A 144,179-nucleotide genomic window follows, 5' to 3' on the forward strand; every position below is an offset into this window, starting at 1 on the left:
AATCCCACGGGTTGATCGATTGATGGAAACCTCTCAGCTATTAGTGAAGGTTAATGGTGGAAGAAGGTCATGACTAATTCCATTGTCGTTGAACACAAAGAAGGAGGACGAAACATTGAACACAAAGAAGAAGGACGAAACATTGAACACGCGCCAGAAAACTGTGACTATAAAAACTTTTGAGTTTTGCCAAGTTCTCAAAATCAAACTACCAAATGCATTTGGTGGCGAATGTCCGTCCGACAGCACGAATCAACAATTCTCTTCCCAAATCCATCAATCATATTCGTGATATCACGACATGTCCACAATCCAATTTCTTAACCACTGTGTTTGGCTGCGATGATGGGATAGCTTAGAGTGTGGACTACAGGTAAGTGCGCTCACCTTTGAGCGAAGCCTCGAGAGTGTAGACTACAGGTGTGTGAGCTCACCTTTGAGCGAAGCCTCGAGAGTGTAGACTACAGGTGTGTGAGCTCACCTTTGATCGAAGCCTCGAGTATAGACTACAGGTGTGTGCGCTCACCTTTGAGCGAAGCCTCGAGTATAGACTACAGGTAAGTGCGCTCACCTTTGAGCGAAGCCTCGAGAGTGTAGACTACAGGTGTGTGAGCTCACCTTTGAGCGATTCCTCGAGTATAGACTACAGGTGTGTGCGCTCACCTTTGAGCGAAGCCTCGAGTATAGACTACAGGTAAGTGCGCTCACCTTTGAGCGAAGCCTCGAGAGTGTAGACTACAGGTGTGTGAGCTCACCTTTGAGCGATTCCTCGAGTATAGACTACAGGTGTGTGAGCTCACCTTTGAGCGAAGCCTCGAGAGTGTAGACTACAGGTGTGTGCGCTCACCTTTGATCGAAGCCTCGAGAGTGTAGACTACAGGTGTGTGAGCTCACCTTTGAGCGAAGCCTCGAGAGTGTAGATTACAGGTGTGTGCGCTCACCTTTGAGCGTAGCCTCGAGAGTGTAGACTACAGGTGTGTGAGCTCACCTTTGAGCGTAGCCTCGAGTATAGACTACAGGTATGTGCACTCACCTTTGAGCGTAGCCTCGAGTATAGACTACAGGTGTGTGAGCTCACCTTTGAGCGTAGCCTCGAGTATAGACTACAGGTATGTGCGCTCACCTTTGAGCGTAGCCTCGAGAGTGTAGACTACAGGTGTGTGAGCTCACCTTTGAGCGTAGCCTCGAGTATAGACTACAGGTGTGTGAGCTCACCTTTGAGCGTAGCCTCGAGTATAGACTACAGGTGTGTGAGCTCACCTTTGAGCGTAGCCTCGAGAGTGTAGACTACAGGTGTGTGAGCTCACCTTTGAGCGTAGCCTCGAGTATAGACTACAGGTGTGTGAGCTCACCTTTGAGCGTAGCCTCGAGTATAGACTACAGGTGTGTGAGCTCACCTTTGAGCGTAGCCTCGAGTATAGACTACAGGTATGTGCGCTCACCTTTGAGCGTAGCCTCGAGAGTGTAGACTACAGGTGTGTGAGCTCACCTTTGAGCGTAGCCTCGAGTATAGACTACAGGTGTGTGAGCTCACCTTTGAGCGTAGCCTCGAGTATAGACTACAGGTGTGTGAGCTCACCTTTGAGCGTAGCCTCGAGAGTGTAGACTACAGGTGTGTGAGCTCACCTTTGAGCGTAGCCTCGAGAGTGTAGACTACAGGTATGTGCGCTCACCTTTGATCGATTCCTCGAGAGTGTAGACTACAGGTGTGTGAGCTCACCTTTGATCGATTCCTCGATAGTGTAGACTACAGGTAAGTGCACTCACCTTTGATCGATTCCTCGAGAGTGTAGACTACAGGTAAGTGCGCTCACCTTTGATCGATTCCTCGAGAGTGTAGACTACAGGTATGTGCGCTCACCTTTGATCGATTCCTCGAGAGTGTAGACTACAGGTGTGTGAGCTCACCTTTGAGCGAAGCCTCGAGAGTGTAGACTACAGGTGTGTGCGCTCACCTTTGAGCGAAGCCTCGAGAGTGTAGACTACAGGTAAGTGCGCTCACCTTTGAAGCTATCTAGCCTTGGTTCGATGTAAACTACCATTGTGGTGTTTCACGGGCAGGACGATCAGGCATCGATACGTGTACCGTCCCTCGGATGGACGTTAAATCGGGTGTCCTATCTGCTGGCACTGTCGATGGACGTCGATTCTCCCATGTACGGTGATCTTTCACAAAGAGGAGAAATTAAGCAATCGCAGTCCCCTGAATAAATGACAAAATTCCTGCTCTGACATGACTGGTGGGAAGGCAACGGCAAACCACCTCCTCTTCGCAAACGACACCGTGAGAACTTTAACGTCCACCAACGAATCCCGGCGGACGGGTCGCGCCCCGCTTGACGTCCATCCGAACATTGGCGGACACATTGATGAAACACCCTGCCTGTGAAGCACCAGGACGGCAGTTTATAGCCGGGTCGAGATTCAAACCCAGACTCGACAGCTTAGAGGCGAGTGTGCCGACGTGTCGGCCATCCTGCCTGCACTCAAGAAAGCGCTTCAACTATTTTTCTGAACAACAAAAAAAGTTCTAACTTGACAGTAAAATAAGAGTCTTAAACAATGGTCGCTGTTATTAATTAAACAATGCTCTGTTCCCGAAGAACGACGATCAGCATCGTGCCCCAAAACGTCGATTGTCCATTTGTAAATGCTCCGACTGTGTTGTCCGGAATGCTCCCTTTGACCTTTCCCCAAGTTTTGTCATAAATATTCAGTGGATGTCGGTGGGTCGACGTGGGAAAAGATGAGCATTCAAATATCCCAATGTCGTCCGTGCTCTTGACAAAGGGGCACTTTATGGGGGCTTGCGGAGGAGCTTATCCGTGACGTGGCAGGGTCGTTCTGCTGGTTTCATGTTGTGGATATCACGATGGAAGGGAGAACTGTGAAAGCCACTTAATTTGGACATGATTGCATTGGACAACCACTTAATTGGTATGACGATAAATGGATTTTCAAAATAATGACGTCAGTTTACAATAATATATATATATATATTTATATATTTAACGTTTTTGTTTTGAAGTATGATTTTAGCATTTAAATTTGGTTTTTGTCTCGTTTCTTTGCAAACTTCCCTCTCTTTTCGGCACACTTAAATATACACAACGTGAAATTAATTCAATAAATACAGCGCAAAAATATACCAATCTAATTTTAATTAAATAATTAAAGTCCCACATATGAGTTTCCAAAGGAAATGATAACAAAAGCGCAAGAGGCATGGAGGAAGAAAGCGCCGAGTGTTAATGGTATGCAGGATCGCTCGAGTGCGCTCCAAAAGAGACGTCGTGAAAGGGTCTTTCCCCGCCAAGAAGGCATCACAATGCACACACAGTGCGGTGTTCAACGCCGCTGTGAGCTGTCAATCTGTGATGCCACTCAAGGAGAATATCCGTTTGATCAGAGCCCTTTGGATGATATTTGCACTGTACGTGCCAAAGAGGTAAAAACACAAGAGGCCGCCAGCCAACAAGGGGATTGGGGTCGGAGATCTTTTGACCCCCCTGGCCCCCACGTTGTGGGAAAGTGGCTTCATTACCTTTCTAACGGCTATCCTGCTCTATAGCCACCTCCTAATCATTTCCTACCCCTCAAACCGCCTCTTTCCTCTCCTCCCCTTCCCTATTGATGGGGAGAAAGAGTAGTTTGTACATTTGTGGTGCAAATTGGTTGTTTTATGTACAAAAGCCGCAACTTCTTAAGCTGCGGCGACCGTTTCACTCAGATCTCTGTTGTGGGTGTTGCCAATTCGCAAAACAAAAAATGATTCCAAAGTACAGATTGAAAGACGTGAATAATAATAATAACTATTCCTTTCACATGGTATGCCTGGTGTTGTCTTAATGGTAAGGGTGGTGGGCTTTGGATCTTAGGATCCTGAGTTAAAATCCTGTTCAGCTGTTGAATTAATACCAGGTGGGGTTAACTCGGCCTGTCATGATAGTCAACATCCTGTGTTGAAGTGGCAACCCGTCCATAATTGTGCCCAATAGCCAAGGAGACTACTTAGGCAACACCAACGCTCTACACAGAGTATGGTCTCAATCTCCTCTCCTCCTCACGCGGTGAGGTGCGTCGCGCTGCCGAGGCAGTTTCTTTGGCAAAGGAGTGGAATCCTAGAAGGGTCGCCACTGACGCAGGATGCTCGAATGGCTTATCACCCCAGCAAGCTGGTACTACTCATTATGACGATTTCAGAAGGAGGACAGGCTGTCAACCCACCTGGAGTAATTTCAACGGCATGACAAGAGCTTAAACTCAAGACCCAAAGATGTTAAGCCAGCCACCTAAACCATGAAGCCAAGACAATTAAGGCTTGATCGAAAGAAGATGTGGATCTCAATCTCTCTCTCTCTCTCTGATTGGATGACCTTTGTGGACACAACCAATGTTGTGGACCTGTTCCCGTTCAGAGATGTTCTGGGATTGAAGGGTCGAAGCCTCAATTTGATGAGCAGTTCCCAGCTGATGATTCAGATGGCCATTGAATCAGGCAGTCGTGAAGTTGGAGGAATTCTTCAGATCTCTCCAGAATTTATGGTTTATTTTGATGATGTATCTCCAAGTAAACTCTGTTCCATTCGTGGTAAATCCACCATAGTCTGTCCCTCAATCTCTCTGTCTGACGATCTGTTCGCACGAAATGATGAACATTAATGGTGATTACAAAGAGATACACCCGAAGAAAATGTGTGCGTGCTCACCTTTGAGCTATCGAGGATTAGTTCGATTGTCTAGCCTTAGAAATTAAACTCCAGAAAGAGGGTACAAGTGGTCAAATTGTATTCATTTTGGACCTCTAAATCCTCATACATAATGGTAAGTTCAGAATGAAGTGAGATGATAAAGATGAAGCAAGATTTCATTTTGCAATCGACAATGGTCTATGAAATCTTAGCAATGGTTGAACAGTTTGTAATTCAGTTGTACTACCCATTATCAAAGCTAAGCTCTGTGGATGAACAATTTGTGCCTGTTTGTTCAGATCAAAACATCCAGAGCCTCCACCTCCAATTCATGATGCCTTGGGACAACATGCATATCGTGCCCACCATTAAAACGACGATTTGGCACAAGGCGAGGGACTCAAAGCCAGAGCTCCCATATGCATTAGACAATGCATGTAAGTTGATTGAAACGGGATGCTGGAGCCAAAATTCATGTGGCAACCATCCATCTCATAAACATGCACTGGACTAGGAAGAGTAAGTGTACAACACAGTGTAGATGCACCACTTGCACCTGCTCAAATAATATACCCATTTCCAACCATGCATGCAGTTGCTGTGGAGGGGTTTGCTATGATCCCTTCACTACCCCAGATTGGGAGGAATCAGACTAATAGGCCATGGGTGTATTGAAATACTTGTCGAGAGCAATGAAACATTCCTATAGTATTGAAACAAAACATTGAATGGTAAACAACTGCCCATAGTAATTACAAGAACAGTTTTATTTGGACGATCTCATGACATAATCTTTACTTTTCAAGCATTTGTTTTTTGTATCCAGCCGAGTGTCATGGAAGAGCGACAACACAGAACTGAACAGGATGCAACATCATGGAGTACGGCCGTACTCCATATAGAGGGATATTACGGGGAAAAAATGGCTGCCCATTCAAATGTCAGGTCAGGTATGGGAGCATGCGCCAGAGCAGCACGTCACTGCGTCCACTTTCCGCCGGTACTCCAGGGGCCTCCGTCTGGCCACCCCCCCAGGCAGATGCCTGGCCCATCCCCATCTCTTTGAGATGTCGATCAACCTGTTGCAACCACGAGACACGTGGTCGGCCCATTTGGCCTCCTCCACTCATGAGACTCCCTGCTGAGAGAATCTGGTGAGTAGGATCAGCATCAGGAAAATGAGCCACATGTCCATACAGCCGCAGCTGACGCTCACGGACCATGCAGGTAACAAATCTCATTTGAGTCTCTCTCAGCAACCGCTCATTGGACACAAAGTCGGACCAGCGATTGCCAAGGATTCTCCGAAGAGACCTGGTACCAAAGGAATTAAGTCTCGTCCCAGATCCTTGGTCAGAATCCAAGTCTCGCATCCATAGAGCAAGACTGGAAGCACCAAGGACCTGAAGACTCGGACTTTCGTCCTTTCGCACAGGTATCAGCAGCGCCACACCCCATTATCCAGTGAATCCATGACTCCGCAGGCCCGACCCAGACATCTATTGACCTCTGACTCACATCCGGCAGAGACATGAATATCACTGCCAAGGTAAGTGAATCTCTCCACTCTCATTCAAATGTGTACACAATGATATGCTCATAAACTACTGTAGAGTGAAGTCATATGCATTTAAAAACCATAACTTTTATTGTCGAGCGTTTTCTGAACTACCAAGACTTAAAAAGATATCAGAATACATCGCTGAAGTACTGCATCATGAGATCACTAAAACGCCAATTTGTACTTCTTTTTCTTCTTCCCCTCTATAAACAATGGAAAACTGTAGCCCAAACTCCCTCAATAACTGTTGAAGCCATGATGGTTATTCCAAGGCGAGGAAGTTACTTTGTCTCTGGGCTAGTGCACGCAACCCAAAATTTAAAAACTATTAAAAAAAATCACTCATTTTATTCCGAAAATAAATCAAATGTAAATGTGGACTCAACCAAACCCGGCCAGGATCGTGAGAAGGGGAGAAATGGACAACACCATTCCAAAAGTGATACTTATCCAAACCATCACCCAAATCAACTGAAACAAGTGTTTAAACAATTTAATAACATAGATGATTTAATCCACACCAAAATAACAAAATATATAAAACACTATCAGAGCCTACCAGTCATTTTGCTGATGGACCAATTCGTCATCCTGTTTGCCAAAATTTTGGGTGAGAAGCAGAAGGAAATGAAGACAAATTTATCGGTGCATATAGTGCTTTAACCCTGACTCCCCACCTCCCGTCCCCGTCCTCATGTCCCACTAAACACCTCCTTGCCCCCATTCGTCCTGATGTTCCTTTGCGCTAGAAATGTCTCACAAATGAATGATGACAGGCTTTGATAGGCCCCTCCGATTTTTTTTCTTTTTTTTTGGGGGGGGGGGAGGGGAAGGGGATGGAGAAGGGAAGGAAAACTAATTTACCCGTACAAAGAGTGCTTTCATCTCAGCGTTGCCCCAGTAAAAAAGAAAATTGTAATACCCTCTGCCACGACCACCATGTGGCGCTACACAGTACAAATTTACATCAATAATTTATCCCCACCCCCCCCCCAATCACACCCCCACGTGAGGCTGTGGCCACATATCCAATGCTAACCCACACACAAAGTTGTATTTTACTATGAGTTTTGAGTTTGTAAGTAACTTAAAAAGATGTGGCAGAGATAGAGATAGAGATAGAGACAGAGAGACAGACAGAGATAGAGAGATAATAAAAAGGTGTAAGGGGTCTAAACCTCTAAATGGTCAAGGGTCTAATCTGTCTGAAGGGTGCAAGTGGTCTGTGTGAATGGTGTTAAGGTCTGAGAGGTCTAAAGGCCAAAAGGGTATAAAAAAAAAAAGTCAAAATAGTGAAGGGATCTAAAGGCATGTAAAAGGGTTAAAAGGGTCTTAAAGGTAAAAGACATCTTCAGGGTCGTCAAGGTAAAAGGGGGTATTAAAGGGTCTGAGGGACCTTGTGGGTCTTTTGAGTTCTTGGAGTATTATGCTTCATGGACTGACTGACCGTGTTTTTCGTTTTTATATTTATTTGGAATTGTGCTGGAAGAGAAACATGAATAAGTAACATTTTGTAGCCAAAGGAAATTTGGAAATTGTAATACCCTCTGCCACCACGACGTGGTGCTACACAGTACTCATTTACACAGATAATTTATTCCCCACCCCATACTCCCCACAACCCCATGTGAAGCCACAGCCACATTGCCGATGTTACCCCCGACACAAAGTTGTATTTGTACTCCCGAGTTTGGAGTTTGTAACTTAAAAGATATGGCTGTGCGAGAGAGAGTGAGATATGTTTCGATAGATTAAACATTTTATTATTTCTTAAAATGATAATCACATTGCTTTGTATATGAGGTAATCCACAAAGTGAACCAAAAGCCAGGAATGAGGAAGGGGGGGGGGTAGAATGTACCATAAGCCGAATTTAATAACAGATGGATTTAGTCCATACAAAAAAACAAAATATACAAAACATTAAGCATTTTATTACTTTAAAAAAAATTGCAGAAACAGGAAAAATAAAAACAATGTCACCCGCAGGGTTACCCGTATCTTGCCAAAAGGTGACCACGTGTGACTTCTTTAAGGTCACACTGAGGTGAACAGAGCTGCTATCCACCAGGAGCGACTCCTTGAGGAATATTTGCCTATGAGAGATTCCGATGAGAATCGTTCTACAGAGTAACCATGAAAAATATGCGTTTGCCTCATAACTTCACCAAATGACGTCATAATGTCTCAAGCTTGACATATCTAGAAAGCACTCATCGAGGTGTTCAATTTGAGGTACTACACGATATGGTTCCTAAAACTTGAAAATTTGACCTTGGGGTCAAATATGTTTGACCTGAGGCGCTAACCATGAAGGTCAAGGCCAATCGCCACCAAAACTTAATCAGCTGAGCGCCAGACCATGCACTATATTCCCATGAAGTTTGAAGACGATCCGATCAAAATTACTCAAAAAATAAGGGTTTCGTCGACTCCCCTGATTTGCGCCAAAGTGACCTTGACCTTTGACCTTCAAAATTTTGTGCACTGAAAGGGACCTCTATAGGCCTCTGATATGCGAAGTTACAAAAATTTCCGATGATAACTGTGCTCTGCAGAATTTTTTATACGTGATTACAGACAAACAAACAAACAAACAAACAAAAAAACATACAAGCTGACTAACATATCTTGCCAAAACGAAGTTTTGGCAAGATAATAAACATAAAAAACAAACAAAAACCAAACAAGGTAGGAATCACAGCACATTACGATGACACAATACGACACCACAATACGACACCACAATACGACACCACAATCCTCTTATGGATTACCATCAGGATATAATTTGACATTTTACTTTTGTTGTGCAATTGTGATGGATGAAGAAGAATGAAGAATAATAACAATGAAGAAGAATGCCACATTATGATGTCACAATACAACACACAGTAATCCTCTTCTGGTTTCGTATCATGATATCTTATAACGTTGTTCCATCACAATTGCACAACCAAAGTAAAATGTCAAAAGATGTCTTGATGGTAATCCATAAGAGGATTGTGGTGTCGTAATGTGGTGTCATTCCCACCTCGTTTGGTTGTTTTTTTGAGATTTCTTCCCTCTGTTTTTACATTAAAAAAAAAAGATTTTTTTAGCTCGCCTGTTTGAAGAACAGAGAGCTATATAGCGATACCCTCGGCGTGAGCGTCAGCGTGAGCACGAAAATGTTAAAGTTTTTGGTGCAAGTTATTTCCTTTCTAATGTTTTTATCTCCCACACTATTTTTTACTGATTACAAAATACAAAAATACATATTGGTTCACGAGCGCCAGCCAGAGTGACCACTATATTCGTTGTGTGTGTGTGTGTGTGTGTGTGTGTGTGTGTGTGTGTGTGTGTGTGTGTGTGTGTGTGTGTGTGTGTGTGTGTGTGTGTGTGTGTGTCTGTCTGTCTGTCCCGAGCATAGCTCCGTGGGTTTTGATCCAATCCTGATAAAATTTAGGTGGGAGGTTTATATCATGATCTCGTTGTGTTTTCCTGAGAATGGGCGTGGAGTGCCCATTATGGGCGGAGCCACGCCCAAAAAACATGTGTTTTTAGGGGGTAGCCGATTTCAATTTGCATCTTCTCCTGGGGGTTTGTCGAATCTGGCAGGGATTTTGGTTTTTGGTTCGCCAAATGGCACCTGCATAGCCCCATGGAGCTCGATTTTTCATTTTCGTCCCAAGGTCAAGGTCACAAGGTCATGAACTTAGAAAATTGCAATTTTGACATAAAAATCATACGACCGCCCAAACTTTTAGAGCTTGGATGACAATATTTTTTGTGCATAATCTTGAGGTCATTCCCCACCGAAAATCTTGAAACCATTTTGCTCTATCTCGAACACCTTGCCCGTGGCGCCCCTTTCAAGCTTGTTTTTACGCTGATTTCATCAAAGTATGGATAATCCGAGAAGTGCAAAATGCCATATAGCTGATATGACGTCATATTGTTCCTGGAATGTTCCAGAGGAAGTTTTGCACCAAAGGTCATAATCCTTGACCTTTGACCGTTAAAGTTCACAAAGGTCAAATTTTCAAAGTTGTGGGAATCGAACCGGGTTTTCGACCTTCTTTGACGAACTAACTCCAATAAGGCCTTAGTTATTTTATAACTTGGTTTACGCAGTTCTTCAGCTAAAATGTAGGGTCGGTAGGGCGAAATATAAATGTTGTTGTTGTTCGTCTTTCAGCTGCTCCCATTAGGGGTCGCCACAGCGGATCATCCGTTATGATCCGCATACTGATTTGGCACAGGCTTTACGCCGGATGCCCTTCCTGACGCAACCCTGGTTGCCTCTTAAAACACGGATATGTAGGTCGAAATATAAATTTAAATATAATTTCAATTTTTACAAATTATATATTTTAATGATTTTTTTTCGGATGTTCCATGGAAAAGACAAGGGTAGGTGGGGGGAAATAAATATAAATCCCAGACCAGGAGGATCTAAGAAAACATTGAAGATGGAAGACCATTCAAATGCAGGATGCCCATGTTCACTGTATCATGTTTTTTTTTTGTATACCTTGTCGAGGCTCGTATGAGAGCTAACCCACAACGCACATCAAGGGGGGCATGAGACAAGAGGGGAGGGAGTGGGAAGGACAAAACAGTGGGGAACAGAGACATTAGGAGATCTGTGGAAGGGAGAGGGATGGGACGGGGAACATTGGGAAGAGAAGATGGACATTACAGGGACTTTCAGGAAGGAAAGCAGAGAATTTGAAGGAGGTGGGCTTGGGTGGATTATCGGGGGTAGAAAAGATCGAGGATTTGGATGGGGGATGATAAGAGGTGGTGGTGAACAGCTGTTTTGAAGGCCTGGAGGGAAGAATGGGAATGAATAGAGTGAGGGAGTTTATTCCAAAGGTGGGGAAAAAAGAGGAATGAAAGAGTGAAGGTGAGCAGTGATTCGTGATTTTGGTAGTTTTACAAGAAGGGGGTTGTTGGCGGACCTTGAGCGCCCTGTGGAAATGTGGTGGGGACAAATCGCAGAGAGAGAGAGAGAGAGAGAGAGAGCAGGGAGGGGGGGCGAGGCTGGAGAGGAGACAGTATAAGACAGAAAGACCACCGACCAACCTGCGTGATTGAGTGAGAGGCCCAAAGACTCATGTGAAATCTGATGTGAAAAACAATAAAGAATGATTAAAACTTGTCTTTACAATATAGTATGGCATGTTTTTCTTATAGAAACCTGTTTGATCATCAAACAAATGGAAACAATGCTGAGAAAATTACTGTCCAAGTCGTAGATGTGTGCGTGCACACCAGTGCATAGTGCTGGATATAATTTAAAAGAGGTGTCTACTCGGAGTCAACACGCTCAAAAGAGTCAATCAGAGCCATAACCAGCTCTTACTTTTCAGTGGGCATCTGATCGTACCATCTCCCCATCCCCATGAGCACATCAAAGGCTGATTTCTGGTCCGGTGAAGGCGGAATATCAGCATCTCGCAGGGAAACTTTGACGTACTTGGCACCGAAATCTTTCAACAATTACAGCAGTGTACAACTTTCAATGGAAACAAAATCAGCACGATCGAGAGTCGCCTGCGAATCATTGCTGCTGCTGCACTGAATTGATGCAATCGTTCGGCCAGAATATTAGTCGTCAAGATGTTGTGTGATTAAATCACCAATAGAGTCACTCGAATTTATACTGCTGACATACTTCTTAACAATCACTTTCGCCCCAAAAACCACAGTCAATCTGAACCAGGCTGGCCACTGCTCAGATGCCATGACCGAAGACGACTGCTGAGTAGAACTGCGCAGTCGGGCTCGACTGCGCAGTTTGGTTTAATTTTGGCGCGCACGCACGAAATTATATTTTGAAAATAGATGCCGACGTTTGCATTTCGGGTTTTGAAACTTTTGCACCTTCGGCGGAAAATGTAGAAATATAAAAGGCTAAAAATGTGTTTTAAATATATATTTCATTTCGGCAAATATACCGTTGGCGGATCCATAAACCAAATTATAAAATAACTGAAGCCTAAGCTATAGCATGTATCCTGTTTCCTTATTTTAATGTCCACAACATTGTTTTGTGACCTTTAAAGGTTATGCGAAGGTGAAATTTTGAAAGTTGTTGAACGAAACAGAGTTTCGACATTTTGCAGCTAATAACCTGTCACTCGTACCACATCATGTTGATCATTTTTATAACTTGGTCAAAAATTATCACATTGTCTCATGCTTGACTTCTGAAACAATCTACATCGTCAAATACCGCTCGTGAACCATCGCCTTCTCCAGACTTGTATTGCTTTAAAAATATTTGGATCAGACTTCACTGCAATGCTTTATAAAAAATATTATTAGACTCGTCTTTCAAAAACGATAAATGTATAAACAGGCGAGCATTGGGTGGCTTTGACACCAACTCTCTGGTTTTCCTTCTTGTAACATAAACAATAACAGAAGGAGAAATGGGAAATGCCAACAGCAGGGCCGAGGGAGAAAATAGACGGAGACGGAAAAACAAAGATGCAGGTAACGATGAGAGGAAGGTGAGAGAATGTATGGGGTGGACAAGATGGACACAGAAGTAAACTTAAGAGAGGGGTAACAGGGGTAGAAAAGATCACGGTTTTGGATGGGGATGATCTGAGATGGTGTTGAGCAGTTGTTTTGAAGACCTGGAGGGAATAATGTGATTAAAGAGAATGTGGAAGTTGGTTCCACAGGTGGGGAAAAAAAGAGGAACGAATAAGTGGAGGTGAGCAGTGATCCTGCATTTTGGGAGTTTCACAAGGAGTAGGAGGGAGCTGCTGGTGGAGTGTGTACCCTGCAGATACCTGGGGGGGAGGGGGGCAAAGCATGGAGAGGCAAAGGATGCAAGCCGAGAGAGGAGGCTGAAGAAGACAGAGAGACCACCGACCTGTTGACAATGGCAAAGTAATAGGCCCATCAACTCTGCTTCAGCGCGGGAGATTCCAATAATATTGAAGAGAATTTCAAATGCAAGTTAACTGTTATCTATTACTTTTGAAATTATGAATAACTTGTCTGCTGTTGTCTATATTTGATTTCTATTTATTGAAAATGTGATTTTTAAAACCAGTGTGGTCATTTGGGTTGGAGCGGTAGCACTGCAGTGTGAGTAGTGGTCGAGAGCATGGGAAATGTGTGAGTCACTTTAGCAAGGGGGATAACACTTAGTATGATGAAACATCATACTTTAGCATACGGGTAGCATGAGTGAAGGTTTGAGCAAAAGTATCACTAAGTTTCAGGTTCATTGGTCAAATAATGAGGCCGAAGCAGCCACTAATGTCTGTGAGATCCCATTTATTACAACGATGCCATTTTTGGGTAGTGTTTGCACTTAATGACCCCTGGAAGACAAACGCAGGTGTTCTCAGGCTGACCACCACCCTAGAATTGATGAAGGGGGTACAAAGAATGATTTTAGGAAGGTGACAACTTTTACTCTCTCAGGTTGAACAAATTCAAAATATAGGGCCCTTATCCTGTTTTAGATACCCCACTATCGTATTTACCAATTTCCCCGTGCGGACGTTTCAGCACGTGAGGTTGGCTTAACGGGGAAAATTTACTTACGCTGGAGTACGGAACAATGGCTGAAGATAAACAGCAAGCGGTTTAAAAGCAAACAGGTTAAATAAATAAATATTAGAATGGGGACACGAGAAGTAAAATGCAAATCATTCTGTGTTGCTGTCCGGGCGTCCCGGCTGAACGTCCTGCCGGGTGTCCCGGCTGAACGTCTTGCCGGGTGTCCCGGCTGAACGTCTTGCCGGGTGTCCCGGCTGAACGTCTTGCCGGGTGTCCCGGCTGAACGTCTTGCCGGGTGTCCCGGCTGAACGTCTTGCCGGGTGTCCCGGCTGAACCTCCTGGGTGTCCCGGCTGCACCTCCTGGGTGTCCCGGCTGAACCTCCTTTGATATCTGACTTGTGCCAGGCTCTATCATGGCCTTATACAACAGCGTTCCCACCACCCTGCTGTGCGGTTTTGCACATGCACTGTCGACGTCCCAGCTATGCAAGGTAGCACAGCAATGGTTGTAAAACTCATGTTCGAGGCTCCTCAGTAGCATATGTGGAACAGCCATTGCAGAGTGCGATTAATGTTGTAAAATGGTTGTACAGTGTGATTAAAAAAACAAAAAAGCACAGGAATGGTAGTGAAACTCATGTTCAGTGGCATAATGGTGAGATAATCCACTCTGAGTCTGGGATGTTTGCAGTTCGAATGGCAGCAGTCAACGACTTTAAAAATGGAAGGCCTATGTGCTGCTTCCTTGCTTGGTGCTAAACATTTAAAATAATAGAGCATGGGCAAACAACGCTGGGAAAGCAATATCAAACATTCCAGTTTAACCCTGACCAAGAAACTACTTTGGCAGCACCAATGCTCTTCAAAGAGTGTGGTCCATCAAACATCAAATCAATCTCTTTTTACTCATATTACCTACTCTTTGGGTAGCCTGGTGTTGGCTTCGTGGTTAGGGTGGTGACTTGGGATCCTTTAGTCCTGAGTTCGAGCTCCGTTTTCCACTGAATTAACATCAGGGGGTTGACCCAGCCTGTAATCTTTCCGAGGTCGGTGAAATGAGCACCAGTGTCTTGGTAATAGGGGCACTGCATCAGCAGCATAGCCGTGTCCCGAACCAATGATGCAACCAGCAGCCAAAAAGGCAGCATGTGATGAGAACTTACTTATTGATGTGGACATAACGATTTAGTGATACGTCATAGGAAAAATAACTTGGAATGACTATAACTCTCATGCCACTCGTCAACATTTAAACAATGAGAAAGTTCAATCGTTTTGTGTCCCCCACTTATGTTTAGCATATGTCGGTGCCACAGACTCAAGGTTAAAGAGCGATGGGAACAAAACATTTGGCATCTTTTGTCTGGGTCATTGTGCCTTGCAATGGTATTTTGAATAAGGAGGAGGTTCACACGATGATGATACTTGTGTTTGTCAAAGCAATGGAAAATTCGGTTTCCATTTAAAGAAGAGACCTTCAACCTAATTTGTAGAATGTTTGACATGGAAGTGACCCAAAGAGGAAGCAGAAACAGAATATTCCCAATTCTTCGCAGAATACCTTGGTGACATTACCACCAATAATGCACATACAGAATAACAATAAAGCTTACAGAACTTACATTTCTGACCAATAATAATCTACTCCATTTATATCTATCTATAATGGAGCACGTGTGTGTGTGTGTGTGTGTGTGTGTGTGTGTGTGTGTGTGTGTGTGTGTGTGTGTGTGTGTGTGTGTGTGTGTGTGTGTGTGTGTGTGTGTGTAATACATATATATATATATATATATATATATATATATATATATATATATATATATATTCATATATATATATATGGTTACGGTTGTGGAAATTCGCAAACCACCATTCAGGTCCCATAGGTGAGATATCTCTGTAAGTACATGTGTAGTTAGCCCAAACCCGTTGTATGGAGGGAATTTATGTGATCCATCCGGGCTACGATGTTTTGAGATAGCCGTTTTTCTGTTCTATCTTTATTTTGAACCAACCACGTCTCAACCGCCATCACACAACAACCACCAACCACAACGCCGCTTCATAACAACAACAACGCCAACAGCCACGATCTTTACCTTCACAACTCGCTCCCGCAAACATCGCATCACCGCCATTCCAAACGGCACCATGGCCATAAACCACCACCATAAACCCTCCAACACCTTCACCTCTCTCCTTCTGCGGCCATTCCCGCACCACCTGTGAGAACCGAGCGTCGGGCTGTCCTGGGCTCGTACAAGATGCGCGCCGAGCCGCGAGTGCAAAATGCGGCCTTTCCGAGGAGAATTCGGATCAGGAATGCTACACGCCCACTTCTGATCCATCCAATCAGCAAGCGCGGGGTGGTTTGGCCCCCGCCTCCAGGCGCATCTGTGTGGAATCGAGATATGCAAATTCTAGGATCAGGGGAGATTCACGCCCCTTTTTCTCCATCCAATGGGCGAGCGTGGCTCCGCCCCCGAGCTCGTTCTGATCCGGAAATTTGCATATGGGTTCTCCTGCCGGCATATAAAGCGCCGAGCACAAGGCGAATCTGGGCAGAGTCGGTTTTGGAAGAGCGGAGAGTGGCAGAAAAGCGAAGAGAGTTTTGGGGCAGAGAGAAGGAAGAGTTGTTGCGCAGGAGTTGTTGTTGCGAGGCAGTTGGAGCGCGGAGTGGAGTCGGGAGGCGAGAGCGTCCAGGTGGTTTGCTGCAGTCGGCTGAGGAGAATTTGGGGAAGAGTCCGAGGAGTTCGGGTCCGAGGGAAGGAAGACGGCGGTCGGCGACGACGTCGCGGTGGAAATCGCTCGTCACTGGACCCAAGCAAGCCAGCTATACTCTTTCCCCAGAGCATCAACAATTCCCCCCCCCGTTTTTCCCCCGCGCTGAGATAGTGCGAAAAGGGGGCCCCGTTCCCACCCCACTCCAAGCGGTGCCAACGAAACCCGTGAAGGAGCACGAAGTCGGGGCACCAGCCCCCTGCCACATTTGCGGCTCATCACAAAGACGCGGGTATGACCCACCCGGTCTCGAGGACCTGACCGCTCCTTCAGGTCCCGCGCAAATATTGGCCCACAGGCCCCGTCTGCCCCCTTGTCTTTGAGGGTGGCCTTTTCTTTTGCTTTTGAGTAAATGTGTGTCAGCGCCGTCTCTGAAGTAAAACTGTTTAAGTGTTGCCGTGTGCTCGCGTAGTCGGTAGTATCTCTGCGTTATTGTTTCTTTTGTCGCATTTGATATATGTGCATTCTGTTTGGCTGTATATGTGTGCTCTCCGTGTGCCGCGGAATAAATGTACATCATGTTGAACTGTTTTCTCGTTTCGCTTCGTCTTTTCTTTAATTGAATCTCCATCTTGCTTCACGTAAAGGGTTGGTAGTGGGCTCAATACGCCCGATAATTAATCGGAACCGTCGAGACCGACGATAACACCGCTCGGTTATCCCGATAGTACGGAACGGATCGCTTAAGCGGCCCGTGTCCGGAGTCGACCTGCGGCGAGGTGCGATCCCCTGGTCTACCCTCCGCGTGGGTACTTAGGTAGGTCGAGTTTGGCGAACAACCCTATCCCACGCGGGTGGCCGATTGGCACGATCGTGGTGAGGCCGAAAGGCCCACCCGTGACAAGCTCCCGGCGTTAGTCCGAGACGGTCACGACAGAATTGTCCGTCCGGTGGGCGACGTGCCGCGATTCGAGTCACGTGGCCGTTCGCACGCCGGCGGGCGCGAATTCGCAACAATATGTATGTATGTATATATATATATATATATATATATATATATATATATATATATATATATATATATATATATATATATTGTTGTGGTTACCAAATTCGCAAACCACCATTCAGGTCCCTTAGGTGAGATATCTCGGTAAGTATATGTGTAGTTAGGCCCAAACCCGTTGTCTAGTGGGAATACATGTCATTTATGCGTGCTGCGACTCTTCAGGATAGCCGTTTTTCTTTTACTATCTTTATTTTGGACCAACCGCCATTGTTACCACCACCAGTCACAACATCAACCACCAACCACAACGCCGCTTCACCACAACCGCCACGACCTTCACGTCACACCTCGCAACCGTCGCATCGCCACCGTTCTTGCGCCGCTTGTGGGTACCGGTGTTGGACTCGTGCAGGGCGCGCGCCGAACAGCGTGTACAAAACCACGGATTTTCCACTTCAAAAACGGATCAAAAACGACACACGCCCACTTTTGTTCCGTCCAATCGGTGAGCAAGGGGCGATTTGGCCCCGCCCCCAGGGCGTTGGAGGGCGATCGATATATGCAAATTTATGGATCAAAAAGCATTCACGCCCACTTTTTCTCGGGCCAATGGGGAGCGAGGTGAAAGGTCGAAGGGAGGGGGTCAAAGATGAGAGAGCGAAGCCACGGGGTTGATATAAGCGACCGCGTTCGTCAGTCAAGGGGAAAAGAGTTAAGACTTCGCGGGCGGTGGAGTTGGGAAGAAGAAGCAAGAAGGAGTTGGTCGTCGTCGTGTGCGTTGGAGTCGGAGCAAAAGGGGATGGAGCTGTGGAGAGGCGGCGAGGGCAGACGAGGGGGTGCTCGCGTCGTGCAGGGAGCTGCACACCAGGGAGGCCGACGGCGCGACCTGGCCGAGGTGGAGACGCTCGTCGCGGGACTCGAGGCAGAGTGGAAATCCTCTATACCCCGAGCATCAGCAACCCCCTCCTGTTTCCCCCCGCGCTGAGATAGTGCGACCAAGGGGGCCCCTTTCCCACCCCCTACCAGACACTGCCCGCGAGGCCCGCGGAGTTGAGGCACCATCGCCGCTCCGCGTCTCATCACCAGACGGGTAGGCCCGACCCGGTCTCGGCCTCAGGCCCGCCTCATCTTTGAGGGTTCTCTGTTCTCTTTTCCTTGGTTTTGGGTATGTGTTGTCGGCGCCGTCTGTGAAGTAAAATTGTATAAGTGTTGCCGTGTGCTCGCGTAATCGGTATTAGATCTGCATTGTCGCATTTGCTTTTTGTGTAAAATTGCATTGTGTTTCTTTCCTTTTCTATGTGCTTTTGGTGGAATTGAATATGTGTGCTTTCCGTTCATCGCGAATAAATGTGCTTTGTGTTGAACTGTTTCCTGCTTCGCTTCGTCATTTCTTTCATTGAATCCTCATCTTGCTTCACGTAAAGGGTTGGTAGTGGGCTGAATACGCCCGATAATTAATCGAACCGTCGAGGTCGACGAATAACACCGCTCGGTTATCCCGATAGTACGGAACGGGTCGCTTAAGTGGCCCGTGTCCGAAGTCGACCTGCGGCGAGGTGCGATCGCCCGGTCTACCCTCCGATCGCCCGGTCTACCCTCCGTGTGGGTACTGAGGTAGGTCGAATTTGGCGAGTAACCCTATCCCACGCGGGGGCTGATTGGCTCGATCGCGGTGAGACCGAAAGGTCCACCCGTGACTGGTTCCCGGCGTTAGTCCGAGAGGGTCACGACTGGATTGTCCGTCCGGTGGGCGACGTGCCGCGATTCGAGTTACGTGGCCGTCAGCACGCCGGCGGGCGCGAATCTGTAACACTGGTGTCAGGTCGTGCGATACAAATCCATCGCCCTCCTCGCGGCACGAGTATCGGAGAACAGGAAAACGGGCTCTCCTGTCTCCAGCTAAATTCACGGGAATCGGTCCAGGGGTGAGAGAAGCGACCCCCGATTCCCTCCAAATTACGAGCGAGCTAAATTAACCCTTTAAGAGAAGCAAGATGGCGTCTCAAGGCGAGCGGGAGCCGGGGGTATTAGAAATGGATGTAGAATGCGTAGGATCCATGGCCCAGGATGGAATGCCCGTGCAGGAACATGAACTCGTCCAACTGAACCCAGAGCCCGAAATAGGTGCGGCAGCGGCCGCGGTGTATGACACCTCCCCTCCCCCTCTCCACCAAAACCCCCCGACCCTTGCCGAAACGGTCACCCAAGCGCACCCGACATGGCCCAGCTATGCGCCATGCTGGCGGCAATGACAGCGAGGATGGATGCGAATACACAACAAATGATCGAAAAGATGGATGCGAATACACAACAAATAAACGGAATGGAAGCAAACATGAAGGAGGAAATGAAAGAGCTACGGGGTGAGACGCAGAACATGGGCCGATGCCTGCAGGCGGGCATGAAGGCCGTGACCAGGGAGCTGGGAATGGCGACTCCACGTGTGGGAGCAAACGAGCTGGAAGGGGGTGCAACGGCTGACAGGCCCGCGGTGGAGGCGGGTAAAAAAATAATTCAGGGGGCGTGTTGGGCGATGGTCGTGACAGAGGAATCGACGGTGACCAGAAGGGAAAAATTAAATGGGGAGACCAAAACGTGTGAGACGAGACACGAGGTGACGACGACAGAAACTTATAAATGTACAGAGACACGGGAGACAGAAAAAATAGAGGAGAGACAACACGATGAAGACGGGGTAAGTGACGCACACACACACACGGAGGTAGTGGAGGATAGTGAGGTTGAGCTCGCGGAGCGTGTAGGGACCCAGTGCGAGCACCTGGATGGCCTCCTCCAGGAACGAAGGGAGGGAGTATGCCCCCTTGAGGCAAGTCACGACCAGGTGAGTTCGGTCGTGCTTTGCGAGGTTGAGGGGACGAGTGCTGCGAACGGGTGCACGGAGAGCTTGGGGGGTATAGAGGCCCCGGAGACCCTTGTGGGGACACGAATCCCCAGTGTGGTTGTCCCTGTGTGTGTGGTGCAAGGCGTGAGTGCGTCCCCGTGTGTGGAAGCAACCCCGTGTGTGAGTGGTGTGGTGGCGATGGTGCCGGAGTACGTGCTTCCCAGCACGCCGTGTGTGGATGAGGCACCGTGTGTGGAAGAGGCCGTGTGTGTGGATGAAACGGCCAGTGTGAGTGAGGCACCGCGGGTGAGTGCCCCCGCGTGTGTAAGTAGTATGGTTTGTGTGAGTAGTGAGGCACGCGTGAGTGAACGGCCGTATGCAAGGGAGACCGTGTGTGTGAGAGAGCGGTATGTGAGGGAGATGTCGGCGGGCATGCGGGAGCACGCAGCCGCGTCTCCCGGGGTGAATGTGATGGAATGGAGTGTGTGCGTCGTAACACGCAGGTATGCGTGGGTCGAATGGAGACGGAGACGGCGACATGGGAGAAACGAAAGCCGAGTGGCGGCTGTAGCTATTTCTGGGACCGTGCCGGGTTCACCCAGCAGTGAGCACGAGGTTCGTGCTGTGCAACGCACGAGACCACCACGTGCTCGCTTGCGAGAGTGAAGTCCCGGTCCGGAAACGCCAGCGGTGGATTTGCCGATCCCGCGGACGGACAAAGTTTAGGCAGGATTTCGGATTTGGACCGGACGGGTTCTCCACGCGATCGTGTGTGTTAAGCTCCAACGGGCAAAGCACATGTGTTCGCGTGGGGAACCCCTCGAGACGTGGGGCTTGTGTTTTTTTTTATGCGCACGGTGACGTCATGGCTGCACGTGTGGTTGGAATCCGGCAGGAGGGGTATCCCGGCCGGATGGTACCGTCCAAGGAGGGACGAGGTACACGTCCAGCTGCATGACGTCACGGGCAGGTGTAAAGTGCGCGAGCTCTGAGTTGTCGCGCAGGTGCTGCGCATGCAAAAAAAAAAGAAAAAAAAAAGCAAGCCTCACTTTCGGGTGCACAGGATTCCTGGGCAAGGGGTGGAAGACCCCTTGACCCTGGGCACAGGATGGAAACTAGTTAGGGGGAAGGGTTAGCTTAGCTCGACCGACTCCATGGGGCAGGGGTAAGTCCTCATGGAGTCCGTGGAATGGATTAGTTAGAGGGATTGTAGCCAGATTTAGGTTGGGAAATAAAATGATTATTTGGAGACAGTGACAGACTTGTGAATGTGTAGAGGGGACGTAGCTTAGCTACGTAGTGTTAAATGGAACGTGCTATAGTTTAAGGGACGACGTGGGAGCACGAGTTAGTTAGGGGATGTAGTTAGGAGGATGGCAGAGTTCAGCGGTGAGTGTGTTGAAGAGTTGGTGAGTTGTGAGGCATGTGCTTGTTGAGTGAGTGAGGCCAGCGGGTCTGTGTGTATGGAGTGAATGGGGAATGCATGGTGCGATGAGTGATTGGGGGGAGGAGTGACTCCCGCCCAAGGGACCCCGGGGTCAGAGTAAAGTGAGTTCGCTGGGTTAGTCAAATTGAAAAATGGAGGTCGTTTTGCTGTTGGTGGGAATGTAGGCTCGAAACCCATTTGGAGGGGTGCAGGAGCCCTGTTGACGGGCTTGGGAGCGTGGCTGCGAAAGGTGAGTATCGCTGAGTGGGTACCCCAGGCACCAGGCTAGTCGGCCGTGATAGGCCAAGGGCCCATGGGGGGCCGGGATAGCGTAGTGGGCACGGGTGCGCCTGCTTGGTGCGGGGGCCCGGAGCGCCATTGGCCGCGTGGGCAGTGTTGTGGGCACGGGTGACCCTCGGAAAGGGGCCCGGGAGGCCAGCCTGCCACGTGTGCGTTTCAGGGCAGGTGCCATGGGGGGCACTCCCCGGTGTTAGGGAGCTGGTAGGCTCGGAGGCAGTGTAGTGCCCGGGGGTGCCATAGCGGGAGATTCGGCAGAGGGTCGTGCCTGCCAAAAGTAGCCACGTGTCCCAGCCAGGAGACCGTGTGAGGGCACGGAGAGAAAATTGGGGGGCGAGGCCCGAAATTGTGAGGACACCAACACAGGCAACGGGAATCTGGGTTTATAGAACCAATAGTTTAAGCGAGAGGCGCTTGTTGAAAGCCCCGGGGTAGTTTAACAGTTAAATTGTTAGGGTAGATTAGGAGATGTACCCCTCCGCACCATCCATCCCCTCGCTGTCGTTGTGGGCCGCTGGACCCACTTGGTGTTAAGATCGCCGAACTCTGGGGAGGCCATTCTGAGGCTTCGTTGGGCCTCGACACAGGACGTTAGCTCTCCCTTATTCCTCTCCGGGAAGGGAACGTAGGGGTTGGGAGTAGGCTAGGTGACAGAATAGGTTAGCCAAACAAGGACGATAAAGGGGGTTAGGGGACGATTTATAGTGGGGAAGTAAAAATAAAAACAACAAAAAAATAAGTTGGGGTTAAATTGGGGTTTGACAAATTAAGGGAGTGGGTATGTACAGTGACAGGCAAAGGCGATAGGTTGGGAGGGAGACAGGTAGGTAGGTCCGAGCCCGCCTTCCAAGTGGCCAGCACCACCGCACTCCCTCCACCAACCTCCACGGAACGGCAAAGGCTGGCCAACTTCATCTGCAGCTGCTGTGCTGCAAGGCCTGTGCCGGCCACTTCATCTGCTGGCTGTTTTTCTTCAAGGCCTGTGCCGGCCAGTTCATCTGCCGGCTGTGTTTGCCTGCAGCGGCCTTCTTCTGCGGGCTGTGTTTGCCTGCTGCCTTTGCCATGCCATGCCCACTGCCCATGTTCACCAGTCCCGTTCAATTTTTGCTTTGCCCCCCCCCCCCCTGTTCATTTCCATGTGCGCCAGGATCTGCAAGGCAACAGTTTGCAAGCTGCGAGAACTGCCCTGTTGGCAGCTACAACACGGGCCTGCAGTGGCGGCCCGTGCACCGTGTTTGTGTCCATGCATCCATTCGTTGTGTTCATTGCGTGTGCCACTTGAGCTGGCACGGAGACTGCATTTGTGCAGCCCATGCACCGTTGTGGTTCACTGCGTTCAGTTCAAAAGGGAAGGCTTTGGACTGCGTGTGAGCAGCCAGCCACGTTCCCTGTCACCTGCATTGTTTTGAGCCAGAGACTGCATGCGAGCAGCCTGGCTCCCTGCTAACTGCTTTTCTTTTGCAGAGTTCAATGATCCTGGGCCATGGTTTAGTGTAAAATTTGTAAGTTAAGGTAAGATGTACTGTAAATATGAGTGCGCCCCCGGCATGTTTGTCTTAGCGCCGGCAATTTTATTTAAGTCGTCCGTGTGAGTGAGTTTGTTTGGATAGTTACGCAGCCCTCAGGTTATTTATTTTGGGGACACGAATACCATGAATGTCGCACTCAGGGATCCGTAGGTAAAATGTACTAGGGGAAAACTACACATGATGGCACACGAAAATTTGACGACTCGGGACGAGTCTGTAAAAAGGGGAGGGGGTAGTGTTGTGGTTACCAATTTCGCAAACCACCATTCAGGTCCCTTAGGTGAGATATCTCGGTAAGTATATGTGTAGTTAGGCCCAAACCCGTTGTCTAGTGGGAATACATGTCATTTATGCGTGCTGCGACTCTTCAGGATAGCCGTTTTTCTTTTACTATCTTTATTTTGGACCAACCGCCATTGTTACCACCACCAGTCACAACATCAACCACCAACCACAACGCCGCTTCACCACAACCGCCACGACCTTCACGTCACACCTCGCAACCGTCGCATCGCCACCGTTCTTGCGCCGCTTGTGGGTACCGGTGTTGGACTCGTGCAGGGCGCGCGCCGAACAGCGTGTACAAAACCACGGATTTTCCACTTCAAAAACGGATCAAAAACGACACACGCCCACTTTTGTTCCGTCCAATCGGTGAGCAAGGGGCGATTTGGCCCCGCCCCCAGGGCGTTGGAGGGCGATTGATATATGCAAATTTATGGATCAAAAAGCATTCACGCCCACTTTTTCTCGGGCCAATGGGGAGCGAGGTGAAAGGTCGAAGGGAGGGGGTCAAAGATGAGAGAGCGAAGCCACGGGGCTGATATAAGCGACCGCGTTCGTCAGTCAAGGGGAAAAGAGTTAAGACTTCGCGGGCGGTGGAGTTGGGAAGAAGAAGCAAGAAGGAGTTGGTCGTCGTCGTGTGCGTTGGAGTCGGAGCAAAAGGGGACGGAGCTGTGGAGAGGCGGCGAGGGCAGACGAGGGGGTGCTCGCGTCGTGCAGGGAGCTGCACACCAGGGAGGCCGACGGCGCGACCTGGCCGAGGTGGAGACGCTCGTCGCGGGACTCGAGGCAGAGTGGAAATCCTCTATACCCCGAGCATCAGCAACCCCCTCCTGTTTCCCCCCGCGCTGAGATAGTGCGACCAAGGGGCCCCTTTCCCACCCCCTACCAGACACTGCCCGCGAGGCCCGCGGAGTTGAGGCACCATCGCCGCTCCGCGTCTCATCACCAGACGGGTAGGCCCGACCCGGTCTCGGCCTCAGGCCCGCCTCATCTTTGAGGGTTCTCTGTTCTCTTTTCCTTGGTTTTGGGTATGTGTTGTCGGCGCCGTCTGTGAAGTAAAATTGTATAAGTGTTGCCGTGTGCTCGCGTAATCGGTATTAGATCTGCATTGTCGCATTTGCTTTTTGTGTAAAATTGCATTGTGTTTCTTTCCTTTTCTATGTGCTTTTGGTGGAATTGAATATGTGTGCTTTCCGTTCATCGCGAATAAATGTGCTTTGTGTTGAACTGTTTCCCGCTTCGCTTCGTCATTTCTTTCATTGAATCCTCATCTTGCTTCACGTAAAGGGTTGGTAGTGGGCTGAATACGCCCGATAATTAATCGAACCGTCGAGGTCGACGAATAACACCGCTCGGTTATCCCGATAGTACGGAACGGGTCGCTTAAGTGGCCCGTGTCCGAAGTCGACCTGCGGCGAGGTGCGATCGCCCGGTCTACCCTCCGTGTGGGTACTTAGGTAGGTCGAATTTGGCGAGCAACCCTATCCCACGCGGGGGCTGATTGGCTCGATCGCGGTGAGACCGAAAGGTCCACCCGTGACTGGTTCCCCACGTTAGTCCGAGAGGGTCACGACTGGATTGTCCGTCCGGTGGGCGACGTGCCGCAATTCGAGTTACGTGGCCGTCAGCACGCCGGCGGGCGCGAATCTGTAACAATATATATATATATATATATATATATATATATATAGACATATACATATATATATATATATATATATATATATATATATATATATATATATATATTGTTGTGGGGCTGGGACGTCGGTCGTGAGCACGACCACCAGATGGAGCAGTGGAGTCGGCTTTACCGATCGCCCGGATATCTGATCGTACTTCTCCGGAAAACTCCGGAGAAGACGGGTCCCTTCTTTTGGACCGAACTCGCCAATAGACAGGCCACGTGGGGTCGGGTTGATTGCCAAATTCAATTTACCTAAATACCCACGTGGTCCAAACTACCGGGGAAGTTCATCTTCAACGGCACTAGTACGAAACAAGCTGCTTCGCGTGCTTGTTTCATGTGCGATCCCGAGCGGTTTAATCATCGAGTTCCATCGGTCCCGATTACCCTGTTACTCCGGCAATGGCTGCTAACTTCCCAACACGCGACATGCTCAGTCCATGCAAGAATGGACACGACGAGCTGAGAACATTTAACAAATGGGGGTATTTATTAACAAGAGGGAAAGGGGAAACACAGAGCAGAACTAAACCGAATATCAATAAGCAAGGCAAATAATGTGCAGCGAAAAGCACTTAACCACTACTTGTCAGACCGGGGCCACAAACACTCATACGCACACACCCAGACAGAAGTGGATCCCAGTGGTCTTTATTAAGGCCTCCAGCTCGGATGGAGAGGCGAACTGAAGACCAGGACCTGCCTCGGACCTGTCCACCTCGTGTAGTTTTCGAGCTGACGAGCGACCCAGACCAGCGTCGCGAAGCGGTCCACAGAACCAGGCGCCAGCGAGATGCCTCCGATCTGTGCGATGCAGTCAGCACCGAACCCGGCCAGAGATGTGCACTCGACAGACTGGACGTGCACTCAACAGACTGGACGCAAGCGTGTGATGCAGTCAGCGCTAAGAAACCAGATTGTACGCACTTCGAGCCCACTGACGCAAGCATTCGTTGCTCCTTTTTCGTTGCCCCCGAGATGTGATGTACCTCCTGAGCGCCCGCGTACTTATTCACCCTGTTTCGGAGGGGGGGAAACGTCTCCGCCCTCTCCATCTGAGGTGGTGAAGTCCTTGATTAGCCGAGGAGCCCACCCCTCTTATTCTGGGCGGACTCCCGATCTGAGGCGGTGAAGTCCTTGATTGGCCAAGGAGGCCCACCCCTCTTTATTCTGGGTGGAGTCCCGAGCGAATTCCCGCCCACGCTCGTGGTCGGTGGTGTGGGGATAATGGCGTCGGGCAGAGCGAGGTGAAGGTGAAATGTGCTTTTGACACAGTCTGGCACCCTGCACTACTCACCAAACTCTCTTCCCATGGTATTCAAGGCCATCTCCACTCATGGCTCGCAGACTTCCTCTCCTGTCGCAGTCAACGTGTGGCCCTAAATGGAGTTCTTTCATCCCCTCTTCCTGTGCAGACTGGAGTTCCTCAAGGTAGCGTTCTGGGCCCTGTTCTTTTTTCTGGTTTTCATCAATGATCTCTCCGACTCTCTGGAAAATCCTCTATTTCTCTTTGCCGACGACTCCACCCTCTGCCGTACCATCTGTCATCCCTCAGAGCGGCAAGCAGCAGCTTCTTCGCTCACTGCAGATCTGGATAAAATCACAAACTGGTCCAACACGTGGATCATGTCTTTCAATCCAGACAAATCTCACACTCTCACTATGTCTCTTCGAAAGGACCGTTTAGAAACCCCCCCCCCATCCACTTTCTCAACAATCCTCTGGAAGAAGTCTTTTCTTTTAAGCTTCTGGGTCTCACTATCTGCCATGACCTTTCCTGGGAAAGTCACATTTCCAAACTCCCCTCAAAAGCCATTTGCCGACTAGGAATCCTCCGTCGTGCAAAGTCCTTCCTCGGACCTCTTGAGCTCCTGACCACTTACAAAGCTTTTGTCCATAGCCTGATGGAGTACTGCTCTCCTCTCTGGGCTGGTGCTCCTGCCTCCCACCTTTCTCGGCTTCACGCTGTCGAAACCAGGGCATTTAAGATCATCGGCATCTCCCGCAATGAAGCTGAGTCTTTGGGCCTCTCACTCAATCACCGCAGGTTGGTCGGTGGTCTTTCTGTCTTCTACCGACTCCTCTCCAGCCTTGCCCCCCCTGCTCTCTCTGCGATTTGTCCCCACCACATTTCCACAGGGCGCTCAAGGTCCGCCAACAACCCCCTTCTGGTAAAACTACCAAAATCACGAATCACTGCTCATCTTCACTCTTTCATTACTCTTTTTTTCCCACCTTTGGAATAAACTTCCTCACTCTATTCTTTCCCATTCTTCCCTCCAGGCTTTCAAAACAGCTGTTCACCACCACCTCTTATCTTCCCCCATCCAAATCCTCGATCTTTTCTACCCCCGATAATCCACCCAAGCCCACTTCCTTCAATTTCCCTGCTTTCCTTCCTGAAAGTCCCTGTAATGTCCATCTTCTCTTCGTCATGTTCCCCGTCCCATCCCCATCCCTCTCCCTTCCACAGTTCACCTAATGTGTCTGTTTCCCACTGTTTTCTCCCTTCCACTCCCGCCCCTCTTGTCTCATGCCCCCTTGCTGTGAGTTGTGTGTTCGCTCTCATACGAGCCTCGACAAGGTATACAAAAAAAAAAAAAAAAATGATGCTGGCGTTGTTGTAGTTGTTGTTGGTGGTGTGAATAAAAGAAAAGAAAACCTTACTGTTAAAAAAAATAACTTCACAGCGCATTTACATTTATTCACCCATTAGACAAGGGGAAGGGAAGCTATCTATAAAACACATACTTACCGATATAACTGAGCTCAAGGACCTGAATGTTGTGTGCTCATGGTTTCCAGATTCGCAACAATATATAGTTGCGGTTCTGCAAAACCGCATGACTCTAAGGCATGTCCATGCCATCCACAATGATCCCCAGGCAGTTATTTCGTTTGTCTTAGTGCAGTCAGACCTTCCCCTCATGTCTGGTGGGTGAACGGGATGAAGTGCGTTGCGTGGGTCTCATAGCTAGGTATAATAATTATATCTCTATCTCCTATTCTGATGTTCAATCCAACCCTTTCCTTTTCGCCATGGTGCAAATCAAGAGAGCAAGCACACACGCCATGCAAAATACAAATGAATAGCAAAACACCACGATGCCTCCTGTGGCTTGAAACCACCACCACCACCAAACTCCCTCCAACAAGCACACCACACACTATACAGCAAGCGCATGGCGCGCCATTATTTCATTCAAATGTGCGCACCAATTTCTAACGGCATCTCACCTTGCTTCACCCCTTGCTCACCAAACTTCACCGCTTCGACCACAAACGCTTCCCGCACATGGGAAAAATATTCCTGCAACCCCTCGTACCTCTGCATCACTACAATTTGACACTATACAAAGGAGTACTGCACAATTTGGGCTGTCCTTGGACCGTGTGAAACAGGGCTCAACCGCATCTCATCGGGGATGTACCGGGTGAACACGCAGAATTGATACGACCCTCGTCCAGTTGCCAGAACATGGCAAGACAGGGGCAGCGAGGAGGGGTCGCAGGAAGGGCGATACAGGTCTTTGGTATGGGGCCCGGTGTGAATTTTGGCTCATGAGAGGGGGCCCATGGGTGGCGGCTGTGCATTGCTATTCGGCATTCAGACTGCACTCGGAGCATGTCCACGGTCGGGATGTTGGCTCATACCATATGTTGAGTCAGGAGCTCCCAGCTGTGGCGAGCCGGATGGGCAAATGAGACCGTTTCCGGCCACAAAAGCCTGGCGGGGCGTGGCTCGTGCTGCTGTGGCCCAATAGAGGAGTGGGATTCAGGTCACAGCGGATCGTCACTCCACCCTTTGCCCGGAGCTTATAAAAGCAGGAGCGCAGAGACGCTCGCTCTCTGCTTCACCCTCTTCTTCTATGCTCCTCTCAGCTCTGAATTGGCTGCTCCTCGTTGCCTCTGCCCTTTGTTAGCTTTTCACTCGTGGTTGGTGTGCGACTGAGACGTGCTTATTCATGAGGACCAGTGTGGAGCACACGTTGTCCCGAGCCCTGACAAAGTGACGAAGCCGGAGATAACGCGCCAATTCTCGAGGTGGGAACGCTCAAGCGGAGCGTCCCACAGAAGTACACGCTACTCAGAGACCTATGCATGACTTGGTTTGGGATCTTTCACCTCGCGCATCTTCTCTCCTCTTTCTCTCTCTCAACCCTTCTATCTCATCCCCTTTGGATGCACAAAAGAGCACCATTACAGATTTGCAATCACAGTTTCCTCTGGCATGACACCACACCCCCCATATTGCACCAAACCACACCTCCCACTCCCACACCTTAGACACCAGTATTTCTCCCTCCTACCTCTCCCTTAGCGGACTGGGTTGCGTTGGTCACCGACCATGCCAGGTATTGCAAGGCCGTTAGTCCTCATCTGCTCTCTTTCATTCTGGCTATCTAATCTTCCTCAGGTTTGTGTGTGTGTGTGTGTGTGTGTGTGTGTGTGTGTGTGTGTGTGTGTGTGTATGTGATGGCACCTGTTGTAGAAAAGTTAAGATAATAAAAGTTCTGATGGGATAAGTCTGCTCTGTATCTGCTTTTGTAAATTGCTTGCCTGCTTGCCTGTAAAAATTTTTTTTGTAAATTGCTTACCCCACAACTTCCTTGCCATCCCTGCTATACATACGAATAAACCCCATTCACTGTGCCACATACCTTTCCTTGCTTGAGTGTAAATAAATGCTTGTGTAAAAATGTTCCCAGCTCGTTTTCATCTTTTTCTTCATTGGTCCAGCATGGTTCGTATCCTAGCTTAGCCAGGACGTTATCCCCCAATGATCTATGTTCTTGGCAGTTACGCTTGGCTGCAGCTGATCTGGTAAGGTGATCCGGTTTGAACAAGGCGTACCGAGGGCGTGTCCCCCGGTCATCAAACCACATGACTTTTAGGTAAACGGTATCAGACGGAGGACCCCAGGTCACGTGGTCGAGTTATTGGCGTTCACGGTGGATTAGTGACCCGCCGTGTCACAGAGTTATCCGTGTGCGACAGCCTGCAATTCCGGAGTCTGGTGGGAACCCGAGGTAGCTTCCACCCTCATGGTCTTCTCGCCCCCGACCCTGGGTATATATATATATATATATATATATATATATATATATATATATATATATATATATATATATATATATATATATATATATATATATATATATATAATTTCCAAAGGCCATGGCACACATTTTTTAATCAAGAAAATTGCCTGTCATACGTCTGGTTTGTGAAACCATAAATAGAGTCAGAGACAGTAGAAAACACAGAGCACTTTCATTACTCATTTCAGAACATCATATATCCTAGAGAAAGGAGTTAGAGTTCAAATACGGAATTAAATTAAGACGTCAGAGAGTGGACACTGGACACCTTCCAACAGCATGATTTCAAGAGTCCTATACATACCCAAATCAACCATGGACAAATGTCATGATGAAATGGAAGACTGTGACACAACCACAACTCTGACCATCACATACCTGCTCTTTTTGAAAGCCTTCATATTGTAAGTTATACCAGTATTTCTGGAAGTAATCCCAGAAACCAGCACATAAAATATTTTCGACCGGCATTGCCATTGCTGTGCAATACATCCGAGTTCATTCTCAAGAGTGAATCTCAGCCCAGGGGTCCTTCCTCAGATGAAGCCTTCTAAATATGGAGATCAATATTGAAATTACAGAGGCTAGAGGTACACACACTCGAATTTAAGCTATCCAGCCACTGTTCGAATACCGATCCAGCTACATACTGTCTGCCTGTGAAACTCGATGTTCCTGTCTGATAGCATTAGTTGGTAGACGTTAAAGATTGCATGGTGTCTTTTGTGAAGAGGACGCGAGCTATTGCCGGCACCATAAACAAATTCCAAATTCCTGCCATAACCGGCAGAGGAAATTGCATCAACGGCGTATGCCACATCTTCAGCCAATGATGCGACCCCGCAGCCTTGTGCTGCATACGAATGAAGTAGACGACAAATTGAGATTAATTAACTTCTCCATTGCAGTGTGTTGGAACTCTCACAAATGTCTGTGATATCTATAGACCACGTGTCTTCAACCTTCTTTTCAATGCGATCTACTTTTGATTGATTAAATATTTTAAGAGCTACAAAAACATAAACTGAAAATATATGAATTGCGAAAAGGTACAAATTTAGTTATTACAGTGTAATTACAAAAATACATATACCGGGCGTAGTGGCGTGCGCCTGTAATCCGGCTACTCGGAGGCTTGGGTTGGAGGATCGCTTGAGGATGGGAGCTCTGCGCTGGGCCGTGCTATGAGAGGGTGTAGGGCAGCCCAGAATCATGGCGAAACCCAATCCTTATCCCTGTGTCGTAAGAAGCGACCAGGGTTGCGTCAGGAAGGGCATCCGGCGTAAAACGTGCCAAATCACTATGCAGATCATACAGATGATCCGCTGTGGCGACCCCTAACGGGAGCAGCCGAAAGAAGAAGAAGAATTACAAAAATACATATTTAAATATTTGAAGGAAAATTGATCTGAACCTTGACTTCAGTGTGAAATGTGACACTGCATGATGTCCACCAGTACTGGGTAATCTGGTGTGTACCCTGAGAGGGCAACTGTGATGGAGTCGTTCAGAGGGTCATGAATTTAGATTTCATTCACCTCATGTTAGAAAGAGGCAGATTCGCAAGAACAGGTGGAGATAGGTCGAGACAAGTAGGGAAGCCACTTTCATCGTTGCTTTGTGGATGTTCCTGGACTTTTTAGTATCCATGAGACTCCAGGAATTTGTGGCAGATTTGTCTTGATTTCAACTGAATGTTATTTTGAATGTCTGACAATCTCCATTTCTAAAGGGACACAATTAAGGACAAACAGCACAGAAATGTCACGAACATCAACTTCCATGAAGGGGTTTGAAGTGAACATCACCCATTACATCACCTCAAACAGTGTATTTTAACTAACCCATATTTTACCTCAACTCGCAATGCACTGTTGTTTATGTCCTAACAGGGCAGACTGTAGTTATATTTAAATCCAGCTACGAAATGACCAAAGAATGACAATAATTCGTACACCACTTGCTGAAGTTGTTGCAGTAGCTGTAGGTTAGTCGCTGCATCCACTTTCCACCGGTACTCCAGGGGCCTCCGTCTGGCCATCCCCCAGGCAGATGCCTGGCCCACCCCATCTCCTTGAGATGCCGATCAACCTGCTGCAACCACAAGGCACGTGGTTGGCCCATTGGCTTCCTCCACTCACAAGGCTCACTCGCTGAGGGAATCTGGTGAGCAGGATCAGCGTCAGGAAAACGAGCCACATATCCATACAGCCGCAGCCGACGCTCACGGAGTATGAAGGTAACAAATCTCATTTGAGTCTCTCTCAGCAACCACTCGTTGGACACAAAGTCTGACCAGCGATCGCCAAGGATTCTCCGAAGAGACCTGGTACCAAAGGAATTAAGTTTCCATCTCAGATTCCTGGTCAGAATCCAAGTCTCACATCCATCGAGCAAGACTGAAGCACCAAGGACCTGAAGACTCGGACTTTTGTCCTCCCGCACAGGTACCGGCAGCGCCACATCCCATTATCCAGTGAATCCATGACTCCCCAGGCCCGACCCAGACGTTTATTGACCTCTGACTCACAGTCAGCAGAGACATGAATATCACTGCCAAGGTAAGTAAATCTTTCCGTGACCTCAACATCCTCACCACAAACAGGTACAGACAGGATTTTGATTGGGTGCTAATATTAGGTGTGGAAAGATGGAGAACCCCACCATAAACCCATCAAAGTCTTGAAGCAGATTCTAGAGTGAGGGTGCAGACAGAAATTAGCATAAGGGAAGGTCCTACAAGATATACACATCGTCAACAAAATGATGTGCCCGAAGATTTTTGATCAGCTACTTTTCAAAGCTTTATACCGTTTGAGTATTTGTTGATTGGCAAATTTCGATCTTGATTCCTGTTTTCTGGAATTGTTCCGCAAGCTCCGACAGCTTGTCCCTCTCCATGGGTATGGCCGTGCATATATATTCTCCATCTTTTGTCATTCAACTCTTCCATGAACCTTGACCGTAAGCATTGTAAATGTATGTGTTGCGAGATCTAAAAACAAACAAAAAAAACATTATTTTAACACGTGTCGGGCATTATATGCATTCCAGTTGTGATCAATGTTGGATTATATTGTCATTAAAAAAAAAACTGTCAATGATATATAAATCCAAATAATCAATCATTGGATGGCAATTACAATGTCTTTTGTCCTTTTCATTAATACGCTGAAAGAAGCCATTTTCACAGCTCAGAGCATCCATTCATCAGTTTGATGGCAAGGAAAGTTGTGCACAAAAAAGTTATTCAAACAATCGCTGTACACTTCCTATTGGGAACCCCTGGCTATGTGAAGGCCTTGAGAAACAGAACAGCAGAAGGTGAATGAGCACCATTCGTTTGGTAGTTTGTCTGCTACGCTCACGTCGGGCACAGCACCAAAGCCATACCACAAACAAAAGCTAGATCCAGGCCAAAGCCTTTCTCCTCAATTCCACGGTCCACAAACATAATGGGCCCATGAAAAGCCCTGCGTGCATTTTGCCTGATTCTTAACAAAAGGTTGGCTTTATCATCATTAGCAGCAGTCCTGCCGTTGGTACACCAGAAAGCTAATTTGGAGAGATTAATTCGGAATTTCAAAATGTTACAACAAAACAAGCTGGTGATTGATCGTCTGCTCGATGCTTTTCCAGTTACACCAGCAGTGACCAATTTGGGAGGACATTCTGGTGTTGACACAGATTTGTTAGTGATCAAACTGCCAGCCTGTGACACTTATTTTCAGACCTCAAGTGCTGAAAAAAAAAATTTAAACTCGATGCTGCAGAAAAGACAATTTCATGCAAAAATCTTGAGGTTCGAGACCTAGAGAGTGAACTCTTCACAAAATGCCTTGTTGGATGTTAAACTGAGCACCCCACCAGCCTGCATTAGTTGGTGGACGTTAAAGATCCCACGGTGTCCTTCGTGAAGAGCAAGCGAGCTATTGCCGGCATTCTGAACAAATTACAAATTCCTGTTTTAACATACAGGGGGCACTGCATCTGTGCCCCCAGAAAAGAAAATGATGCCATCCGCAGCCATGTGCTGCATCGGAAAAAAAGAAGAAGAAAATAAAAATATGAAGACGAGGAAGCGCTTACAGGATATAAAGTGGAAAGTTCATAGTACACAATACTCTGCGCAGTGTTCAAGTATAGATTTAAATTTTAATAAAATAATGATATTAAATATCGTTTTTTTTTAAATCCAGACATTTAGTGCTGTTGAAAGTGTTAACACGTTATACACCACCCGATAGAACATGTCCAAGTACTGCAAAACTGGAAGTTTTGGGAAGTATTTCGAATTGGATTTTTGTTCTGCAGTGTTCAAGTATATAATTCAATTTAAATAAAAGAAAGATTGTAAGAGTCATATAAATCAATTAATTAATTCCGAGTTTTACCACCGTTTTATCCAGTGTCCATCACACCACCCTAACATGTTACACCAAGGAGGTGGATGGAAGTAAATTCCGGCACTTCCAGTTATTCGTGCATGTTGTTTGTGTCCTTTATAACGTCCTCAAAAACAGTAAGTTTCCTGTTTGGAATGGTTTTTAATTTTGTTTGACTACCAAACAGGCAGAGTAAAAATACTATCTCACTCAATGCGCATGTGCGGTTTGGACGAATTTAGAGCACAAGTATGATTAATCGGCAAACTTGTCTCCCGATTGGTGTTCAAAATATAACATTTGATTTAAATAAGTTGTTTCTCGATCACAACCAACCGACCATAAACTGATAAGACAGACAGATGGACGGACATTAACAAATTGATTAACCGCATTTTTCACTTCGTGGATGCGGGGTAACAATGCTTAAAAGCCACTTTCTATGAGTGATAAAAGGCTCCTCAAATCAGAGGAGACAATAGGCAGGGAGAAACACTCAGGAATTGGGGACATCATGGGGGAGGAAAGATTCTGCTCAACAAATGATGTCCGGTTTATCGGCAGTGGCCTGGATTGAGAGATCTGTCAGGTTGGAGCAGAGACCTCGGATGTTTGAGTTTTACTGAGTCAGGGACAGAGGAGCTGGCGTTGGGAGGGTGCAGGATGGGGGTGAGGGAGTCTTTGTGGGGACAGGATGAGGGGGAGGCTTTGGGTAGGGAGAGCAGGAAGCATTGAGAGGGTGCGGTGAGGAAGTATGCAGAAAGGGGGGGGGGCATAGAGGTTTGAGGGGAGAAGTGGAAAGAAGGGGCATGAAGTGGAGGGATGCTGATTCCAAAATCCCAAATTGGCCAAACAGAGATAAAGATCATGGGATGGGAGGGATAAATTTTTGTTGAAAACACAGAGAAATATGGTGCTCTAGGTGTGGGAACAGGGTTTGTGGACCAAGCGCTTCGCTGACAGTTTTGGAAAATTATCTTTGAAACCTTTAGACCTTTCAGACCTCTCATTTGTAATCAATGACCTTTCACTTGGTCAATTATGCACAAACTTCACCCAGCAGGAGGGTGGGTAAATTGTTAGTAATCATATAAATCCAATAAATATCACACGAGTGATGACCTGCACAGAGCGCAGGAGCTTTCTCCTATCCATAAAGCTTTCACGAACGCAAGCACGAACGTACACAGCCATGCAGTTTGTCGGTGACTTGTCATCATCGAAGTTTGAAAGACGTTAAATAAAGTTGGTGAGTAAAAATGCAGATACATTTTTTAAGTCCAAAAACAAGTAATAAAAACATTTTGAAATTGTAGAAAAGAAAGTCGGGATGGTCTGCCAAAAAGTAACAAGGTAGGGATGATCACAAGAGATTATTCTCCGTTTAAAGTCCATCCGAGGGATGGCACACACATTGATGAATCACCGTACCAGTGAAACGCCAGGATGACAGTTTATACCTGGGTCAGAATTCAAATCCAGGCTAGATGACGTAGAGGTGAGTGTGTGTTCCTCTTGGTCTAGCTGGCCGTCCTGCCAGCCCTTATAGTAGTTTATTCAGCCGATATCTATTCATACATTGTCCTATTATTTACTGATTTTAATTACTTAAACACCATTACGAGATTTAAATGAAGACCCGAAATATGTGGGCATAAAAGATGACGTTTTGTTTCAATCAAACGTACAAATGGCTGTGCAATCAGATATACCATGGCCCATGCTGCTGCTTGCGATGGAGGTGCGCACAGAAAAGCAAGTCTGGCTACTTAGCGCAATACTCAAAAGGACGGCACCGCAACATGTAGACAACGTATTCGTGCCTCACCCAATATGTCATGAGAGGATTCAGAGACAACCATGTGTGTACTGGCATGACATCGAGACAAGGCCAGGTGGGGCAGGCAGATTAGCCCCTTCCTCCTGGTCCTTAATAAGCAAGTTTGGTTTTTGTTGATAATATGATTTGCTTGTGTCTCAGAAGTACTCTGGTACCATAAAGTGACAACCCAAATCCTCAATAATGCTGCCCACAGGATATAAGTGAGAAACTATCATTTTTGGCCAACTCGTCCAATGTCATCAGCACTCGGTCACCACCATACCCCTTTATCGTCCTGCCCAAGTAAAGCATCTATTGATGGAGAACTTTTGACTCTCTTCCACCACTCCCTTTTATACATTTTACCTTCCACCCACCCCCTTTACTCATATCTCCTCTCAACAACTGTTCCCTTCTCACTCCACTCTTACAATCCACCCTTCCCTTTTCTCTCTCCTATCACATCCTCCTCCCTTCATGTTTTCTCAATTCCAATTTTCCCATTACAGTCCCAATGTGTTCTGTAATATATAGATGGCACCAAACTTTGCAGAACGAGCAGGTTTCACATCATTTCAGAGGCGCTGTCTGCAGAGGATTAGCACGAGATGTAGTTTTTATTGATTTTGATTATTATCAGCAGTCGGTACAGCCTACTTGTCATTGAAAACCAAGGCTGACAAAGCATACTCCGACACCCGTGAACATTTGTAAGAGGAAAAGGGGAGAGGGTGAGTGTCCGTTGTCTCCCAGCCACACCTCCCCTTTTTCCCACGCTATTTCCATGCTTGCCGAATTCTCAGTGTGTAGCTTTTCCCCATACCAAGCTTGCTAAAAAAAATAGCAGTTGTAGTTGGGAAAGTCTCATTGTTTTAGTGAGGGCCATATCCACTGACGAGTCAAAACATTATGACCACCTGCCTGATATGCTGTTGGTCCTCCGTGTGCCACCAAACCAGCGCCGACCCGCCGAGGCATGGACTCTACAAGATCCCTGAAGGTGCCCTGTGGTATCTGGCACCAAAACATTAGCAGCAGATCCTTCGAGTCCTGTAAGTTGCGAGGTAGAGCCGCCGTGGATCGGACTTGTCGGTCCAGCACATCCCGCAGATGCTCAATCAGATTGAGATCTGGAGAATTTGGAGGCCAGGGCAACACAGTGAACACTTAATCATGTTCCTCAAACCATTCCCGAACAATGTGTGCAGTGTGGCAGGGCGCATTACCCTGCTGAAAGAGGCCACTGCCATCAGGGAATACCATTGCCATGAAGGGGTGTACCTGGTCTGCAACGATGTTTAGGTAGGTGACACGTGTCAAATTGACGTCCACATGAATGGCTGGACCCAGGGTTTCCCAGCAGAACATTGCCCAGAACATCACACTCCCTCCACCGGCTTGTCGTCTTCCCACAGTGCATCCTGGTGCCATCACTTCATACAGGTAAATGACGCACACGTACACGGCCATCCACGTGATCTAAAAGAAATCGGGACTCATCGGATCAGGCGACCTGCTTCCACTGCTCCAAAGTCCAGTTCTGACGCTCACGTGCCCATTGTAGGCGCTTTCGATGGTGGACAGGGATCATCATGGGCACTCTGACCGGTCTGCAGCTACGCAGCCCCATATGCAGCAGGGTGCGATGAACTGTGGATTGTGACACATTCCTCCCATGACCACCATCAAAATTTTCAGTGACTTGTGCCACAGTAGACTTTCTGTTGGTTCGGACCAGATGGGATAGCAGTGGGGCGAGAACGAACTAGTGGACATCGGACAAAATTGGATTAAAGAACCTACTGAAACAAGTTAGAAAATCAGTGCCGAACAAAACTATTCCCCATCCATTAATAGGTTCGAGACAGACTTTGCTGAAAAGGTAAAATATATTAAGTTACTAGCAAATACAACCCGTCACTTTGCTAACGGGAATATGAAGGGAGGGGGATGAGAAAGAGGGGGAGGAGGGAGAGAGGAGGGAGGGGAGGAGGAGAGAGAGGAGGGGGGGGAGAGGGGACAGAGGAGGAGGGAGTTAGGAAGGGGGGAAGAGTAAGGAAGGGGGAGGTGGTTGGGAGAGCGACAGCTCACCAAATGTCACTATACAATCTGGGAGGGGTGGTGGGAGCAAGGAGGATGGGGGAGAGAGGGGGGAGTGGGTAGGGGAGGGGATTTGGGAGGACATATGCATGATGGGGAGAGGTTCTCGACTTACGTTTGGTCGTGGGACTTGTGGAGAAGGGGGGGGGGTAGGTGGTACAGGATTGAAAAAAAATGGGGTACGTTAAGGCAGAACACTAATACAGCACACGGAGCCCACCAGGAGATGTCCATTGGTGGTGGAGAAGGGAGGGGTAAGCGTGAGGTGAGGTGGCGGGAAGACAGCATCAGTCATTCCGTTGAATTTTCAATTGGTGCCTGAGATGGTTTACTTGTGGAAATAAAAAAGAAAATATAACTGCACTGACCCCACATTATCCCTTTGGATGTGTGTTCCTCTCCACAACTATCTAACGCTTGTCTGCATGACATATTGTAAAGGATTCAACGGTGGCGGGATTCGCACCCTACTCTTGACAGCCAAACGTTGAAGATTCGGCGTCACTTAACAGCACCGCCGTCTCCGGGGTTATAACGCCGCCAGTTCGGCACAGGCCTCTGGTCACGTGCCTCGGATCACGATACCAACGTACACCTGGGCCGTACCAGTTGGGGAAATAGACCCCGACTTCAGACTGGGTTTGTCAGAGACCGAGCGAAGTCTGCCAGTCCGCAGCCCGTTTGGATTTAAATACAAATCGAACAATTGTTCCTCAGCACGGCACGAATAGATTCAAGGCGGCAACTTTCGTATAACTCAGCCAGATTTATTGGGGACACATCGGGGAACACGACACAAGCAAAGCATTCACAAACGTTATAATTAATCTATAACCCGCTCTTAACTAGGGAGCAACGGATATGGGTTTCGAAGGGAACCCGAGTGAGATAAACCTGAGACAACATGCAGAGTACTTGGTGATGCCTCATGGATGAGAGGAAAGTGTCAAAGGCACGAATGCGGCTCATGAGAAGCTGATGTCAACGGATTTGAGTGCCCAAGCTCGAGCACGCCGCGTGGCAAGATGGCGCTCGTACTCCTCCCGGCACCGCTCGCGCATGCAGCCTCGGCACGTCCAGCACCCGTAAGGTCGACGGCACGAGATAGCAAGATCTATGGTGTGTTCCAGCTGGTTTCTCACAAGGTCCAGTATACAAATCCAGGCCTGGCCTGTTCACCAGACTAGGCCAAATCGGGGTCTTGGGCTCAGGTTGGGTCCATGGCCGAGGAGGAACAGCCGGCCAAAACCACTCTCCACAAAGCCGATCGCCGACTCACACAAGCCGTTCCCCTTGCCTTTCGGGGCGGGCCTTTTCCACGAAGCAGATCGCAGACTCACACAGCTGTCCCTCTCGAAGCAGATCGCCGACCGACACCAGCAGCCTCTCATCCAGCAGAAGGCAGACCTCATGCAGTTCCTCCCTTGCCTTTATTGGGGCTCGCTATTTTCACGAAAGCAGATCCCAGACTCACAAAGCAGCCAGTTCCTTTTGCCTTTTGGGGCGGGCCTTACGGACCGCCTCCGGGGACCCGTGATTGGTCTATCGCTCGAGATTGCAGCATTCCTTCGCCAATAGGTCGCCGGCACGACTTGAATGACTGTCAGAGCGCCTGGTTGGGGCTAGCTCAGAGGGGGGCAGGAAGTAGAAGAAGCCGCCTCTCGGTACACCAACACCGTATGAACACTGGACAGCCTGCTACACCTCCCGACACACATGTAACGTACAATTACCGGACAACTTGGCTAAACATGCATTTAAGGGGGGATCTGGGATAATCCTATATTTAATAACACACTATGGGCCATTTCCGCAACAGTATCACCCACCTAACAATGATGACTCCACATACACCTTTGTCTGAATATGGACCAATGAATAGCTGCACATCCAACCTCTCTTCCTCATCTGTGGCAATTCAATCACCACCATGCCAGATGTTTGGGAATTTAAACTACAGCAACCACCCATAGTACTGCAACTATGGACACCTGCATTTCTGTGGGTCTGACCAACTTGTAACCTTTCCCACCTGGATCTCAGATAATGTCCTCCTTACTCAAGCTAGGAACAAGAGTTCATAGAACACCTTACTTAGGCCGAAGTCACATTTGCCACGGCGGCCGTGGGGTCTCCAAAATGTACGGCCACTAGCAATTATACGGTGGCCGCAGTATTTCCACGGTCACACAATGTAGCAGTCACATACGTTTTGTTTTTTTCGGGGAGCTGCACGGCATATTTAGAAATTGTGGAGACCGAAAACGTGGGGTTGCCGTACGGTCATTGATTTGATGTCGCACGGTGACCTTAAGGGGGCACTGCGGCGGCCATATAATTTTCAAGGCAGACGCAAGGTAGCCTTAAGGTGCCTGCAAGGCGACCACAGGGGGGCCCTAAGGCGAACGTGCGGCAAGACGGACGGTAACGAATGGGTTAATTTTTTTTTTAATGTTTTTTTTTTCGGCTTGTCGAATTGCTACGGCGAACGTAGAAATGAAAAAAGTTATAACTCCGCGTTATAATTCCACGGTGACCCCTACGGCCTGTAAAATATAGCCAAACAGTGTAGGGCCACCCTGAGGCCACAGCAGAAACTCTGCGGCCGCCGCACGTTTCTGTCAATTCAGAGGGCATACGGCCATCGTATCCTCGCCGTCGAGCAAATGTGACTTAGGCCTGAGAACCGTCTTGAGAAAAAAAAGGATATGGTGGGGTCTGTGGGCATCAAATTGGATTAGATGAGATGATGTAAAATGCTGTAATATTTTGTCCAAGTAATGCTAAATGAAAGGTTTTTGAAAGTGCTAAAAGTCTGTTTGTTTGTTTATTTATTTATTCTTTTCAATGTCGAGGCTCAGATAAGAGCTGACACACAGAATATATAACAAAATGAGCAGGAGACAAGAGGAGCGGGAGAGGGAAGCACAAAACAGTGTGGAACAGAGACATTAGGAGATCTGTGGAAGGGAGAGGGATGGGGTGGGGTACACGGGGCAAACAAGATGGACATTACAGGGACTTTCAAGAAGGAAAGCAGGGAATATGAAGGACGTCGGTTTGGGGTGGATTAACGGGGGTAGAAAAGATCGTGGTTTTGGATAGGGGAAGATAAGAGATGGTGGTGAACAGCTGTTTTGAAGACCTGGAGGGAAGAGTAGGATTGAAGAAAGTGTAGGAGTTTGTTCTATAGGTGGGAAAAAAAAGAGGAATGAAAGAGTGAAGGTGAGCAGTGATTCTTGATTTTGGTAGTTTCACCAGAAGGGGATTGCTGGTGGACCTTGAGCACGCTGCGGAAACATGGGGAGGGCAGATCACAGACAGAGCGGGGGGGGGGGGGGGCGGAGAGGAGACGGTCGAAGACAGAAAGACCACCTGCCTGCAGTGAGAGAGTGAAACCCAAAGACTCAGCTTTATCGCAGGAGATACCAGTGATCCTAAATGCCTTTGTTTCCACAACGTGAAGCCAAGAAAGATGGGAGGCGGGAGCACCAGTCCAGAGGGGAGAATAGTACTCCATCAGACTGCAGATGAATGCTTTGTATGTGGTCAGGAGCTCAGGTGTGCAATGGAAGGACTTTGCATGAGGGAGAATGCCCAGTTGGCGACTGGCTTTGGAAGCCAGCTTGAAAATGTGGCTTTCCCACGAAAGATCATGGCAGATAGTGAGACCCAGATGCTTGAATGAAAGGACTTCTTCAAGAGGATTGTTGAGAAAGTAGATGGGGGGTTTCCAGATGGTCCTTTTGGAGAGACATAGTGAGAGTGTGAGATTTGTCAGGATTGAAAGACATGTTCCACGTGTTCGACCAGTTTGTGATTCTATCCAGATCTGCAGAGAGCGAAGAAGCTGCTGCTTGCTGAGCTGAGGGATGACAGATGGTACGGTAGAGGGTGGAGTCATCAGCAAAGAGCTAAAGAGGATTTTCCAGGGTCGGAGAGATCATTGATGAAAACCAGAAAAAGAACAGGGCCCAGAACGCTGCCTTGAGGAACTCCAGCCTGGACAGGAAGAGAGGGTGAGAGAACTCCATTAAGGGGCACATGTTGACTGCGACAGGAGAGGAAGTCTGTGAGCTATGAGTGGAGATGGCCTTGGACACCATCGGAAGAGAGTTTGGTGAGCAGGGTGGGGTGCCAGACCGTATCGAAAGCACACAATATGTCTATGGATATGGCTCTGATCTCATATCTGGCATTGAAGACCTCAAACAGTGTTCAAGTATATAATCCAATTGAAATAAAATAAAGATTTGGAGGTTGTAGAAAAAAAAATTGGAAATTTATCTCCATTGATGCAGCGTCTTTTGCAGCACCTTATTTAGCACGTAACATTAGTTATTCGTGCCTATTGTTTGTGTCCTTTATGACATCCTTAAAAACAGTTAGTTTTCTGTTTAGAATTACTTTCAATTTTATTTCACTGCCAGGCAGAGTAAAAATATTATCTCACGTCTCTCTGCACATGCACGATGGGGACAAATTCAGATAAACTACAGGTGTTCCGAATGGTATTCAAAATACAACAATCAATTGAAATCAAGTTGTTCCTCGATCATAAACTGACGTTTGTAAACAGATAGGCAGACAGACAAAGTGAACCAGTTACTTCGCCCCATGAATTTTCCACACTACAAAATATTCCTTCTTTGCCAATGTAATGGTGAAAGTACACATTAATCTGGCTGTTAGCGGAGAGCTACCACAGCAGCACAGACTCTGGTTATTTCCTCAAGCCATCTGCCAAAGACTGCCATTGAACGTCTCGCAAAAGGATTTGGCTTCTGTCTGTTCTGCACCTGATAGCAATTCCACCTGGAAAAGCCATCACATAAGTACTCTGGCTCTCACTACATAGCTCTCTCTAACAGATTTATCACATCTCATCTGCAGATATGATGACCATCCTCTTTGGCTCTGATACACTGAATCCTTTGGCAAAGCAGCGGCAACCAAGGAGCTTGCGTTCTCATCAGGGAGCCTTAACCCGAAAGAGCAACCTGAGGTCATTTAAAAAGAAATAAACCACAAGTTACAGAGGAAGGATGGACGGACACGGACACACAGAGTCATTCAATTCAGGATGACATTCTCCAACAAAAGGAACTGAAGGAAAAGGAATTTGAAAGCTAGATCAGGTTGAGCTTATCGATCCACGTCTTGAACTACTGAAGGTTGTAGATAGTTGGGAAAGCATAAAGTTGAAGTTGATTCCAGAGTTTTGTAGTGTGAGGAGGGAAAGAGAAAAAAGTGTGTGTCCACCCTCAAAGGCTCATTGCTCCACTCTACTTCTATGTGCTTCTCTTCTCCCGCTTGTGGAATCTCTTTTCATCGTCTTTCATACTTTCTCATTCGTCATCCTGTTCTTTCATCCCCTTGTGGCATCCACGAGTTGTCCCCACTGCCCGTCAGAGTGTTATCTTCTCCCCTCTATCACCGCGTTCTTCCATGAGGTGAGATTTTCGACACAAAAAGCAAAATCCTGTCTCAGCCATTACTTTTACAACCACATGAAGACAAGTATTGTGAAATCTTGAATATTTAATTTAATGTATGACATTGAACACATACATTTATAAGTGTTGGGTATTACTTGTGCAACACACATCAAAGCTAATAAATCAAGTTTAGCAATCACTATTTCACCATTTGCATTCAAGGCCTTTGGTTGGGAACAAAATAGTCGACAGTCAATCCAACCCAAATGTTTGGTACTTTACAGAAATTCAGTGCTTCACACCAAAGATACCAAATATCCGAATCTGAGAATACACGTTCAATGTCATTCGCTTCAGTTTATGCTATGTTGAGCCACATACGTCTTTTTGCACAAAACTGAAGCCTTCTCCAAACCCGGGTGTCTCCACCAACTCCGGTTTGGAAGCACACATGGGGCAGCAGAGATTCCGGATGCATGAAGCTCGTAACCAAACAATGAGATTCCAACGCTCACCAGCAGAGAGTGGAAGGGCACCATGCCGGTGCTGCCCACAATGGAGGATTCCAAATGTGAGATGGTGAGCAACCGCCTGAAATTCTGTTTCATTGTCCATCTCCTGCGAGGGAAATAAACACTGCAATTAAATTTAGAATTTATTTGCAAAGGGAGGTGCAGAAGCGAAGTTGATGGCATTCGGTTAGAGACGTTTAAAGTGTTCGTTTCAAAAACACACACACACACACACACACACACACACACACACACACACACACACACACACACACACACACACACACACACACACACACACCTGTGGGGGATGTGCTATCACTTCCCAGGCCATTTGGGGTGCCCAAGGCACCACAATATTGGCGCAACTTTTCTCATCGCACTCAGCGGGGCATTTCCTTCCAAAGGAGGAATTTCTTCCTCCCCAAGGATGCCAACCTATGGGGATTGCCCATGCTCCATCCGTATTAAATGCTGAACGTCAAGCAAGGAAGCAGCATGTACCATGTTGAAGTCTTTTGGTATGACTTGGCTGGGGTTTCAACCACTGACCTCCCAGACTCAGAGTGGATGCTCTCACCATTACATCCTTGTCATGAAATGATTGTATTGAGCAATGTATCAATATTGTTGTGCCATGTTTTCTTTGTTACCATATTTCTGGTTATTGAATGCTTTGTAACTGTTAAAGTGAAGACGTCTCCTCTTCCTGCCAACGGGCCAATTCGAACATTGAGCAGCCGTTAGAAAAGTGTGCGTTTCCATTTCCCTCACACAGCTTGGATTTTGGCCGTGCAATCACTGCTCAGTTATTCTGCGACTCGTAGGCAGGTGTTCACACACTTCGTGCAAGAAACAACATGTATGATAACATTCGTGCTTGTGGTCTTCTTCCCCATTGTATAGGTACAATTTTTGATAAACCACTTGAGCTAATAACCGGAAAAAGAGAGAGAAGAGAGGAGACAAAAAAAAAGAAAGAGAGGGAGAACAAAAGGGCTACACCTTCCTCCCACATCCACAGTTACCTGTACACGATATGGTCGTTAATTTCGCCAAGAGCCACATTCCAAAGTGACGTGGTCACCACCTGGCTCAATGGGTGGGAAATAAATTACTACCCTCATAAACGCAGGCTTACAGGACAATCTGCGTCTCTAATTGGCAGATGCCCTCATGCGCATACCCACAAAGCCCCATCCCGCTATGGTAGAGGCGACGGTACCAAACCTAACAGTGCCTATGTCTATTACACGGATACAACATAGGGCCCCCCCCCCCCCGCAACGTTTCTCATGCACATAATATACTTCTTAAACAAAGCGAGCAAACAACGAAAGGAAATTTAATCGAATTTCCATTTTTGTAACGATAGCAATTAGTTTGCAATTGTTTTTTTTTTTTTTTTAAATCAATGGTCTTGACAAAATGGAAAGAAAGATCAACAAGGTATCTTGAACATGGTGCTGCGAAATTAAGCTTTTTTCTCGCTATGATGGTTTCTGGCAGAAGCTGCTTAGCTTAGAATAGTTTGTCCATGTTGCGCAGTATTTTCATCAAGATGCTTCATAGAACACACACACACACACACACACACACACACACACACACACACACACACACACACACACACACACACACACACACACACACACACACACACACACACACACACACACACACACACACACACACACACACACACACACACACACACACGTTTAACTTTGTGATACTTCATGAAGATCATGAATTTTGAGATTATTAGCAATTCACGCTCTTTAACCTTTGGACACCAGTTGAGACAAAAAGTAGTGAGCGATTAACGTCGTTTGAAGTATACCTGTACCCCATTGCTCGTCTAAAAGTTTTAAAGAATTTGTTTAAATGTTTCATGTCCTCAATATAGTTAAAGTTTTAAAGGCTAAACTTGCTGGCTCTTAATCAATGGAACCTCTCTAAATGATAGGTTTCATTAACTTAATTTGACAAAGGAGTGCCAACTGCCATAGGAAGTAACTTTTGGGTGTTAGACCTTTGTCAAAGCAAGAGGTCTACAACAGGTCTCTTGCTCTGAAGAAGGGCGAATGCAAATTAACGTCAACTTTAGTTTGCTTCCCATGGTGGTTATCAAACCTTTGTCAATCTCCAGTTTGTAAAACTTGTCGTTTGAATTGTCTGCCGATGCAGACAGACACTGGCCTTGACAAAGTCGAGTGTTCCCCACTTGAAACGCTGCTTTGGTGAATCTGTAAAGGCCACATTTCATGACAATCGTGTCACTTTGACCTCGTGATGAAATAATCGACCTTGTGAGGAGGTCAGTGCTCATCAGAATGAAACGTTACTTGTGATAGTGCTCCATGATTTGGCAACATTGTCTCACTGGTCTTCAGCTCAGTGTCGTTCCGGTATCACACCCTATGCAATCAGGCTGGCAGGATGGCTGGAGGTATGCACCCTCGTCTTTGAGATGTCTCGCTTGGATTTGAATCTTGACTCAGTTATAAACTGTCATACCGGTGTTTCACAAGCAGGGAGAGGCATCAACGTGTTGGCCTTTCCTCGGATGGACGTTAAACTGTATGTCCAGTCTGATAGCATTACGGACTTTTAAAATTTTACGGTGCTCTTCGTGAAGGGTATGTGAGCAATAACGGCACCACAAACAAATTAGAAATTCCTGCTCCAACCTACAATAGGCACTGCATCAGTGGCACAGCTGCCACCCTCCTCATCCCACCGGCAATGTCACAAACGGCAGACACAACAATATAAATGTGCTCATTCTGTTTGGTCCTGGGCTGTAGAGTTGTATTAGTCCATTCAATTGCTGGACATTTCAACTCAATAGTACATGGGGTTTTGCAATTGTGTTTGTGTGTGTGTGTGTGTGTGTGTGTGTGTGTGTGTGTGTGTGTGTGTGTGTGTGTGTGTGTGTGTGTTTGTGTGTGTGTGTGTGTGTGTGTGTGTGTGTGTGTGTGTGTGTGTGTGTGTGTGTGTGTGTGTTGGTTGTTATCTCCATATGCGGGCTAGGTGGAACGGAGCCATCGCAGGTCTCAAAGTAGCCGTGTGTGTGTGTGTGTGTGTGTGTGTGTGTGTGTGTGTGTGTGTGTGTGTGTGTGTGTGTGTGTGTGTGTGTGTGTGTGTGTGTACAGTATGTGTGGATGTAAGTCGTTGTTGTTGGCTGCTATCTCCACATGTGGGTAGGTTTGAAGAAGTGGAATGGAGATCATCAAGTCTCAAAATATTCACCTCCTTGTGTGTATGTGTGTGTGCGTCCGTGCCATATCTTTTTTTAACCATTTGAGATTTTATCAACAAGCCTTTTTTAATATGAGAATATCGAGAACACAAATAAATAAACTTTACTTTTTTTCTTAGCTCTTGTTGTCGTCAAGTTTAGTTTGAGTCCAAAGAGAGTGCAGACCTGGCTTTGCATTTTGAGATGCTTTGCTTTCTCGTTGCCTCCACCACCGCTTGTGGATGGAGGTGATGTTTTCACCTATGTTTGCTTGTGAGCAGGATATCTCAAAAAGTTACAGATGGATTCGGATTAAACTTGGTGGATGAGTTGAGTAAGTGACATTAACAAGCCGATTCGATTTTGGTTAAGATCCTGATCAGTAGGATACAAAACGTAATCTGTTCAGCCTGGTGGAGCTATACGCTCTGACGAGTGCCATTCTAGTTTTCTTGTGATGCTTTGTTTAAAGGCAAAATGGTTTGCAGCTAACTTAATTTACCTAGCAAAGAACCTGTCCTTGCAACAATGAGCATCAATCAGTATATTGTTACGAATATGGAAGCCATTGCACACAAATAGACAGCAGTCCCCAAGTTTAGTTATCTCGATAAGTATGCGTTTATAGTTAGGGTCCCCTACCTGTGTCTAATGGGAATTACATGTGTGCGCTGCGAGTTACTTTTTTAGTCAGGGTTTTTCCAATACAAATCAAGCCTCCAGCCAACCGAAACCATCACTCCTTCACTTCGCACATCGTGCAATTTCACACGAGTGTCCAGCCACGTACGTGGGCGGAGATTTCCATCGCCTCTGATTGAGACTCCTCCCAGGAAGGCAGGGGCGTGCCCCTTGTCCAATCACGCACAGAGGGCGACTTTCCCACGACACCCCGGCCAATGAAGGTTGAGATTCCCACAGAGGGCGACTTTCCCACGACACCCCGGCCAATGAGGGTTGAGATTCCCACAGAGGGCGACTTTCCCACGACACCCCGGCCAATGAGGGTTGAGATTCCCACAGAGGGCGACTTTCCCACGACACCCCGGCCAATGAAGGTTGAGATTCCCACAGAGGGCGACTTTCCCACGACACCCCGGCCAATGAGGGTTGAGATTCCCACAGAGGGCGACTTTCCCACGACACCCCGGCCAATGAGGGTTGAGATTCCCACAGAGGGCGACTTTCCCACGACACCCCGGCCAATGAAGGTTGAGATTCCCACAGAGGGCGACTTTCCCACGACACCCCGGCCAATGAGGGTTGAGATTCCCACAGAGGGCGACTTTCCCACGACACCCCGGCCAATGAGGGTTGAGATTCCCACAGAGGGCGACTTTCCCACGACACCCCGGCCAATGAAGGTTGAGATTCCCACAGAGGGCGACTTTCCCACGACACCCCGGCCAATGAAGGTTGAGATTCCCACAGAGGGCGACTTTCCCACGACACCCCGGCCAATGAGGGTTGAGATTCCCACAGAGGGCGACTTTCCCACGACACCCCGGCCAATGAAGGTTGAGATTCCCACAGAGGGCGACTTTCCCACGACACCCCGGCCAATGAGGGTTGAGATTCCCACAGAGGGCGACTTTCCCACGACACCCCGGCCAATGAAGGTTGAGATTCCCACAGAGGGCGACTTTCCCACGACACCCCGGCCAATGAGGGTTGAGATTCCCACAGAGGGTGACTCTCCCACGACACCCCAGCCAATGAAGGTTGAGATTGCCACAGAGGGCGACTTTCCGACGACACCCCGGCCTATGAGGGTGGAGATCGCCATAGAGGGCGACTTTCCCACGATATCCCAGCCAATGAGGGTTGAGATTGCCACAGAGGGCGACTTTCCCATGACACCCCGGCCAATGAGGGTGGAGATTGCCATAGAGAGCGACTTTCCCACGACACCCCGGCCTATGAGGGTGGAGATCGCCTCAGATGGCGATTTTCTCACCCCGGACAAGAAAGGAATAAAGGAATGCCAGGCTGGGGAGCGTTGGTCGTCTTGGGGATCGCGGGTCTTGGTGCTGGCTGGTTCGTCTGGTCCTGGGTCATCGTCGTCTCTGTTCTTCTCCTTGGTCTTGGTTCGTTGGTGCGTGGTTGGTTGGAGAGCGCGGTCCCTGGTGCTTGGTGCGGCGACGAAGGTGTGGGTTCGAGTCCCCCTCGAACCAGCTAGTCTCGACCAGACCGCACGAGGTGGAAAGGTGCCCGACCAAATTCTTACCCTCGGCTCGCCTTCCCTCCCGAGCTGAAGGGTCAAATAAAGGCCGCGGCCACCATTTCTTTTGGGTGTGTGCATGCGTGTCTGTGGGCTCAGTCTATAAGTAGCAATTGTTTAAGTGCCTTGTACATTGTAAATTGCATTTCTGATAGTCGGTTTAACTCTGCTCTTTTTGTGCTCCCCTGCCACATTATAAATAACCCCCCAATTGTTAAATGTTCCAGTTCGTTGTTCGTGTTTTGTTCCATTGGCCTAGCAAGGTGTGTATTGAGAAATAGTAAGGCCGTTCGGGCTGGTAAGTTGTCATTTGGACCGACGGATCTTGGTAATCCCCGCTCGCTCGGTTTACGGTTTACGTAAATGGTACGTTCCACCCGAGGTCCGTCGAGGGTGTGGTTTTCCCCGGTAGTTGGACGACGTGGGTATTTATGTATAGTGAAATTAGGCAATTAACCCTACCCCACGCCATCGAAATATTGGCGACCACAGTCCGCTAAGACCCCGTGAACTCTCGGACTTATCCGAGAGTCACGACCTAAATTCCAGGTGTTCGGTGGGAGACGACTCCACTGCTCCACCTAGTGATCATTTATCGCCACCGACCCCCGGCCCACAACAATATCATGCCACCAAGTAATCAAAAGCTGACACCAACTCATGGCATCACCCACACTGACACTGTGCCAAATGCGATAATTGCAATCAAATCTTATGATCGCCTTGAAGAGGCAGCATAAACCCTCCGAAAATGCTTCAGTGTCAATCAATAGGTGAAGTGACGTTGCACAAGCCAAATGTAACAACAATACCATATACAAAGGGCAGATTGTGATTTGCATCCTCTTATCAGTCGTTTATGTTAATTTCTGAAATTACTCGAACATTAATACAAGATGGATACCTGTAGGAACGGGATCTGTGAATTGGAAATCTTCAAAGGAGCTTTTCCTAACAACCCAGGTACACACTCGCCACAGGATAATTTGAAAGTGTGACAGTTTATAAAGATGCAATTTTAATGTGAAATACATTGTATCTCAGTGCCCCCATTATAAAAGTGATGACCTACCTGCTGCATACCACCAAAGTAGAGCTCTCCCCCTTCAAATTCTTCACCAAGGCAGACGTTCAGTGTAATCTCAGCATTATCAAAATGATACGCAAGATCCTGGTCAGCTGCTGGGCCATAGTGGACTACAAATGCCTTGTGTGAGTCCAAAGCATCTCCACCGAGGTCTGGGTAAAGCAGACGTGTTATCGGTCGAAGGAAAGTGTCGCGCAAGGGTGAAATTAGTGAAGCATCGCAGCCCAGTTCAGCAATGCTGATCTGTAGTGGGTCAGGGAAAGGGATGCATTTGCATGTCGATCAAATACCAAGCACACTACATGTTATTCAAATACTTGCTGTATATATTTCCTGGGTTGTTCCATTCCCTCGTCGCTCTTTGCCAAGTTAATGTGGGCTTTAGATCCTCCAGGATTTTTCTCCTCCATGATTTCTGATGTCCAGATGGAATTGTTTCCAGACGATTCAATCCCCACTCTTTACTGTTGTTACTGAGAAGCTAGATGGGAATGGGGATTCAAGCTCAGTCGCTCCACTTGTTGGCACTCTGACATTGATCTGAACTTTATACTTAATTTGGGGCAGCTTGCTGTACAATGCATCGATTTGTACATCTCCTGACTCGGCAAGGCTCAAATTGCATCGCGTTAACTTCTGAGTTGGAGAAGAGCCACAGTTTGTTTGAAGGTTTGTATAGGATTGTACATCAGAAATATGGACTGAGGATATATAATAATCATGAGTCACATTGAAGCCTTCAGAAAGACTATTTTACTGGCAGATGGACTTGAAAGTCCAAGTTTAGATTGCAATTGCAATTTTTTTGCAGGATAGGCTCATAGTGGAGCTCACACTGACACACACACACACACACACACACACACACACACACACACACACACACACACACACACACACACACACACACACACACACACACACACCTGTCAGATGAGACAGCCAATTAGCTTGAGGGAAGTGTCGTCACTTCCTGGGGTACTCTTGGTACAAACGACGTCACAACAATGGCCCCTCCTCTCTCACTGCACTCAGCAGGCATTTCCTAAGGAGGAATTTCCTCCTCCCCATGGATGCCAACCGATGGCAGTTGCTGTTTCAATATATGTCATTGTTTGTGGAGTCTTATTGTTATTTTCTGGGGAGTAAACCAGTGCCCAAAATTATCCTAAACTACTACTCCAGGTGGAGATACCACACCACCTCTGTTATTTATCCTTGTTGTGCTGCAACAAAATAATCTGTCACTTCCCTGGCAGCGAAAGGAGAAGTGGATTCTGAGGGTTCTGTGCACCATTTAATGCAGCAACAAAAACAACATTGGGGTGTAAGAGTTGAGGAAGGAGGAGGAGAATGAGGAGGAGAAGGAGAATGAGTTTATTTAAAACTAACAGGGTTACCCGGCGTTGCCTGGTTTGGAGGGGGTATCTGCGAGTATCAGGATAGGGTTTGGAACTGTGGGTATTAGGATAGCCAGAACACCAGTGGGTAAAGGGGTCTTAAGGCCTTAAAGTTTTACAGGTCATTGGGGTATTAAGGGTCTTTGAGGTCTTCTTCAAGGGACGGGCATGGTGTGGTGATTGCGGATAGGAACGTACTGAACACCACTTACTGTAGCAAAGAGCTTTGGCTTACTACAGCATGAAAACAGTGAACGTATTATTTATTTAGTTAGCTTCCAATTGTGCGTGGAGTCAGGCCAGCTGTGTAGTGAGCCAATGGGTGGAAGATACAGCTTGACTAATTCCGTGTGCTGGCTTTTGGCAGTGTTATATATATATATATATATATATATATATATATATATATATATATATATATATATATATATATATATATATATATATATATATATATATATATATATATATATATATATATATATCATGTGATATCTGTTATCAAACGAGATTGAATATAAATGAAAAAGCAAGAAAAGTGATCTTTATTCAGGTGGTGGATGAAAATACCCTGAGGACAATCACCAGATCGGACTTGGGCTTTGTGCCAAATTTGGTGGTTGTCGGTCCAGCGGTCCTTGCAAAAAAACGCGAACAAACAGACAGACAGACAGAAATCCGATGAATCTTACTTATTAGATGACAGACATCCTATGAATCTTATTTATTAGATGACAGACATAACTTGACATTGCCACGTGGATGGATATGCCTCCGCGCACATCATTACATCATTATGCATACTTGTATCAAGTTTGATTATAATCTCTTCAGCTGTTCTCAAGTATCACATTTTTACCTGACATGACTTCCAACCTTTGACATCTTGACCCCATAATCTAATCAGTTTATCTTTAAATCATAAGACGTATTTGTACCAAGTTTGATTTGGACCCCTTCAGCCATTCACCTGACATGACGTTTGACCTTTGACCTCTTCATGCCAAAATCGAATCGGTTCATCTTTGCATCATAATATATACATATAGCCTAGCAAGTTTGGTCGAAATCCCATCACTGGTTCACAAGTTAGCACGGCAACAGAATTTTTACCTAACGGGACCTCTGACCTTGGACCTCTTAACCCCATAATCTAAACAGTTTATCTTTACATCATTATGCATACTTGTACCACGTTTGACTCAGATCCCTTCAGTTGTTCTTTAGTTATTGCGGAAATGAAAACCTATCACAGACGGATGGACAACCCAAAAACGTAATGCCTCCGGTGACTGTCAGCGGAAGCATAAAAACAAGAACCCACAAACAAAATGTAATTTACTTAATAATTATATGTCACTCGATGACTTTCAAACTTCTCTCACCAATTATCAGCTCTGTACCATCATGGTGTCGTAGCACCTTCGTTTATTACTTTACAAATCCACTACATCACTCTAACCATGATGCCTGATAAATCCAGTTAGCGATTTCCATGTAGCACTGTCAAGTGGTGTGATATCTTGTCTTAAAATAAAAAAAGACATCAAATCTGAAAAAGAGCTACAAAAATTCACTGAGAGTAGCGAAGGAATGAAAAAAAAAAGAATGTTGCCGCCATGCATAGCACCATACTTACAAAATCCAAATAAACAATATGCTTCTCGGTTTTGATTGGTGAACCAATTCAGCGACTCAATATACAAATTCTGTTCAAACTAGCAGAGTACGCAGCCTCTGGGTAGGTGGAGATTGCGCATTACTTACTGAAAAAGTATATAATCTGTATCTTGCAAGAAGATTATAGATGTTTATGCAGTGTGCATATAAAGGGGCCAAATGAGTCTTAGGTTACACGAAGGGGTGGAAAGGACTAATGGGTGTAAAGGTCGAAAGGCTCTGAGTGTTTCAAATGGTCTATAGGGCTCAATGAGGGTTTTAAGGGGTCTAAAGATCTAAGAGGACCAACGATATAAAGGGACCAAGCAGTCTGAAGGGTTCTAAAGGGTCTTAAAAGTCCAAAGGGTCTAAAATGTCTAAAAAAGTCTAAAACACTAAAGGGGTATAAAGCAGAGCTCCACAAATATTTCTGATCATGGGCCGGGACCAAAATTCCTTAGCACCTCGTGGGGCACACAACCAAAGACATTTTAAGCAAGTAAAAGCTACATTGTGTGGACAACACCACTTTAAAATGTTTTTGTATAAAAGTTTCTTTATTTGCTTCCCATCTCCTGCTATAAACATTCTTATCTCAGGCAATTAGGATCGTTAAGCATCAGTATTTACTGAAACATCTGAATAAAAGTGAAAAGACAACAGTATCCGACAGACACCATGTCACCTCACCATCTGGCCTACATGTGGAGATATAGAGATGCAGACACACAATTCTCCTCTTTCGTGACTAGATGAGCACTGAGGAACATGGCCGTTGGTGGTGGAGATGGGGAGGAGATAGGCGGAGTAAGTGCGTGCCAAAATTATTTGAAATAATAGGCACGCAATACCATGGAACAACTTGGTGCCAAGAGTAGTTTACCAAGGTCACGGAGAGCTTAGGGGCTCTCTTCTCTCCACAATAGAACTGAGGCTACCGTCCATCATGATAAGATGAGTACTAACCAAGACAAGCGTGGGTGGTGATGGAGGGAGGATGGTAGCGGCGTATTTGCACGGTTAAAATATTTGGAATTTAGGTGCGCAATACAATGACATCAAATGATGCCTATGTCAGTTTGCAATGCCGGGCATCATATGAAGCCAAAAGCTGCGAAAGGGTTAGAACACAAAAATGTTCAAAATTTTGATAAATGTAGCTTCACAGGGCGGCATGTCGAGGAAACACAGTCGGTGCAAATGGCCTATCTCACTAAATGTGGGTACAGCACCTTGATGTGGGTTTACAGCAACAGCCTGGGTACCTTGATAAAGAGGTGAATGTGCTTACTCATATAAACTTGATCAATGAAATCGATAATCTGGACTAATAAATGTCAGTGTGTGTCAGTAAGTCAGTTAGTCAGCTTGTGTGTGTGTCTCCTCCATAACGACAAAATCATGGAACATAGTAGCCTGAAAATTTGCACGTATACAAAGAAAACTCCAAGGAAGTGCATGAGTGAAAATTGGGTGTTTGGGTTAATTAAAACACCCCTTTTGAAGATAATTAATGGCCTTATTTAATTATATCCTTTATCATGCGCATCCTTGGACACCTCGCTCAATATGGGGTCTTAAGGCGCATCCTCAGTTACCTCACTGGGGTAATTCGCCATTTTATTCGGTCTGCTCAACAATCCCTAGAGTTGGAACAGGCCGCAACAGTGCATTAACAAGAAAGTGCTCAAAATCTTTTTCTTTTTTTACTTTCCTCACTCATATCATCGAATGCTTCATCTACATACCTATGAATCGCTGTGTACATCGCATTTGTAAGTGCTATAGTTTTCAAATTAGGAACTTGGAATGATTTCATGCATCACATGATGCAATGTTCCACGACTCTCATGGACCTACTCTCATGACCTACCTAACTACACAATCTACTCTCATGGACAAATTTGAGCATGTAATCAACATATAATTTGAGTTTGGAGGATTGGATCACGTGGACTACATAACTCAATAATTGGAGTGAAATCTGAAAATGTTAAGAAATCGGCGATGTTTAGTTTTTTGCAGGTATGTGCCATTAACAATCAGCTTGCTGTCACTTGCCAAGCCAGCCGTTCCTAATCAACCATTCCATTGAAGTGCTTGCTTGAGTGGATAAGCCACTTGCCAAGCGCACTACAGTTGATAGCGGTACAGTTCGTGTCCTGAGCGGGATGTACAGTCGGCAGTTGCCACAAGGTAAAGGAACATATGGATAGATTTGGATCTGCAAATGGACTCTGCCACCACAGTTCCCGTAACTAAGCATGCAGGCATACACGCACATCTGGGGAAAGTTTAATCCCTCATCTTATGATGATGGGTCGTGAAGGTTTTAACTTTTAACCTCAGCAGTGAACAAGCGATCATGTTTTCCTTTGTCCTCGTGACTGCTTCTAAAGCAATTTGTTATTTTATATAAACTGGGTGTGCTCCATAAAGTTTATATGTTTCTCTTTGTAAGTTTCACAGCAAAATACGTTTGAGAACAACCGGTTTTCGAGCTGTTCGCTGTACTAACGTGCTTTCTAAATTACTGAGCCTAATTATTTTCCACCGTCACATGACGATGGGCAGCTGTTTACAAAAATTAATGTTTATGCACATCTGCCTGAAACGTCGACAATGCAGCGTCGTTTTTATAATTTGTTTATTTAAATTCCCCCAAAACAAGGGTGAAAGCGACTCATGGATTTTGGGTTGTACACAGTACGTACTGCAGTCAGTAATCAAACTGATTCCAATCTGCTGATTCCCGAAAAATTGGCGATATCGGCCAAGCACTAATAGTGTGTGTGTTGTTCATAAAGCATAACATTTTTTCTCCGCCAACTCCCTTCCATCCCCCTCTCCCTCTCCCTCTCTCTCTTGTTTATGCCCAAACGGGAGTTTGCCTCCAGACATGTCCGGGCAGTGTTTGTCTGTGGGCAGTATTTATAGTATGACTGGTAAAAAATGGATTTCAGCCATTATTTTGTTTCCATCTTTACTGTTATTCCATGCAGAATCATTTGTATGAGCCAGAATGAATCGTAATTAATGCTCCATCACACATCTGCCTTCCATTCCTCTCACCTCATGCTGCCTTCCCTTCCCCACCCCTCCTCACTCTCCCTCTTCCTCTCCCCCCCCCCCACCCCTTTCTCTTCGCTCCCCTCCCCCCCGCCCCCCAGTATTCCCATCAGAGAAGCGACGAGTGGTATTCTCTAGGATAAAATATAAATGAAATTAGTTCAATCTAGAAACCAAAAAAAGCCTAAAAATCAAGAAGCAATGTCACTATCAAATAGCAATGATAATAAAATAAAACCAATGTCACCCGCAGGGTGACCCGTATCTTGCCAAAAGGTGACCACGTGTGACCTCTTTAAGGTCACACTGAGGTGAACAGAGCTGCTATCCACCAGGAACGACTCCTTGAGGAATATCTGCCTACGAGAGATTCCGATGAGAATCGTTCTACAGAGTAACCATGAAAAATATGTGTTTGCCTCATAACGTCACCAAATGACGTCATAATGTCTCAAGCTTGACATATCTAGAAAGCACTCATCGAGGTGTTCAATTTGAGCTACTACACAATATGGTTCCTAAAACTTGAAAATTTGACCTTGGGGTCAAATATGTTTGACCTCAGGCGCTAACCATGAAGGTCAAGGCCAATCGCCACCAAAAACTAATCAGCTGAGCGCCAGACGATATACTACATTCCCATAAAGTTTGGAGACGATTCGATTAAAATTACTCAAAAAATAAGGGTTTCGTCGACTCCCCTGATTTGCGACAAAGTGACCTTGACCTTTGACCTTGACCTTCAAAATTTTATGCGCTGAAAGGGACCTCTATAGGCTTCTGATATGCGAAGTTACAAAAATTTCCAATGATAACTGTGCTCTGCAGAGTGATTTATACGTGATTACAGACAAAAATAAAAAAATAAAAAATATATATGAAGGTCAAGGCCAATCGCCACCAAAAATTAATCAGCTGAGCGCCAGACCATGAACTATATTCCCATGAAGTTTGAAGACGATCCGATCAAAATTACTAAAAAAAATAAGGGTTTCGTCGACTCCCCTGATTTGCGACAAGGTGACCTTGACCTTTGACCTTGACCTTCAAAATTTTGTGCGTTGAAAGGGACCTCTATAGGCCTCTGATATGCGAAGTTACAAAAATTTCCAATGATAACTGTGCTCTGCAGAATTTTTTATACGTGATTACAGACAAACAAACAAACAAACAAAAAAAACATACAAGCTGAATAACATATCTTGCAAAAACTTCGTTTTAGCAAGATAATGAAATCCATCCAGCAAAGTTTCTGTTCACAATTAAATGGAAACAAGATATGACCGGAGAAAACACTTTCCTATACTGCAGATACCATCAAGCCAGCCACTGATTAATCCCACCTTAATCACCTCCTGCATTAATATCTTCTGGTGCTATGCTGCTTTTTTGTTTATAATTCATCAAGATGGTCTGAATGGAAAAATGCCCAGGCCATTAACACTATTCTATCTGCCCTAATTAAGGACAGATAGAATAGAAGACCATGAAAGGGGATTAACTCAGGAATAATTTAGCAGCTAAATCAGCACCATGCTGACCAATCCATTGAGGAGATTTAGAATGAGCTCCATAGGTCCGGACTGATGATGCCTGCAGTCCGAATGTGGACCGCAGTCCGCCTTTTGGGAACCCTTGGTCAAGAGGTGTAAAAGGGTATGTTCCAGCAGTCGTTCCAGGTCTAATACGTTTAAGGGGTCAAAAGGCTTAAGGAGTTCAAAGGGGTCTAAAGGTCAAGGGGTATAAGCAGTCTAAAGTGTGTAAAGGTCTTCAGGAGTCTTGGGGGTCTAAAGGATCTTAAAGGGTAAAAGCGGTCGAAAGGGACAAAGAGGTCTAAAGGGACAAAGAGGTCTAAAGGGACAAAGAGGTCTAAAGGGACAAAGAGGTCTAAAGGGACAAAGAGGTCTAAAGGGACAAAGAGGTCTAAAGGGACAAAGAGGTCTAAAGGGACAAAGAGGTCTAAAGGGACAAAGAGGTATAAAGGGTCAAAGAGGTATAAAGGGTCAAAGAGGTCTAAAGGGTCAAAGAGGTCTAAAGGGTCAAAGAGGTCAAAAGGGTCAAAGAGGTCTAAAAGGTCAAAGAGGTCTAAAGGGTCAAAGCGGTCTAAAGGGTCAAAGCGGTCTAAACGCTCAAAGCTTGCTGATCCGTTCAGTGTACTAGTAAGAGCTCTTCCACGAGCCTTGACTATGTATACAAAAGAGGTGTAAAGGTCTAAAGGGTGAGAAGTTCAAAAAAAGTGCCGTATAAAGGGTTGTAAAAAGTTCAAATGGTCTAAAAGGTCTAAGGGGTGTGGAAGTAGTTTTCAAATCAAAAGCATTAAAAATTGCAAATCCAAATGCAGTATATTAATTTGACTAAGCCTGTTGAAAGTTTATCTAGTAACAAACTGTGAAGCCTGGGTGCTCTTGCAAAATGCATGTCAGGTCAGGTATGGGAGCATATGCCAGAACAGCGCGTCGCTGCGTCCACTTTCCGCCGGTACTCCAGGGGCCTCCGTCTGGCCATCCCCCAGGCAGATGCCAGGCCCATCCCCATCTCCTTGAGATGATGGTCAACCTGCTGCAACCATGAGGAACGAGGTCGGCCCACTGGCCTCCTCCACTCATGAGACTCCCTCGCTGAGAGAATCTGGTGAGCAGGATCAGCGTCAGGAAAACGAGCCACATGTCCATACAGCCGCAACTGACGCGCACGGACTGTGCAGATAACAAATCTCATCCGAGTCTCTTTCAGCAACCGCTCGTTGGACACAAAATCCGACCAGCGATAGCCAAGGATTCACCGAAGAGACCTGGTACCAAAGGAATTAAGTCTCCATCTCAGATCCTTGGTCAGAGTCCAAGTCTCGCACCCATAGAGCAAGACTGGAAGTACCAAGGACCTGAAGACTCGGACTTTCGTCCTCCCGCACAGGTACCGGCAGCGCCACACCCCATGATCCAGTGAATCCATGACTCCCCAGGCCCGACCCAGACGTCTATTGACCTCTGACTCGCAGCCAGCAGAGACATGAATATCACTGCCAAGGTAAGTGAATCTCTCCACGACCTCAACATCCTCACCACAAACAGACACAGACAGGACAGCAGCATCCAAGATGTCACCGAAAGCCTGGATCTTAGTTTTGACCCAAGAAACCCGTAATCCCAACGGCTCCGACTCCTCATTCAGCACCTCGAGGGCCCCCAAGAGGATGTCTAAAGTCTCCGCAAAGATGACTGCATCATCTGCAAAATCAAGGTCCGAGATCTTGACATTGCCAAACGATGCACCACAACTTGATCTCTCCGACATCCTCCCTAAAATCCAGTCCATACAAGTGCTGAAAAGTGTGGGGGCAAGTACACATCCCTGACGAACTCCAGTAACAACTGGAAATAAGTCAGAGATGGTACCACCACACTTCACAGCACTCTCAGTACCAGAGTAGAGTTCAGACATCAGATCGATCAGTTTTGGTGGCACCCCACGAAGACCAAGAATCCTCCAGAGGACATCCCGATTCACTGAATCGAACGCTTTACAGAGATCAACATAGGCTGCAAGCAGCCCCTGCCGAAACTCTCGTCTGCGTTCGGTGAGGACACGAAGTGCAAGGATATGGTCAATCGTTGACCTCTTTGGTGTAAAGCCTGACTGCTCTGGACGCTGGTGCTCAAGCAGATGGTGGCGAACCCTATCAAGAATTATCCGAGCAAAGACCTTGCCCGGCACTGAGAGCAGCGTCACCCTTCGGTAGTTGTTGCAGTCTTGGCGATCACCCTTTCCTTTCCAGAGAGGGACAACAAGGCCCCTCTTCCAGTCAGTTGGGATGATGCCTGTGTTCCAGGCAGAGCACAAAACTGCATGCAACGACACGAGTGCAGCATTTCCACCAGCCTTGAGAAGTTCAGCATGGATGCCACAGATCCCGGGAGCTTTGCCCCGTTTCAACCGGTTCACCGCAGCCCGTGTTTCCACAAGCGAAGGTGGACCACAGTTGATTCGAGGGTCAGCAACAGGGATTGTAACACCCTTGACGTCCAACTCGACAGCTGGGGGATCAGCCCGGTACAACCGCTCAAAGTAACCGGCCCAGCGGGCCTTCACTTCAGACTCCTCTGTCAAGAGCCGACCATTCTCTGCTCGAACTGCAGTGCTCCGAGGGATGGGCTTGGATGAACGTAATGCGCGAATTCCCCTGTAAGCGGGACGAGAATCACCTGTCCACATGTGATGCTCTACCCCCTCACAGATTCCTCGCACATAGGCCTCCTTGTCCACCCTCAGTGCACGTACAGTTTTACGCCTCAGCTCCCTGAACAGCTCAGCTCTGCCATTCAGCCTGGCCCTGCGACTCTGGTCAATGGTATCCAGTGTCCCTTGAGAGACAAAATTCTTCTTTGCCCTGTGGTGAGCTCCAAGGCATCCACCGGCAACATCAAGGACGGTGGTCTTGAAGGCGCTCCACAACTCTTCAGGACCCCCCAAAGCACCCAGACCCCCCAAGTGTCCACTCAGCCTGTTCACAAACTCATCAGCTACTCTCTCATCCCTGAGCTTGGCAACATCCAGCCGAGGCTGGGATGGTAACATTCTCCAGGATTTAAGGTGCAGCTTTAGAGTTGCTACACCAAGCCTGTGGTCAGTATTGAGGAACTGAGCACTCCGGTAGACCCTGCAGTTCTGGATCATCCTCCAATGACCGTCAATGAGGACATGATCAATCTCCTTTGCCACACCGCCAGCGTTGGAATACCAAGTCCAGCGATGAGCTTGTGGGCGCTGAAACCATGAACCAGCCACCCTAATTGCAATTGACTGAGCCATGACAAGTCCATGACTTCTTGCAAAGTCAAGGAACTTAGTGCTATTCTGGTTCATAGTTCCTGACCCATGGGGACCAACACACACCTCATAACCATCCCTATCAGTTCCAGTCGATGCATTGAAATCCCCCAAGACTAGAAGCGTATCTCGTCTGGGGCACTGATCAACCACAGACTCGAGTGTGGCGTAGAATGCATCCTTCACGGTGAGATCACTCGCCTCAGTCGGAGCATAAACAGAGACCAGGGAAATGACACCTAAGGAGTGACGAATCCTTAATCTCATAATACGCTCGTTGACCGGTGTTACCTCAATTATCATTGGGGTCAGCTTATTGGACACAGCTACAGCAACTCCTTGGGTATGGTAACCATCAGAGCGACCAGACCAATAGTAGGTGTAACCACCCACCATTATCTCGCCGCAATCCGGTCTCCGAACCTCAGAGAGAGCTGCAATCCCGATGTCCAAACGCTTGAGCTCAGATGATAACAGAGACAGGTGATCATCCTCTCTTAGGGATAGGACATTCCAGGCACCCACCCGAAGGGACCGCCTCAGGTTAACCCAAGGAGACCGCCGTCTGGTGGACGACACCTCAGCACCACTCCGACACACTCTCCCGCAATCTGACCCAGGGATGTTACCCCGTGGTTTCCCTCCTCTCATTAAAGATTGGGGGTCCCGAAGGCTTTGCCCCAATCCCATCATCCGGTGAGCTGCCCTGCGAAGGGAAGCTGCGCAGGAGGTATTCCCACGGAGTGGGTTTTCAGATTTTTTTGCGTTTTGCGGAATGAAGGGTTTTACGGTGGCCGGAGTGCAAATCCTGCCACCAACCTCCTAATAAGAAGTAACCCAACTGCAGGAGGACGTCCGCAGACACAGTTGGGCACTAGATATGGATGGCCGTTGGCTCACAAGGAGCTCCTCCGCCCTTTGACAGGTTTTGTTTTTAATCCTGCTGGGTGTCCATATCCAAACACCCCCCTCACCAGAAAACCTGGTGGGGGAGACGGTTTAGTCGCCGACAACCCGACCATGGAACAGGTTAGTACAGGTTTACATGGTACCTGTAGCAGGTCACAGATCGAACCTGACCTGACAAAATGCATGGTTTTGTAGGATAAAGATTTTATCTTGGTGGGGCTTTGCTTTTCGCAATGCAAAAGCAGAACTTGTTTAATGAACAACAAACAATTCATATTTCCAAGGTTTTTTCTTGCATTCCGTTTTGAATTAAACTTAAATCAGTATAAATGTTTATTGAAGAAGATGGGTTTTATTAGAAGCGACATGGAATGTAAAATCATGTCAGGGAATTAGTCACAACCTTTTTTGTACTCAAAGCATTTTTTGGACCTCTCGGTGAAACATTTTAAGTTGTAACCAGTTTGACAAAACGAAAACATTCTTTCCATATCACAATATTGATAAAAACCCATGTGACATGCCACAATTGAGAAGACCCTGTTGGGAATATTCATTTTATTTGTGTTCGATAAATTAACGATCATTTGTGTTTTCATCGAATTGACAAGAACTATTTAGGCGTAAGTCACATTTGCTCTACGGCGAGGATACGGCGGCCGTACGCCCTCTGAATTGACAGAAACGTGCGGCGGCCGCAGAGTTTCTGCAGTGGCCTCAGGGTGGCCCTACGCCGTTTGGCTATATTTTACAGGCCGTAGGGGTCGCCGTGGAATTATAACGCGGAGTTATAACTTTTTTCATTTCTATGTTCGCCGTAGCAATTCGACAAGCCGACACAAAAGAACTGGGAAAAAAAAAAGAACCCACTCGTTACCGTCCGTCTGGCCGCACGTTCGCCTTCGGGCCCCCCTGCGGTCCCTTCTTATCTTTGTTTGTTTGTTTGTTTGTTCTACCCTTCTTATCACTTTTTCCGTCGATGTGTTTGTCTGTTGGGTAGTCGATCTCGTCGAAAAAAAAAATTCCAAAAATATGTTTTTTGAGATTTGTTCTACCCTTATTATCAGTATTTAAAATGGCTCGTTGACCGGTGTTACCTCAATGACCTTTCCTTTCCTGGGATGACCTTTCCTGGGAAAGGCCTTTCCTGGAAAGTTTTCCTATCTGCCATGACCTTTCCTGGGAAAGTCACATTTCCAACCTCGCCTCAAAAGCCAGTCGCCGACTGGGAATCCTCCGTCGTGCTAAGTCCTTCCTCGGCCCTCTTGAGCTCCTGACCACTTACAAAGCTTTTGTCCGTAGCCTGATGGAGTACTGCTCTCCCCTCTGGGCTGGTGCTCCTGCCTCCCACCTTTCTCGGCTTCACGCTGTCGAAACCAGGGCATTTAAGATCATCGGCATCTCCCGCAATGAAGCTGAGTCTTTGGGCCTCTCACTCAATCACCGCAGGTTGGTCGGTGGTCTTTCTGTCTTCTACCGACTCCTCTCCAGCCTTGCCCCCCCTGCTCTCTCTGCGATTTGTCCCCACCACATTTCCACAGGGCGCTCAAGGTCCGCCAACAACCCCCTTCTGGTAAAACTACCAAAATCACGAATCACTGCTCATCTTCACTCTTTCATTCCTCTTTTTTCCCGCCTTTGGAATAAACTTCCTCACTCTATTCTTTCCCATTCTTCCCTCCAGGCTTTCAAAACAGCTGTTCACCACCACCTCTTATAGATCGATCTTCCCCCATCCAAATCCTCGATCTTTTCTACCCCCGATAATCCACCCAAGCCCACTTCCTTCATTTCTCCTGCTTTCCTTCTGAAAGTCCCTGAAATGTCCATCTTCTCTTCGCCATGTTCCCCGTCCCATCCCCATCCCTCTCCCTTCCACAGTTCACCTAATGTGTCTGTTCCCCACTGTTTTGTCCCTTCCACTCCCGCCCCTCTTGTCTCATGCCTCCTTGCTGTGAGTTGTGTGTTAGCTCTCATACGAGCCTCGACCAAGGTATACAAAAAAAAATAAAAATAAAAAAATGGCGATTTCAGTTAAGACAATGGCGATTTCGATGAAACTTGGTTGGTAGGTTCATACCATGACCAAGTTATGTGCAAATAAGAACCGTTGCTATGGACACCACCGTTGCCTAGCAACGAGACTGAAATATTTTTAAAATCCTAAAAAAATTATTTTTCCGAAAATCAAAAATCGGGCCACGAGCGACTGTGGGCAGTACATTCAGCCATATTGTCAAAAATTTCCAGCCGGATCCTATGAAAACTGTCGGAGAAGATAGACTTTGAATGAACCCTGGTCGAAAACAATTAAAAAAAACGAAGTTCGTAATATCAAAGAGACTCCTTCTTCTTTCGGCTGCTCCCGTTCGGGGTCGCCACAGCGGACCATCCGTATGATCCGCATAGTGATTTGGCACATGTTTTACGCCAGATGCCCTTCCTGACGCAACCCTGGTCGCCTCTTACGACACAGGGATATGGTACACCTATTTTAACCGGGGTATACACCGGCCCAGTGCACTAGTACTCATTTCGCCGACCTCGGAAGGATGACAGGCTGAGTCAACCCCCATGGTGTATTAATTCAGTGGCCCAATGGGGCTTGAACTCAGGACCTTTTGGATCCCAAGCCGCTGCCCTAACCACTGCGCCAACACCAGGCTCCGTTATATCAAAGAGACTATGAGTCAGATATACATGAAACTGGTATGGCAGGTTCATGGTATGTCCGAGTTATGTGTGAGAAAGAACCGTTGCTATGGACCCCTCCGTTGCCTGGCAACAGCCGAAAAACCTCTCAATGTGGGGGTATTTTAACGAAAAAACAATCTGCAGCATTAACCCTTGAAGCGAGAATCATGAATTTTCTTGTGCTTTATCCTCAGGTCATTCCCCATCGAACGGGCCCATCGCGTCAGGTTCCATTGGGTAGTCGACTACCCATGTCCGCCTACCGGCTTGTCTGTCTGTCTGTTCGGTCCAGTGCTCCGTTAATACAATGGCAATTTCGATGAAACTTGGTTGGTAGGTTCATACCATGACCAAATTGTGTGCAAATGAGAACCGTTGCTACGGACACCACCATTGCCCAGCAATGGGACTTTGAAATTTTTGAAAAATCATAAAAAAAGTATTTTTTCGAAAATCAAAAATCGGGCCATGAGCGACTGTGGGCAGTACATTCAGCCATATTGTCAAAAATTTCCAGCTGGATCCCATGAAAACTGTCGGAGAAGATAGACTGAATGAACCCTGGTCGAAAACAATAAAAAAACGAAGTTCGTTATATCTCAGAGACTATGAGTCAGATATACATGAAACTGGTATGGTAGGTTCATGGTATGTCATAGTTATGTGTGAGAAAGAACCGTTGCTATGGACCCATCCGTTGCCTAGCAACGGCCAAAAAAACCTCTAATTGTGGGGGTATTTTGACGAAAACACAATCTGCAGCATTAACCCTTGAAGCTAGAATCATGAATTTTTTGTGCTTAATCCTCAGGTCATTCCCAATCGAACGGGCCCATTGTGTCAGGTTCTATTGGGTAGTTGACTTCCCATGTCCACCTACCGGCTTGTCTGTATGTATGTCTGTTCGGTACAGTGCTCCCTTAAAACAATGGCGATTTCGATGAAACTTGGTGGGTGGGTTCATACCATGACCTAGTTGTGTGCAAGAGAACGGTTGCTATGGACACAACCGTTGCCTAGCAACGTGACTTTGAAATTTTTGAAAAATCAGAAAAAAAATATTTTTTCGAAAATCAAAAATCGGGCCACGAGCAACTGTGGGCAATACATTCAGCCATATTGTCAAAAATTTCCAGCCAGATCCTATAAAAACTGTCGGAGAAGATAGACTTTGAATGAGCCCTGGTCGAAAACAATAAAAAAACGAAGTTTGTTATATCTCAGAGACTATGAGTCAGATATACATGAAACTGGTATGGTAGGTTCATGGTATGTCCTAGTTATGTGTGAGAAAGAACCGCTGCTATGGACCCCTCCGTTGCCGAGCAACGGCCGAAAAACCTCTAAATGTGGGGGTATTTTAACGAAAAAACAATCTGCAGCATTAACCCTTGAAGCTGGAATCATGAATTTTCTTGTGCTTAATCCTCAGGTCATTCCCCATCGAACGGGCCCATCACATCAGGTTCTATTGGGTAGTCGACTACCCATGTCCGCCTACTGGCTTGTCTGTTGGGTAGTCGATCGAGTCGAAAAAAAAAAATGTAAATTTGTTCTATCCTTCTTATCACTTTTTCTGTCGATATGTTTGTCTGTTGGGTTGTCGATCAAGTCGAAAAAAAAAAATTCCAACAATGTTTTTTTTGAGATTTGTTCTACCCTTATTATCGGTATTTAAAATGGCGATTTCAGTTAATACAATGGAGATTTCGATGAAACTTGGTTGGTAGGTTCATACCATGACCAAGTTATGTGCAAATAAGAACCGTTGCTATGGAGACCACTGTTGCCAAGCAACAGGACTGAAATCTTTTTAAAATCATAACAAAATTTATTTTTCCGAAAATCAAAAATCGGGCCACGAGCGACTGTGGGCAGTACATTCAGCCATATTGTCAAAAATTTCCAGCCGGATCCTATGAAAACTGTCGGAGAAGATAGACTTTGAATGAACCCTGGTCGTAAACAAGAAAAAAACGAAGTTCGTTATATCTCAGAGACTATGAGTCAGATATACATGAAACTGGTATGGTAGGTTCATGGTATGTCCTAGTTATGTGTGAGAAAGAACCGTTGCAATCGACCCCTCCGTTGCCTCGCAACGGCCGAAAACCTCTAAATGTGGGGGTATTTTAACGAAAAAACAATCTGCAGCATTAACCATTGAAGCGAGAATCATGAATTTTCTTGTGCTTAATCCTCAGGTCATTCCCCATCGAATCAGATTCTATTGGGTAGTCGACTACCCATGTCCGCCTCCTGGCTTGTCTGTTGGGTAGTCGATCAAGTCGAAAAAAAAAATTTTCAAAAAAAAAAATAATGTGAAATTTGTTCTACTCTTCTTATCACTTTTTCCGTCGATATGTTTGTCTGTTGGGTGGTCGATCTGGTCGAAAAAAAAGTAAATTCCAAAAAATTTTTTTTGAGATTTGTTTTACCCTTTACTTATTACACTGAACAACAAAAATTTTTTACTGGGGATGTGTAAAGTGATTTAGACTAATTTGGGTACGCTGATTTCAAAAATCATAACCGTTTTGCTGTATCACGTCAGGATTTTCAGTAACAGAAAAATTCCCATTGCCTAGAAGTCAGGATTTCAATGAAATTTACAAAAATTCATTTATTCATTTATTTCATCATGAATGCTTCAAAATTATAGAAATTACAGAAAAACTCCACTAGAGTGTAATTAAAAATGCTTTAGGCATTTGGCTTTGCGTTTGTGCTGCTCTGTGTCAGTTTCACGATGCAGGAACCAGCAGAAATCGCCCATCATGTTCAGGTTGTGCCGCCCTTGGTAACACGTCTCCATGAGTGAAATCTCTTGGTGGAATCGCTCGCCGTGCTTGTCCGAGACTGCTCCCAAGTTGTCAGGGAAGAAGTTCAGGTGCTGGTGTAGGAAATGGATTTTCAGGGACATCCTGGAGCCAAGTTTCCTGAAGGACTCCAGCAGCTGCTGCACTATTTCTTCATAGTTGTCCGCGCGGTCGTTCCCCAAGAAGTTGTCCGTCACAGCTTTGAAGCTCCTCCACGCTGCCAGCTCTTTGGGGTTTAGAGTTGTCGGAAAAGTTTCGTCCTTCATAATCTGTCGGATTTGCGGTCCAACAAAGACACCAGCCTTGATCTTGGCCTCCGACAAGGTGTTGCCAAACTTTTCCTTGAGGTATAAAAACCCATGCCCATTCAGATCCATTGCCCGTACAAAACTTTTCATCAAGCCGAGCTTTATGTGGAGTGGTGGAAGGAAAACCTTGGCTGGGTCGACAAGGGCGACATGCTTCACGTTGTGTCGACCAGGTACATGCTCTTTTCGCTCTTCCCAATCTTTCTTCGTCCAGTGATTCTTGTCGTCTCTGCTATCCCAGAGACAAAGGAAGCACATGTATTTCGTGTAGCCTGACTGCAGCCCTAACAACAGCGCCACCACTTTCAAGTCTCCGCAGATGTGCCAGTTGATGTCATTGTACTTGATGGAATCAAGCAGCTGCCGCATAGTCTCATAGGTCTCTGTCATGCCGAACGCGTGAGCCAGTGGGACTGATGGTTTCTCGTTGCCATTGTGGAGCAAAACAGCCTTCAAGCTGTTCTTCCCCGAGTCGATGAAGAGGCGCCAGTCTGCAGGATCGTGATCACACCCAAGTTCTTTCAACAGACCGTTGATGTCACTGCAGAATGTCATCGTGTCTTCCATCTCAAAGAACTCAGCCATGTCTCTGTGACGTGCTCTGAACAAGGATATCTTGGTGTTAGGTTCAAGTAGATTCCACTGCTGCAGCCTTGATCCAAGCAGCTCTGCCTTCGCCTTTGACAGCGAGAGATCTCTTACAAGATCATTTAAGTCTCCTGGTTCAGAAGGTGTGATTTTTGAGTGTCGGGTTCAAAAGGTTCATCATCACCATCCTCTTCACCACTGCTTACAGCTATGTTCTGATCAGCTGGAGGTGTTGGAACGGGGTTCTCGTCATCATGAGGCACAGGTTTACGAGCAGAGACGCATGATCAGCGTACTTGATGTGACCTTTATTCTTCTTGTTGAAGCCGGCCCGATGCTTGTGCAGCAGAAATAACAATCATCATGATGATTCTGCGGCTCACGCCATATCATGGGCACCGCAAATGGCATGCTCGCGCGCTTGCCCACCAACCACTGAGTCAAGGTTGTGTGACAGCTTGTGCAGCAGATGTGTGGTGCCCAGCTCTGTTCTTGGTCCCCCACCTTACACCCGAAGTAGTGAAAGTAGGCGGCCTTCATTTTCACTGCTGTAGATATACTTCGCTGTTGATCTTTTTTGGTATACCGACCACAGACATAACAGAAGTTGTCAGGATGATTGGTACAGGAACGCCTACTCATCTTTATCTGAAAGAAAGAAATATAACACAAGTTAACAACAATTGTACGAAATAGACATGTTAAAGACATATGTAAATTTCATTGAAATCCTGACTTCTAGGCAATGGGAATATTTCTGTTCCTGAAAATCCTGACGTGATGCAGCAAAACGGTTATGATTTTTGAAATCAGCGTACCCAAATTAGTCTTAATCACTTTACACATCTCCAGTAAAAAAAATTTTTTGAAATTTGTTGTTCAGTGTTATCAGTGTTTAAAATGGCGATTTCAGTTAATACAATGGCTATTTTGATGAAACTTGGTTGGTAGGTTCATACCATGACCAAGTTATGTGCAAATAAGAACCGTTGCTCTGGACACCACCGTTGCCAAGCAACAGGACTTTGAAATTTTTGAAAAATCATAAAAAAAGTATTTTTTCGAAAATCAAAAATCGGGCCATGAGCGACTGTGGGCAGTACATTCAGCCATATTGTCAAAAATTTCCAGCTGGATCCCATGAAAACTGTCGGAGAAGATAGACTGAATGAACCCTGGTCGAAAACAATAAAAAAACGAAGTTCGTTATATCTCAGAGACTATGAGTCAGATATACATGAAACTGGTATGGTAGGTTCATGGTATGTCATAGTTATGTGTGAGAAAGAACCGTTGCTATGGACCCATCCGTTGCCTAGCAACGGCCAAAAAAACCTCTAATTGTGGGGGTATTTTGACGAAAACACAATCTGCAGCATTAACCCTTGAAGCTAGAATCATGAATTTTTTGTGCTTAATCCTCAGGTCATTCCCAATCGAACGGGCCCATTGTGTCAGGTTCTATTGGGTAGTTGACTTCCCATGTCCACCTACCGGCTTGTCTGTATGTATGTCTGTTCGGTACAGTGCTCCCTTAAAACAATGGCGATTTCGATGAAACTTGGTGGGTGGGTTCATACCATGACCTAGTTGTGTGCAAGAGAACGGTTGCTATGGACACAACCGTTGCCTAGCAACGTGACTTTGAAATTTTTGAAAAATCAGAAAAAAATTATTTTTTCGAAAATCAAAAATCGGGCCACGAGCAACTGTGGGCAATACATTCAGCCATATTGTCAAAAATTTCCAGCCAGATCCTATAAAAACTGTCGGAGAAGATAGACTTTGAATGAACCCTGGTCGAAAACAATAAAAAAACGAAGTTTGTTATATCTCAGAGACTATGAGTCAGATATACATGAAACTGGTATGGTAGGTTCATGGTATGTCCTAGTTATGTGTGAGAAAGAACCGTTGCTATGGACCCCTCCGTTGCCGAGCAACGGCCGAAAAACCTCTAAATGTGGGGGTATTTTAACGAAAAAACAATCTGCAGCATTAACCCTTGAAGCTGGAATCATGAATTTTCTTGTGCTTAATCCTCAGGTCATTCCCCATCGAACGGGCCCATCACATCAGGTTCTATTGGGTAGTCGACTACCCATGTCCGCCTACTGGCTTGTCTGTTGGGTAGTCGATCGAGTCGAAAAAAAAAATGTAAATTTGTTCTACCCTTCTTATCACTTTTTCTGTCGATATGTTTGTCTGTTGGGTTGTCGATCAAGTCGAAAAAAAAAAATTCCAACAATGTTTTTTTTGAGATTTGTTCTACCCTTATTATCGGTATTTAAAATGGCGATTTCAGTTAATACAATGGAGATTTCGATGAAACTTGGTTGGTAGGTTCATACCATGACCAAGTTATGTGCAAATAAGAACCGTTGCTATGGAGACCACTGTTGCCAAGCAACAGGACTGAAATCTTTTTAAAATCATAACAAAATTTATTTTTCCGAAAATCAAAAATCGGGCCACGAGCGACTGTGGGCAGTACATTCAGCCATATTGTCAAAAATTTCCAGCCGGATCCTATGAAAACTGTCGGAGAAGATAGACTGAATGAACCCTGGTCGAAAACAAGAAAAAAACGAAGTTCGTTATATCTCAGAGACTATGAGTCAGATATACATGAAACTGGTATGGTAGGTTCATGGTATGTCCTAGTTATGTGTGAGAAAGAACCGTTGCAATGGACCCCTCCGTTGCCTCGCAATGGCCGAAAACCTCTAAATGTGGGGGTATTTTAACGAAAAAACAATCTGCAGCATTAACCATTGAAGCGAGAATCATGAATTTTCTTGTGCTTAATCCTCAGGTCATTCCCCATCGAATCAGATTATATTGGGTAGTCGACTACCCATGTCCGCCTCCTGGCTTGTCTGTTGGGTAGTCGATCAAGTCGAAAAAAAAAATTTTCAAAAAAAAAAATAATGTGAAATTTGTTCTACTCTTCTTATCACTTTTTCCGTCGATATGTTTGTCTGTTGGGTGGTCGATCTGGTCGAAAAAAAAGTAAATTCCCAAAAATTTTTTTTGAGATTTGTTTTACCCTTTATTTATTATCAGTGTTTAAAATGGCGATTTCAGTTAATACAATGGCTATTTTGATGAAACTTGGTTGGTAGGTTCATACCATGACCAAGTTACGTGCAAATAAGAACCGTTGCTCTGGACACCACCGTTGCCAAGCAACAGGACTTTGAAATTTTTGAAAAATCATAAAAAAATAATTTTTTCGAAAATCAAAAATTGGGCCACGAGCGACAGTGGGCAGTACATTCAGCCATATTGTCAAAAATTTCCAGCCGGATCCTATGAAAACTGTCGGAGAAGATAGACTGAATGAACCCTGGTCGAAAACAATAAAAAAAACGAAGTTCGTTATATCTCAGAGACTATGAGTCAGATTTACATGAAACTGGTATGGTCGGTTCATGGTATGTCCTAGTTAGGTGTGAGAAAGAACCGTTGCTATGAACTCCTCCGTTGCTGAGCAACGGCCGACTACCCATATCCGCCTACTGGCTTGTCTGTCTGTCCCGAGCATAGCTCCGTGGGTTTTGATCCGATCCTGATAAAATTTGGGTGGGAGGTTTATATCATGATCGAGTTGTGTCTTTCTGAGAATTGGCGTGTTGTGCCCATTTTGGGCGAAGCCACGCCCAAATAACATGTGTTTTTAGGGGGTAGCCGATTTCAAGTTACATCTTCTCCGAGGAGGTTTGTCGAATCTGGCAGGGATTTCAGTATTTATTTAGCCCAATGGCACCTGCATAGCCCCACGGAGCTCGATTTTTCATTTTCGTCCCAAGGTCAAGGTCACAAGGTCACAAACTTAGAAAATGTCAAAAAAAATCAATAAATTGGGCATCGAGCTCCTATGGTTTTCAACTCTTTCGAATGAAAGTTGGTATGCAAGTAGTGCTCTTCGAGTATGACAACTTTCATCATTTACGTTTTTCCCGATTCCCGCCAGTTTTCCCGTGGCGTTCCCTTCAAGTTTGTTTTTACGCTGATTTCATTCAAGTATGGATAATCCGAGGAATGCGAAATGCCATATAGCCTATATGATGTTATGTTGTTCCTGGAATGTTCCAGAGGAAGTTTTGCACCAAAGGTCATAATCCTTGACCTTTGACCTTTAAAGGCCACAACGCTCAAATTTTCAAAGTTGTGGGAATCAAACCGGGTTTTCGACCTTCTTCGACGAACTAACTCCAATAAGCGATAGCCCATCTCCTGTTTCCTTATTTTAATGTCCACAGCAATGTTTTGTGACCTTTAAAGGTTGTGCAAAGGTCAAATTTTGAAAGTTGCTGAACGGAACCGGGTTTTCGACATTTTGTAGCTGATAACCTGTCACCCGTACCACATCATGTTGATCATTTTTATAACTTGGTCAAAAATTATCACATTGTCTCATCTTTGACTTCTGGAACAATCTACATCGTCAAATACCGCTCGTGAACCATTGTCGTCTTTAGACTTGTATATACAGTACAGTATATACATATACATCAGGTGAATTGGATGAACATTGACGATTTATGTAACCTTGACCTTTGACCTCAAAAATAATAAGCTTCTGGATTGTGACTACCTCTATCAGGTGGTTAAATTTCGTGAAGATGAGTAAAAATGTGATCTGTAGGCGAATGACATACAAACAGACAGAATAACAGACCCGGCCAACCAATATACTGTACATGCGAATCTTCAATTTTGCAAGTAATAATGGCAGTGTGATTTCTTGGAATTTATATAATATTATGTTTTTCAAATAATTTCTTGGAATTATATAATGTTTATCAAATGTACTCTTCAGAATACCACAATAAAAATGATCACGGGATCACAGTGCAATTCAGAAATCCAACCAAAAATGTTACAATGTGCAGGTTTCCCACCTTACCCCATGCTGATTCATCGAGTTGGGACGCCCTTTTGGCAAGCCTGAGCATTCAAAATTATTGAGTTCATCCAAAAACTGGCGACAAAATTCCTTGGTGAAAATGGGAAACTTGTACGTTTGCTTGGCTGCTTTGAAAAACATTGGATGGGAAACAAAGATGGCAGTGAAGGAAATACAAGGAAGTGTAACATGCAGTAAAAACAGACATGACAACAAAAATTTATGGGGAGGGAGGGGAAAAAAGCAAAAATAATTGAAATTCCATGGAAAGATTTAAATCACAAAACACAAAGGTCTTATCAATATATGTCCAACCGGCAGGCAAGTGTAATCCAAGCATTCGTTGATCCACAGGTAAATCAAGAAGCTCTCAGGCACAGCGCAGTACAAAGCAAAGCAAATGATGTCTGTCTGTCTGTCTGTCTGTCTGTCTGTCTGTCTGTCTGTCTGTCTGTCTGTGTCTCTCTCTATATATATATATATATATATATATATATATATATATATATATATATATATATATATATATATATATATATATATACATACATACATACATACATACCTACATACATACATAGATATTATTACGGTTGTGGAAATTTGCGTAACACCATAAAGAGTCCTCAGGTGAGATATATCGGTAAGTTCATGTGTAGTTAGCCCAAACGCGTTGTATACAGGGAATATATGTGATTTATCGGGCTGCGATTCTTTGAGTTAGCCGTTTTTCTGTTCTATCGTTATTTTAGACTGTCCGAAGACTTCAAATGAAGGCCCCGTGAAAGGCCTACAACGGCGCGCGAGTTTTCCCGCTTTTTTTGCGGCGCCGCGGGCTGACGGGAGAGGCTGCGAGAGCTCGCTGGCGATTGGTGGATACGGGGTGTGAGGCGGCCGTGAGGAGGCAACGCCCCTTTTCGAGGAGCTTCTCGAAAGGGTGAGAGGAGAGGCAGAGCCAAAAACGGGGCGGAGTGACGGGTGGAGCCCCGCTCCATAAAGGACGGACACGGGCGTGGTGCGCTCTCTTCTCTTCGTCCTGGAGCTGGTCTCGCCGTTGGTCTCTTCTCTTCGTCCTGGAGCTGGTCTCGCCGTTCGGCTCTTCTCTTCGTCCTGAAGCTGGTCTCGCCGTTCGGCTCTTCTCTTCGTCCTGGAGCTGGTCTCGTCGATCGTTTTGGCTCATTTCGCCTGGTGGTCTAGTCTGGTCTTCTGTTGGTGCCAAGGTCTTCTGTCGGTGCGGTCCCGAGACCCCGCTGGCAGGACGGAGCGTCTGCCATTCCCCTCTCCCGACCCCGAGCATCAACGGTTCCCCTCCTTTATCCGCGCTGAGATAGCGCCGGAAACCCCGTCCGTGGCGTCGAGCGGCCAACATGTGCCGGCGCGAAGCATGAGCTCACCGACCACGCTGGAGGAGCTGGGAGCTGAGGTCGCGGGAGGAGGACTCGACGCGCGCAAGGAAGTTACTACTTTTCTTTTCTTTTCTTTTTGTGTTAATGTGTGTGTGTAGCGCCGTCTGACAACTAGAACTGTGTAATTGTGCCCGAGTAAGTCATATTCGGTTGTAGTTCTTGCTTTTGTTGCATGACTGTATGGCTGTATATACGTTCTTGTCTGTGTGTGTGTAAATAAAGTGCATTGTGTGAACTGTTTTCCCGTTTCACTTCGTCTTTTCCTTGTATTGAATCTCCATCTTGCATCACATAAGGGATTGATAGTGGGTTTAAAACGCCCGGTAATTAATCGGAACCGTCAAGGCCAAAGATAACTCCGCTTGGTTATCCCTGTAATACGGAACGAACCGCTTAAGCGGTTCGTGTCCGGAGTCAGCCTGTGGCGTGGTACGATCGTCCGGTCGACCACTCGCGCAGGTACTTAGGTAGGTCAAATTTGGCGAGCAACCCTATCCTGCGCGGGTGGGCAATTGGCACTATCGTGGTGAGGTTAAACCCCCACCCGTGACTGGCTCCGGGCGGTAGTTCCCGTAGGGTCACTACTGAATTGTCCGTCCGGTGGGCGACGTGTCTCGATTCGAGTTACGTGGCCCGTTCGCATGCCGGCGGGCGCGAATTCGCAACTATATGTATATATATATATATATATATATATATATATATATATATATATATATATATATATATATATACATATGTACATACATATATACATACATACATACATACATACACACATTAGCCTGCAAAAGTATTTACCCCTCCCAATAATGCCACATTAAGATGAATTATTAACTTTTTTAATCAATAACTAAAGGGATCAAACTAAACACTGCTATCGTTGAAGGTTACTTGTCAGGGATACCTGCAATGAACATCTACAAATCAAAATTGACTGGTTGTAAAAGTATTCAGCCTCTTAGCAAAGTTCTTGGTGGAATCACCTTTTGCAGCAATGACTGCTATGAGTCTTTTTGGGTCGGTCTCCACCAGCTTTGCACAGTGAGATGGTGAAATTTTACCCATTATTCATGTGAAAATTGCTCTTGTTCTGCCAAGTTTGATGGGGATCATTGATGGACTGCAATCTTCAAGTCTCGCTATGAATGTTCAATTGGATTCAAGTCAGGACTTTGACTGGGCCACTGAAGAACATTTATTTTCTTCTTATTCAGCCACTCCAGTGTGGCTTTACCTTTGTGCTTCGGATCATTGTCCTGCTGAAATGTCGATCTCCTTCCCAGTTTCAGATTAATGGCTGAATCAAGTAGGTTTTCATCTCTCAAAAGATGAGCATTCTCGAGTAAAGCTGTTGATGTGATAGTATATTTTAGCATGCTTCTAAAATGCTTGCTGTGGTTAAATGACCTGTGAGTCGGTAAATATGACAACATAAGAAAAGTTAAAGTGATGATGTCGAGGCAATGTCATCAATAGCCCCACTGTTTTGTTTCTTCTTGTATAGGAGGGCTCTCGTTCGGCTTCAGAAGATTCCGGCCTGTGCAGGATTTTAGGGAATACACCATACATACACGACACAAAGACAAGACAACTACACTTGTCAAGACATGGCGTATGAAGAATGAAGGACGAGACACTAAGCATACACGTCACAATGGTGAAAATGGTGAACTTGCAAACTTCAGTTAAAAGGTTCTTTTTTCCTTGCGTACAACATTAGCAAATTCATAAATTGGTTTGCAAAGAATCAAATAAAATTTCATTAGGTTTGGTTAAATAAGAGAGAGAAAATTTGGGTTTCGTTTCCCTTCAACTGATTAGATAGAAGTCATATGTGCTACAGTGGCCCGAAGAGACTCGCTGTACACGAGTGTACAAAGGTGATGAGATTCAAACAAACATGAACATAATAACACAATAAACTTGTGATGCATATGACATGTGAAACAAAACATCCTCACTTCCATGTGAAAGAAACTTACGTGCTAAGCAAGTGACCCGCTGTAGTAGACCATGTCGAGATGCCTCTCGAGAATTGCAAAAGTCCACGAGTTGCAAAAATTCCGTGGCCAGAAAGTTCCTCTGTCGACATTAAAAAAAAGTTCCTTGAAATGTTGCACACACGAAGTAATTGTGGAACAAATTAGAATGGAAAAACACCTTAACTGTGAAGGTGAGTGTCACTCTGCATCGGCAGACAAATAGAACGACATGGAATCAACACGGTATTTATTGGGTTATGCAAACAACCATGGGAAGCAAGGAAAAGCTGACGTTTCAGGTGATAACTCTTCTTCAGAGCAAAAAATTGTGTGTGTGTGTGTGTGTGTGTGTGTGTGTGTGTGTGTGTGTGTGTGTGTGTGTGTGTGTGTGTGTGTGTGTGTGTGTGTGTGTGTGTGTGTGTGTGTGTTTAGATATATATACTTTTGTTTTTAAAGAAGTTGAAGGTGCTTCCAACCAAAGGAAGAAAAATAGATCGACTCCGCTAATTTGGCAAAAAAGCAAGAGCAGACCCGGTCTCAGGCAACGTTTCACCGGCTTTGCAGCCGGCTTTATAGGCACAATAGACCCCGAGACTCGTCACGTGTCGGGGTTTTTTTTTTTTAAGCCATCTGGTGTAATTAATTTGGTGAGAGGAGAACAGAGCACCTTTGGAAAGAGGAAAGCTGCCATATTTTGAGCCTTCATGTGGAAAGCTGCTTGCGGATTGTCTGGTGTAGTCTGCCCTGCCACGAGAGAAGTGACAGTGCCATTTGTGCGCATGGATTTGTAGTAGGATTTGTTTATTTATTATTATTATTATTACTACCTGTTGAATTATTGTCTTTGTAAATATTTATTTATGTTCATTAAATGTGTATTTTTTGAAGAAACCGTATTCATGTCATTGTAATGGGTTCGTGAATAAACCCCCTGTGTATCCGTTCAATTCTCCGCACTCCGCCGCCCGTCCGCCGTTACCCTCCGCCATGCCCTTCAAGCATGTGTTAAAATCTCTGCCAATCAACATGTCCGCCTCGGCTTAATAAGGAACTGCTCGGCCGTCTGGGGGCTGTCGGTGTTAACTGCCTGGCTACCACAAATTAGGGTCGGGGGGTAAACCTGGGCCGGCCACCCCAGTGATTATATATATATATATATATATATATATATATATATATATATATATATATATATATATATATATCTTTGTATGAATGCAATACACCTCCTGACTTGGTGAAGCAGCAAAGCACAGATCATGTCTCACAATATTTGCTTTATGGTTTGCCATTGCCTTTGCAGCAGTAGTTCAGAGAGGAATTTTGTGATTTGTTCAGGGTGCCGGCGAAAGCTCGCCTCCTCTTCATAAAGAACACCGTGGGATCTTTAACATCCACCAGCTAATACTAGTAGATGAGATGCCCCGTTTAACGTCCATCCGAGGACAGCACACACATTGATGAATCATCCTGCTGTCATCGTTCATATGCAGGGTAGCATCATTGGCTCAGGGCATGGCTGGGCCGCTGATGCAATGCCCTCTGTAGGTTTGGGAAGGAATTTGTAATTTGGCCATGGAACCGGTGATAGCTCGCTGACTCTTTGTGAAGGACACCATGGGATCTTGAATGTCCACCGACAAATGCTGGCAGACGGGACACCTTTTTAACATCCATCAGAGGGATGGGCACACACACTGATGAATCACCCTGCCTGTGAAACACCGGGATGACAGTTTATAGCTGGGTTGGGATTCAAACCCAGGCTCGGCAGCTTACAGGTGGAGGTTGAATGTGCACACCTCCACATCAGCCTCCCAGGTCATATAATATACCTCAACTCAACATTCGGTTCATTCAATACAATGTTTAAAACAAAGCAGACTGCCATTGTGACAACATTAAGACGTTCATTGCTAAATTGGAAAGACTATGTGCTTTGAAGGCAATTCAATGAAATTAAATATGGGGAGTGGATATTGGTGTGCCGATAATCGAGCACCACTCCCTTCTCCGCAAATGAAAACATTACCAAAACCATTGATATTGCACGTGATAATGCTTATTTACCTGCAAACTATATACTTCAGGATGCAAAGGGTTGTAAGATTCCGAGATTAGTTTTTGCCTCTGCAGAAAGGTTGAACCTAAAGATCTCCGCCGTTCGATTTCTGCCTTGATCTGAAAAAGGTTACATTGTCAGGTTTTAAGAAATCAACTACGTGTCATAATCAGAATCTGAGTTTGGAAGGCACGCACGTAATAAACCACCTGCGAAATGACTTGCTGGAATGACTCTTCGGTGAGGCAGCCCCTGCTTTTCAAGAGCTGCAAAATAAAAACAACAGATAAATTCTGATTAATGACATGTTTCATTTCATTGTGACATTATTATGAAGTGCTGCAATGTGGTGAATGTTTTCACATCGGGATCTAATGTAGAAGTAACAATCTCAATCACCGGTATGTCCACCTCTGGCCACAATCACTGCATTGCACTGTCATCTCATTGACCGTATGAACATTCAAATTTAATGCTGGAAATGGCATTCCATGGCAATTTCATATCCTGTTCAAGTTCATTGAGGGTCTGTGGCTATATTGGCAAGGTTCAAATGTGACGATTGATGATATCCCAGGGATGTTCGATTGGATTGAAATGTGGTGAGATGGCAGGCCAGGGTGTTATGACATTAACGATGGCATCGATAAGAACGTTCCTGGTTTGAATGGCCCTGTGAGCAGAATTATCATGCATCAACATGATTCCTGGGCCATGTTGTTGAATCGTCAGCAACACATGTTGCTGTAAGATCTCAATGATGTATCGATCTGCCATCAGATTGCTATGGATATGGATCAAGTTGGTACGAGAAGTTTCAGCAATACCACCCCTCATGACACTTCCACGTTCAAAATGTATGGCTTCCTGGACACCACAGACTGGCACCTTGTTCATATCCTATTCTGTAGATCCATGCATAGCCATCATGTCTTTCATGGAGAAGCCTTCATTCATCACTGAACAAAACACTTTCCCCTTCCCTCCGTGTCCATCGACGATGCCGATTTGACACTGCAAGTGGGCTTGGATGTGTCGCGGTGAAAGTCTTGGACACTGATCAGGATGATGAGCATGGATCTCTGCATTATGGAGATGACTCAAGATGGTGTTCACATTTTTCCTGTGAGGTCCAAGGAGTTTGTTTGCAATAATTTGGGTTGTTTGAAACCGACTGCGTAGTTGGGTCGTGAATATGTATTGGCCATGAGTGAGAGTCGTTTTCCTGGGATGTCCACTTCTTGGCAATTCTCCTCTTGATCCAATGGTTTGATAATGTCTCGTGAGGTTGTAAACAGTTCCTCTCCTCACACTAAATAGCTTTGCAACATTGCCAATGGAAGACCATGCTTGAAGGTGTCAATGATTTGATTCCTCTCATTTTCTGACAGATGTGGCATTGTAATGAATTGTTAAAGAATGTAATCAAGTGTGTTTTGGATGATCCACATGGTGGTGTCTCAGAAAGACTGTTTCCAATTCTCTCAGAATGCCTCGTGTCACCTCTAAAAACCCAAGGATGCACGAGTTGAACGTGCTGAACAATTATTGTATGAAGCAATTACGTTGCGTGGAAACTTGTAATCAGGTGTTCGTAAATCCCTCGTGCCAAAAATGCATTCAGAATGAACATTGGAACTGTCTTTCAACAATTATATTATCAATGCTGCATATTCAATTTTTTTTCGAAATAACGGCGGAGATTGTAATAACGTAGCTTGACAAGAGATTAAAGTTTCGACCAAGGAAGGTAAAGATCTATCAGACAAAGTGATAAACTCTGGGTAGACAGTTACAAAGCAAGATTACATTATCAAGAGGACTGACTGTCTGGCTAAAGTCCACAGTTGTGGATCAACTGTTTGGAGAGGTTCTGTGCTGAAAACATCAAAACCTCAATGGTGAACGGAGACCAACTGATGATCGGACAGTTGGCAAATTTGTCACTCGCATACAAGTTAACAAGTGAAGGCCCTCTTACTTTAGTTATACAACTATTTTGAGTTGTATAACTAAAGACATGATGTTTGTATCACGTGAATGAGGTGGCCATTTTGGTTCCTGCCCATTCAACACAATTACAAACTTAAAATAGTTTAACAGGGATTAAAATCTTTGGGGGGGGGGAAATAATGAGAGGGTCCAGAGAACACCATACTTTTTTTTTGGAAGTTTTCCACTGTTGATGCAGCGTCTTGTACACCTTAACATATTAAATTAGTTGTTCGTGCCCGTTTGTGTCCTTTATGACATCCCTAAAAACAGTAAGTTTCCTATTTGGAATGATTTTCAATTTTGTTTGACTGCCAAACAGGCAGGCAGACAAAGAGACTGAAACAATTACCTCATTCCTCTGTGTGCATGTGTGTTCGGGAGGATATTCCATACAATACGTGACTTGACGTATGAATGCTAACGAGGCTTTCCACGCATGCGCCGTGTGTGCGTTTTCAGTGACTCGGTTCGGCTAGAAGGGCACTTTTAACGTGCCGTTGCTCACGCAAAATCTGTAATTTAAATAGTCTTTTAAACAAAATTTTCAGCATTTAGATGAAAGAGCAGCAATTTAAAAAATGGTAAACCATTTTTGTTCTGTTCCTGAATGCAAATCAGACTCACGGAAATATAGGAATAAGAGAAATATCCATGGATGAGAGGTGTCGGGTTCGTTTCGTCCTGTTAATACAATTTTTGAGTGGCAGCAGTGGAACACACACACACCTCGTCCATTTATAGGAGAGTATATTATTTTGTTAACCTGCGTGCACGAAGTGAAAAGTAGAGTTAAGCAGTTGGCTCACTCTGTCGGTCTACAGACGTTAGTCTATGATCAAGGAAATAATTTCAATTGAATTATATATTTTCAACACTCAAGGTCCAGAACACGAATCGGAACATGATTCGGAACACGATTCTGCAACTTAGCACACTTTGGCACTCAATGCAGCATATATGCAATTTTTGAAATGACATAATCCATCCCAGAATGTGCAGAAACCCCTGGCAACTGAGTTCATCGTGTTGCCGAACATAAATGGTGTGCGTCAGATGAGGATTTTTGCCCAAAATGACTCACAAAGCTTCTAAAAGAAGTTGAAAATGCTTGGAAATGTACCTGTGAAAAGGGGTGTGCCTCTGCACAACGAAAGAGTTCGAGACTTTTCTCATCTCACCCCAAAAGCTAAGATGTGGTTCCCCAGTCGAAAAACTCCCGAGGACGTGGACCGGTGCAAAGCACAAAGGTTTGTAGACGAGCATATTCTACCCAAACCTTCAATCATCATTGCCATTGAGTGGAGTGGACTTTGAACTTTGTGGGATTACCGTGAATCTGGCACGCTCGATGGTTTATTTAGTAGAGACGTCTGCTGTTGCAAATCAATGCCGTCATTACCAACTTTCAGGCAGACTTGCCAGAGGGGAACACCTTATCTGGTTTGGCAGTTTCTTAACACCGATTTGGAAAGTCCTAATCTGTGGCTTGTCAATGAACAGGGTAAGTGTAAAACAATGACATTTACTATCAATCATGCTCGGGATGAAGGGGAGTAGCGGCGGAAGGGTTGATGTGGGATCTTTATGGGATTGTGAGGGCCATTTTAAATATATATATATATATATATATATATATATATATATATATATATATATATATATATATATAGATATATGTATATATTGTTACGTTTGAGGGGGGGGTATGCATTCAAAGGGTAATTAGGATGTTTAATTAGGTATGCCATGCTGTTCGAGTTTACCAGGATCTCGATGTAATAAGTAGCAATTCAGTGGTGATAAGTTGTCTAGTAAATGTTCATTTCTTCAAGGGGGAAATAATAATTGTCACGTAATTAGATAGGGACACGGGATAGGGTAAGTGTGTCTGCGTAAACCCCTTTTAGTAGTCCCTGGAGGCTGGCCATGACGTCACAGGACAGGGCTGCGGATGGCTCCGCCCCGTGATCACGATTGGCGGAAGGCGACGACGGTGGGCCAATAAAACGGCTCGATTGGAAGTGACGAGGATGGGAGGATAAAAAGGTTCTGTTCAGGGTCGAAAAAGAGGAGGAAGAAGATCGGGACAAAAAGATCGTGTTTTTTTGGTGTGGAGGCTGTTGCGCGGGAAGCGTACTTGTTGTTGTGCTGATTCGATCGTGTTCTTCATCGTGTCTTGGAGCCTTGCTGATCCTCGTGCCTCACCTTGGTTGGCTCTGGGGTTCTGCTGACTCGGAGTACGGGGTCGAACGGTGGGCGGACCTGCCTCCCTCTCCTGCTCGCAATTTGGCGCCAAAACTGGTTCCCTGGCGGCTGTGAGCGGACTTGGGCCAGGACCAGGAGGTCGACAGCACCACGGTTTCTCCTGCCCCCCCCCCCCCGACGAGAGCAAGGCCAGCTCGTCCGACGCTGATCCAGGGACAGTTGCGTCCACACCACGGTCCAGCCTGACCACCAGAAGTAGCTACGTTTTGTGTGTGTGTGTGTGTGTGTGTGTGTGTGTGTGTGTGTGTGTGTGTGTGTGTGTGTGTGTGTGTGTGTGTGTGTGTGTGTGTGTACTTGGCACCTTGGAGGGTTTGAGATCTGTTTATTCATTGGAATTGTCTGTGTTTTCCCCACGCCCGATCCCACACCATCCCGTCGAATCGCCCCGGATCCCTCTTCTTGCCGAGTCTTGTTATTTCTGGATAATAATAAAACCAAATAAGCATCATCAACTCAGTGAAAAGTGACTCGTGCCACCTTCCTCGTCCCGTTTGCGGTAGAGCGATTAGAACCGCCATGTTTGGGTTATAAATAAATAAACCGCCTCCATCGTTTCGGCTCATTCTACGTTGGCGGGACTGTTCAAGTCCCGTGGACGTCACATTGGTGTCAGGAGTGGGATGTTTGAACCCCTCTAAATTATATTTGGTATCGGGAGAATATACCAAGATTAAAATCTCGCCACGAATTGGAATATAAAATCACTGCAGAAAAGCGCGCGAGCGCGGGAAAATTTTGGCGGGATTTTTCAAATTCAAATTAATTGGCGGCAAACGGGACTTCTGCACCATGGCGGATGTGCAGATGTTTGAGGAGGAAGGCCACGTGTCTGGCAGCGAGTCGGGGGAAGAAGGGAGAGACGGGGGTAGGGTTGGAACCTCCCCCATTCCGAGCGTGGACCGTGCTTCATGCCCGTAACGGAGCCGGCAGCGCTGGAAACCGGTGCGATGACGATCCAGACACTGTTGGAACGTTTAATAGCGGACATGATGGTACAAATGGCAAATCAATTCGTGACACAGAGGGCAGAAATGACAGCACAAATGGAAAATCAATTCGTGACACAGAGGGCAGAAATGACGGCACAGGGGGCAGAAATGACGGCACAAATGGAAAATCAATTCGTGACACAGAGGGCAAAAATGACGGCACAGGGGGCAGAGATGGCGGATCGATTGGGGGTAATGGGCGAACAGTTGGGTGCACGGATTGATTTAATGAGGGATGAATTGGGGGAAAAGATGGAGAAAATGAAAACTGAGATGCAGGAGTGTGTGGATGTTAAATTGGGAGAAATACAAAGTAAATTCGAGGATAGATTGGAGGAAACAAAGGTAGAAATTACATTGGAGGGGGAAAATATACGAAAAAAATTGGTAGATAAAATTGATGCAACGAACATTCGGGTTGATAAAGTGGATGAAAGCCTGGAACGTCATCGTGCCTGTGTGGATGCTCGTATGCAGCTGCAAGTTGAAGAGTGGGGAGAGCTGAGGAAGCAAGGGATGAATTTGGCGGAGGAGGTAAAAGGATTGGAGGCTCGTTTGGACGAACAAGATAAAATTATGAGCCAAGATGAAGTCTTGGATAAAGGCCTGGTAGAGCCGTCTTTTGTAAGTAGAGTGTCCGGGTTGGTTGAGGAGCAGCTACAAACTCGCGACGGAGCCTTGGAGGAGGTTGTGCGGGCCCAGAAGATCCTGCGGGAAGAGGTGAATCGGTCCATTCAACGTTTGGAACAGGAGGCAAAATTGACCCATGAGACCCTCACCACAAAACATTTTTGGCCACAGTGGGCTCCGAAATTGGATACGCAGCCACAAGGGTGTTTGATCCCTGGGCTGGATTCGGACAAGGGAGAAACTGAGAAGCGGGCCACCGTAAAAGTGATCCCCCTGGTAAATTTCGACGGGTCAGGGAGCCTTGAAGCTTTTCTGACGCAATTTGAGTGCATTTCCCGACTAAACGGGTGGAATGAGCGGGAACGTACAGGGAATTTGGTGGCAACGTTGCGGGGACCAGCCGCAGATGTGTTAAACGTGATCGCGGAGGGGATGTTGACCAGCTCCCACATTTGCGAGGCGTTGAGCCGTCGGTTTGGGTTCGCGGCAAACTGTGATCTGGTGCGGGCCCAGCTCCAGCACCGCAGATTAAAGCCGGGTGAGACAGTGCAGGAGCTGGCACAGGACATTTACCAATCAGTCAGGATCGCGTATCGGGACCTTACAGTGGAGGCATGGGACAGACTGGCACTAGAGAAATTTTTAGCTGCTCTTCCTGACCCTGAGGTCCGAGCGCTAGTGGAGTTACAGGATCCACCCACCGTACACCGAGCGGCCGAGTGCGCGGCCAGGCTGGCCTCGTGGAGTCGGCCAGGTCGCGTGCCCGAGAGGCCATCGGTGACGATCCGACAGGTGGAGATCCAGGATCAGGGAGGGGGGCTGGGAGAAATTGGCATTACCCAAATGTTTCAGGAAATTTGCCAGAAACTGTTAAGTTTGATAAGGGGTAATTCGGTAGTTGGTGTGCCAAAGCGGCGGGGTCAAGCCCAGCCAATAGCGCAATTCGATTATGGCCGAGGGGGTCCGGAACCGGAAGAGACATTACACCGATACCCACGGGGGCCTTTTATGGGGAGTTGTTTCCGGTGCGGGCGAAGAGGACACATGCAACGATATTGCCGGTACCCGGCGATGGAGGGACCCTCCAATAGACTTTTAGACTCGGAGAGGGTGAAACCTCCTGCTGAACCGCCAGGTCTATCCGAGATGCCCTTTCATAGGTCGGGTCCGGAGATCACTGTCGGGGGTCGGGGAGACTAGATTGGGCTGAGCATATACGGCCATGCTCGGCTGCTGAGATTGTGGCGAAGTGCCCTCCTTTGGTGGAAAAAAATGAATTGTGGGAAAATTGGCATGGGTTTGTAAGTTCTGCTGGGTTTTAGAGTGACAATCGGGACAGTGGGTAATTGGAAACAAAGCGGGTACAAGTGGCTGTCCAATGGCTGGTGCGTGGATCGGGTGAGAAGTGCTGTGTGAGTTGTTTTAAGTGAAGAAGTGAAATGTATGGTGCACACATTGTTTTTTTTATTGGGCATGGGGTGGTAACAGGGAAGGTCATGGTCGGCGAAGTGTTAGAAATGCAGGTGTCACATGTAAGGCCGATGGGGTGGGGGAGTCATGTGGGTTTTGTGGGTGGGGATGATGTGCTTGTCCACAGGGATTGCTGAAGCTAACGGTGAGCGTGAATTGCGACCCCCTTCAAGGAGATTCACCACCTGGTGGCTAATGGTGACAGTGTCTGGAGGAAACTGGGAGAGGGTCTGGTTGGGCGACCAAGGCGGGTAGGACCTTGGCGACCCAGGAAGGCCAGAGGAGCCAGTGAGACCCCTTCCAGAGTGTTGTACGGGATTAGAGCTGATGGCTACCAGGGGGGAGGGAATCAAAGGGAACGGGGCGGAGAAACGTCCGGGTTGGACTAAAGCTTACCTGTGGGCATGGTTGCACCTGAGATGCCCCCATCATCTTGTGGTAACCCACCCCACGGCCACGACGGGATTCAGCCTGCATGATTAAAATGAGGACCATGACCTAGAAATGTGATGATGACCATGGTGTGTGTTGTGAAGATGTATGAGTCCCACTCGATCCCGCACAACTTGACATGTGCAGCAAGGGCATGATGTCCGCATAATTTTGGGGCAAGCAAATTTGAAAATTGGCTCCCCAGGTAACGCTGGGTCTATTAGCATCCACTGGGGGAGGCGGTCAAGTGTAAATATCCTGTGAATAGTGTCGTTAAGGCTTAGAGTAGGAATGTAAAGTATAAGTGTTGTGTTTTTGTGGAACCTTTTGTTTCCCTTCCCCAGATCACTGGAAGAGTGTTGGGCAAGAGCGATGATCCAGAAGATGGAGTGCAACTTCACTCAGTGCTATCATGTGATAAAATAAAAAAAACAAAAAAAAATAAAAAAAACGAATGATTGTTTAGGCGAGGATAAGGCCATAAGGGGGTAGTACATTAAGCAGGATAGGTAAGTCAGCTGCGACTCGCTGCCCATTGCCCCTCCTACTTTATTTTGTTAGGTTAATTAGGTGAGTCAGTAAGTGTTAAGGCTGGTACGGTAGCGCCTGTGATATACCTTGCAGGAGCAGCGGTACCAGAGGAGGGGGCAGTGTTACGTTTGAGGGGGGGGGGTATGCATTCAAAAGGAATTAGGATGTTTAATTAGGTATGCCATGCTGTTCGAGTTTACCAGGATCTCGATGTAATAAGTAGCAATTCAGTGGTGATAAGTTGTCTAGTAAATGTTCATTTCTTCAAGGGGGAAATGATAATTGTCACGTAATTAGATAGGGACACGGGATAGGGTAAGTGTGTCTGCGTAAACCCCTTTTAGTAGTCCCTGGAGGCTGGCCGTGACGTCACAGGACAGGGCTGCGGATGGCTCCGCCCCCTGATCACGATTGGCGGAAGGCGATGGCGGTGGGCCAATAAAACGGCTCGATTGGAAGTGACGAGGATGGAAGGATAAAAAGGTTCTGTTCGGGGTCGAAAAAGAGGAGGAAGAAGATCGGGACAAAAAGATCGTGTTTTTTTGGTGTGGAGGCTGTTGCGCGGGAAGCGTACTTGTTGTGCTGATTCGATCGTGTTCTTCATCGTGTCTTGGAGCCTTGCTGAGCCTCATGCCTCACCTTGGTTGGCTCTGGGGTTCTGCTGACTTGGAGTACGGGGCCGAACGGTGGGCGGACCTGCCTCCCTCTCCTGCTCGCAATTTTTTTTTTTTTTTTTTTTTTTTTTTTTGTATACCTTGGTCGAGGCTCGTATGAGAGCTAACACACAACTCACAGCAAGGAGGCATGAGACAAGAGGGGCGGGAGTGGAAGGGACAAAACATTGGGGAACAGACACAGGTGAACTGTGGAAGGGAGAGGGATGGGGATGGGACGGGGAACATGGCGAGGGGAAGATGGACATTAAAGGGACTTTCAGGAAGGAAAGCAGGAGAATTGAAGGAAGTGGGCTTGGGTGGATTATCGGGGGTAGAAAAGATTGAGGATTTGGATGGGGGAAGATAAGACGTGGTGGGGAAGAGCTGTTTTGAAAGCCTGAAGGGAAGAATGGGAAAGAATAGAGGTGAGGAAGTTTATTCCAAAGGCGGGAAAAAGAGGAATGAAAGAGTGAAGATGAGCAGTGATTCGTGATTTTGGTAGTTTTACCAGAAGGGGGTTGTTGGCGGACCTTGAGCGCCCTGTGGAAATGTGGTTGGGACAAATCGCAGAGAGCAGGGGGGGCAAGGCTGGAGAGGAGTCGGTAGAAGACAGAAAGACCACCGACCAACCTGCGGTGATTGAGTGAGAGGCCCAAAGACTCAGCTTCATTGCGGGAGATGCCAATGATCTTAAAAGCCCTGGTTTCGACAGCGTGAAGTCGAGAAAGGTGGGAGGCAGGAGCACCAGCCCAGAGGGGAGAGCAGTACTCCATCAGGCTACGGACAAAAGCTTTGTAACTTGTCAGGAGCTCAAGAGGGGCCAGGAAGGACTTTGCACGACGGAGGATTCCCATTCGGCGACTGGCTTTTGAGGCAAGGTTGGAAATGTGACTTTCCCAGGAAAGGTCATGGCAGATAGTGAGACCCAGAAGCTTGAAAGAAAAGACTTCTTCCAGAGGATTGTTGAGAAAGTGGATGAGGGGGCTTCGCAAACGGTCCTTTCGAAGAGACATAGTGAGAGTGTGAGATTTGTCTGGATTGAAAGACATGTTCCACGTGTTGGACCAGTTTGTGATTTTATCCAGATCTGCAGTGAGCGAAGAAGCTGCTGCTTGCCGGTCTGAGGGATGACAGATGGTACGGCAGAGGGTTGAGTCATCGGCAAAGAGAAATAGAGGATTTTCCAGAGAGTCCGAGAGATCATTGATGAAACCAGAAAGAACAGGGCCCAGAACGCTACCTTGAGGAACTCCAGCCTGCACAGGAAGAGGGGATGAAAGAACTCCATTTAGGGCCACACGTTGACTGCGACAGGAGGAAGTCTGCGAGCCATGAGTGGAGATGGCCTTGAATACCATGGGCAGAGAGTTTGGTGAGTAGGGCAGGGTGCCAGACTGTGTCAAAAGCACGTGATATGTCCAGGGATACGGCTCGGATTTCCTGTCTGGCATTGAGGACCTCCATCCATTGATGGGAGAGCAGTAGCAAGCATATCTAGGGTAGAGTGACCTGGTCTGAAACCAAATTGATGATTGGAAATCAAGCCATTGGAGAAGAGGAAGGATTTCATGTCTGAAGCGATGATGGATTCCATAACCTTGCTGATGATTGGGAGAAGGCTGATTGGTCTATAGTTACAGGGATCTGTTTTTGCACCTTTTTTATGCAGGGCAGTGATGTTAGCAGATTTCCAAGCAGATGGCAGATGACCTTGGGAAAATGAGAGGGTGAATAGAACAGAGAGAGGGTGAGCAAGAGCAGAAGAGCAGGCTTTGAGGACACGTGGGGTGATGCCGTCTGGACCGGTTGCAGAATCTGACTCGAGGTTTGAAAGCAAGCTCTCCACCTTGTTAGGAGAAAAGGATACAGAGTCCAGGGACAGTTGGGTGCGACTGGGTAAAGTGGGTAGAGATAGTGATGGGTTTGGGACACAAGATTTAGCTGCAAACACCGAGTTTAGACATTCAGCTTTATCACGTGTGGAATCAGCAGTGCGGCCATTTGAGGTAAGGGAGGGGATGGAGGGGGAAACATACACCAGAAACAGATTTTGATTAAACGCCACCAGGATTTTGAGGAGGGAGAGAGGTTTGAGAGTTCAGACTTGAGATGAGAAAGATGTTGTTTTCTGGCTCTCCTGAGGGTAGATACACACTTGTTCCGAGCTTTGTGGAAAGAACTGAGATTGCCCTCAGTTGGGTTTGCTTTCCATGAGGCAAAGGCAAGTTGTTTCAGGACAACTGCCTCGCCACAAGCTTCAGTAAACCAAGGGCGGGAGGAAGGGTAAGACAACTGAACACGAGAGGGATAAATCTGTGCATGAGGGAGAGCAAGTTTCTTTGAAAGAATTCCCAGGATGAGTTGATGTTTGAGAAAGTAGTGATAGGAGGCCAGTCTGTAAGTTTGATGGCTGCTCGAGACCCTGCCAGTCGGCTTGGAGTGAAATGCCAGACTCGACGGCGGTGAGGTGGTTCTCTGATAACAGCCAGAGAGATGTCCACTTTAATAAGGACGTGGTCAGAAGAACCAATTGGAGCGAAGGAAGAGCAGCAGATATTGTCAGGGAAATTTGTCAAAATCAGATCCAGAAGAGATGGAGTACCATTGGTTGAGATCCGGGTCGGGAAGTTGACCGATTGAGTCAGTCCCAATGAGTCACAGAAAGCTTTTTGCTGATGTCCCATGGCAGGTGAGAGAGGTACCCACACCTAGCCAACTGGCGTGATGACAATTGAAGTCGCCACATAAGAGGAAGAGAGAGTTTGGATGAGAAGATAGAAGATGGTCCATGTTTTCGGAGAGTGAGGTGTAGATGGAGTCATCACTGTTCGGTGGACGGTACAGTACACATATAAACATGAGGTGGGAGTGGAGGGGAAGCCGAAGCCAGAGGTATTCCTGGGGGTGTGGGGGAGTGAGAGCAGTGCAGGGAGAGTGAGGAATAGAGTCTTTGATGAAGAGAGCAACACCTCCACCAGGACGAGGCTCAGGTCTGTCATACCGTAAGAGGGAGTAACCAGGGAGAGATACTTGGGAGTCAGACACGTCTTGGGAGAGGAAAGTTTCTGTTAGGCAGATAATGTCTGGTTTGTCAGTGGCAACCTGCATGGAAAGATCTGAAAGGTTTGAGCGAAGGCCCCGGATATTTGAGGTCCACACTTTTAATGAAGAGGTAGGGGAGGAGGCTTTTGGTGCAGGAGGTGGAGGGGGCGGGGAGGGTCGGACGAGGGACGAGGGGGGAGGTAAGGAGGGTTGCTGAAGGAGTGTGGGGTATTGCAGAATAGCGAGGGGAGGGGGCCGAATGAGGAGGAGAAAAGGCTCTGTGGTGCTGTGAGAGAGGGGGACAAGAGACAAGGAAGATGGCAGTTGAGGATTTGAGGAGGTGGAGTGAAGAGATGGAGGTGAGAGGGCAGTGGAGGGAGGCAGGTTGGTGGATGAGAGGGGGGCAACTTAGAGAAGGAAGAGTGAGGGGATGAAAGGTGGGAGAAAGGTGAGGGGGGAATTTTTGAAAGAGGTGAGAGGGAGGCTTGGAGGAGAAGAGTGGGATGGTTGCTTTGAGAGTGAGAGTGAGGGTGAGGGGGGTGAGTTGGCACTGAAGTTGGAAAAAGAATGGTTGATGGAAAGCTTGAGCATCCATGGCAAACTGTGGTTTTTAAAAGTTTTAGGTCAGATATACGATTTAACACAATTCTTGATGGATGCAATGAAGGCGAATTCAGAGCATGGAGAGAAGAAGCGCTGTAATAGTTGGATTTTTTAGGCAAGGAATGAAGGAGAGGTCGAAATGAGAGCAGTCTGTTAAAATAGCAGAAGAGTAGTGCATTGTGAAACAGTAAAGAGTACCACATGTGTGAGAGAGGAAGATGAAGCATTATAAGATCGTTTTTGTTGTTAATATTAATGTATGAGAGAGTTCAACAGATTAGGTCATGGAAGTGTAAAAAAAAAAAAAAGAAATCGAGGAAGACGAGGAGGAAGTTAAGAGGAAGAAGTAGCAGAATCGGGAGAAGGTTGTTGTTGTTGTTGTTGGGTTTTTTTTTTTTTTTTTTTTTTTTTTTTTTTTTTGAGATAAGAAAGAGATTAGTTGGGAGAATGGGGGATATTTGGAAAGTGGGGAGGATGAAAATTGAAGGTAATGGGGAGGATAGAAATTGAAGGTAATGGGGAGAAAAAACAAACAAACAAAAAAAAAAAACGATCGAACACCAAGTGGAACCGGTAGGCCTCAAGCCTAGGACTAGGCCTCAAACACCAGGTGAGAACGTCGACAATAAATACTCACAAAATAGCACGATTTTTGAAACAAAACCGAACTAGGAACACACATTAACATGTAGGTGAGAAAATTAAACAGTTAAAACGGGACAAATAACAACCGGAACTTAACTTTGAGAATGTCAGCAGGGAGCCCCGAAGGAGACCTCTTGCCGCTCAAAACCGGAACCGGAAGTCGATAGGCGCCTTCTGATTTGGCGCCAGAACTGGTTCCCTGGTGGCTGTGAGCGGACTTGGGCCAGAACTAGGAGGTCGACAGCACCACGGTTTCTCCTGCCCCCCCCCCCCCCTGACGAGAGCAAGGCCAGCTCGTCCGACGCTGATCCAAGGACAGTTGCGTCCACACCACGGTCCAGCCTGACCACCAGAAGTAGCTACGTTGTGTGTGTGTGTGTGTGTGTGTGTGTGTGTGTGTGTGTGTGTGTGTGTGTGTGTGTGTGTGTGTGTGTGTGTGTGTGTGTGTGTGTGTGTGTACTTGGCGCCTTAGAGGGTTTGAGATCTGTATATTCATTGGAATTGTCTGTGTTTTCCCCACGCCCGATCACACACCATCCCGTCGAATCGCCCCGGATCCCTCTTCTTGCCGAGTCTTGTTATTTCTGGATAATAATAAAAACAAATAAACATCATCAACTCAGTGAAAAGTGACTTGTGCCACCTTCCTCGTCCCGTTTGCGGTAGAGCGATTAGAACCGCCATGTTTGGGTTATAAATAAATAAACCGCCTCCATCGTTTCGGCTCATTCTACGTTGGCGGGACTGTTCAAGTCCCGTGGACGTCACAATATATATATATATATATATATATATATATATATATATATATATATATATATATATATATATATATATATATATATATATATATATATATATTCTGTTTGGTTCCAGAGCCACAAGAGAAATTTGCTAGATTTTTAATAAAAGGAGAAGTGTGTGTGTGTGTGTGTGTGTGTGTGTGTGTGTGTGTGTGTGTGTGTGTGTGTGTGTGTGTGTGTGTCATGTTTTTTGTGGGGTTCGACTGGAGCGTTCTAATGTGGAATGTGATACACCGAAATGATCATCATGATCTGCTGAGTTGATTAGGTTCATGAACGACAAAGAACCCAGAATAATTCCCATGTTTTAAATGCACGCCATGTTACGGTGTATAGAGCAGCTTAATCGGTCCTTCCATGGCATTGCATTCAATTTACGAAATAAACAAGTAAAAAAACATAAAATGTCATAGCCCCCATTGTTCTAGTAATTTTTCTATGACAGAGTTAAAGGGTTTACCCATATTTATGTACAACTAAAATGGCTGCCAGTCTACCAGTCGGCCATCTTTGATCAGATCACAACATAGAGCGAGGGGCACGTGTATGCCATCATGTACCGTGCTTGTACCCAGTTTGAACAAAATTGGACCATGGATGTCTGAGAAGTGGTTGGGGACACATTTAAGTAACAAAATGGCCACCAGTCAGCCATCTTAGATCTGATCTTGAAAAAAAAACAAAGACGTGGAGATGTAAGCAATCATTCATGATCTGTGTGCCAAGTTTGAACAAGATCGGTAAATGCACATCCGAGAAATGGTTGAGGACGTGTTCGACCTCGGAGCTTTAAAAAAAAAAAATGACAAATAAAATTGCCCCCAGTTGGCCATCTTGGATCTGATGTCGAAAAATAATGATGTGCATTTGTATACCATGATGTGTTGTCTGTGCCGCGTACGAACAAAATCGGTCCACACATGCCTGAGCTATGGTTACGGACGCATGCACGCACGCACACACGCACGCACGGACATGAAAACCAAGACCAAATCCATCAGCCCCCATAACAAAAATAATAACATTGTAACAAACCATATATTAATTAATACTCATAATATTAACAATGATCATCGTAATAGTATAATTTGGCAAGAATAATGACAAACGTATAATCCCCACCCTGGCCCAAGCACATCAGGGTTTGGTGAAAGGCAACCTGAAAACCTGGTGTTGGCTGAGTGGTTAGGGTGGTGGCTTGAGATCCAAGGCTGAGTGGTTAGGGAGGTGGCTTGAGATCCAAGGCTTAGTGGTTAGGGAGGTGGCTTGGGATCCAAGGCTGAGCGGTTAGGGAGGTGGATTGGGATCCAAGGCTTAGCGGTGAGGGAGGTGGCTTTGGATCCAAGGCTGAGCGGTTAGGGAGGTGGATTGGGATCCAAGGCTTAGCGGTTAGGGAGGTGACTTGGGATCCAAGGCTTAGTGGTTAGGGAGGTGGATTGGGATCCAAGGCTTAGCGGTTAGGGAGGTGACTTGGGATCCAAGGCTTAGCGGTTAGGGAGGTGGCTTGGGATCCAAGGCTGAGCGGTTAGAGAGGTGGCTTGAGATCCAAGGCTGAGCGGTTAGGGAGGTGGCTTGGGATCCAAGGCTGAGCGGTGAGGGAGGTGGCTTGGGATCCGAGGCTGAGCGGTGAGAGAGGTGGCTTGAGATCCAAGGCTGAGCGGTTAGGGAGGTGGCTTGGGATCCGAGGCTGAGCGGTTAGGGAGGTGGATTGGGATCCGAGGCCGAGCGGTGAGGGAGGTGGCTTGGGATCCGAGGCCGAGCGGTTAGGGAGGTGGCTTGGGATCCAAGGCTGAGCGGTTAGGGAGGTGGCTTGGGATCCAAGGCTGAGCGGTGAGGGAGGTGGCTTGGGATCCAAGGCTGAGCGGTTAGGGAGGTGGCTTGGGATCCAAGGCTGAGCGGTGAGGGAGGTGGCTTGGGATCCAAGGCTGAGCGGTTAGGGAGGTGGCTTGGGATCCGAGGCTGAGCGGTGAGGGAGGTGGATTGGGATCCAAGGCTTAGCGGTGAGGGAGGTGGCTTGGGATCCAAGGCTGAGCGGTTAGGGAGGTGGCTTGGGATCCGAGGCTGAGCGGTGAGGGAGGTGGCTTGGGATCCGAGGCCGAGCGGTGAGAGGTGGCTTGGGATCCTCGAGTCCTGGGTTTGAGCCCAGTTTCCACTGAATTAACACCAGGGGGTTCACTCAGCCTGTCATCCTTCTGAGGTCGGTGAAATAAGCACGAATGTACTGGTAATAGGGGCACTGCATTAGCAACATGACTCCACCCCAAACCAATGATGCAACCAGCAGCCAAAAGGTTACACACGAAGGGAAAAGGCAAACGAACGCTCAAGCAACACAACATGGCAGGTCTGCTCTAAAACTGTGAAGACCGATGGGATTTTGGTCCAACGGAGCAAAGGGTCCACGAGTTAATATCAGTTTTTCTTCAGAAATTGCGCAATGAGAAGATTGTAGTAAGTACAGTGCAGTACAGTACAGTACAGTACAGTAACGTCATGACCACGCCCCCGAGTGAGGTAAATACAAAACGTGTTGACACCTCAATCTGGAGTCCTTATCTTTATGCTCGTCACAAAATACCACAGGAACGCACTTTACCTCACTGCGTACATTGGATACTTTACACTGTCCGTGTGGGTATTTTGGTACTCGAACCACAATTTGGTAAATTCCTTCACGATCTCGAGATCTGTAATCGGAATGAACTGGCCACGTGACACGGAACTGGCCAAATGGGATTATTATTTTATTTCTTCACAAGACGCGTCACGTACTCCGTACAAACCCACCGGGCCGTACTCCGTGCGAAAGGTTTTCTCGTTCCGGAACGAGACGTGGACTCCGTACGTGGACACGAAGATATTTTTGTTGTAGAAACAGGAACAAGCGTAAAACTTCGCTCGAGCTCCTCCGCACGCCATGGCGACCTCATAAACACCAAGGAACGAAGGAATGTGGAACGAATCACAGAAAACAAGAACGAATGAGGAATTCAAAATCGGAATAAATAGGAGTTTGGGCCAACAGGTCGCAACACAGTTACAACGTGGACACAGTCACAACACAGTTACAACGTGGACACAGTCACAACACAGTTACAACGTGGACACAGTCACAACACAGTTACAACGTGGACACAGTCACAACACAGTTACAACGTGGACACAGTCACAACACAGTTACAACGTGGACACAGTCACAACACAGTTACAACGTGGACACAGTCACAACACAGTTACAACGTGGACACAGTCACAACACAGTTACAACGTGGACACAGTCACAACACAGTTACTACGTGGACACAGTCACAACACAGTTACAACGTGGACACAGTCACAACACAGTTACAACGTGGACACAGTCACAACACAGTTACAATGTGGACACAGTCACAACACAGTTACAACGTGGACACAGTCACAACACAGTTACAACGTGGACACAGTCACAACACAGTTACTACGTGGACACAGTCACAACACAGTTACAACGTGGACACAGTCACAACACAGTTACTACGTGGACACAGTCACAACACAGTTACAACGTGGACACAGTCACAACACAGTTACAACGTGGGCACAGTCACAACACAGTTACAACGTGGACACAGTCACAACACAGTTACAACGTGGACACAGTCACAACACAGTTACTACGTGGACACAGTCACAACACAGTTACAACGTGGACACAGTCACAACACAGTTACAACGTGGGCACAGTCACAACACAGTTACAACGTGGACACAGTCACAACACAGTTACAACGTGGACACAGTCACAACACAGTTACAACGTGGACACAGTTACAACACAGTGACAACGTGGACACAGTTACAACACAGTTACAACGCGGACGATGGCTGTTTCCATCCAAAATGATAAAAATAAATAAATAAAATACTCATTTACTCAGTATATCATTCCTTGTCAGGGTGGTTAAGGTCAGTATATCATTCCTTGTCAGGGTGGTTAAGGTCAGTATATCATTCCTTGTCAGGGTGGTTAAGGTCAGTATATCATTCCTTGTCATGGTGGTTAAGGTCAGTATATCATTCCTTGTCAGGGTGGTTAAGGTCAGCATATCATTCCTTGTCAGGGTGGTTAAGGTCAGCATATCATTCCTTGTCAGGGTGGTTAAGGTCAGTATATCATTCCTTGTCAGGGTGGTTAAGGTCAGTATATCATTCCTTGTCAGGGTGGTTAAGGTCAGTATATCATTCCTTGTCAGGGTGGTTAAGGTCAGTATATCATTCCTTGTCAGGGTGGTTAAAGTCAGTATATCATTCCTTGTCAGGGTGGTTAAGGTCAGTATATCATTCCTTGTCATGGTGGTTAAGGTCAGTATATCATTCCTTGTCAGGGTGGTTAAGGTCAGTATATCATTCCTTATCATGGTGGTTAAGGTCAGTATATCATTCCTTGTCAGGGAAGTTAAGGTCAGTATCTCATTCCTTGTCAGGGTGGTTAAGGTCAGTATATCATTCCTTGTCAGGGAAGTTAAGGTCAGTTTCTCATTCCTTGTCAGGGTGGTTAAAGTCAGTCTCTCATTCCTTGTCAGGGAAGTTAGGGTCAGTTTCTCATTCCTTGTCAGGGTGGTTAAGGTCAGTATATCATTCCTTGTCAGGGAAGTTAGGGTCAGTTTATCATTCCTTGTCAGGGTGGTTAAAGTCAGTCTCTCATTCCTTGTCAGGGAAGTTAAGGTCAGTTTCTCGTTCCTTGTCAGGGTGGTTAAGGTCAGTATATCATTCCTTGTCAGGGAAGTTAAAGTCAGTATCTCATTCCTTATCAGGGTGGTTAAGGTCAGTATCTCATTCCTTGTCAGGGTGGTTAAGGTCAGTATCTCATTCCTTGTCAGGGTGGTTAAAGTCAGTATCTCATTCCTTATCATGGTGGTTAAGGTCAGTATATCATTCCTTGTCAGGGTGGTTAAAGCCAGGATCTCATTCCTTGTCAGGGTGGTTAAGGTCAGTATATAATTCCTTGTCATGGAAGTTAAGGTCAGTTTCTCATTCCTTGTCAGGGTTGTTAAAGTCAGTATCTCATTCCTTGTCAGGGTTGTTAAAGTCAGTATCTCATTCCTTGTCAGGAATTCCCAAATTCCTCATTTAATATGTCCTTTAATTATCTTCAAAAGGGGTGTTTTAATTAACCCAAACACCCAATTTTCACTCATGCACTTCTTTGGAGTTCATGCATGGTGTTCTTGGTATGCATGCAAAGTTTCAGGCTGCAAGGTTTTATGGTTTTGGAGTTTTGGAGGACACACACACACACACACACACACACACACACACACACACACACACACACACACACACACACACACACACACACACACACACACACACACACACACACACACACACACACACACACACACACACACACACACACACACACACACACGTACCTTGACTGAAAGACCACGGCTCATTGTCAAACAAAAACATATCCTAGCTCACAGGGCCAGAATGCATGGTCAGGTCATTCATCTATTATCAAATGGAAATCCAATGCACAGAATGGAGTCCCCCAGAGAGTGAACTGACATGACGTCCCATTTCGTTTTTTTTTTTTACAAGATCGATTCTTATGGAAGAACAAGGTTGAACTGACAGTTGGGTAGCAGGCCAACATTTGGTCACAACCAGCAGGGGGATAAACAGACAGGAGAGGGAGAGGGAGGTCATTAGACAGGATGGGGGATGACACGAGGTGATGGTGCAGTGTCTACTTGAAGCCCTCGAGAGAAGAGTGAGAAAGAATGGCGTCTGGACGGCAGTTCCATAGAAGGAAGAAGTGAGGAACAAAGGAGTCGAGGTGTGCAGTATATCTGGATTTTGCAAGTTTACCCAGGAGGGGGTTGCTGGAAGAATGTGTGCATCCTGAAATTGCTAGGGGTCGAGTGGACTGCGAGAGCTGAGGGAGAAATATCGGAGAAGAGCCAGTGAAAAAAGACGAGAGACCACTGACCTGCCAGTGATGTGAAAGTAATAGACCTTGTACTTTGGTCTCAATGGTGGGACATTCCAATAATGTTAAGAGCTTTAGTTTCCACAGAATCGAAGAGAGACCAATGTAATGCTTGGGCATCAGCCCAAAAGGGAGAGCAGTACTCCATTGAGCTGAAGACCAAGTCCTTGTAGACCAAGAGTAGTGTTGATGTTCCATATTTTCAGCATCTCTCAACTCAAATGGTGACCACGAACACCTGATCGTATGCCTTCATCAGCATGAGTGAGTGCCTGCCACCATTTCCCAGCTGCAAAATCCTCGTCTAATAGATGTCTACAGTAGTGAGAAAAAGTTTGTGAACCCTTTTGCAATTTTCAGGATTTCTGCATAAATTTGACCTTAAATGTGATCACATCTTCATCTCAGTCCTAATAAAAGACAAAGAGAACCTGATGAAAGAAATAGTACACAAAAAAAAAATCCACTTTTTAATTTATGTATTGAGCAAAATGATCCAATGTTCAATTTCTTTGTCAGAAAAATTCTAGTAATTGGATCCGGATCTGGATCTTCATCAAAATCTAATCGGTTCGTCCTCGTCACACACCGAACCTGCCCACCAAATTTCATCCGGATCCGTCCAAACTTTTTGAGATATCCTACAGACAAACACAGAAACAAACAGATAGAAATGGGGTGAAAACATAACCACCTTCACCTTCGGTGGAAATGAAGCAAAAGTAATGAAAGCAAAAATACAAATAACGTTTTATTTCACATTCTGAACTTTTAACATCAAACAAAGAACAATATAACGAAGAAGCAAATCAAGCATCAGGGATGACAAACCATCACTCGAAGATCCAAAGCTGACAAAATCCATTTGTTCCTCATATTACAGGTAACTTACTGTTCTATTTCACAGTTTTCAACCGAAGGAATATTGTTACAAGTCGCTTCAAAACGAGGTGAGCAGCACAAATTACAAAGTCTGTTAAAATGTATTACAATCATCGGTTCCATCACAACAAAACAATAAATCAAAATGAATCGGAACAGTCTCCGTGAGCTGCAGCGCCAGCGCACTGCCCAGATGGAGCGCCAAAGTAATTGAATGTTAACGCAGAAAAGTGGAGATAAATTTCACGATTGTGATGATCACAACATTATACATTTGTGAAAGCGATACCATCTCTAATTACTGCAGCTTTCATGTTTACAAGCAAGATCAGTAGCAAGGACTGGCTGTGGATGGAAAAGGACGAGACTTGGGGAAAGGGGTGGAGCTGGTCAGTGGTTGCACCACAGCCTTATTGGCATACAAGTTAAAAATAACCAAAATCATAATTATTAATAAATCTTATATCTACTGTACAATTAGAATGAAATGATCAACAAATAAAAGGCAAAACAAAGGCAAGTTCTGAGAATATTTGTGCCAATGTATCGGACAACGGAACAACGTGATATGGATGGCTTGTCACGAGATGGTGGCAGCAAATGTGTCATAATGGAAAGTGCTCGAAAAGACATCTTCAAACAAGAGCTAGGGCCGAGGTAGCATAAACCGGAAGCATGTTCTCTCCTTTAAGACTATTTGTAAAACTGGGAAGGAGGAAATGACTTACAAATGCCAGCTTCAAGTCCACGTGACATTGACGATTATTTGGCCGATGTGGTTCCGAGTGGAAAGGGGGTGGAGGGGGAACAAAGGCATTTGCTATGGCGGGGCAAAGATTATTCTCATATGACCACCATCTTGAAGTGGTGGAAGGGCTTGTGCGCTCCGACGATCCTGAGTGCTTAGCCGACAGAAGTGGAAGCTCCCGAGAGGGTCACCTGATCCAAACGGGTCAAACGGACAGAGGCAAAGAGCATTCCCTCACTTCTCACTTGAACAGCACGATGAGAATGGGCAAAACCCTCCAAACATGAAATTACCCCAAACCTTACGACCCTCAGTCCCTCGGTGACATGCAGGTGATGAGCAGACTGGGAAGAATGGCAGGTTCTGCGAGAACTTGGCCTTTGTCCAGCAGTGGACATTTCCCCGGCTGATCATTGAACGGATTGCAAAATAATGGCAGAGCTAAGTCGTGCAAAGGGGGGAAAAAAAGTGAATAAAGCAAGAATAGACAAGTACCTGTGTATATATGATCATGGTAAGGGTAACTTTCAGTGAAATGCTCATTCAGTGATTCTCGCTATTTACAGTTCTCAGCAAATGAACGATGAGAATCCGTGTATGTGCTTCTGGATGGCGTGTTTCACACCGATTTCCATTCATGAGACAGTAATGGTGAATATATACATGCTGATCTCGGTAACAACTGATAAATATTGCACAATCTTGGACATTTATTACTTTTTACATAAAGATGTTGAACAGGTGATTTCATTGAACAAAATAAAAATAGAAACAAAGTGGTTTTCCAATGGTTTGTGAACAATGCCAAGTGAAAATTACTATACCAACAACAAACGTGATTGTTTATTGAAAATATTAAAAATAAAAAAAATCAAATTACTTAACTTGAAATCTCCTTCAGTCTTCACTGATAAAAACAACCAATCGAATCATTTTCTCTCTTGTAACCAGATTCTCATCTGTCCATTCATTCGTGATTGACTATCTTAATACACAGAAGAAACTTTGAACAGCATCACATCATGTCCCGAAACGGTCAAAGCGTCCGTTTGAAGACACAAGATGCACAACATCAAGAACTCGATGCGTGTATTCAGGCCATTCGAGCTCTCAACAGAAAAAGTAACCAGACCTCCCTCCCCTCCCCGCCAACCCCCACCCCCAAAACAACAAAGACATTTTTCTTTTCAGTAAATTTCTACAGTAACTCTGGCAACTTCAGCCCGGGCGGCTTCGGTTCCACACAATTTATCCAGAAGTTGGCACAGCTTGCATGGTAATTATGACATCCATAGGTCAGCTGAGAGCTGGGGATCTCAACGCTGTTCGTCTGTACACAGCACGTCCACACACAACCCGAAACATAAGGAGACACAACTCGGCTTCAAAATCAAAATCGGTTTTTAGAAATGTATCAAGAGCTGCAATACAAGAATAATGGTGAGTTTTCTCATCAGGGAAGGACAGAGAGCCAGACAGACAGACACACCTTTTCTGGCATCTCCACATTGAGCAGGCACACACCACAAGCCAGCTTCTTGGTGGCCTTTGTGCCAGGCTTCAGAACACTGGTTGAAAAGTCCAATGTCTTCTCGTCGAGCTTTTAAGGTAATGGTGAAAAGTAAAAAAGGTTTGATGGGAGTTCAGCTTTCCAAGAATGTTCCATCACATTGAGAATGAAAGTAAAATATTTTAACTTGCAACAAACACTAAAAAGGCAATTAAATATTCCAATGTTTGCAAAATGTGCATTTGGCGTCGCACCATCGGGCACATTCTTAGGTAGGAACGTTGATGTCGAGATCCCAGATGCCTGAGATTGATTATAAACACGGTATCCTTTGGATGCCAATCAACTCTAATGAAACTGCAAACGGTGAGGAATACAGAAATTGACAAATACACCTTTTAGGAATGAACCCAAACTGCTATTTCTATAACTTAACACAACCATCATTTTAAAGTTCATTTACAGATTGAACATCTGCCAGAATCTGAAGGAAGAAAAGCTAAACAGTTAACATAAGGGCAATCGATAGAGCACATACCTCCGCCAGGTTGAACAGTTTACATTTTGGATCCCACTGATAGGCCGAATCTGCATCCGGACCGAGAACAAAATCTAACCGGCTTGATCTTGTCACCTAACCAACTCATCCACCAAGTTTCATCCCAATACGTCCATAACGCTTTAAAACATCATGCGATATATCGTTTTTCACCAAATTTCTCGATGGTGAAGAATCACTCAAAATTTTCAGATCTTCACCAAAATCTCATAAATTCGTCCTTGTCACACACCCAACCTGTTGACCAAGTTTCGTCCAAGTCCATCCAAAACTTTTTGAGATATCCTGCTCACAGACAGACAGACAGACAGACAGACAGGCAGGCAACTAATGAAGGGTGAAACCATAACGTCCATCCACCTTTGGTGGTGGAGGCAATACACAACCAACGTCCCCTTAGTTTTCAGATGTTTCTTAACCCTTAGATGCATGAGTGAAAAAAAGAGATTGCAATTTTACAGCCAAACTGGGTCATTTTTGACCCACTTATGCATCTAAGGGTTAAATTGTATTTCCAATAAAGTGGTTACCCACATGCCAACAAAGGTGGTGGCTGAAGTTATCTTTTGGAACCTTGAACAAGGAGAAATTGCTCTTCTGCTTCCGGCTTCCCTGCATGAGCATCAGATGTTTGACTGAGCAGGAAGCTCACATCAAAGGTTTCTTCAATACAATAAAATGCAAGAGCAGTTGGCTAACCAAGATCATGTTACTGGGAGGGATGTTACAATGGCTAACCAAAATTGATTGGGTATTTGATAAGAGTTAGCGGATTTGAGATGCACCAATGCGATTGATGCTCTGCATCAATGTTTCATTCATGTTCCCTTAAGAAAGAAAACAATCCGGCTTTTCTGGCTCAGGTTTACATTTAATAAGAAATGTTCATTCAATGCACCTCTCGCTGACGGCATGAAATGGCATGGACAAAGATCAGGCCAATAAGACATTTCAGGATTCATCGTCCTGCTGCAGCTCTCCAAGGCACTCACCATGCCAGCACCGAGTGAAAGGAAAGCTACGAGGTTGTGCCACGCCAGGTCAATGTCTCGTAGGCTCTGCTGCAGCACCTGGCTCCCCACGGCTGCAGTCTTGATGCCCTGCTCGACGCGGCGCGAGACACGGTACACCTCCACCACATCTAGAAGTACACATACAGGTGAGATTTAGAATGCGCATTTAAAAAGAAGAAGCAAAAAATGAATTTTGATATCTTGCGTCATTTGTACTCCAAAGTCGTGAAATAACTGAAACATCACATTTGCACATTCAAAATCACTTTGTTCATGTTTGTGTGTATGGTGTGGGTCATTAAATCAGAGGATCAGTCCTCTCCTGGGGGAAAAGGGAGAGGTAATAAAAGTCATTCATTATATTATACTAGCATGAGTGACCCGGCATTGTAGGCTAGCTTCTAAGGCGGTGGGGGGTTGAGGGGGATATCTGGTGCTGCCCGGCTGGGTGAGCTTTTCGTGGCGATAGTTTCGGAATGTGTTGGTCATCAAAACCTCTGGAGTTATTGGCCTCATGGTGGTGGTAAAACTGCCTGATATTGTGTACGTCACAATATACACTTTATAGCAGCCTTTGGTGGCCTCAAAATGGACGTGAAGACCAACGTGTGGTAAGTTAAAACCTTGCCCAGAATCTGAAGTATCGGCACCCAAAACTTGGGGCACCTTAGTGCTACAATGGTTCAGCCATGAAGGAATAACATACAAACAAATCCACAAACACAAAGAAAATATTTATAGATTCTATTATTTTTAAGTCCCATTAAATTAACATTCCTCACAGAGACCTATTCCCTTTATAATTACCCTTTAAACCTTTAAGAACCACCCTTTAGAATTACCCTTTAAACCATCTTTTAAACATCATTAGAATTACCCTTCAGAACCCATTAGAATTACCCTTTAAACCTTTATTTACAATTACTCATTAAACCATCCTTTAGAATTCATTAGATTTACACTTTAGAACCACCCTTTAAACCACCATTTACAATTACTCATTAATCCATCCTTTACAACTCATTAGCATTACCCTTTAAAATTACCCTTTAAACCATCCTTTACAACTCATTTGCATTATCCTTTAGAATTACCCTTTAATCCATCCTTTACAACTCATTAGCATTACCCTTTAAAGTTACCCTTTAAACAATCGTTTAGAATTACCCTTTAATCCATCCTTTAGAATTAGCCTTCAATCCATCCTTTAGAATTAGCCTTCAATCCATCCTTTAGAATTAGCCTTCAATCCATCCTTTAGAATTACCCTTCAATCCATCCTTTAGAATTACCCTTCAATCCATCCTTTAGAATTACCCTTCAATCCATCCTTTAGAATTACCCTTTAATCCATCCTTTAGAATTACCCTTTAATCCATCCTTTAGAATTACGCTTTCAACCATCCTTTCAAAACACTCATTAGAATTACCCTTTAATCCATCCTTTAATCCATCCTTTAGAATTACCCTTTAATCCATCCTTTAGAATTACCCTTTAAACCACCCTTTAGAATTACCCTTTAAACCACCCTTAAGAATTACCCTTTAAACCATCCTTTAGAATTACCCTTTAAACCATCCTTTCAAAACTCATTAGAATTACCCTTTAATCCATCCTTTAGAATTACCCTTTAAACCACCCTTGAGAATTACCTTTCATCCATCCTTTAGAATTACCCTTGAAACCATCCTTTAGAATTACCCTTGAAACCATCCTTTAGAATTACCCTTGAAACCATCCTTTAGAATTACCCTTGAAACCACCCTTTCAAAACACTCATTAGAATTACCCTTTAAACCACCCTTTAGATTTACCCTTTAATCCATCCTTTAGAATTACCCTTTAAACCACCCTTTAGAATTACCCTTTAAACCACCCTTGAGAATTACCCTTTAATCCATCCTTTCGAATTACCCTTTAAACCACCCTTGAGAAGTACCTTTTAAACCATCCTTTAGAATTATCCTTGAAACCATCCTTTCAAAACACTCATTAGAATTACCCTTTAAACCACCCTTTAGATTTACCCTTTTATCCATCCTTTAGAATTACCCTTTAAACCATCCTTTAGAACACACAGGAATCACAATTTTGAATTACCCTTTAAACTATCCTTTAGAACTCATAAGAATTATCCTTTAGAATTCTGCTTTGAGCCCATTAGAATTATCCTTTGGAACCCTTTAGAATTAGCCTTGAGGCCATCCTTTCAAAACTCATTAGAATTACCCTTTCAAACTCACAGAATTATCATTTAGAATTACACTTTGGAACCCTCTAGAATAAAAAATGGTGAGTGAGAAAGGTTGTTCTTCTTTATTTGGATGGATAGAAGGAAGGACATACCCAAATATTGAAGAGGCTTCACTGCTAAAAAAAATTATCTCAGTCCTCTCTGTGCATGCACTCTCGGGACAAATTCAGAGCCAAAGTACTGCTAAACTACAGGTTCGTTTTCCGATTCGTGCTCAAAATATATCATTCAATTGAAATCAAGTTGTTCCTCGATCATAAACTGACATTTGCAGACAGACATACAAAGTGAACCCATTGTTTAATCCCACTTTCACTTTGCGTCAACGGGGGAGGAACAAGGCCTTTATCCGCAGCTTGGTGGAATACGTATTGCTCTCCTCTTTAGGCCGGTGCCGCTACCTCACACTTTGCTCCACTTGACGCCGTAGAAACCAAGGCTTTGAAGATCATTACAATCTCCTGTGACGAAGCTGAGTCAATGGGCCTATACTTTAACATTGTGGACAGGTCGGTGGTCTTAGACTTCAACCACCTTCTTTCTGGTCTTCACCCTCTACCCCATCTGTGCTTTGTCCACATCCCCACCCACTCCCCTGGTTTCTGCAGGGCACACACAGTCTGCCAGCAACCCACTTTCAGTGAAACTCCCAAATCTCAGAATTACTGCTCACCTCCACCCATTCATTCCTCTTTTCGTTCACTTGTGGAATCAACTTCCACATTCTGTTCAGTGTCATTCTTCCCTCCAGATTTTCAACACACATGTTCACCATCATCCAAGATCATGCCCCATCCAAAACAATGACCTTTTCTGCCCACGTTAACCCTCCCTAACATCAGCTCTTTTCAAATTTCCAGTTTTTCCTTCCTGAGAGTTTGCTTCTGTATCCATCTTACCTCCACCCCACGTGTCCTCCCCGAATCCTCACATTCCTCATCTTTGAAGTCTCTCTCCATTTTGTCCCTCATTCTTGTTGTCGGCATTTCCCGCTTCTCTTTCTGATGTGCCTTTTGCTGTGTTGTGTCCTCATCCGTTTTATTTTCTAGCTCCTCCACGAGCCTCGACTCCAAGATGTTAAAAATTACCCCAAAAAAACCTCTGGAGTCTGGGGTGGTGATGTACGAGCCAACATTTTAAAGTTTCATGATTGGACAGGGGTTTGTAGTTTCATAGCAATACAAAATAAGTTTTAAAAGGCATGGCTTTTGTTAAGGTCTGCATAACTATTTGACTTTACATTGCACGAAGAATACTTCAAAATTTTTCATTTGCCTATCATCATCAGTGTCAGTGTGATCAGTGACGTCGTATTGGATTGACTGATCTATCTGTATGGGGGAACACCACACACTACGACAGAAAATAAACTGTGCTCAATGGTCATTTGTGATTTTGTTTTATAAACACCTTCCAGACATCGTGCCCTCATCAGGAAGAGAAAATGGTTGACTCGTTGCCATAGCAAAATTGCCTTAAAGGGCTTCAAACAGTTGAAGGGCACCATGAAATCAATGGTGCAAACAAAAATAACTCTCCTGGAAAAGAGACGAAAAGCAAATTGAAAAAAGTACAAATAAATGTAAAAATAAAAAGTACAAGTCAAGACAGAGGACTGGGGAAATTATACAAAGAGTGTATAACGAGTATCCTGAGGGGGCACCAGGGTCACCCTTTGTAGATGGTGGGTAGGGCTTAAAATAAGATCTTGGAACCTTGAATTATATTAGCATGACAGACAAATTTACGATTTACTCAAAATCCAGCTGGTCACATACGTAGAAAAGCGCTTTGAGGGTATATAACAAAAGCTTCTTGACGATTAGGTTTCTGTCGACTTGGCAACAATTAACGACCCAATTAAAAGAGTTGGACGATGATAATATCTTTTCCATGATGAAAGTCGATGAAATTTGATTCGGAAGGTCGAAAACAACTGTATGTCCTCTGTATGTAACAAAGCACCAAGTGCGAAGCAAAATTGAAAACCACATCTCCCCTTCCATCTCCTCTCCCCCCAACTAGCTCTTTCGTAATGCAAAAGCCATAGATAACTAGAACGGCACTGGCTCGACTGCACACCTCCGCCAGATCGAACAGTTGACGTTTTGTCTCCTAATGATAGGCCTGACTTGCATCCTCAACCAAAATCTTATCGGCTCGTTCTCGTCACCGAACCAACGCGTCCACTAAGTTTTGTCTGGATCCGTCCATAACTCTTTGAGATACTGTGCTACATATCGTTGTTGGCCACTTCAATGGTGAAGAATCACTTACAAAATTAAAAAATTACTGTATCCGAAACAACATTCGGACTTCACCAAAATATAATCAATTTGGCCTTGTCACACAACCACGAAGTTTCGTTTGAACCCGTCCATAACTTTTTGAGATATCCAGCTCACTAACAGACGTGAAAACATAACCTCCATTCACCATCGGTAGGGAGGTAATTGTTATTTTCACTCAGCATCATTCGTTAAAACGAATTAAAAACAAAACGTCAAAACGATCAAGTAATGCACATCTAAGAGGTTAAACAGGAGCCGTTGAGACCTACCTGCCAAATACTCCATGCCCTGCTCAGACTGCACCACTTCCGTGCAAACAGCGGAGCTCGTGATGCCATTAAATATGTCGTTTGCCTTTTTGATGACCTGCAAAGAACGGCAATCAGGGATGCAAAGATTTTTGACATGGAGAAAGTTTCCGTTCGTAAGGAATCTTTGCTGCGATGCCGCATGTGCGACGACGAGGTGGAGTGACCGTTCCACAAAGACGTACCGTATGAATGCTTTCCAAGCACCTCTGCCACTCATACGCGTACCGTTCGTATTCCTGCACAAACACGAGTTGGGTGTACACACGGGCCTGCTCATCTCAGATCAGGATCACGGTGTGCAATGGTGTGGAGAAAACAAGCTGCATCCAATTCAATGCAATTCTCCATTCGGATTGCAACAAGTTCTCAGCGTTCATATTTTGACGAATCAAAATTAAACTTGAGCGTGTTCACACAACCGAGAGAGTGAAACAAACATCAATCCAATGGTGGCAATTTAATAAAAAATATTTAAAATAATAAAAAAAATTCCATAAAACCTCGTACGAGGCATTTTTACCCATCGCTTCGCTGGCAGGATTAATCACAAGAGGGCATGTTGTTGTACTTCACAACATCCTGATTTATTCACTCTTTAATTTGCCCGAGATCATCTTCCATCTGCTTGGAGTTCAGCTAACATCATCTTCATCAACCATCTTTGCCGCTGATATATGGCGCGAGCAAAAATCACTTCTGCTTCGCTGCGAAGATCAGTGTTGGATGCTTTGGTTTTAACTTCCGCTTAAAACAAGTAAAATGAAACATTTTGAAAATTTTGAATTATTCTCATTCATCTGTCAACATTACCATAATACATATTATTAAGTTATTGAGACTTTCTTTATACAAGATGATTATATTTATAATATGCCTGGTGTTGGCTTTATGGTTAGGGTGGTGGGCTGGGGATCCGAGGATCCTGAGTTCAAATCCCCCTCGGCTGTTGAATGAATACCAGGGAGGGGTTGACTCTTCCTGCCAACCTTCCGAGATCGGCAAAATGAGTGCCAGCTTGCTGGTATCCTGTGTCGGAGTGGCGACCCGTCCAGGATTGTGCCCATTAGCCAAGGAGACTGCTTAGGCAGCACCAACGCTCTGCGCAGAGTATGGTCCCAATAGATGGATGGATTTGTAATACCGGCTACCACCGGATGGCACTATGTGATACACATTTACAGAGAGAATTGTGGTCTTCCGCCCACCTTGAATCCCCTTCCCAGATATGCTACCCAGACAGAAACCATACATGGGGTTCCCTGAAACAACTTGGAAAATTTGGTTTTTGTTTAGTTTTTGAAGCATATATTTTGTTACGGCTTTCAGAATCCGATCTGATGAATGCATACAAACATCTCGGTCCTCAGACAGTTATTTCCCAAAATGCATGTCCAGGATAGACCTTTCCACATGTCTGGTGGGATTCTAAATGTGATGCATTGAAGAGGGGAAAGAATAGATTCCCTCTCTTATGGGAAGCTCGTTTTCTCTTTACGACAGACACATTCATGCATGTGAGAGAGCCGTTAGCCCAACGGAGGCTCGTCACCCACCTTTCACCGACATTGACACCCGCCTTTTTCCATCGACGTTTGACACCGCGTTCACCAGCTCTATGGACGCCAACTGGCTCTTTTTCGTTTCAGGCTGAACATTGAGGTGATACTTGTTGTTGACGTTTTATGAGCACTTCACATTTTCGCTCAGTAATTCCGGCAAATGGCTGCTTTCTGCCGTTCATCCAGCACTACAGGCATGGCGTCATGGGCCGGAAATGATCGCGGGACGGGTGGGTTGTCACGGGCAACGATGTGCGAAAGGGCGGGGTGGATTTGGCTGGAGTCTGCTGGAGGCTCCGCCCAGACGGGCCACCTCCAAAAGAGGATGAGAGGTCCATTTTTTTCAGTCAGTTGGCGATAGCTGGTTGCGGTTCTGACAGCTTTGAGAGTCAGTTGGCAACGGCTCTGAGAGTTTTGCGACAGCTTGTCAGACGGTTGCTTCATCGATTTCCAGTCAGTCGGTTGCTAAGCTGGCGACAGTTGGTGACGGCCTTGCAGCCTCACAGTTTCTCAAAGCGCCTCAGCTTCTCACAGCTCTCCGTCGGTTGTGGCTCCTGGTGGCTCCTGACGGTGGGTGATGCTCAGACCGTTGATGCTGGTTCTGCTCGAGACCTGCTCTTGGCGTACCTAATTCTTGTTTGTGGCGTCGACTGGCGTTCAAGCTGCTTTGCGAGTGGGTGCACGGCAAGGCTGGGCACTGGCAATGGACAAGGCACGCTCACACATTTCAGGACGTTTTATTTGACGGACGATGACTTCTATTTGGTGAGCGAGTCTGGATTTCTCCACCCTCCCCCTACCCCCCCCCCCCCGCCCCCACCAAATGATGTGCTGGGTACCCTTGTCTCGTGTTTAATTGTTAAGTAAGGCAGAGTGACAAGCATCTGCTCTTTGTGCCTTTTTCTATCAGTGCCTGATTAATTATTTATTTGCTTGCGATCATTTTGATTGATTTGGCCTGATCAATTTGGCCCTTAGACGGGCAAGCAGCAGCTTCTTCGCTCACTGCAGATCTGGATAAAATCACAAACTGGTCCAACACGTGGAACATGTCTTTCAATCCAGACAAATCTCACACTCTCACTATGTCTCTTCGAAAGGACCGTTTACAAAACCCCCCCATCCACTTTCTCAACAATCCTCTGGAAGAAGTCTTTTCTTTCAAGCTTTTAGGTCTCACTATCTGCCATGACCTTTCCTGGGAAAGTCACATTTCCAACCTCGCCTCAAAAGCCAGTCGCCGACTGGGAATCCTCCGTCGTGCTAAGTCCTTCCTCGGCCCTCTTGAGCTCCTGACCACTTACAAAGCTTTTGTCCATAGCCTGATGGAGTACTGCTCTCCCCTCTGGGATGGTGCTCCTGCCTCCCACCTTTCTCGGCTTCACGCTGTCGAAACCAGGGCATTTAAGATCATCGGCATCTCCCGCAATGAAGCTGAGTCTTTGGGCCTCTCACTCAATCACCGCAGGTTGGTCGGTGGTCTTTCTGTCTTCTACCGACTCCTCTCCAGCCTTGCCCCCCCTGCTCTCTCTGCGATTTGTCCCCACCACATTTCCACAGGGCGCTCAAGGTCCGCCAACAACCCCCTTCTGGTAAAACTACCAAAATCACGAATCACTGCTCATCTTCACTCTTTCATTCCTCTTTTTTCCCGCCTTTGGAATAAACTTCCTCACTCTATTCTTTCCCATTCTTCCCTCCAGGCTTTCAAAACAGCTGTTCACCACCACCTCTTATCTTCCCCCATCCAAATCCTCGATCTTTTCTACCCCCGATAATCCACCCAAGCCCACTTCCTTAATTTCTCCTGCTTTCCTTCCTGAAAGTCCCTGAAATGTCCATCTTCTCTTCGCCATGTTCCCCGTCCCATCCCCATCCCTCTCCCTTCCACAGTTCACCTAATGTGTCTGTTCCCCACTGTTTTGTCCCTTCCACTCCCGCCCCTCTTGTCTCATGCCTCCTTGCTGTGAGTTGTGAGTTAGCTCTCATACGAGCCTCGACCAAGGTATACAAAAACAAAAACAAAAAAAAAGTCCTTATTTGCTTGTGATCATTTTGATTGCTTCGAATTAACTTGTTTTTACCACAAGGAAATAAAAAGTTATTTTTATTTATTTATTTTCTTATTAATAAATTCCTTTGTTGACGTTCCAACCTGTCCGTGCTTGTCCTTTCCTTCCATTGATCCAGCATTCTACGAACCTAGATAGACTGGGAGGTAATTACTACACGAATTGACCTGTAATAGTCGGCACGCACCAGCGGTTAAACGCTTGGCCACCCTAATTAATATCTAATCAAGATAATATTGGTGCTTTGCCGTGGGCTCGCTCCCCGTTCAGGAAACCACGTGACCTCTAGTTAAACGGAAAATTAGACGGTGGACACTGGAACTTGTGGTTAACTGATTGGCGTTCGTGGTTCTAAAGCAACACACCGTACCACGAAGTTAATCGTGAGAGGTGGCCCCAGGTCTGGCTCTTCCGAGGACAAAAGGAGATTAAATTAAACTCCCTCATAATACACTCGGTACCCGTGGCCGTAACAATATAGTCCGGGTTCCAGACCCACCATTTTGGGATGGACTGGACGCCTCGCCCTAAATTTTGCTGGTCACAATATTATTTTAGTTTAATGGCGGTAGATTCAGAATCAACAGATCTGCTCAGCTACCTGTCTTGCGAAACCACCAGAATAGGGGTTTGAAGGTAGGTACCCCATCGTAAAATTAAGATTTTCGGTATCGCTTGCTTACCAAATAACGTCTATAACGACAAAATACATGAATATTACCAGCTGTTGTGAAAATTATATAAGAAATCTTACATTATCTTTCAGTTGGTGACCTAATATTTGACCTCTGATGACCTTGAGTGGTCAAAATTAGGTCATTTTAGTCATAAAGTCATAAAAATTGTTTATGAAACTTAAATTATCGAGTCAAACAGTACATGTTCATTTTAATATAAGCCCAATTAATTTTCAGATAAGATATCCATGTAAGAGGTGAGCTAACCTCAGGTGTAGGTTTATGTTTATGTCCCCAGCATCCCCAGGGTCTGCGCCAGTTCAGTATCCCCAGGTTCAGATCTTGGCCCAGCAATAAACTGTCACCGTAATGTTTCGTATGCAGGGCAATTTATCAACGTGTGTGCTGTCCCTCAAATGGATGTTAAACTGGGCATCACATCTGCCAGCGTCAGTGGATGGATGTTCAAGATCCCATGGTGTCATCGAGGATCAAGCTAAATATGGTAGCCCTGTTCCTCACATAACTATCCCGATACATCTTGATAAAATAGGAATGAAACATCAGACAGAATCTCACCTCCACTTCTCCTGTTAGGTCTTTGTACTTGTCCCGGATGACAGGGAGAGAGGGCTTTTCACAAGAGCCAACCGAGCTGATCTTTTGAGGAGATGGTACTCCCTCAGTTCCTCCCTTTGCCTTGTTGTCAAGACTCTGACTACGCTGTCGAGAATCTGCAGAGGACAGATATATTGAGGAGACTCATTAGAACAGTAAAGGTAGTGATGATAAATAGTCTACCATACAAAGAAACTGCATGCATAATGTGACAACGAATCAGATAACACCAGTACAGCACAATTCATATGTGACAATTACAGCGCAGGAAAACCCTTACAAATATCACAGGGGTTACGTTCTGCAAATAAGTAAAAAAAGAAGAAAAAAATCCACAATAGTTTAAACCAATTTCCTATGAGAAAAGGGGGGTTCAGTTCCTGGACTTCGAGAAAAAGAGGAAGGTGGGCGGCAGCGAAACATAAACACATCACAATTGAAATAAACATGTAAAATAAATGTAAAGCATGTTAACATTGAAATAAATATGTAAATGAAATAAATACAGAATAAACAAACCAAAACATAGGACTTTACCATTTAAATTTATTCAAAAACAGCGAGTTGATTTTTACAAAACAAAGAGGTGGGTGAGGATAAGAATATTACGTACTTTGTCATAAATATAAACCACAAGACTAAGCGCTGGATGATGATGCTGTTGGAATGGGGAATGGGGAGTGGGGAGCAGCGGGGAGGGGGATTCAGCAATCGGAAGAGCAGCATTGGCTTCACGACGAAGTCGCCTGCTGCATTGCCACAGAAGAGAAGGGCAAGACAATCCTTAGCCACCTTGAACCCTGGAGCAGATCTTTCCTGCTTGGACAGGAAGGTAACAGATGGCAACCTCTTCCAGAATAATCCAGTCTCGTCAGTGTTAAAGACATGCTCTGGCATAAATCCCTTCGCCTTGATTAGTTTCATGAGCTCTGGTGGGTAATTCCGCAGCATCATAGTCTGCCGATGCCGTTTCCCCGACTGATTTGACATTATGAAGGCCGAATCTTCTTTTGAAGTTCTCAAACCAGTTTTAACTTGCTGGCGTGGAACTTGTGGGTGGTCGTGGTTGAACTGCAGTCTTCGGCCCCGGATGCCTTGTGGAAACGTTGGTAAATGCACAATAATTTTTTCAGTATCACCGGTCCACTCAAAAGCACTTTTTTTCTGTGTTTTGTCCTCAATCCAAACATGAAGGGTTTTTTTTCCAATTCTTTCAATATAAGGATCACTGGACTGGAATGACACTTTGGCACTTTGCAGATCACTGGTGGCAACACTTGCACAGATATTTGACTCACTTTTAAAGATATTCCGCACAGTCAATTCATTTTATCCCATCATGGCAGCCCACAGATGCCACACTGTCACCTTCAGCAAACCGATCCAATGACTTGATTTGTTTTTCGCATAATGTCATGTTGTGTCCACGGCAATTAACACCGACACTGGACAGATGGACCAAAACAGACTTCAAACGCATTATGTTCAATATTACTCAACTTTATTCCCCATTCATTCCCCAAGGTCGGTCAAATCGACGGCAAACACGTACGGAAAGCAAATGGTTGAAATATGCTTTCTTACCTTTTAAAGGCTAGGAAGAGAGGAGACAATATGCTGTGATAAATGGAACAAACCAAGCAAGTCAAAAGACACAAAAAGGAGAATGGGAATATGCAAACTTATACACAATGATGAGATATAAACCGCAAATCCAAACCCATGAGGTGCCACAGATCACACTTATACAAGAACACAACTAGAGGGGGAGCACTCGGGAGAGTGCAAAACCTCTGCAGCCAATACTGCTGGGTCACTTAAGTGAACCTGATATCCCATTCATTGTTGGTCAAAACGGATCAGACTCTACTGAACCACGATTGAATAAACTAAAACTAGATCGATGCACATGTAGAAATGCCAAAAAAAATATATAAATTTTTTGAAAAAAAAGTTGCAAAATTTTTCTTTTTTTTCTCCAACAATTTTTTTGGGGGTTGGAAATCACTTAAAACATGTAGAAATGCAAAAATAAAAATTCAAATATTTTTTCAAAATGGAAAACCTTGTTTTCTTCAGAATTAGGGATTCACCCACCTCAGGTGTAGGTTTCCCAAATCGATTGGGAAATGGGGGATAAGAGAATTCCGCCACAGCGGCCATATTGGACTTTGGACCAAGTCCAAAATCTAATGGCATGATCCTTGGACCATACCTAATCCCCCCACCAAGTTTCGTCGAAATCCGTCCAGGAGTTTTTCCGTAATACTGTTCACAAACAAACAAACAAACAAGCAGTCATAGACTGGTACTTACGAAATCGTCAACTTGACCTCTGACCTTGTCTAATAAAAGCTGTCTCTCGAAAAGGTAGCGACGCAAACCAGAAGTTTCTTCGATGATTCTGTTCCAAACCATCAAAAATCGTAACGTCGACCGAAGCAAAAATCTCCATTTCTCCACGCAATTATTTTATATTATTTTATCAAAGTCACAAAACCGTAATATTCGGCCATCCACCAACAATCTTATCATAATCCGACGGCTTAGCGAGTCAGGCATGCGACGATAACCTTCATTGGGATAAAAATGACTTTTAAACACCATCTTTATCGAAAACACCGTCAGCGCGCACACGCAAAACCTTTACGTGATCAACGCCGCCTCTGCTCAAGTGCACTGCACCACGTGACGACCCGTGACGCATCGAGTGAAATATTTTTTATATAATCTTAAAACGTCTCCAAAACATCCGATTTTTACCAGAATTTCCACAACCGAGTTTTAAGCGTCCTAAGCGATCGCAAAAACCGAAGACAAAATTAAAATCGAAGTTAAAACGAACTCGTAACGTCGAGCGAAGCAAAAATCTCCATTTCTCCATGCAATTATTCAATACTAGCTGAAACCCCGTCACAGACGGATTCCGTTCATTAAACCACCCTCACCAGCTCACACACACTCGAGGGACATGGACTGGACAGGGTGTGCTTGCCCCGCCTACTCAATCCCCGCCCCTGCCCTATTCAATCTGCTTACCCCCGCCCAAAAATGTAATTACCCCAGCCCCGCCTCTTCACTCCCCACCCCCCCCCGTCTTTTGATTCCCCGCCCCACTTGTCCCCGGGCCCCCACCCCCCTGTCCACCCCTCACACTCAACTCCGCCCCATTCCACCCAGTCCCCGCCCCATTTCCCCCTGTCTCCGGCTTTCAATTTGCTTACCTCCGCCCAAAAATTTGCTTACCTTGCCCCCCGCCTCTTCACTCCTCGCCCCCATCTCAACGAAAAGTGTTTATTCTGCTTCAGCGTTGAAAGTTGACTATTGCCACGATGTGCGATGCACTCTTACAGGTACGAAGTTTCATTCAGTCCAGGTCACAGTACCGAAAAAAAACGTGACGCGACCGTGAGGAGGAGCACAAAATTGGTTCTTCAGGATTAATATATAGATAGAAGATAGAAGATACAGTAGACGCCACTTTATAAATCCACGGTTATAAAATCCAGCCGCGGATTGTGACCAAAATGAGTTGGAACGGAATTTTACACCGAGAAATCCTCCGTTTAATAAATCCATGTGCTTGGCAGTGCGAGGTCTCAACCTAAGCTTAATGTAGTATATGCGCTGCCGCAGAGTGAAAAAAAAACCCAATAACAACAGCAACTGGTGACGGACTTCGAATCCCGCCGCCGCTCGAATCCCTCCGACCCCGAATCCCAATAGCCAAGGGAAGAAAGCGACGACCAACCCGAGCCGATGCCAACAGCGGCAGAGATGCGGACGGCACTCGCCAAATTGGACAGGGGATGCAGCTCTCAGGTTTTGCCCATCCCGATTTCCGCCACGTGACGGATTCAATAAAGGAACATTTGCGCAAAACCTTCCCTCCCAAGCAAGTGACCTTGGAGAGATTCATTTGAACAATCCCCTTGTCACCGTTTGATAAATCAATGTTTTTGTAGCATAAAGCAGTGTTTAACGACATTCGCTTTTTGTCTTATCTATCCAGTAGGAGGCTGAAAATAGGTTCTCCGCTTAATAAATCCAAACGCCGTGGTCCCATGGTGGATTTATAAAGCGGTGTCTACTGTACAATGTTTCTTGTTACATTTTTTGTGTCAAATTCACATTCTGAGGTAGTCACCATGTGCAGAAGAGGATTTTACATTGCAGACGCTATTTTCGAGGAGTGGAATTAGTAATTACACCTCTCAGCAGTAATTTTCTGACGACGGACGTAATAGCGTCAGCGAATAACCGATGATGTCATGACATCCTGACGCCTCTCAGCGGTGACGTCACACATCACCATGTAAACGAATGTAAAACGAAAAGTGTCTATTCTGCTTCAGAGTTGAAGTTTGACAATTGCCACGATGTGCGATGCACTCTTAGAGGTACCATGTTTCTTTCAGTCCAGGTCACAGCACCGAGAAAAACATGACGCGACCGCGAGGAGCACAAAATTGGTCCTTCAGGATTAATATATAGATTATTTTATCAAAGTCACAAAACCGTAATATTCGGTCATCCACCAACAATCTTAACATAATCCGACGGCTCAGCGAGTCAGGCATGCGACGATAACCTTTATTGGGATAAAAAATGACTTTTAAACACCATCTTTATCGAAAACACCGTCAGCGCGCACACGCAAAACCTTAACGTGACTCAACGACGCGTCTGCTCGAGCACACTGCATCATGGGACGACCCGTGACGCGTCGAGTGAAATATTTTTTATACAATCTTAAAACGTCTCCAAAACATCCGATTTTTACCAGAATTTCGACAACCGAGTTTTAAGCGTCCGAAGTGATCGCAAAAACCGAAGACAAAATTAAAATCGAAGTTAAAAGGAAGTCGTAACGTCGAGCGAAGCAAAAATACTCCATTTCTCCACGTGAATTTACGGAATTATGTTTGACCTCACTGTGACCTTGACCTTTGACCGATTTTGACCAAAATCTAATCAGCGCGAGCCATCACCCTCCTGAATCACGTGGTGTAATTTGACATTGGTAGCTTCTTCCGTTCTCAAGTTATCGTGCCTACAAACAAACACACAAACAAACACAAACAAACAAACAAGCAGTCATAGACTGGTACTTTCGAAATCGTCAACTTGACCTCTGACCTTGTCTCATAAAAGTTGTCTCCAGAGAAGGTAGCGACGCAAACCAGAATTTTCTATGATGATTCTGTACCAAACCATCAAAAATCGAATGTTTTGGATGTTTGACCTCACTGTGACCTTGACCTTTGACCGATTTTGACCAAAATCTAAGCAGCACTAGCCATCACCCTCCTGAATCACTTGGTGTAATTTGACATTGGTAGCTTCTTCCGTTCTCGAGTTATCGTGCCTAAAAACAAACAAACAAACAAGTAGTCATATAATAGACTGGTACTTACGAAATCGTCAACTTGACCTCTGAGCTTGTCGAATAAAAGCTGTCTCGAGAAAAGGTAGCGACGCAAACCAGAAATTTCTACGATGATTCTGTACCAAACCATCAAAAATCGAATGTTTTTGATTTTTGACCTCACCGTGACCTTAACCTTTGACCGATTTTGACCAAAATCTAATCAGCGCTAGCCACCACCCTCCTGAATCATGTGGTGTAATTTGACATTGGTAGCTTCTTCCGTTCTCGAGTTATCGTGCCTTCAAACAAACAAACTAACAAACAAACAAACAAACAAACAAACAAACAGAAACGGAAGGCATCAATATACTTACAAAATGTTTAGATTTCGTAAGTAACAAGCAGTCATAGACTGGTATTTACGAAATCGTCAACTTGACCCTTTGACCTTGTCGAATAAAAGCTGTCTCTCGAGAAGGTAGCGACGCAAACCAGAAGTTTCTATGATGATTCTGTATCAAACCATCAAAAATCGTAACGTCGACTGAAGCAAAAATCTCCATTTCTCCACGCAATTATATTATACCTTAACGTAACTCAACTACGCGTCTGCTCGAGTGCACTGCATCATGGGACGACCCGTGACGCGTCGAGTGAAATATTTTTTATACAATCTTAAAACGTCTCCAAAACATCCGATTTTTACCAGAATTTCGACAACCGAGTTTTAAGCGTCCGAAGTGATCGCAAAAACCGAAGACAAAATTAAAATCGAAGTTAAAAGGAAGTCGTAACGTCGAGCGAAGCAAAAATACTCCATTTCTCCACGTGAATTTACGGAATTATGTTTGACCTCACTGTGACCTTGACCTTTGACCGATTTTGACCAAAATCTAATCAGCGCGAGCCATCACCCTCCTGAATCACGTGGTGTAATTTGACATTGGTAGCTTCTTCCGTTCTCAAGTTATCGTGCCTACAAACAAACACACAAACAAACACAAACAAACAAACAAGCAGTCATAGACTGGTACTTTCGAAATCGTCAACTTGACCTCTGACCTTGTCTCATAAAAGTTGTCTCCAGAGAAGGTAGCGACGCAAACCAGAATTTTCTATGATGATTCTGTACCAAACCATCAAAAATCGAATGTTTTGGATGTTTGACCTCACTGTGACCTTGACCTTTGACCGATTTTGACCAAAATCTAAGCAGCACTAGCCATCACCCTCCTGAATCACTTGGTGTAATTTGACATTGGTAGCTTCTTCCGTTCTCGAGTTATCGTGCCTAAAAACAAACAAACAAACAAGTAGTCATATAATAGACTGGTACTTACGAAATCGTCAACTTGACCTCTGAGCTTGTCGAATAAAAGCTGTCTCGAGAAAAGGTAGCGACGCAAACCAGAAATTTCTACGATGATTCTGTACCAAACCATCAAAAATCGAATGTTTTTGATTTTTGACCTCACCGTGACCTTAACCTTTGACCGATTTTGACCAAAATCTAATCAGCGCTAGCCACCACCCTCCTGAATCATGTGGTGTAATTTGACATTGGTAGCTTCTTCCGTTCTCGAGTTATCGTGCCTTCAAACAAACAAACTAACAAACAAACAAACAAACAAACAAACAAACAGAAACGGAAGGCATCAATATACTTACAAAATGTTTAGATTTCGTAAGTAACAAGCAGTCATAGACTGGTATTTACGAAATCGTCAACTTGACCCTTTGACCTTGTCGAATAAAAGCTGTCTCTCGAGAAGGTAGCGACGCAAACCAGAAGTTTCTATGATGATTCTGTATCAAACCATCAAAAATCGTAACGTCGACTGAAGCAAAAATCTCCATTTCTCCACGCAATTATATTATACCTTAACGTAACTCAACTACGCGTCTGCTCGAGTGCACTGCATCATGGGACGACCCGTGACGCGTCGAGTGAAATATTTTTTATACAATCTTAAAACGTCTCCAAAACATCCGATTTTTACCAGAATTTCGACAACCGAGTTTTAAGCGTCCTAAGCGATCGCAAAAACCGAAGACAAAATTAAAATCGAAGTTAAAACGAACTCATAACGTCGAGCGAAGCAAAAATACTCCATTTCTCCACGTGAATTTACGGAATTATGTTTGACCTCACTGTGACCTTGACCTTTGACCGATTTTGACCAAAATCTAATCAGCACTAGCCATCACCCTCCTGAATCACGTGGTGTAATTTGACATTGGTAGCTTCTTCCGTTCTCAAGTTATCATGCCTACATACAAACAAACAAACAAACAAACGGAAGTCATCAATATACTTCCGAAATCTTTAGATTTCGTAAGTAACAAACAGAAACGGAAGGCATCAATATGCTTACGAAATCTTTAGATTTCGTAAGTAACAAAGAAGCAGTCATAGACTGGTACTTACGAAATCGTCAACTTGACCTCTGAGCTTGTCTAATGAAAGCTGTCTCTTGAGAAGGTAGCGACGCAAACCAGAAGTTTCTACGATGATTCTGTACCAAACCATCAAAAAATCGAATGTTTTGGATGTTTGACCTCACTGCGACCTTGACCTTTGACCGATTTTGACCAAAATCTAATCAGCACGAGCCGTCACCCTCCTGAGTCACGTGGTGTAATTTGCCATTGGTAGCTTCTTCCGTTCTCGAGTTATCTGTACCAAACCATCAAAAATCGAATATTTGACCTCACTGTTACCTTGACCTTTGACCGATTTTGACCAAAATCTAATCAGCACTAGCCATCACCCTGCTGAATCACGTGGGGTAATTTGACATTGGTAGCTTCTTCCGTTCTCGAGTTATCGTGCCTACAAACAAACAAACAAACAAACAAACAAACACACAAACAAACAAACAGAAACGGAAGTCATCAATATACTTACGAAATCTTTAGATTTCGTAAGTAACAAACAGAAACGGAAGTCATCAATATACTTACGAAATCTTTAGATTTCGGAAGTAACAAACAAACACACAAACAAACAAACAGAGGACGGAAGTCATCAATATACATACGAAATCTTTAGATTTCATAAGTAACAAACAGATAAAACAGACAGGGGTGAAAACAGTAACCTCCGTCCATCTTCGATGGCGGAGGTTAATAATGCAGGCAGACTTCCCTTTTCTCTGATTCACAGGGTGGGCACAGGACTCAATGGTGTCCGCTTTCGAGACCAGGAGGGAGACGAGAGCCAGTAACAAGCAGTGCCAGCGATGAGCAAGCCTTCAACTTGGCCACGTGGTCCCCTTTTGTCCTTATTCCTCCAGGCTATACAAAAACACAAAGTGATCCCAGCTTGGGTCAATTCCCCACGAGGCTTCTCCTCCAAGCGACGTCTCCATCCTCCTTTCCACACGAGCCTCTTTGTTCTCTCCTGGCAGACCCGGTTCTCCTCCTCGTGGACTCTCGAGCCCTAAGGAGTCACGCTCTGTCCTCTATTGTGGACTGCCGGTAGACTCTCCAATCTCTAATGGAGTTATCCTCTTCTTCCTCGGCGGAGTCTCCCTCCTGGATGTCGCCCACGAGGGTGGCCAGAATTAAAATAAATGTACATCTTTTCCTCTGGGCTCCACAGCCCACTGCACTGCCATGGCTGGCACAGAGTCAGAGAGATCTTAATCGGCTTTTTTGCACACGTGACATGTGACTCTGTGATGGGAAGTCCTCACATGGCCCCACCCATAAACAAGAGGTTTTGCATATACATAATTAATCCATCTACCCTGTCTATAAATTATATATGCTGCCTCCTCAGCGTCACATGTAACAAACGACTTACTCTGACAGATCCCTGTTGAATGGCAATCTAACCTTGAAACACAAAGACAATACCACACTTATCACAGTCGAGCGATGGATCCCTCCCCCTTTCACATAACACACACAGCTTTTCTCTGCCTTTTGGCACAATTAATTTTGTCCATCATTTTACATTTGGGTGTCTTTATTAACGGTGTGCGAGAAACAACAAAAGGGTCATAATGCGAGATAATCACACACGCGGACACAAACAATGTCTCATCTCAGCTCAAAAACCACGATTGCTCGAAATGACGCCCCAAGATAACTAAATCGGAACACAATAAGTTGCCCGCGATTGGTCAAAACCTCAATATTGAAACCGGTGATACTCAAGGGTTGACTGCATATAATGCCCACATTATTTCAACAATTTAGTGTCCTTTCAACAATGACGTGAGCATTACCTTGCACAGAGAGATCAAACGTCTCCAGCTCGCTGATAATCATCTCTTCACTGGACCGAACCTTCAGTTGACCCATCAAGGGGAAGTCAAATCGGACTGGCCGTGACTCTGTACCACTTTCACACTCCTCCAACAAATCTGTTTCCAGGTTCTCAGTCAAACCTGGTGCACCCTGCCGATGACAACACAAACTGATATTTGATCCATGGGTTCTTAACTATCCCCTTCACCTCCAATGCAATAAACACAGTAATGATGAAAATGTGAATTTATAACTTTTTCATTCTGTAATTTATTTCCTTATCAGTGCAATCTCTTATTAAGTTTGTGCTCTGCTCACTAATCAGCAGAATCAAACACAAACGATAGTAGTTTTGGACAGTTTTTGGGGGATTTGGATCAAAAAAAAAAAAAAAAACCAAACTAGAACAGCACTCTTCAACATCACGATATTGCCAGATATGCCTCCACCCACATTATTACATCATTACACATACTTGTACCAAGTTTGATTTAAATCCCTGAACCCAGATTCAAAATATTAAATAATTCTGGCTGCCAGACCATGCGTCCGGTCAGGTTTAAATATAAAGCATATATTCGCCATGACTACGAGATCATAATTGAGACGTTTCACATCGATTGATGAAGCAGTTCAAGAAAAAGAATTGTTTAAAGATTTTCGTTCAATCCAACATGGCTGTCGGACCATGTGACCTTTCAATTATTCGTGAACACCCTGGTATCTCCAAGGATTGGGAAACATGCAGGTGAGGTTTACCCTCGATATGTCAAGCCATTCTGCAGAGGATGATTTTTAAAGGTTTATTCTTCAAAAAATCATAGCTGCCAAACCATGTGACCTTATGACATCATAGGTGAAGAATTTGGTCGTGCCAATTTTTTTTTTTTTCATTCTGCCACCCCCCCCCCCCCCCCCAATACACTCCAGCCCAAGATGGCCCTCAAACATTTTCATACTGATTGGATAAAGCATTCGACGTATGCAATTATGATGTCGTAATGAAGCCACCTATGATGTCATCAAAAAATATATATCACACTTGTTTTACCTTCACATGTGCCAAATTTCAATTTTTTCCATGGTATGGTTTCGGAGACACAGAGGTCCAAAGTTTTCCCTTTTTCCAACATGGCTGCCACACCACATGACCTCTGACATAATTATCATGAAAACATTTTGCATGAATAGTCACACCTTTGGTGAAAATTTTGTGTCAATCGGAGAAGCGGTTGCAGAGAAAACAGAGAAAATTGGCATGAATGGACGTACGTATGTACGTACGTAAGAACGAACAACCTGAAAACATGCCTCCGGTGACTTCAACAGCAGAGGCATAAAAAAGGTCCAAAATCACCCTGACAAAAGTCCCAGATGAGGCCAGTTACATTTGTAGTAGAGTCGAAGCATCAATAAATCAAGAAAAATGCATATTTCACATTTGAGTAATACGAAGTGGTGACGGTGCTGGCTGCCACTTAAGAAATAGGAATTATAAAACAAGTGCATGGCACGCATACACAAACATGCAACAAGCACGCATGCATGTGACAGGAGGTGGGTTTGGGGTGGATCAATGGGGGTAGAAAAGATTATGGTTTTTGATGGGAGAAGACATGAGATGATGGTGAACAGCTGTTTTGACGACTTGGAGGTAAGAGTGGGATTGAATAGAGTGTGGGAGTTTGTTCCAGAGGTGGGGGAAAAAAAGAGTAATGAAAGAGTGAAGCTGAGCAGTGATTCTTGATTTTGGTAGTTTTACCAAAAGGGGGTTGATGGCGGATCTTGAGTGCCATGCAGAAATAATGAGGGGGGGGACCTAGAACAGACAGAGAAGGGGGTGGGGGGGGAGGGGCAAGGCCTGAGAGGAGTTGGTAGAAGAGAGAAAGACTACCGTCCTGTCAGTGGTGAGAGAGCGAGAAACCCAAAGACTCAGCTTCATCACAGGATACACCAATGATCCTAAAAGCCATGGTTTCCATGACATGAAGCTGAGTTAGGTGTGAGGCAGGTGCACCAGCCCAGAGGGGAGAGCAGTACTCCATCAGGATGCAGATGAAGGCTTTGTATATGATCAGGAGCTCAGTGTGCTAAAGCACTATGCACGACGGAGGAAGCACAGTCGGCGACTGACCTTGGATGCCAGCTCGTAAATGCGGCTTTCCCAGAAACGATCATGGCAGAGTGATACTGAAAAGCTTGAGACAGAACTTCTGCAAGAGGATTGTTGAGAAGGTAGATGGGGAGGGGGGGTTCCAGACTGTCCTTTCGGAGAGATATAGTGAGAATGTGAGATTTGTCAGGATTGAAAGACATGTTCCAAATGTTTGATGAGCTTGTGGTTTTATCAAGGCCTGCAGAGAGTGAAGAGGCTGCTGCTTGTTGATCTGAGGGATGAGAGATGGCATGCAGAGGGTGGAGTCATCAGCAAAGAGATATAGAGCATGCTCCTGAGTCGGAGAGATCATTGATGAAAACGAGAAAAAGCACTGGGCCCAGAACACTGCCTTGAGGAACTGCAGCCTGGACAGGAAATGGGGGATAAGAGAATTCCATGCATTGACTGCGACAGTGGAGGAAGTCTGCAAGCTATGATTAGAGATTGCCTTGGACACCACAAAAAGAGTTTGGTGAGCAGGGTGGGGTGCCAGACTGTATGGAAAGCTCACGATATCTAGGGAAATGGCTCTGATCTCATGCCTGGCATTAAAGACCTCCGTCCATTGTTGGGAGAGCAGACGCAGCATAAACAAGGTACAGTGATCTGGTCTGAAACCAAATTGATGATCGGAAATCAGGCCATTGGAGAAGAGGAATGGAGATTTAATGTCTGAAGTGATGATGGATTCCATAACCTTGCTGATGATTGGGAGCAAGCTGATTGGTCTGTAGTTGCAGGGATCTGTTTTTGCACCTTTTTTGTGCAGGGCAGTAATGTTTGCTAATTTCCAAGCAGATGGCAGATGACCTTGAGCAAATGAGAGGGTGAAAATAACAGAGAGAAGGTGAGCAAGAGCAGAGGAGCAGGTTTTTAGGACACGTGGGCTGATGTCGTCTGGACCGGTTGCAGAATCTGAGTCGAGGTTTGACAGAAAGCTCTCCACCTTGTCAGGAGAAAAGGACACATACTCCAGGGACAGCTGGGTGTGACTGGGTAAGGTGGGTGGAGAAAGCGATGGGTTTGGGACACAAGATTTAGAAGCAAACACAGAGTTGACATTTCGCCTTTTCATGTGCAGTGTCTGTTGTGCAGCCATTTGAGTTGAGGTAAGGGAAGGGAAGGAGGGGGAACAAACATTAGAAACAGACTTAACCAGATTCCACCAGGATTTGGAGGGGGGAGACAGGTTTGAGAGCTCAGACTTGAGATTAGAAAGATGTTTTTTCCTGGCTTTCCTGAGAGTAGACACACTTGTTCCGAACTTTGTGGAAGGAACTGCGATTGTCTTCAGTTGGATTTGCCTTGCATGAGGTGAAGGCAAGTTGGTTCAGGACAACTGCCATGCCACAAGCTTCAGTGTACCATGGGTGGGAGGAAGGGTAGGACAACTGAAGACGAGAGGGGATAAATCTGTGCATGAGAGAGAGCAAGTTTCTTTGAAAGAATTCCCAGGACGAGTTGATGTCAGAAGAAGTAGAGATGGAAGACCAGTCTAGAAGTTTGTTTGCTGTTTGAAGCCCCTGCCAGTCGGCCTGAGTGAAATTCCAGACTGGACGGCGCTGAGGTGGTTCTCGAATAACAGCTAAAGAGATGTCTACTTTGACAAGCGACTGGAGCGATTGGAGCAATTGGAGCGATTGAAGTGGTTGTCAGATGAAGCGATTGGAGCGGAGGAAGAACAGCAGATATTTTCAGGGAAATTGGTCAAAACCAAATCCAGAAGAGATGGAGTACCATTGACTGAGATCCAGGTGGGGAGGTTGACAGATTGTGTCAGTCCCAATGAGTCACAGAAATCCTTTCCGAAAGTGCCATGGCAGGTGAGAGAGGTACCCACACCCAGCCAACTGGCATGATGACAATGGAAGTCACCACATATGAGGAATAGAGAGTTGGGCGACTATTGCTGCATACAGAAAATGCTAATCTGGTGAATTAAAAAAAAAATCCCCAATAAAAGCCAGTTTTTGAAGATTTCCATCTCTACAAATATTGAAGTGCACATTGATGATTTGTGTAGTTTGATCAAAGATGGGCCAATGGAGGGTGACTGACGGATCTATCCCTGAAGAGTGATCTGATGGCTTCTTGTTCTTCTGACATAGCAAGATCATGTAATTGGAACTTCTTTGTGCTTTTGCTATGCTTGGAGAGATACAAATTTTTTGTTTTGCTTATTTTAACTTTGGCTGGTTGAGGTTCTAACCTTGCTCATCAAGATGAGGAACAAGACAGCATCTTTTTTATTATATTTTATTACATATGCAAATATTATGCCTGGTGTTGGCTTAATGGTTTGGGTGGCGGGCTTGGGATCCGAAGGTCTTGAGTTAAAATCCCGACCCTCCATTGAATTAACACCAGGTGGGGTTGACTCAGCCTTTCATCCTTCCGAGGTCGGCAAAATGAGTACCAGCTTGCTGGGATGATTGAGCCCTACAAGTATCCTGCGTCGGAGTGCCAACCAATCCAGGATTGTGCCCAATAGCCCAGGAGACTGCTTCGGCAACACCAACGCTCTGTCGAGAGTATGGTCCTAATGGTGGATGGATATGCAAATATTGTGGGATCTTTTTTGTTTGGTTGGTTGTTTTCACAGGACACTTCTCTAGCTTTAACACAAACCACACTGGTATCCCTGCACTAGAAAGGCTTGTGGATGCAACAGCCTCTTCAAAGATATTTTGTTTCGAGCTTTCTCAAACTGAACAGATGGGATATGCTTGGCAGACATCTGTCAATCGTTAGTAATTTGACCCGACGGTGCTCTAATAACTCCATAATTTAAAGCACATCTGCATGGCCATTTCACATTAGGATCTGCACAGCTCTGATAAAATGCCCTATTCTCTGCAAGACTATGACAGAAAGCACTGGTCATAAGTTACTAAAGGCAACCCATGATCCTGTATACAAACACGCACAATAACTGGTAATACAGGCAAAAATAATTCACACAATGGAGAGTAGCCTCTCTCAACACGGGACTTTCAAAATTACGTCATTGCCCCACAATGCATCGGCACGCAAGCGTAGAACCAGCAATAGCGATCGGTGCACACTATAATCGTGCATATGAAGCATCACAATTTCTATGTAGGTCTATGCGTATCAAATGTATTGTGTGAATATGTATGTCTTCAATGCAATGATCCATCATTGATTCCACTAACTACTATGGAGCACTGAGCTCAGACACATATTCAATGTATTGTGTGAATTGTGATATAATTATAGTGCAGTTCCCAAGGATGTAGTGATATCGAATGAAGCTTAGAACTGCTGAAGGGGGGGGGGGGAAGAAGGGAAAAGAACCTTCACAAGCCCTTAAGTAATTAGCTCTTGTATTCAAAAAAAATCCTCTCATGACACCCCTCCCCCCCCCCCCCCCCAAAAAAAAAGCAGAGGTAGATGTGACCTACAAGTTAATAATTAGAGAAACGAATGTTCCCACATTCAGTGACGAGAACGGTGCTCGGTAGAGTGCATACCTCTGCCAGGCTGAACAGTTTAGGCTATGTTTTGTATCCCTGAACAGTTTACCTAAACCAGAATCTCATCGACGTGTTCTTGTCACCTTTCCAAATCATCCACCAAGTTTTGTCCGAATCCGTCCAAAACCTTTTGAGATATCGTGCTTTGTATGTCATTTTGGCCCTAACTCTCAATGGTGAAGAATCACTTTAAAATTTCAGTATCCGGATCCGGATTCAGATGTTCACCAAAATCGAATATATTTGTTCCCGTCATAAAGCCAACCTGTTCACCAAGTCTCGTCAGAATCAGTCCATAACTTTTTGAGATATCCTGCTCACAAACAGAGACAGACAGACAGACAAACAGGGGTGAACACTGAACACCCAACCTTCGTCCACCTTCGGTGGTGGAGGTCATAAAAGGATTATGGCAAATTAAAAAAAAACTCTAACCCTTTGAGGATTTGTGGGCTGCCCCAAATAAACTTCTTCAGTTCCTGGCAAGTAATGGAAATACAACAACGATCCCTCCCGTCACCGTCGGCAATGCATGAGAGCGATCCGCCATTGGCGTTGCTCGACTTAGCCAGCAGTGAAGCATTGCCAAGTTCAATTGCTATTCAGCAAGTGGACCAGACATTTGCACTATTTCTTTGCTGGCTTGAAGTTTGTTTGGAGTACGTTTAACTTGATGCGGTTTTATATCGACGAGACTCCAATCATTCCACGGGAATAGTTCTGGATTCCGGTGCTTCCAAGACAGAGTTTTCTTCCCACTTCCAATCCCGGTCGAGTGCAACAAAGTGAGTGGTGCACATCCTCAAGTTGTGGCTGGGCCGCCAATCATCGGGACACCTCAGTCTCCTTATTCACTGCAGCCGCTCGTTGGTATTAACAGGAAATGGTAGGAACGTGACGCCTCTCGTTCATGGATATTGGTGACATTTCCTGTATTTTTACGAGTACGATTTACATCCAGGAACACAACGATCATGGTTCACTGGTTTGGAATTGCCCTTAGATTGACTCTTCCATTTTGCGAATTGTGTTAAAAAGACGATTTGATTTCACCCTTCAAATGGCAGGTTCAAAGTGCTCTGATCAGCGGAAGTGAGTCAATGAAAGCGAGCGCACGGTGCATGCGTGAAAAGCATCGATGGGCGTTTGAGAAATTTTGAAAGTCCAGTATTGGCCAACTCCTTCAAAGCAAGCAAATTAAATATACTGGAAAACATACTCCTGGATCACGTGGGAGGTAAATGATTGTACTTGTGTCTCTGATTTCGCTTCACCTAACGATCACATTAAAAATGAAGTTTTTTTTTTTCTCTCTCAAAGATGAAACCTGTAAGAGAAAGGTCATCAAAATACAAAGCATCACCTGATCATCACTCCATTTGTTACCGCGATCATCCACCAATGGTACGACCCTTACGTCTTCACGAGTTCCAATTGCCTTTGAAGCCGATTCTCTCGATTCCATGACGGTCTCTGTGGTATTTTCCAGCTGACCAAGAAAGAACCGTGCTGGCTCCCCCTTCTTGCCATCCGTCTGCTCAATTCAAGAGGACAAAAATAATAATAATACAACTGTTTGTAGCACTGCATCTGGCAAAATACTGCAACAGATCTGATCTTGGGGGTAAAAAAAATTGGGCATATTTAAAAATCGGTATTTTATCGTACGCATTAGCAGAAGCGTAATGCAATTCCTGTAGTTAATAAAAAGGGTGTTCAGCGTGTGCTTAGAAAGATGTAGTCTCCCCTCAACCAAGGGTCTGCATCCAAACCCCACCTCCCCCCACCCTCCCAACAATCTGAAGTTTTCCCCATTGGACATCTGCGTTCATGGATTTTTCCATCCCAAGCATTAATCAGCGTGGCCCATGGCAGCAATGGAAAAGTGAGCGAAAGATCAGACAGGGCAAGAGACAAGACCATTATATATGGAAATCTGGCAGCCTCAAGGCTTGGAGTGTGAATTTCCCCGGCTTGCAAGCCAATCGGCAACATTCACCATTTAAAAATAATACTTACATTTAAGGTCTCGAAATGGCTTACCTTCAAAATAATATTGTGGTGTGTTGGAGATTCCGACTCTGTCCAATCAAAACCGACGAGACCACTAACCCTTGATCCATCTCCAAACTCTTCCAAATCTATGACAGCAAAAAAAAAAAATTTAAAGTAAAATAAACATTGTTGATGCTATTTAAAGCAATGTTTCAGAAAATAATTGCAAGAGCTAAAAGACTTTTTACCAAATGCTTGCTGTTGTCCAACTGGGGGAAGGTCAAGTGAACTGTCAGATAGTACGTGCTGGAGGTCAGCCACTGAGCTTGCTGCTCGGAGCCCAGATGATGTCAAAGAGCCAGCTTCATCCCAGTCATCCCGGACATTTATGCCCCCTGGTGGTGGCAGCTCCAGAGAGCGTACCGATGAGCTGTCATCCCGAGGAAAGTTATTTCGGCGCAGTCCTGAAGCTGCCCGTACGGGTGCCGAAGCCACTGATAAACCATCATCAGAGTCGTCTCGTGAGGTTCCAGCGTTTTCTGCAGTCGGCAACTCCAGTGAGTGCACGGACAGACAGTCATCCCGGGAAGTTGAGATGAAGTGAGAGGCCAGAGGTATTACAGGAGGCTTCATCAAAACATCTGCAGGGCCCTGAAATTTATGGACAGGCAAGGTCAATGCATGAAGGTGTCATTGTCATACTTCAGGAAATGCATCAATCAGCCATTCAATGCTGCAGGTTTCATGTCACCCGATAGTTTAACGAATGGATGCAGAGGATTTCCTGCATCTACCTTTCCTTATATTAACTTCCCTCAATGGCATCCAATCATCACTTCTTCCAGTGGAGGCTGGAGTGCCTCAAAAAGCGGCGTCTAAGGCCGAGTTTTGTTGCTCCTATCTAAAACACAAATGACCTTTTAGATTCCATCAAAAACATCATTTTCCTCTTTGCAAGTGATCCCACACTCCACAGTATGCCACAAGATACTCCATCACAAAAACACTTGTCATATTCGATTACAATGAACTCAATCTAAAGACGAAAATACAGCTCATAAATCTTGTTATCCCATGCATTGTTACTCAATATTGTAACATTATTTGCTCTTGGGGGAACAAGACATTGCAAGAGATGTAACAAAAAAAGAATATCTGCAGGTACCTGAGAGTCAATGAGATTGGTCCCAGGTGTCATTTATATGCAAGTGCTTATATGCTTCTTTGTCTTTGTTCGTACGCAGCACAAGGCTGTGGGGTAGCATAATTGGCCGAGGGCTGTGCCACTGATGCAATGCCCTCTGCTGGTTTGGGCAAGAAATTGTAATTTGTTCATGGTGCCAGCGAAAGGTCACCAACTCTTTGCGAAGGACACTGTGGGATATTTAACATCTACCAACGAATGTTGGCAGACGGGACGCCCGTTTAACGTCCATCCGAGAGACGGCGCGCACATTGACGAATCACCCTGCCTGTGAAACACTGGGATGACAGTTTTATAGCTGAGTCTGGAATTGAAACCTGGCTAGATAGCTTAGAGGTGAGTGTGCATACCTCTAGGCCATCCTATAAGCCTGCTTGTAAGCTGATGACTTAAGAGTGAATGCTGAAAAAGTGAAACAGAAGCAAAAGGGATGTATATATGGTGTCCCAAAAAAATATACAACTTTTAAAATGCTTCGTTTGATCCTAAAAAAGCAGTAATTTTGTCACTAATGCTTCATTTCTTGTTGCAGAGACCCTGAAGTTTATTTTGATACCAAGCAAGCACCAGAAAAATGCCAAGACTGACAGTACAACAACGGACGAAAATTGTTGAACTTTGGCACCAGACGAAAAGTGTCATACAGGTGCAACGTCTTTACTCGAGACATTTCGGTATCCACTTGCGCCATGCACCAAACTTTCGGAAAATAAAGTGCACCATCGCAAAGTTTACCAATGTGGGAACCATCTGTGACCTTCACAAGGGTCACAGTGGTCGGAAGAGGACAGGTCGTAGTGAAGAAAATGTGGAAATGGTGAGACAGGCGGTCGTTCAGAGTCCAAAAAAAATCGATTTGACGACTTTCTGCCGAGACAAAAATTCATAAGAGGATCCTTCAGAGGATCCTTCGTCAAGACATTCATGCCTTTCCGTACAAAATTCAAACGGAAACGGTGCTTACTGATCAACAGAAACACAAACGACTAGACTTTGCAAATTGGTTCTCAGGAAAGTTGGAGGAAGATGCAGACCTCCTCAAAAAACTTCACATGACAAAGGAATGCCATGCTCACTTGTCCAGGGAGGTAAACAAGCAAAACTTTCGGTACTGGGGAACTGAAAATCCTGGTAATGCATCAACTGAACTGGTGCCTCGATCTGTTCTCAAAGTCACCATGTGGGAGGCGGTTGGTTGGTATGGGGTAATTGGTCCATACTTCTTTGAAGATGATCAGGGACGCACTTGCACGGTAAACCAGAGGAACTATCACGAAATGATTCAGGAATTCTATCTGCCTGAGCTACGTACTCAGGCCCATAGGAGAAACAACCTGATCCAGATGAGAACCCAGTGGTTCCAGCAGGATGGGGCACCGCCCCGTACAGCCAGGGGAACAAGGCGTTTTCTCAACCAACATTTTGAGGGCCGCTTTATCTCCCTCTACGAAGACGTTGAGTGGCCACCATATTCCCCTGACCTTACTCCTCCAGACTTCTTCTTGTGGGGGTATCTCAAGGACAAGATCTATGGAAACCCTCGGCCTCAGACTCTTGATCAGCTGAAGGAAAACATCCACCGAGAAATCCAGAACATTACTCAGGAAACGTTTCCCAAAGTGATGGAGAACATGACAACGCGTTTGCAGGCAGTGATCGGACAACGTGGAGCCTACGTCGAACATGTGGTGTAAAAGAAAATGACGATTCTATACCAAAATTTAAATTTTGGTGGCAATTTTGACATTGGTGCAATAAACTTCAACCTTTCAGCTTTCTATCCAGCCATATATCTTTTTGAAAAATATATGTTATGACCATCCTCTTTGCAGATGAAAAGTTGTATATTTTTTGGGACACCCTGTATTATACAGATGGTGTCACAAGAGGTTCGGTGGTATCACGAGAAATTTGGAAACAAAAGCTGGGATTTTCAGATGAAATCGAAGTGAAGATCAATCATTTCAAGATACAGAACAAAAATAAATGCTCCCGAGCTCAGAATTATATTTAGAAAAGGTCAAAAGTTTCTGTTGCCTTGGCGATGTGGTGGAGGCATCAGGCGGAGCAGAATTAATTGTTCGATCATGCATAAAGTCAGCATGGAATGAATGGATATACAACTTGGTAGGTGGTATAATGAAGAACAGAAACATTCCATTATCTGTGAAAGTTAAGTTTTTAAGCTTGTATCAGGTATTGATGTATGGAAACGAAACACGGCCAATGCGGATCAAAGATGTAAAAAGAATGGAAAGAACAGACATGAGAATTGAGACTGATATGATGGATGAATAGATCGACTCTGAAAGAAAGGACTGTGAGCTCAGAAATCAGGAAGAAAAGAGCATGAAATCCCCCCTGATGAAGAGAATAAGAAAAAATACGAGTGAAGAAGAACTTTGGAAGAGAAGACTTGATTCGGTATGGTCACGTGTAACAAAGGTCAGAAAATGAAGTTGGAAAGAAAGCTTTTTAAAGTCTGAGGTCGAAGGAAGAAAGCTGAGAAGATGTCTGAAAAAGACATGGATAGAGATCTTTAATAAAGACATGGAATGCTTGGGTTTGTACGAAAATGACGCGATGGATAGATCTGCATGGAGGAATGCCATCATTCGACCAACCTCCTAAAAAAGGGGAAAATGGCCGTAAAACGATTGTGTGCACGTGCGTGTGCATGAACAAGGCAATGTGGGCCACCATGTCAAACACAACTGGCAAATTAAAATTTTCCTATAATATGAGGGTTGTTTGGGAAAAATAAAAATTAAAGTCCCTCCATTGATCAATCAATAAAACAAACCAAAAACTAGAACAGCACTCTTCAACGTCACGATGTCCACCGATATGCCTCTGCACACATCATTACACCATTATACATTCTTGTACCAAGTTTGCTTTAAATCCCTACAGTTGTTTCCAAGTATCACATTTTTACCTGACATGCCCTCTGACCTTTGACCTCTTGACCCCATAATCTGATCCGTTTATCTTTACATCATGATACATACTTGTACCAAGTTTGATTCGGATCCCTTGAGTCGTTCAACTACATCATATGAAAAAGTATCGTACTACCGACTATGCGATTTTGACAATATTGTGGGATTATCAATAAAGATTTTGAAATTACATCATGCCGCTAGCTATTTAATTTATGATTAGTATCCACATAAGCTACGAAAATGTCTGAAATTCAAAATTGGATGAAGAAGGGCACCAGACAAAGCCAAATGCATGGGAGATGTCCAGTGAGATATTGCTGACCTCTTGTTAAAGATCAAGGGCATCCATCTACTTACTGCTCACATGCAAGCAGCAGCGTGTATAAGGTGCAATGACCCGGACAGAAGCCAAAGTCTTAAGGTCTGCTGCAATTACATTCCATTACGTCGCTTACGATGGCGAGTATGCCGACTGGTGTATCGTTAAAAGGGCCATTTTAGCATCATTCTTATAAAATTGGGGAAACATTGGTGATTTTCCACGAGGCAGGAAAGTGGCCCTTGGAAAAAGGCCTTGAAAAGAGAAGTAGTAGTCGACAAAAGAGATGAACAGTTTGAGCATTAGTGCACCAATTCTGTCAGCACCAGTAGCGACAAAGGAACTGAGACGAGCTCGGAATTTCTCCACCGTGGCAGGAGGGATGTTCACGTGCTGGTGCTTGTTTTCAATAAGTATGTGTGGAATGGGCACAGAAGAGAGGGGTGAAGGACCTTGGGCTTTTACGTAGAAACAGAGATAAAGCAGTTCGCATTGCCTTTGAATGAGCATTGTCTATCAAGAGCAAAGGTAGTGGGGTAGGGGGGAAGGGGTGGGTGAGGAGGATGCGTAGTAAAATGAAGGGAGTAGTGGAGTTGGTGGCCCAGGCAACAGGAGTGCAGACATGGGTGGTTGCGGTGGTAGGGCTGGGTTGGTTGGAGGTGTGGGAGGAGAGAACAGAGGAGACAGGCAGGAATGGGTTGGCTGTTGAGATTCATTGATTTAGTGTGCAGAAAGTGGAAGCTTCGGTTAGTATAATCTGTTGAGGGCACGACTGTGTCGGTGATGCAGTGCCCCTTGTAGGTTAGAGCATGAATTTGGAATTTGGCCAGGGTGCTGGTGATAGCTCGCCTATAGACAGAGAGCTGATGAGTAGCGAGTATGGTTGGATGTTGGAAAGGATATATTTATAAAGAAAGCCATTACCTTTTGCAGCCTCAATCAATTATTGTCATATAGAACTTCTATTTCTAATTATTCTTCCTCTTCTGTACGCAGCACAAGCCTGCAGGGTAGCATCATTGGCTGAAGACCGGCTGTGCCGCTGATGCAGTGCCCTCTGTAGGTTAGAGCAGAAATTTCGAATTTGTTCAGGGTGCTGGCGATGGTTTGCCTACACTTTGCGAAGGACACCACGGGATCTTTAACGTCCAACTAATGCGGCATATGGGATGCACAGTTTAACGTCTCGAGGGATGGCACACACGATGATGAATCATTCTCCCTGCAAAACACCAGGATGACAGTTTATAGCAGGGTCGAGATCCAAACTCAGGTGAGACGGCTTTAAGGTGGGCGCGTGTACCTCTCGGCTATTGTACCAGCCTTGGCGTTGAGAGACGACAATGAATGAGTGCGTCTGCATTTGAAAAAAACTTTCCATGTCATGATACCGAAATTGATAATGCGGCCACACACATCACTATTGGGGTGAAAAGCAGTGTTGCCAAGGGCTTTTTGGTTCACGAGTCAGGAAGTGGCCACTATATTCGTTATGGGTGTCTGTCTGTCTGTCTGTCTGTCTGTCTGTCCCGAGCAAAGCTCCGTGGGTTTTGATCCGATCCTGATAAAATTTGGGTGGGAGGTTTATATCATGATCTAGTGTGTTTTCCTGAGAATGGGAATGCTGCACCCATTATGGGTGGAGCCACACCCAAAAAACGTGTTTTTAGGGGGTAGTTGGTTTCAAGTTACATCTTCTCCGAGGGGGTTTGTCGAATCTGGCAGAGGTTTCGGTATTTGGTTAGCCCAATGGCACCCGCATAGCCCCACGGAGCTCGATTTTTCATTTTCGTCCCAAGGTCAAGGTCACAAGGTCACGAACTTAGAAAATTGCGAATTTTGACATAAAAATCATACGACCGCCCAAACTTTGAGAGCTAGGATGACAATATTTTATGCATAATCTTGAGGTCATTCAGCACCTAAAGTCTTGAAACCATTTTGCTCTATCTCGAACACCTTGCCTGTGGCGCCCCCTTCATGTTTGTTTTTACGCTGATTTCATCAAAGTATGGATAATCTGAGGAGTGCGAAATGCCATATAGCCGATATGACATATATTGTTCCTAGAATGTTCCAGAGGAAGTTTTGCACCAAAGGTCATAATCCTTGACCTTTGACCTTTAAAGTTTACAAAGGTCAAATTTTCAAAGTTGTGGGAATCAAACTGGGTTTTCGAGCTTCTTCGACGAACTAACTCCATTAAGCTATAGCACGTATCCTGTTTCCTTATTTTAATGTCCACAACATTGTTTTGTGACCTTTAAAGGTTATGCAAAGGTCAAATTTTGAAAGTTGTTGAACGAAACCAGGTTTTCAACATTTTGCAGCTAATCACCTGTCACTCGTACCACATCATGTTGATCATTTTTATAACTTGGTCAAAAATTATCACATTGTCTCATCCTTGACTTCTGAAACAATCTACATCGTCAAATACCGCTCGTGAACCATCGCAGTTTCCAGACATGTACGAAAGCCACGGTGTACCTGTGTGGTCCATCAATTTGAAGGGACCCTTTTACTACCCAGGAAGGGAGAAAAAGGAAACAGAAGCAAGAATGGTGGGGATGGGAGGGAGGAGTTGGGAGGAGACAAATAAACAGCAGAGGGATTCACCAGAGCTCATGCGAAGAGACAGCACAAACACAGTCACATTCGTGAGAGAATGAATGAGGAGCAATTGTGAGACAAAAGTAATGAAAATATGAGTTTTTGTTTAACGAGCACAGAGTTTAATAGGATGAGGAAGGTGATCGAAATGGGAAGATAGGCTGGGGAGACGGAGTGATTCAGGAAGATGGCAAGAGGAGACTATTATGCACTGAAATTTGTTTTTTTAAATCGCTTTATTTGAAAGGGGTAAAAGAAAAAATTTAAAGGAAAGTCAGCGGAAAGATAAAAGGTGTTTTGATGTTTACAATGAGCAATGTAATGGAATGTTTAAATGAACAATATTGGGGTGCAGGAGAAGACTGGAGCACAAAGAAGGAGATGGAAGAACAAAACAAAATGAGAGAGTTCATAGACTGCTAAACTCAGAGGCAAAGAGCCAGAGCCAAAATTTCGGATAAACTACAGGTTCATTTTCCGATTCGTGTTTAAAATATAACATTCAATTGAAAATCAACTTCTTCCTTGATCATTAACTGAGGTTTGTAGACAGACCGACATGAATCAATTGCTTAACCTCGCTTTTCGCTTCGCATGCGGGTGGGGAACAATGGAGAAACGAATCGAGCCCTAAGAGTGGCAGCATCATTAGAAACATGAACCACAAACATAAACAGGGATACAAAGACATACATAGAGCAGTTCTGTTCTGTTCTTGCGTATGACAGCTTGGCTGCCGGGTAGCTATCATTTCTTGGAAGCACGGCTGTACCACTGACGCTGTGATCCTCTACCAGTACACTGGTACTCATTTTGCTGACCCCACCTGGTGTTGAATCAGCAGCCAACGAAGCTCAAACTCAGGACCTTAAGATCCTAAGTCAGCCACCAGAACCACTAAGCCAATACCAGGCCAATCGAGCAGATAACTCTCAGGGGACAGTTGAAGACAGTAACGCTGAAGAATTGTGAAGAAAAAACAAACAAACGGTTAAAGAGGACAGGCACTCAATAACGTGAACAATAAAACTCAGTTTTGCAGGAGTGAAGCGGGTCCACATCCGAAGGCCGTTCACCGGAAATTGAACCAAATACAGTACCACTAAATGACTCACAAAGGACGTGCACTGACTGGTTGGACCATTGCAAAAAGTTATTAAGCTAAGAACCATAGGAGGAAGATAAATTATTTTGAGGACTTTATCCGATTGCTACCCCCTCCCCTCCCTTTCTGCCCTTAATATTAAATACAAAACAAAGATTGATGAAAGGAGTGTACCGTATTGTATAACAATAAAGTATGAATGAAGTGTGTACATCTACGTTTCTGTTCCCAAATCACGGTTGTGGGGCCGTTTTAATGTATGAACTGTTTTTAATGTTTAAATTGAACAAATTATTCTCAGGCATAAATAAATAAATACACTCTCCCACTTGCGTGAGATGGTTTATTACCTGGGCTTTCGATAATTCGGATTACTCCGAAATAGATAGATGCACATCTTTCCAAATAATGAAGAACCCAAAAGCATGACCAATTATTTGAATCTCCATGTTCAACGCACGTTCGTCTTAGGCTTACAGGTATGAACCCGAAGCTGGGGCCAACAGGCGTGAACCTCAGGAGTAACGCAAGTTGCCGAGGACTCGCAAAGGTGAATCGGCCGGGTGCATGACCAACCATGACGTCTTTATCAATACAAAGAACGTCAATGCAGGAGGAGGCCATTTGGCTCATCAAGTCTGAGCAATCATGCCAACATCTTCACGCTCCCGCATTTCCACAAATTCCAAACACCTCTCCAACTCAATTATAAAACGTTCCAATGTCTTTGTCACTACCCTTACTGGGAGACCATTCTATGTATTCACTATTCTCTGAGCGAAAGACACCTGCCTCACGACCGTCATAAATCTCCTCTTCTTTACCCTGAAAAGGTGGCTCCTGCTCCTATCGCCGTTCAGTCGATTAATTACTTACTTATCCTCATCGTGTCTTTCAACACATAATGGCTTCAATAGCAAGACAAAACAAATAAATAAATCCGAGATCAATTTTGATAAATTAAAAATATTTAACACATATGCACACAAGGGTGAGGTGGTGCCTACATGTTGAGGAGACCATATGCAGTGTCATCCAAGATGTTGCAGAAGTGTTGTCGGCGTTATTGATGAGCATTCACATTCAGCGAGAAAGTTATCTGTGATTCAAATCCTCATTTGCTTATGAAACAAGAAAATCCAGCAATATTTGTTAAATTCCAGTTATGTAAAAAGAAAGAATCACAAACAGATGAATCTTTCAGGTGCTTGCAAAATTCCAAAAAAGCAAAAAAAAGCAAAAATATTTGCTCGAACTAAAAACGAGGTTAACCCGACCGAAATGACTCGGCATTGCTTTCTGAAACCAAAATCACCTGTAAATCTGGAAAAGTGACGTCGTTCTCTTCCTTGTAAAATATATGTCGTGACTTTGATGCATGGTCCACCGGTGCCTGCGGCTTCAGTCCAGCATGACCTTCTGGGATGAGAAGCAAACGAACGATTAGGAACGTGACATTTCTACAATCAAAAACCATTATTGAAAGCAATGGGAACGTTGCACAAAAAAATAAGAGAAATTGGTGAACAGCTGTTGTTCTGCAGCTAATGTCATTATTCAACACTTTCATATTTTCTTGGAGCAATAACCTTCAGAAAATGATGATGATGATAAAAGCTCTCAAGTATGGGGGAATGGGGGGAAACAAATGTCTAATAAACCAAATTGCAAAGTTTTCTAAAAAATAAATGTAGATTTGACTTCTCTCCCCCTTTGCCTTTTAGTGTAGTCGATAGTAGAAAAATCGTGCAAATTATGATACAAGCATCAAATTTGGCATTTCTGTTCTGCAGGGCTTTCTGATCAAATCTGCCCGATTGGCCATTTGAAAATCCAAATTTTGAAAAAAAAAAATAATAATAATGTGAAGTCACAGCTAGCTGAAATTCGTGAAGCGCAAGTGAACATCCCAGACAGAAAACCAAGGGTAGATGCAGTCATCATTGATGGCTTAGCACTTATCAATGCCCTACCTCCACGCACTTCAAAGATATTTGATGACTATGCTAAAGAAGACATCATCCCAAAGGTGGAATCTTATGGTGCCAGGTACGAGACGGTGGACGTAGTGTTTGATGTGGACAAGAAGTCAAGTCTGAAGTCCGAGGCAAGGTCGAAAAGGGGGCAAGGAATCAGAAGAAGTGACAGGAACCAGTCAGACCCCAAGTAACTGGAGAAGCTTTCTTCGAGATGACAGCAACAAGACCGAGCTGTTTCACTTCCTTCTGGAAAAGATGTGTGAAGCACAGACGACAAGCACAGTCATTGTCACAAAAGGAGAAGATGCCATTAGCAATACAAGGAAGTCACTGGATGCCGTGTCTCCATGTTGTCATGAAGAAGCTGACACTCGAATATTTGTCCACGCCAGGGATGTAACGACGGATGGTAGCAAGTCCATTATCATTTAGGCTAATGACATGGACGTACTAGTCATAGCAATATCTGTACTGCCATCCTTACAGGAACTAGGTCTTGAGAACATGTGGATTGCCTTTGGCCAAGGAGCCAAGGCACGATGGATTCCAGTCCATGAGGTAGTTTCTACAATAGGCCCTGAGAAAGCTTGAGGGATCCCATACTTCCATGCGTTCACTGGATGTGACGTCGTGTCTGCCTTACGCGGTAAAGGGAAGAAAACTGCATGGCAGACTTGGAACGTCTTTGATGATGTTTCTGAAACACTCACCAATCTCAGCCAGCATCCAACATTGATTCGTTATCTTGACTTTTTTAAAGTTTTTTTTTTTTTTTCAAATTTTTCAAAATTTGGATTTTCAAATGGCCAATCGGGCAGATTTGATTAGAATCCCCTGAAGAACAAATGTGCCAAATTTGATGCTTGTATCATCATTTGCACGATTCCTCTCAAAAATTGCTGTTATCTGCCCCACTATTTCAAAAGTTAGCCTATATTTAAGAATGTACAAACAATATGTTTCAGAGACATCCAGAAGGTTTTAGGGTAACATTTCCAATTTCCATCATAAACTACAAGTGTGTGTGTGTGTGTGTGTGTGTGTGTGTGTGTGTGTGTGTGTGTGTGTGTGTGTGTGTGTGTGTGTGTGCGTGTGTGCGTGTGTGCGTGTGTGTCTATGCACTCGAAACCGCTGGAAGGAAGGAGTTGAAAACTGATGCTTGCACTTGAGGTGTGCACAGGAAGGTTATACGGAGTTCAAAATAATAATAATAAATAAAAAACAACAATCCATAATCCTGGGGTTCAGGGTGGGGGGAAGACTCCCAATTCTCTGTGTGTAAATATGTATGGCATGGTGCCACTTCCTCAGGCACAGGCACGATCAAGGGGCTGGCATAGGCCTCATTGTGAATGCGCAGGTAGTGGATAAAAAAATGGAAACACCAATGTAAAGTCCCTTGATATGGCGTTTGGCTTCCATGTGTGGTCAACATGGCCTGTATGCGCTGTGGAATAGAGTCCATCAGTGTCTGGAATTCCACAGGAGTGATGCAGCACCATTCTTCCACGAGAAATCGATCAACTAACACCTGTTTGGAGTTGGAAAACGCTGTCTCAGGCGTCATTCCAAAATATCCCAAAAAACGCTAGATTGGGTTCAGATCGGGTGACTGAGAAAGCCATGACATACGGATAACATCAGTGTCATGTTCATCAAACCTGCAACGTGAAAATCAAACCTGAAATGCTGCACCATGGGATGAAGATCACCCAGTACCATAAAAGTAGCGATTGGCATTGACCTTGCCTTCTAAAGGAATGACTGCACCCAAACCATGCCAAGAAAATGCACCCCACATTAAAGAACCACCTTAACCCTTCACTGTTGGAACCAAATACTCAGGGTTGTTTTTTTAGGTTGGTGCCACATGTGCACTCATCTGTTTGTCAAGAAGATGGCGAAGGATGATTCATCTGAACATATCACATTTCTCCACGACTCGGTAGTCCATTGTCTGTGCTCTTTGCACCACTGGACTCACAAAAACATGCATTGCCAGGTGTGATGAGAGGTTTGTGCAATGAAACCCAACTATGGTATCCGCTCTGTGGAGTTCTCAGCAGACTGTTTTTAGCAGCGTCTCGCGTA

General features: G+C 45.3%; 2 protein-coding genes and 1 pseudogene across 14 annotated transcripts in view; 1 reads left to right on the forward strand and 2 right to left on the reverse strand.

Moving 5' to 3' along the window:
- Positions 1-30,756: 30,756 nt before the first annotated feature.
- Positions 30,757-97,177, reverse strand: OGFOD2 (2-oxoglutarate and iron dependent oxygenase domain containing 2). 6 transcript variants are annotated; one of them, XM_085860174.1, is made up of 10 exons: positions 96,958-97,095; positions 93,828-93,951; positions 80,319-80,375; positions 80,118-80,228; positions 78,048-78,147; positions 74,657-74,784; positions 51,457-51,714; positions 44,789-45,025; positions 33,474-33,657; positions 30,757-33,356 (listed from the first exon to the last, which is right to left on the reverse strand). In XM_085860174.1, the coding sequence occupies exons 2-10, from the start codon at positions 93,861-93,863 to the stop codon at positions 33,337-33,339; spliced, it is 1,131 nt and encodes a 376-aa protein (XP_085716300.1). In that variant the 5' UTR covers positions 93,864-93,951; positions 96,958-97,095; the 3' UTR covers positions 30,757-33,336. The 6 variants fall into 6 exon arrangements, with proteins under 6 accessions (XP_085716300.1, XP_085716296.1, XP_085716297.1 ...); XM_085860170.1 differs by lacking the exon at positions 93,828-93,951 and having other exon boundaries at positions 96,943-97,171; XM_085860171.1 differs by lacking the exon at positions 93,828-93,951 and having other exon boundaries at positions 30,759-33,356; positions 74,657-74,781; positions 96,943-97,162.
- Positions 31,754-31,894, forward strand: LOC147011016 (signal recognition particle RNA; annotated as a pseudogene).
- A 3,711-nt stretch (positions 97,178-100,888) lies between the features above and the next one.
- Positions 100,889-144,179, reverse strand: part of SYNRG (synergin gamma) — a 141,255-nt gene continuing 97,964 nt past the window's right edge. For 3 of the 8 annotated variants that reach the window (XM_085859366.1, XM_085859367.1, XM_085859360.1), the window contains 11 exons: positions 141,425-141,528; positions 132,172-132,574; positions 131,972-132,069; positions 131,292-131,462; positions 124,252-124,423; positions 114,607-114,761; positions 109,902-109,955; positions 109,678-109,774; positions 104,842-104,990; positions 103,270-103,380; positions 100,889-103,110 (listed from right to left, as the gene is read on the reverse strand). In XM_085859366.1, the coding sequence (XP_085715492.1) occupies positions 102,979-103,110; positions 103,270-103,380; positions 104,842-104,990; positions 109,678-109,774; positions 109,902-109,955; positions 114,607-114,761; positions 124,252-124,423; positions 131,292-131,462; positions 131,972-132,069; positions 132,172-132,574; positions 141,425-141,528 (1,646 nt within the window). In that variant the 3' untranslated portion in view covers positions 100,889-102,978. The other 5 variants (XM_085859361.1, XM_085859362.1, XM_085859363.1 and 2 more) reach the window with 5 other exon arrangements.

Source organism: Eptatretus burgeri, chromosome 16, assembly GCF_056783735.1.
Source record: "Eptatretus burgeri isolate ZD-2024b chromosome 16, Ebu_testis_v1, whole genome shotgun sequence".
Taxonomy (NCBI): Eukaryota; Metazoa; Chordata; class Myxini; order Myxiniformes; family Myxinidae; genus Eptatretus; species Eptatretus burgeri.

Coding starts and splice junctions, on each gene's coding strand:
- OGFOD2 (XM_085860170.1), bottom strand. CDS start 97,089: ATGGCGTGCGGAGGAGCTCGAGCGAAGTTTTACGCTTGTTCCTGTTTC. Junction 74,785..78,047: donor GCGGGTCACTTGCTTAGCAC/GTAAGTTTCTTT, acceptor TGTTTTTCAAAG/CAGCCAAGCAAACGTACAAG. Junction 45,026..51,456: donor ACTTTGGTGGTATGCAGCAG/GTAGGTCATCAC, acceptor TTTCCCTCGCAG/GAGATGGACAATGAAACAGA.